Below are 140,261 nucleotides of genomic sequence, written 5' to 3' on the forward strand. Positions count from 1 at the left end.
TGAGAATGGATACTACCCAGTGGCCTCCTCATCTGCACCACGAAGCTTCTCAGTGGTGTTGTAAGTGGAAACCAGAGTAGCTGCCTATCTGCTTGATTATATTTTTTCTTAAAAATGCATAACTATCAGAACACAGAACAAACAGCTCCTAACTGCTTTAGAGTAGTGATCACACAATTTAGAATAAGACTTAGAAGACTTTTTTTTTTTTTCCAGAGACAGGGCCTCACTCTGTTGCCCAGGCTGGAGTGCAGTGACATGATCATAGCTCACTGTAACCTTGAACTCCTGAACTCAAGCAGTCCTCCCACCTCAGACTCCCAAGTGGCTACAACTGTAGGCATGCACCACCACGCCAGTTCATTTTTTAAATTTTTTGTAGAGTTGGGGCTGTATTTCCCAGGCTGTTTTGAACTCCTGGCCTCAAGTGGTCCTTCCCACTGGGCCTACCAAAATGCTAGATTATAGGTGCGAGCCACCACACCCAGCCTCATTCATGTTTTATGGTTTGCTATCTCTGTTCAATCAAAACCCAGCCTCCTCCCATCTCTGTGCTGACAGGCCTGGAAGGAGAGGAGCATGGGGTATGCAGCAGAGTAGAAAATGTCTCCAGGTGATTCTAGAGCAATCCATTGTCTCCTCCCAGCCCAAACACGTGTACTGAGCACAGCGCACATCACTTATTAACTTATTCTGCACCTCCCTAGTAACAAGTGCATTGGTGAGACTTATACAGAGCCAAGGTAGGTGACTGGGCTTTGTGCCAGGATACCAAAATTTAAAGGGTGCAAGAGAGTATTAATACTGGTTTTAAAAGATTACGTGACTGTAAATTTTGTTAGATTTACATGTTGACAGCCCAGGCATTCCTTCAACTGTCTAGAAACAACTGAGCTTAGCACCTAGTTAACAAGAATAATTAGTTACAATGGGAAGCTAGCAGATGGTGTACATTGTTAGTAACACCCCTCTGTGTGCCAAATCTGGAGCACAAAGTTGACCAAGGGCCCATGTACTGCTACTTGCCCAAGGCATCAAAATTGCCAGTTCTGGGCAAACGCAAAGTCTGGTTTCAGGGTGGCCTTTGTACTGAAAACCCTTGTTGGCAGATTCTGCTTGGCCATTCATTACTCTAGCACACGCCTCACTATCTACTTATAACTTATTAAGGAGGTGAGATGTTGCCTTTCTTCACTTTCTCAACTTAAATTTCAGTTTCTGCCTTGAATCTTTCATGCCTCCAGGTCAAAAGAGAGAGACAGAGACAGGGAAAATGACATCATAACCAAATATGGAATTGCTTTAAATTCAGGCTGGCATCTTCTCCCATCACGGCTCTCCTGGGCAGCCAGTTTCCTAATGACCCCAACTCACTTTCAGAGGGCTCTTATGAATTAGCTCTGTGCTACAAAGTGGGAGACTGACCTCAGTTCTTCCACCACTAACTAGCTTTATGCCCTGAACAAATCACTTTCCCCAACACGGAATAAGCAGGCCTCCTGTTCTTAGCTAGCCCCAGTGTGTTACTACTGAACTATAAGATCTTGAGAAAATTCTCTGAAGCTGTTTCATCATCTCCACCTTAAGGACACTGGAATAGATGATCTCAAAGGCCCCTCCAGGGTAACTTTCTTCAGCTCTATTTAAGCCAGTTTTTCCATTCAGGTAAGTGTGGACAGATTGACTTTGAGATAATGGTAACTTATTCAAGGAGAACTGGACAGTAAGCACTTGGAGAAATGTGGGTGGAACTCAGTGTGAAAGGAAGAGGAGGGGTCTGGAAATAGATTTTGGGGTAGGACTTGAAATCATTAGAATGAAGGAGCTTCCCAAAGGGAAAGTGTAAAGAAAAGAGCATCAGAGACAGCCTTGGAAGAATAGGAGGTGGGAAGAAAAGACTGCAAAAGAAATAAGGCCACCTTCCTGGTGGCTTGTGCCTGTAATGCTTTAGGATACTGAAGCAGGTGGATGGCTTGAGCTCAGGAGTTCCAGACCAGCCTGCACAACATGGCAAGACCCTGTCTCTACAAAAAATACAAAAATTTCCCGGGTGTGGTGGCACGCACTTGTAGTCCCAACTACTTGGGGGGCTGAGCCAAGAGGATGGCTTGAACCCAGTAGGTCAAGGCTGCAGTGAGCCGAGAACATGCCACTGCACTCCAGCCTGGAAGACAGAGCAAGACTCCATCTAAAAAAGAAAGAAGCCAACCTTAAATGGTTAGCAGCAGATCTTAGGGTAGTTTTCAAAAAAGATGTTTTAAGAAATAGAAGTTATTTTGATGATAGTTCCTAAGAAGGAAGCTTTTGTTGTCATTGTTGTTGTTGTTTTTAATATAAAGATAAGGTCTCACTGTGTGGCCCAGGCTTCTCTCAAACTCCTCAGCTCAAGTGAGCCTCCCACCTTGGCCTCCCAAAGTGCCATGATTACAGGCATGAGCCACAGCTCCTAGCCCAGAAGGAAGTTTTTATCAACATGGGTAAACGCACCTCCCTTACTTACTGCAGCCCTGGTCCAGACCTTACCCCTCTCTCTAGGCTGTGAAGCTTCATGGAGGTATCGATATCCTAGTCTCCAATGCTGCTGTCAACCCTTTCTTTGGAAGCCTAATGGATGTCACCGAGGAGGTGTGGGACAAGGTGAGAGGGGATTAAAGCAGTGGGGGTGGGGCGGCCTTGGAACACATTCAGCACAAACTCCATCTGCTTTTAGAATGCATTTGTCAAGGGCAGTGTAAATGTGAGGACTCTTTGCCACGTGCCACACACCTGGAGCACATCTTGTAAAGGGCGGGTGGGGGTGGCTCTATCCCTGCCCTTCTCATTCGTTTCTGCTGCTCCTAGTTCTTTCTGCTTCTATCTGCTCTTCACTAGCCACAGTCTGCTCCCCTCCCCAGGCTTCTTCCCTGGCATGCTCTTCTGCCTTGTTGATTTCCAACAGAGACATAGCAGCTAATATGCCAACAACTACAACACTTAATTTACACACCCACATGTCCCCTTTTCAGCTGACAAAAAGTAATCATTTTTTATTAGTTGGGAAATATTAAATGCTGCCAGTTATTTAAAATAGTAATTCTGGTGAAATGACCAGTTGCCACTATATAGCATACACCCCTTAAAAAAATAAAATAAAAACCTATATTATTTTCTTCTTAACTGCAATGTCAAGAAAATCTGAGATCCAGATGTCTAAATTCAAGTGGTAGAATATTGGGTTTTATGTGAAAGTGTATAATTACATTATATTCATAATATATTTCACACACACTTTAATTACAAAGCTTTAATTAAAATATTTGTCTTTGTTTATTAAGGTTAATATTCCCACATGATTGGGAAATGCTAATTTTTATGATCTCCCATGGTTCTGCGTTTTACACTGATGTTGTATTAGTCTGTTTTGCATTGCTATAAAGGAATACTCGGGCAATTTATAAAGAAAAGAAGTTTGTTTTGGCTTATGATACTGCAGACTGTACAAGAAGCATGGTGCCAGTATCTGCTTCTGATGAGGCCTCAAGAAGCTTACAATCATGGCAGAAGGAAAAAGGGAGCAAGTGTGTCACATGGCAAGGCAGGAAGCAAGAGAGAGATACCAGTCTCTTTTAAACAACTAGTTCTGGCATGAAGTAACAGAGTGAGAACTCACTCATTGCCACAAGGAGGGCACCAAGCCATTCATAAGGGATCCACCCTCATTACCCAAACACCTCACACCAGGCCCCACCTGGAACACTGGTGATCACATTTCAACATGGGACTTGGGACAAACATACCAACTATATCAGATGTCATCAAAAATTTCTCAACACTAAAGTATCAGCTTGCCAAAATACTATGATTTATTTACCAGTGTTTCATACACATAAAGACCAAACTGTCAAAATGCTCTTCAGTGAGCTAGTTTTTGATTCTAGTTTGAGCTAGATTGAGAGAAGGCTGGGCAACACAGTGAGACCTTTTCTCTATATTAAAAATGACAACAACCCAACAATGAAAACAACATCTTCCTTCTTAGGAACTATCATCAAAGTAACTTCTCTTTCTTAAACCATCTTTTCTTCAAAACTACCCAAAGATTTGCTGCTAACCATTTAAGGTTGGCTTGTTTCTTTCTTTTTTTAGACAGACTCTTGCTCTTTTTTCCTTCTTTCTTTTTTTTTCTTTTCTTTTTTTTTTCCTCACTGTGTCATTGAGGCTGGAGTGCTGTGGTGTGATCTCAGCTCACTACAACCTCAGCCTCCCAGGTTCAAGCAATTCTTGTGCCTCAGCCTCCCAAGTACCTGGGACTACAGGCATGTGCCACCACACCTGGCTAATTTTTTGTATTGAGATGGGGTTTCACTGTGTTGCCCAGGCTGGTCTCAAATTCCTGGCCTCAACTGATCCCCACACCTCGGCCTCCCAAAGTATTGGGATTACAGGCATGAGCCACCACACACAGCCAGATTCTGATAGTCTTTAAAATAGAGGAGCATCATTCATGAATAGTCTGAATAGAGACCATATGAAAGTCAGTTTTAAACTAAGTACAGGCACACCTTGGAGATATTGTGAGTCTGGTTCCAGGCCACCGCACAATAAAGTGAATATTATAATGAAGTGAGTCACATGAATTTTTTGGTTTCCCAGTGCATATAAAAGTTACGTTTACACTATAATGATCATCTAATGGAAGTCTATTAACTGAGCAATAGCATTATGTCTTAAAATATATATACGTATCTTAATTTTAAAATACTTTATTGCTAAAAAAATGCTGACAATCATCTGAGCCTTTAGAACTTGTAATCTTTTTGCTGGTGGAGGATCTTGCCTCAACATTGATGGTGGCTGACTTGGGGTGGTGTTGCTGAAGGCTGGGGTGGCTGTGGCAGTTTATTCAAATAAGACAGCAGTGAAGTTTGCCACATCAGTTGACTCTTCCTTTCACAAAAGGTTTCTCTGTAGCATGCAATCATGTTTGATAGCATTTATCCACAGTAGAACTTCTTTCAAAATTGGAGTCAATCCTGTCAAACTCTGCCACTGCTTACTCAACTAAGTACATATAATATTCTAAATCCCATGTTGTGATTTCAACAATGTTCATGGCATCTTCACCAGAAATAGATTCCATCCCAAGAAACCACTTTCTTTGCTTATCCATAAGAAGCAGCTCCTCAGCCATCTACATTTTGTCATGAGATTGTAGCAATTCAGTCCCATCTTCCAGCTCCACTTCTAGTTCTCTTGCTATTTCCACCACATCTGCAGTTCCTTCCTCTGATGCAGTCTTGAACCCCTCCACGTCATCCATGAGGGTTGGAATCATCTTCTTCCAGACTCCTGTTAATGTAGATATGTTGACCTCCTCCCATGAATCACAAATATTCTTAATGGCATCTAAAATGGTGAATCCTTTTCAGAAGGTTTTCAGTTGACTTTGCCAAGATCCATCAGAGGAACCACTATCCATGGCAGCTATAGCCTTACAAAATGTATTTCTTAAATAATAAGTCTTGGAAGTCATGGGCTGCAGAATGGATGTTGTGTTAGCAGGCATGAAAACAACATTAATCTCCTTGTACATCTCCATCAGAGCTTTTGAGCGACCAGATGCATTGTCAATGAGCAGTAATAGTTTGAAAGGAATCTTTTTCTGAGCAGTAGCTATCAACGGTGAGCTTAAAATATTCAGTAAACCATGCTATAAACAGATGTGCTGTTATTCAGGCTTTGTTGTTCCATTTATAGAGCACAGGCAGAGTAGATTTAGAATAAATCTTGAGAGCCCTAGAATTTTCAGAATGAAAATGAGCATTGGCTTCAACTTAAAGTCACTGGCTGCATTAGCCCCTAACAAGAGAATAATCCTGTCCTTTGAAGTTTTGAAGCCAGGCATTGACTTCTCCTCTCTAGCTATTAAAGCCCTACATGGCGTCTTCTTCCACTAGAAGGTTGTTTCATCTACATTGAAAATCTGTTGTTTGCTGTAGCCACCTTCATCAATGATCTTAGCTAGATCTTCTGGATAACTTGCTGCAGCTTCTACATCAGCACTTGCTGCTTCATCTTGCACTTTTATGTTACAGAGGTGGCTTCTTAAACCTCATGGACCAACCTCTGCTAGCTTCCAACTTTTCTTCTGGAGCTTCCTCACCTCTCTCAGCCTTCAAAGAGCTAAAAAGTTAGGGCCTTTTTCTGATTAGGCTTTGGCTTAAGAGAATGTTGTGGCTAGTTTGACCTTCTATCCAGAACATGAGAACTTTCTCTCCATATTAACAATAAACCTGTTTTGCTTTCTTATCATTTATATGTTCAAAGAAGTAGCACTTTTAATTTCCTTCAAGGATTTTTCCTTTGCATTCACAATTTGGCTAACTGGTGCACATGGTCTAACTTTCAACCTGCCTCAGCTTTAAACATGCCTTCCTCACTAAGCTTGATTGTTTCTAGCTTTTGATTTAAAGTGAAAGATGTGTGACTCTTCCTTTCACTTAAACACTTACAAGCCATTGTAGGGTTAATAATTGGCCTAATTTCAATGTAAATGTGTCTCAGGGAATATGGAGACCCACAGAGAGGGAGAGAGATGGGAGAAGGGAGAGCAGTCAGAACACACAACATTTTTCGATTAAGTTGACCTTCTTTTCTGGGTGTGGTTTGTGGTACCCCAAAACAATTATAATAAAACCATGAAAGATCACTGATCACAGATCACCATAACAGATATAATAATAATGGAAAAGTCTGAAATATTCCAAGAATTACCAAAATGTGACCCAGAGACAAAGTGAGCACATGCAGTTGGAAAAATGGCTTGAATTAATGCAGGGTTGCCACGAAACTTCAATTTGTTAAAAAAAAAAAAAAAAAAAACACAATATCTGCAAAGCATAATAAAATATGTGTCTATAACTTTTCTTTTAATTTGTATATTTTTTAAACTATCACAGTACATCAAATCCAAACAATGGCAGATCGTTGATTGAACTCTGGACTTTAAAAAACACACACACACATTTTGGGGACAATTGAGGCCAATATTAGATAAAATTATCATCATTGTCAAACTCTTGGTTGTGATAACAGATTATGGTTGTATAAAAGAAAATCCTTACTCTTTGGAAATGTATGCTAAGTATTTGGGGATAGAGCATTGTAATATCTGCAACTGAGTTTACTTATTTTATTTTAGGTTATTTATTTATTTTTGTGATGGAGCCTCGCTCTGTTACCCAGGCTGGAGTGCAGTGGTGCTATCTCAGCTCACTGCAACCTCCACCTCCCGGTTTCAAGCTATTCTGCTGTCTCATCCTCCTGACTAGCTGGGATTACAAACACATGCCACCACATCCGGCTAATTTTTGTATTTTTAGTACAGACGAGGTTTGCCATGTTGCCCAGGCTGTTCTCGAACTCCTGACCTAAAAGTGATCCACCCATCTTGGCCTCCCGAAGTGCAGGGATTACAGGCATGAGCCACCATGCCCAGCCCTGAGGTTTTTTTTTTTTTTTTTACATTTTTTTCATTTTTGTTCTTAGTAATTTTTGATTTTATTATATAAACTCTTTCAGAAAACTTGCAACTGAGTTTCAATGGTTCATTTAAAAAACTATACAGATCTACAGAGAGGACAAATAGGACAAAATGTGAACAATTGGTGAATTTAAGTGAAGGATATCTACATACTCATTGTACTTTTATCTCCAATTTTTCTGTAAGATTGAAATATTTTAATATAAGCAGTTGTCTAGAACAATGTAAACAGGGGTCATACATTTGTTTTAGATTATGGATGTGGGGATTCTGATTGTAGCCTGTCCCCCGGCTTCCCCAGAAGGTGACTCCTCATGATCCCACTTTCTAACCATGCCTAGCCAGACAGTCCATCCTAGAGGGCCAAGAGCATCTCACTCCCTAAGCCCAGAAGCCAGAGAAGTGCTAGAACAACCCCACGTATCCAAGGTCACACCACATTTTCCCTGAGAAGCATGGCCCACTCTAGGGCAGATCCAGGAGGCTGACAATTCAAGGCTCTACCTACTTTGAAGAAACAGAGAAAACACAGCTCAAATCCAAAGAAGCCCTGAGGATTTAGTCCCCTTCTGGGCCAAATCATACTTGGATGGTTATGAAACAAGATGAACCAGGCTCCATTTTTGCTCACCTGAACCTAATGTATCATTTTCTAGCTGAGCAGCTGGTGAGAGCTACTTCTCTCTGAATCTCAGTTGCTTCATGTGTAAGATGCAGGTATATCATCCTAAGATCTTTGTCAGCTCTGACAAACATCCTAGGAACCCACTCTAACTCCTCATTGCCATGCCTCCTCCAGTGCTCTTCACTCATGCTGTTTCCCCTTCTTCTCTTGGCTTCAGACTCTGGACATTAATGTGAAGGCCCCAGCCCTGATGACAAAGGCAGTGGTGCCAGAAATGGAGAAACGAGGGTACAGAGAGTGAGAGAGAGCCTGGGTGAGATGGGACCCCACACGGGCTGAGGGTTCTGGTCCACAATGGGAAGATGGTCAGCTCTCTTTTTTTTCCAGAGGTGGCTCAGTGGTGATTGTGTCTTCCATAGCAGCCTTCAGTCCATCTCCTGTAAGAACCCTTTTGTCTACCCCTTCCATCCCATCCTCCACTACACATCTTTCCACCCCTCCTATTACCCAAAGAAGTTTGTGTCCCCTTTTAGAATCACACCACCAAGTCCCTGCCCACAAAATAGATGTCTTGCCTCCACAAACCATAACCTAGGGGAGATTTAGCCACAAGACAGTTTCCTAATTGTGCCCCTCCCTTACAGGAGATCCCTATTGAGCACTGCCCTCTATGTCTAGTTATTAGAACCAAGAATGACCTGGAAACTATGAGTCTAACACAGTCTCTTCTTTCTCCAGGGCTTCAGTCCTTACAATGTCAGTAAAACAGCCTTGCTGGGCCTGACCAAGACCCTGGCCATAGAGCTGGCCCCAAGGAACATCAGGGTGAACTGCCTAGCACCTGGACTTATCAAGACTAGCTTCAGCAGGATGGTGAGGAAGGGGAGCTTTGAAAGGCATCCATCTTCTTGGACAAGGAAGACCCGTACCTGAGTCCTGAGCTCTCAGCAACTCCATTCTCCTTCCCTGGTCTTTCCCATATTCCCTCTCTGTACCAGCTGCCCTATCCAAGCCACACTCCTATCACACCTTTCCTGAGGTGCAGAGTGGAGACTGAGGTATTCACACTCTACCCACAGTGTTTCCTCTCTCTTTACATGGATGAGAATTGGAGAGACACAGCAAAATGCATCACTAGAATCTGAAACAAATGAAACAGATGAGGGCAGTGGGGAGAGCTGGGAGCTAGAAAAAAATAGGAAGTGAAAGAGGGAAGTCTCTCCATCCTTCCTGTCAGTTGCCATGAGGATGGGCAATTTCTTCCCTTTCTGTTCCTCACTTTCCTCTTCTTAAACATAAAGAGATTTCCCTTCTTCCTGCAGCTCTGGATGGACAAGGAAAAAGAGGAAAGCATGAAAGAAACCCTGCGGATAAGAAGGTAAACTGTCATGCAGGCAAAGGCACTAAGAGACATGAAGATGGGAAGCTCTGGTCCCTAGCAGCCCACAGCCCGCTGTCTCAGTCCCACAGATAACACAGGCAGGCTCTCCTCTGCCTCACAGACCACAAATTCATAAACACTATCACTACAGTGGCCTGAGCAAGAAGTCAGCTTCGCTCTCAAAAGGTAAACACAGAGACCTCGGGGTTTCAGCAGTGCAGAGCTCCGGGAGAAGCCCTGAGTCCTCTCTCCACCTGGGGGATTGCCTCCACCTCTGAGCATCCATGGAGACCAGGGACCAAAACCAAAACTATGCTTTTTTAGTTCCCTTGAATAATGACACATGTTTACAAAACTCAGGTTGATGATCTACAATCCAAATGAAAGGAATGAAGAGTTTTACTAAGCCCCAAACTCCCCTTGCCTAAGGAGTTACTTTCTACCCCAGTGAGCTGGGTGAACTGTTCAAGCACCTTTGTCGGGCTCCCTTTCCTCTAAGTTCCCTTCCTCTCTTTAGCTTCTGGCTTCAAGGACAAATGCCAGCAATGCCTAACTCTGTACTGGTCCAGACATCCCAAATGTTCCCAGAGCCATTCTGATGTCAGGCATGAGCTGTAGGCCTGGTTCATAACTCATTAACAAGTCAAGGGATTGTCAACCTAGAGCGCCAATGAATGATCTAGCCCATGTAGCTCAATATTGGATTCACATTAGAATCACCTGGGGAGCTTTTTAAACTGCAGGTGCTCAGGCCCCACCCACTCCCAGAGGTTCTTTTTAATTGGTCCAAGGTAGGACTTGACCATCTGGGCTTTTGTATTTCTTTGTCTTTTCTTTGCTTTTCTTTTTTTGTTTAAGCCTCTCAAATGATTGCAAGACACAACTAGAATGGAGAACCATTAGTTCAGCCCTTCTAGGTTTGAGTTACTCACTCTGCCCACCTCTACAGCATTCTATGGCAGGCAGATTAAAGTGTCTCCTAACTATGCAGTCACTGATAAAATAAGAATTGGCACATTCTCACCAAATGAACCTGACTTTAAGGCACAAGTATAGATTCCTGAAAAAGTTGTAAGCTGAATCTGTACAAATTGAATCATTTTAAACACACCATTTACTGTCACACAGACTCCCTGAAACTTCAGTGTGTGCACATGTGAAACCATTTTTTTTCGAAGTATGAAATAATTGCTCACCATTTTATCTATATAACTTTGGATTTTGGTGTCCTGAGCTCTCTAAAAAACAATGTGTTTCTATAGTATTTGAATATTATGGGTAATGGTTTTTGCAGAGTACAGTATGCTTATACTAAATTATAACAGCATATCCTCATGGTAACACTATTTGATAGGCGGAAAGCTTGTACACTGATCCTGAAAAGTCATCTGATAATTCTTGATTAAGCAAATTTAACTCCCTGTGTCCCAGGTGAGGGAGGCAGACCTGTTTGATTTTTACTCCCTTCCTTGCTTCCCCTATTCCCCAGGTTAGGCGAGCCAGAGGATTGTGCTGGCATCGTGTCTTTCCTGTGCTCTGAAGATGCCAGCTACATCACTGGGGAAACAGTGGTGGTGGGTGGAGGAACCCCGTCCCGCCTCTGAGGACCTGGAGACAGCCCACAGGCCAGAGTTGGGCTCTAACTCCTAGTGCTTTTCCTGCATTCATCCACTGGCCTTTCACACCTCTGCTCACCTTACTGTTCACCTCATAAAATCAGTTCTGCCCTGTGAGAAGATCCAGCCTTCCCTGCCGTCAAGGTGGCGTCTTGCTCAGGATTCCTGCTGTTGTTGTGGCCTTGGGTAAAGGCCTCCCCTGAGAACACAGGACAGGCCTGCTGACAAGGCTGAGTCTACCTTGGCAAAGACTAACAGATATTTTTTGCCCGGGCCACTGGGGAATTTGAGGGGAGATGAGAGAGAAGGAAGCTGGAGTGGAAGGAGCTTGCAAATTAACAACTTGCAAATGAGGTGCAAATAAAATGCAGATGATTGCGCGGCTTTGAATCCAATCGACCTGTTCATTTCTCAGTGTTGGGTGCTTAGCTGAGCAGAGAGCAGAAGTCTGGCCAGGCTGGATCTCTGGATCCCCCAGCCCTCCTCCCTGTCTCCAGGACCTGAGCGTGATGTTCAGGGCTGGAGGTGTCTGCAGAGCTGCCAACTGGAAGGAAGGTGGCACGGGAACTCCCAGGACGCCACGGGGATCCCCGAGGCAGGGCGAGCCCGGAGAGAGTGGGGAAGGATAAACTCTCTAACACCTCCCCGCCCCTTGCCTCCCAGATCAGGCCAGGTCCTCTCCTGGCATGGCCCTACGTCCCGAGTTTCCTCCCGAGTCAGCAAGTACAAGTTGGACGGGTCCTGAGCCGGTGGGGAATAGAGAAAGGCCCTGCAAGGTGCCCAGGCCCACAAACAAAAGAAATGGGTTCTGCCCACGGCCTGAGGATTGAGTAAACGGAAAGTGGGGACGCTGTCCCCCGCCCCAAAGGCACTGACACTGGGCGACACACGCTGGGCCTCTCACGCCGACGGGCCTCTCACACCGGAGCCAGCAAGAAAGGTCGGCGCCAGCGCGGGGGGTCTCAGGAGTCTCTGCAGCGCGGCGCGCATGCTCAGTCCGGCAGCTCTCCTGGCCGCTGTGGGAGCCCGCGCTCCAAGGCCGGGTAAGGAGAGGGGCGCTCACGCAACCGCCCGTGTCTGGAGCGGGCTGGCCTCTACCGCAGCGCTCAGCGCCCCCGCTTTACTGTAGCGGAGTCTAGCATGTGCTGCGGCTCCACAGCGGTGGGGGTGGCGAGGGTGGCGGGGGTGGCGGGGGTGGCGGCGGCTCCTCTGCAGCAGCCTCAGCAGCAGCGGTCGCCATGGCCAAGCCCACCCTGGAGCTCATCTGAGAGTTGTAAGGTACCGGACTGCTTCGGTCTTTGGGACAGCGGGTCTGGTAGCATCCCAGATCCAGCGCGTTACTTCCCGCCGTTCACCACAGCCCGGTGCCTCACACCCCGCCACCCCATGCACCCAGGCTCTAAGGCAGCCTCTGCATCTCAGTCCTGGCATCGCTGTCCCTGGAGCATTCTCCGCTGGAGCTGGAGCTTGACGGGTAGGGTGGAGAGGTGGGGGGATGGGGGGGGAACTGCATCAATTAACCGGACGGTGGGGGAGGGACATCCTCCATTGCTGAGGCTTCAGTAGGCGGTTCTATGATCACAGTGTAAACAAAGCCGCAGGGAAGCTCTAACTGGGCGGAACCCACTGCAGCTCAGCAAGGCCTACTGCCTCTCTAGATTCCACCTCAGGGGGCAGGGCATATCTGAACAAAAGGCAGCAGACAGCTTCTGCAGACTTCAGTGTCCTTGCCTGACAGCTCTAAAGACAGCAGTGGTTCTCCCAGCACGGAGTTCACGCTCCGATAACCGACAGACTGCCTCCCCAAATGGGTCCCTGACCCCCATGTAGCTTGACTGAAAAACACCGCCCAGTAGGGGCGGAGAGACATCTCATACAGGTGGGTGCCTGTGTGAAACAAAGTTTCCAGAAGAAGGATCAGGCAGCAATATTTGCTGTTCTGCAGCCTCCTCTAGTGATACCCAAGAAAATAGGGTATGGAATGGACTTCCAGCAAATACCCACAGACCTGCGGCTGAGGGGCCTGTCTGTTAGAAGGAAAACTAACAAACAGAAAGGAATAGCATCAACATCAGCAAAGGACAGCATCAACATCAGAATAGCAAAGGACATCCACACTAAAACCCCATCCATAGGTCACCAACATCAAAGACCAAAGGTAGATAAAACCACAAAGATGGAGAGAAACCAGAGCAGAAAGGCTGAAACTTCCAGAAACCAGAATGTCTCTTCTCTTCCAAAGGAATACAAGTCCTCACCAGCAAGGGAGCAAAACTGGATGGAGAATGAGTTTGATGACTTGACAGAAGTAAGCTTCAGAAGGTCAGTAATAACAAACTACTCCCAGCTAAAGGAGCATGTTGTAACCCATTGCAAGGAAGCTAAAAACCTTGAAAAAAGGTTAAACGAATGGCTAACTAGAATGAAGAATGTAGAGAAGAGCTTAAATGACCTGATGGAGCTGAAAACCACAGTACAAGAACTTCATGAAGGATACACAAGCTTCAATAGCTGATTCAATCAAGTGGAAGAAAGGATATCAGTGATTGAAGATCAAATTAATGAAATAAAGTGAAAAGACAAGATTAGAGACAAAAAGAAAAAAGAAACATTCAAATTCAGGAAATACAGGGAACATCACAAAGATACTCCTTGAGAAGAGCAACCCCAAGACTCATAATTGTCAGATTCAGCAAGGTTAAGGACAGCCAGAGAGAAAGGTTGGGTTACCAACAAAGGGAAGCCCATCAGACTAACAGCAGATCTCTCAGCAGAAACCATACAAACCAGAAGAGAATCGGGACCAATATTCAACATTCTGAAAGAAAAGATTTTTGAAACTAGAATTTCATATCCAGCCAAACTAAGCTTCATAAGTGAAGGAGAAATAAAATCCTTTACAGACAAGCAGATGCTGAGAGATTTTGTCACCACCAGGCCTGCCTTACAATAAGAGCTCCTGAAGGAAGCACTAAACATGGAAAGGAACAACTGGTACCAGCCACTGCAAAAACATACAAAATTGTAAAGACCATCGATGCTATGAAGAAACTGCATCAATTAATGGGCAAAATAACCAGCTAACATCATGACAAGATCAAATTCACGTATAACAATACTAACCTTAAATGTAAATGGGATAAATGCCCCAATTAAAAGACACAGACTGTCAAATTGGATAAAGAATCAAGACCCATATGGTGTGCTGTATTCAGGAGACCCATCTCATGTGCAAAGACACACATAGGCTCAAAATGAAGATGTGTCCGGAATTGATGGGTTCTTGGTCTCAATGACTTCAAGAATGAAGCCGCGGACCCTCGCGGTGAGTGTTACAGTTCTTAAAGCCAGTGTGTCTGGAGTCTGTTCCTTCTGATGTTCAGACGTGTTCAGAGTTTCTTCCTTCTGGTGGGTTCATGGTTTCGCTGGCTTCAGGAGTGAAGCTGCGGACCTTCACAGTGAGTGTTACAGCTCTTAAGGTGGCATGTCTGGAGTTGTTCGTTCCTCCCATCTGGAGTTGTTCGTTCCTCCTGCCTGGAGTTGTTCATTCCTCCCAGTGGGTTCGTGGCCTCACTGGCCTCAGGAGTGAAGCTGCAGACCTTCACGGTGAGTGTTACAGTTACGGTGAGTGTGGACCCAAAGAGTGAGCAGCAGCAAGATTTATTGCAAAGAGCGAAAGAACAAAGCTTCCACAGTGTGGAAGGGGACCCGAGCGGGTTGCTAGTGCTTGAAGGGGTGGTCTGCCCCTCCACACCTGTGGATATTTCTAGTCAGGTGGGACAAGAGACTGAGAAAGAGAAATAAGACACAGAGACAAAGTATAGAGAAACAACAGTGAGCCCAGGGGACCGGCGCTCAGCATACCAAAGACCTGCACCAGCACCAGTCTCTGAGTTCCCTCAGTTTTTATTGATTATTATCGTCATTATTTTAGTAAAAAGGAATGTAGTAGGAGGGCAGGGTGATAATAAGGAGAAGGTCAGCAACAAACATGTGAGCAATAGAATCTACGTCATAATTCAGTTCAAGGGAAGGTACTATGACTGGACGTGCACATAAGCCAGATTTATGTTTCCCTCCACCCAAACATCTCAGTGGAGTAAAGAATAACAAGGCAGCATTGCTGCAAATGTGTCTTGCCTCCCACCATAGGGCAGTTTTTCTCTCATCTCAGAATTGAACAAATGTACAATCGGGATTTATACCAAGACTTTTTGTTCCCAGGGGCAGGCAGGAGACAGTGGCCTTCCCCTATCTCAACTGCAAGAGGCTTTCCTCTTTTACTAATCCACCGCAGCACAGACCCTTTATGGGTGTCGGGCTGGGAGATGGTTAGGTCTTTCTCATCCCATGAGGCCATAATTCAGACTATCACATGGGGAGAAACCTTGGACAATACCCCGCTTTCAAGGGCAGAGGTCTCTGTGACTTTCTGCAGTGCATTGTGCCCCTGGTTTATTGAGACTAGAGAATGGCGATGACTTTTACCAAGTATACTGCTTGTAAACATTTTGTTAACAAGGCATGTCCTGCACAGCCCTAGATCCCTTAAACCTTGATTTCATACAACACATGTTTTTGTGAGCTCCAGGTTGGGTCAAAGTGGTTGGGTCAAAGTGACTGGGGCAAAGCTAAAAATTAACAACATCTCAGAAAAGCAATTATTTAAAGTACAGGTCTTTTTCAAAATGGAGTCTCTTATGTTTTCCCTTTCTACATAGACACAGTAACAGTCTGATCTCTCTTTCTTTTCCCTACATATCCCCCTTTTCTTTTTGACAAAACTGTCATTGTCATCATGGCCTGTTTTTGCTGGTCACTGTCTTTCCAGAACTGCTGGATACACTTGTAGACTAACAATAGAGAGGGCAGACATACAAGGATTAATATAAAATTTGCAATAGTGGAATTTCCAATGGTTTTAACCCAAGTGATGGGAGCAAGAGGACGGTGTGGGTGCTCCAGCACCCAGGCAGTCTCCCTTGTCCTTTGTCTCTTAGTTGTTGTTTCTCATAGTTTTCAATCTTTCTCCTCACCTGCTCACTCGCACTTTTTGTTTCTTTGTCTCCCTTCTCTTATGGTCTCTCTCTCTTTTTCTCTTTTTCTTCCTTTTACACTATTTTTCTCCCCAGTCTCACCTTCTGTGTCTTTCTCTGATCTCTGTCTCTTCCAGTCTCTCTCTTACTCATTTTCTCCCTCTCTTTTTCTCTCTCTCTCTGTCTGTCATCCCCTGTGTCCTCTCTCCTTCACACTCAGTCTCTTTTTCTTTTTCTCCCTGGCTCTCCACATCTGCCTTTTTCTCTCCTTTCTCTTTCTGATTTCTCTTCTCACTTTCTCTCTTCCTTTTTTTCCCAGTTTCTCTTTTTTCTCTGTTGGTCTTTCCCAAATAATGAAAAGGAGTGGAGGTCTGAATCTTATCACATGCTATTGTCAGGCCTGCGTTTGCAACCTCTGTCTGCAGAAATGTGTAACAGTCAATTAATTTGTCTCTTGTTTCTGCAGCACACAAAATATCATCAACATAATGAATAATGTAACAGTCTGAAAACTTGTCTCTAACTGGTTGAAGAACTTGAGCTACAAAAGTCTGACAAATAGTTGGACTATTAAGCATTCCCTGAGGGAACACTTTCCACTGAAATCTGGTGGCTGGTTTTTTATTATTTATGGCTGGTATGGTAAAAGCAAATTTTTTAAAATCCTATTTTGCCAGAGGAATGGTAAAAAAGCAATCCTTTAGATCAATTATAATTAAAGGCCAATCTTTAGGGATCATGGCCGGAGAAGGCAGCCCAAGTTGGAGAGGCCCCGTGGGTTGAATTACTGCATTGACAGCTCTCAAATCAGTTAGTATGCGCCATCTCCCTGATTTTTTCTGAATTACAAATGCAGGAGAATTCCAAGGTGAAAATGAAGGCTCAATATGTCCCTTTTCTAATTATTCCTTTGCCAATAAGTGTAAGGCCTCCAGCTTTTGCTTTGGTAGTGGCCATACAGGCTTTTCTGTTTTCCCATACAGGCTTTTCTGTTTTCCCAGTTAATGGAATGGGTTTTGGAGGCTCTACAGTGGCCACTCCTAAAAAGGATACCTTATTTCTTTTTTTTTTTTTGGATTTTTTTAGCCTCAATTGGGACTTTAATGCCTTCTCCATTTTTCCCTAGTCCTTTACCAGGGAGATATCCCATGTTAGTCATGATTTTTTGACTCGTGGGGCTGTATAGGGAGACTGGAATAGTAATCTCTGCATGCCACTGTTCTAATAAGTCTCGGCCCCATAAATTAATTGGAATAGAAATAATCATAGGCTGAACTGTACTCTTTTGATTATTAGGGCCTAGACAATGTAAAATCATGGCACTTTGATATAATTCTGAGGCAGTGCCCACACCAACAAGTCCTGTAACAGGCTTTTGTTTAGGCCAATTTTTTGGCCATTGATTTAAGGCAATAATAGAAACATCAGCCCCAGTATCCACTAATCCTTCAAACTGCTTTCCCCGAATAGTGACTGTACACACAGGTCTATCCTCTGAGAGCTGACTAGCCCAATAAACAACTTTTCCAGTAGGGTTGTTACTTCCAAACCCTCCTGTTCTTTCTGTTTTGCTATTCCCAATTTTAATATAAGGCAAAAGCAATAATTGAGCAATTCTATCACCTGGATTGGCACTCCAGGGAACAGTAGAACTGATCACTAACTGAATATCCCCTTTATAATCTGAATCAATTACCCCAGTATGAATTTGGACTGCCTTTAAATTTAGACTTGATCTTCTTAAAATAAGGCCTACCATTCCTTCTGGCAGCAGGCCATATACCCCTGTAGGAATCTTTTGAGGGAGCACTCCAGAGAGTGAAGAAACCATTTGAGTAGAACGTAAATCTACTGCTGCGCTGCCTGCTGTGGCGGGGGATAACTGTTGTATTGTTGTAATTGGCTGATTCCCTGGAATGGTGGTATTTACTGTGGGGGTTTTTGTCCCTGAAAACCCTGAGGAACAAGTGGCTGAATCGGGAATACCCCACTTTGTGGTGGGGCCTGGGGCTGGCCCCTCTTCCTGTTTCCTGACAATGGTTGCCCATTTTTATCAAATTTAGAATGACATTCCTTGGCCCAATGTTTTCCTTTTCCACATTTTGGACACAGGCCAGGTGGCTCTTTATTTTTGTTCTGTTTATTTAAACCTGGGCAATTCTTTTTTAGATGACCGATTTGACCACAATTATAACATTTTCTCCCAAATGTTTTAACTTGTCCTCCTAAAGCAACCCCCGTAATTGCTTGAGCCAGTAGCATTGCCTTATGCATAGTTCCTCCAATCCCATCACAAGCCTTCACATATTCTGTAATTACATCAACTCCTGCTGAAACCTTTCCTCTTAATGGCTTTATGGCCAATTGACATCCTGGATTTGCATTTTGATAAGCCATTATTTCTACAACAACTTTTTGGGCGTTATCATCTGCAATAGATTTTTGAGCTGCATCTTGCAACCTTGCCACAAAGTCTGGATATGGCTCTTTAGAGCCTTATCTGATTGAACTAAAAGAAGGGCAGGAGTTTCCTGGGTCCTGAATCTTTTCCCAGACCCTGAGGCAAATAGCCGTTAGTTGTTCAATAGCCTCATTCTAAATTACTGATTGTTGGTTAATAGTGCTCCAATTTGGACCTGTTTCTAGCAATTGTTCTTGTACTCCGTCAATCCACCAGGTTTTAAACTGTAGATACTGAGAGGGTGAAAGAGAAGATTTAGCCAAAATTTCCCAATCATAAAGAATAAGTCTATTTCCATGAGCAATGGAATCTAATAATGTTCTCATATAAGGAGAGTTAGGTCCATATTGTTTAACTCCCTCCTTCCTATCTTTTAACATTTTCATGGTGAAAGATTCATATCTAGCCTCAGTTCAGACAGACGCTCCTGCTTGACTCCGTTTTCCAGCCGGTATAGGTTGTAAAATTACCAGGAACTGCCGTGCCTCAAGATCTCCCTGTTTTCTGGCTTTATCAATGATTTCGTGCAGTGTATGATTTTGTCCACTAGGTGGTAGTGTAGGATCAAACACCATCGCCGTGGCTTGTTGCTATAGTGCCCTGCTATTTGGCACAGGACACAACACCTGGGATCTATACTGAACCTCTGGAGACGGCCGATACTGAAATTCGGCTGATGACTGGTGTTCATAAACTACTGATTGTTGGGTTTTATTTTCTACCAGCTGATATTGTGGATACTGTGTCTGGATTGGCATTTGAGGTTGTAATGTCACAGGCATCTGAACCGTGGGAGGAGGAGTTGGTGGCCATTGTGGTCTAAACTCTGATGGCCCAAATAATTCTGGACCTCCTTCCTCCAATTTTGATGATTTAGGATATATTACCTCCTGTGATTGATTATAGTCAACACTTTGCATTGACCAAGCCATTACAGACTCTACTACATTTTTACAATGTGAACTTTCCATTCCTTTCTTGAACTGTCTTCCTACCTCTTCTTCACAAACTATTACACAGCTTTCAGGGGCATCAGAAACTGAAACGCTATCTTCTTCTATTTGAAATGGTTCTAAAGTTGCTTTAATTATAGCCCAATCATTCCATGCTGTAAGTGGGATGATTTTACCTTCCCTACTTGCTTGTTTTAATTCTTTGCTAACTTTTCCCCAATCTTTTAAATCTAAAGTTCCCTGTTCTGGAAACCATGGGCAGAATTGTTCAATTGTTTGAAATAGCATAATTAGATTTCTGTAGAAGCTTTAACTCCCCCTCTTCTTAAGAGAATTTTAATGAAGCTGAGATAAGAGGCATATTTACTTCCAGTTTGCCCCATTGTTACCCTGGATTCCTCCGAGGACACAAGCTTGCCGCAAGGCTGACTGTGGATGTACTCATGAATCTCTTGTCGGCTGTCCTCAATGCTCACGTTCTTAGAGTACCTTCACCCTAGAGAAAGGCCCCATGTTGGATGCCAGATGAAGGGGTGGCCTGCCCCTCCACACCTTTGGATATTTCTAGTCAGGTGGGATGAGAGACTGAGAAAGAGAAATAAGACACAGAGACAAAGTATAGAGAAACAACAGTGGGCACAGGGGACCAGCGCTTAGCATACAAAGGACCTGCACCAGCACCGGTCTCTGAGTTTCCTCAGTTTTTATTGATTATTATCGTCATTATTTCAGTAAATAGGAATGTTGTAGGAGGGCAGGGTGATAATAAGGAGAAGTTCAGCAACAAACATGTGAGCAATAGAATCTACGTCATAATTCAGTTCAAGGGAAGGTACTATGACTGGATGTGCGCGTAAGCCAGATTTATGTTTCTCTCCACCCAAACATCTCAGTGGAGTAAAGAATAACAAGGCAGCATTGCTGCAAATGTGTCTTGCCTCCCACCATAGGGCAGTTTTTCTCTCATCTCAGAATTGAACAAATGTACAATCGGGATTTATACCGAGACATTTAGTTCCCAGGGGCAGGCAGGAGACAGTGGCCTTCCTCTATCTTAACTGCAAGAGGCTTTCTTCTTTTACTAATCCACCTCGGCACAGACCCTTTATGGGTGTCAGGCTGGGGGATGGTCAGGTCTTTCTCATCCCACGAGGCCATATTTCAGACTATCACATGGGGAGAAACCTTGGACAATACCCTGCTTTCTAGGGCAGAGGTCCCTGTGGCTTTCCACAGTGCATTGAGCCACTGAGCCCACACCCACCCAGAACTCACGCTGGCCTGCAAGCACAGTGCACAGCCCCAGTTCCCACCCATGCCTCTCCCTCCACACCTCCCTGCAAGCTGAGGGAGCCAGCTCCAGTCTCGGCCAGCCCAGAAAGGGGCTCCCACAGTGCAGCAGCGGGCTGAAGGGCTCCTCAAGCATGGCCAGAGTGGGTGCTGAGGCTGAGGAGGCGCCGAGAGCAAGCAAGGGCTGCCAGCATGCTGCCACCTCTCAAAGGGATGGAAGAAGGTCTACCAAACAAATGGAAAGGAAAAAAAGCAGGGATTGCAATCCTAGTCTCTGATAAAACAGACTTTAAACCAACAAAGATCAAAAGAGACAAAGAAGGCCATCACATAATGGTAAAGGGATCAATTCAACAAGAAGAGCTAACTATCCTATATATGCACCCAATACAGGAGAACCCAGATTCATAAAGCAAGTCCTTAGAGACCTACAAAGAGGCTTAGACTCCCATACAATAGTAATGGGAGACAGTAACACCCCACTGTTAATATTAGACAGGAAACATGACAGAAAATTAATAAGGATATCCAGGACTTGAACTCAGCTCTAGACCAAGTAGGCCTGATACACATCTACAGAACTCTCCACCCCAAGTCAACACAATATACATTCTTCTCAGCACCACATCACACTTATTCTAAAATTGACCACATAATTGGAAGTAAAATACTCCTCAGCAAATGCCAAAGAACAGCAATCACAACAAACTGTCTCCCAGACCACAGTGCAATCAAATTAGAACTCAGGACTGAGAAACTCACTCAAAACTGCACAACTACATGGAAACTGAACAACCTGCTCCTGAATGACTACTGGGTAAATAACAAAATGAAGGCAGAAATAAACATGGTCTTTGAAACCAATGAGAACAAAGACAGAGTGTACCAGAATCTCTGGGACACATTTAAAACAGTGTGTAGAGGGATATTTACAGCACTGAATACCCACAAGATAAAGCAGAAAAGATCTAAAATTAACACCCTAACCTCAAAATTAAAAGAACTAGAGAAGCAAGAGCAAACACATTCAAAAGCTAGCAGAAGACAACAAATAACAATGATCAGAGCAGAACTGAAGGAGATAGAGACGTAAAAAAAAAAACCTTCAAAGGATCAATGAATCCAGGAGCTGGATTTTTGAAAAGATCAACAAAATGGACTGCTAGCAAGACTAATAAGGAAGAAAAGGGAGAAGAGTCAAATAGACACAATAAAAAATGATAAAGGGGATATCACCAGTGATCCCACAGAAATACACACTACCATCAGAGAATACTATAAACACCTCTATGCAAATAAACTAGAAAACCTAGAAGAATTGGATAAATTCTTGGACACACACACCTTCCCAAGACTAAATCAGGAAGAAGTTGAATCGCTGAACAGACCAATAACAGCTTCTGAAATTGAGGCAATAATTAATAGCCTACCAAACAAAAAGATGTCTAAGACCAGATGGATTCATAGCCGAATTCTACCAGAGGTACAAAGAGGAGCTGGTACCATTTCTTCTGAAACTATACCAATCAATAGAAAAAGAAAGCATCCTCCCTAACTCATTTTATAATGCCAGAATCATCTGGATATCAAAGCTTGGCAGAGACACAACAAAAGAAAGAAAATTTTAGGCCAGTATCCCTGATGAACATCAATGCAAAAATCCTCAATAAAATACTGGCAAACCGAATCCAGCGGCACATCAAAAAGCTTATCCACCATGATCAAGGTGGCTTCATCTCTGGGATGCAAAGCTGGTTCAGCATAAGCAAATCAATAAACGTAATCCATCACATAAACAGAACCAACGACAAAAACCACATGATTATCTCAATAGATGCAGAAAAGGCCTTCAAACAAAATTAAATACCCCTTCATGCTAAAAACTCTCCATACACTTGGTATTCATGGAATTTAACTCAAAATAATAAGAGCTATTTATGACAAACCCACAGCCAATATCATACTGAATGGGCAAAAACTGGAAGCATTCCCTTAGAAAACCGGTACAAGACAAGGATGCCCTCTCTCACCACTCATATTCAACATAGTATTGGAAGTTCTGGCCAGGGCAGTCAGGCAAGAGGAAGAAATAAAGGTATTCAATTAGGAAAAGAGGAAGTCAAATTGTCCCTGTTTGCAGATGATTTCACCATATATTTAGAAACCCTATGATCTCAGCCCAAAATCTCCTTAAGCTGATAAGCAACTTCAGCAAAGTCTCAGGACAGAAAATCAATGTGCAAAAGTCACAAGCATTCCTGTATGCCAATAATAGACAGAGAGCCGAATCATGAGTGAACTCCCATTCACAATTGCTACAAAGAGAATAAAATACCTAGAAATCCAACTTACAAGGGATGTGAAGGACCTCTTCAAGGAGAACTACAAACCACTGCTCAAGGAAATAAGTGAGGACACAAACAAATGGAAGAATATTCCATGCTCATGGATAGGAAGACTCAATATCATGAAAATGGCCACATTGCCCAAAGTAAATTATAGACTCAATGCTATCCCCATCAAGCTACCACTGACTTTCCTCACAGAATTGGAAAAAACTACTTTAAATTTCATATGGAACCAAAAAAGAGCCTGTATAGCCAAGACAATCATAAGCAAAAAGAACAAAGCTGGAGGCATCACACTACCTGACTTCAAACTATACTGCAAGGCTACAGTAACCAAAACAGCATGGTACTGGTACCAAAACAGATATCTAGACCAATGGAACAGAACAGAGGCCTCAGAAATAACACCACACATCTTCAACCATCTGATCTTTGACAAACCTGACAGAAACAAGCAATGGGGAAAGGATTCCCTATTTAATAAATGGTGCTGGGAAAACTAGCTAGCCATATGTAGAAAGCTGAAACTGGATACCTTCCTTACACCTTATACTAAAATTAACTCAAGATGAATTAAAGCCTTAAATGTAAGACCTAAAACCATAAAAACCCTAGAAGAAAACCTAGACAATACCATTCAGGACATAGGCATGGGCAAAGACTTCATGATAAAAACACCAAAAGTAATGGCAACAAAAGCCAAAATAGACTAATGGAATCTGCCTCAACTAAAGAGCTTCTGCACAGCAAAAGAAACTATCATCAGAGTGAAAAGGCAACCTACAGGGTAGGAGAAAATTCTTGCAATCTATCCATCTGACAAAGGGCTAATATCCAGAATCTACAAAGAACTTAAACAAATTTACAAGAAAAAAAAAACAAATAACCCCATCAAAAAGTGGGTAAAAAGTATGAATAGAAACTTCTCAAAAGAAGACATTTATGCAGCCAACAGACATATGAATAAATGCTCATCATCACTGGTCATCAGAGAAATGCAAAGCAAAACCACAATGAGATACCATCTCATGACAATTAGAATGGCAACATTAAAGTCAGGAAATAACAGAAGCTGGAAAGGATGTGGAGAAATAGGAAGGCTTTTAGACTGTTGGTGGGAGTGTAAATTAGTTCAACCACTGTGGAAGACACTGTGGCCATTCCTCAAGGATCTAGAACCAGAAATACCAATTGATCCAGCAACCCCATTACTGGATATCTACCCAAAGGATCATAAATCATTCTACTATAAAGACACATACACACATATGTTTATTGCAGCACTGTTCACAATAGCAAAAACTTGGAACCAACCCAAATGCCCATCAATGATAGACTGGATAAAGAAAATGTGGCACATGTATACCATGGAATACTATGCAGCCATAAAAAAGGATGAGTTCATGTCCTTTGCAGGGACATGGATGAAGCTGGAAATCATCACTTTCAGCAAAATATCACAAGGACAGAAAACCAAACACTGCATGTTCTCACTCATAAGTGGAAGTGGAACAAGGAGAACACATGGAAACAGAGAGGGTATCATCACACACCAGGGTCTGTTGGGGGATGGGGGGCTGGGAAAGAGATAGCATTAGGAGAAATACCTAATGTAAATGACGACTTGATGGATCCAGCAAACCAACATGATACATGTATACCTATGTAAAAAACCTGCACATTGTGCACATGTGCCCTAGAACTTAAAGTATAATAATAAAAAAAGAAATTCTAGATAGAGCAATATCTCACAAAATTAATAATCCACTCCATTTAAATAGACTATATCAGTTAGCCTCTGGCACCTACAGATCCATTCACTGTTTTGTTTTCTGGGTTCTTTTTTAAGTAAATAATTGGCCAACATTTACAATTTAAATATTTCCTATTACCATCCGGATTTCTAGCTTCTGTTTAAAAACCCCAAGGGCTGGCAGTGCTGAGCCAGCATTCTCAATGACAAACATGAGTGAAACTGAGTGTGCCTCAGATCTGCAAGTTGCAGTTCTGCAGGTTGGCCACTGCGACCTAAGGTGTGTTACCATTTTATCACTGAGCTTAAGCTACCACCAAAGTTTAAGCCATTCTATATACTATGCATAAGGGAGTAGAGCAGCAGGTAAATTCACTTTAGGGGGAAAAATTCATCAAAACTGCTTAAATCTGTGAAAATAAATAAAATTTAAAAGCTGTGGGAACCCCCAAAATCACTTTAAGCCTTGAGATGTGACTGTGATCTGAGCCGTATGTGGTTACAACTTCTGTTCTCAAATTATAGATTAACTAGCTTTCTTATTTTTCTGCTTCTGTACAATGACTAGAGAGAATTAAATGATATCATGGAAAAAAACCTCTGGCCTTCTTAATTAATGACCCTTGTTGTATATTAATTTCCCATTGTTGTCCTGCTTTGCTTAGACCAGATGACAAAAACCCACAATTATTACACCCTCTAAAAAACATGTTAAATGTATCCTTCCCAAAAAGAAACACTGCCTATAACCGATCAAATGGCTGTAACTATGTGCCAACCTTGTACGAATAATATTATAATTTTTCTAAACACTCCTCTCTCTCTGCATATATAATTGAAACCTCAACTTCTCTACTTCAGAATGCTGACTGCATTCCTTTGGATTTGATGTTTCCAGATGGTCCATCCTCACACTTTGCACTTCAATAAACACTCCTTAAATTCAGTTCTCACTCTTTTATTATTTTACATTGACAAATCTTTTTTAAGGTAATTTGACCATCATAGCCATCAATTTAAAACTTTGGCCCAGCGTACAAATGTATTTGTACCAAACACACAAAAATACATATTCATCCAATGTTGTTCACCATAGCATTGTTTGAAACAGCAAAACACTGGAAGCTACTTAAATATCCATCAGTAGGAGACTAGATAAATAAATTATGGAATAGCCACACAATAGAATACTGTACAGCTATTTTATAAAAGAAGAGAGAGAATAAAGCAGGTCTATTATGTACCACTCATTAGCCAAGAATGTATTTTAAAAAATAAAAAGGGTGGCTGACAAGATGACCAAATAGGAACAGCTCCAGTCTGCAGCTCCCAGCAAGATCAATGCAGAAGGTGGGTGATTTCTGCATTTCCAACTGAGGTACCTGGCTCAACTCACTGGGACTGGTGAGACAGTGGGTGCAGCCCATGAAGAGCCAGCTGAATCAGGGTGGGCCATCACCTCACTCAGGAAGCACAAGGGGTCAGAGAACCCCCTCCCCTAGCCAAGGGAAGCTGTGAGGGACTGTGCCATGAGGAATGGTTATGAAGCCAAACTAAGCTTCATAAGTGAAGGAGAAATAAAATCCTTTACAGACAAGCAAATGCTGAGAGATTTTGTCACCACCAGGCCTGATTTACAAGAGCTCCTGAAGGAAGCACTAAACATGGAAAGGATCAACCAGTACCAGCCACTACAAAAGCATACCAAATTGTCAAGGCTATTGACACTATGAAGAAACTGCATCAACTAATGGGCAAAATAACCAGCTAGCATCATAAAAACAGGATCAAATTCACACATAACAATATTAACCTTAAATGTAAACAGGCTAAGTGCCCCAATTAAAAGACACAGACTGGCAAATTGGATAAAGAGTCAAGACCCATCATTGTGCTGTATTCAAGAGACCCGTCTCATGTGCAAAGACACACATAGGCTCAAAATAAAGGGATGGAAGAATATTTACCAAGCAAATGGAAAGCAAAAAAAAAGCAGGGGTTGCAATCCTGGTCTCTGATAAAACAGACTTTAAACCAACAAAGATCAAAAGGACAAAGAAGGCCATTATGTAATGGTAAAGGGATCAATTCAACAAGAAGAGCTACCTATCCTAAATATATGTGCACCCAATACAGGAGCACCCAGATTCATAAAGCAAGTTCTTAGAGACCTACAAAGAGACTTAGACTCCCACACAATAGTAATGGGAGACGTTAGCACCCCACTGTCAATATTAGACAGATCAACGAGACAGAAAATTAACAAGGATATCCAGGACTTGAACTCAGCTCTAGACCAGGCAGACCTAATAGACATCTACAGAAGTCTCCACCCCAAGTCAACAGAATATACATTCTTCTCAGCACCACATCGCACTTATTCTAAGATTGATCACATAATTGGAAGTAAAACCCTCCTCAGCAAATGCAAAAGAATGGAAATCATAACAAACAGTCTCTCAGGTGGCAGTGCAATCAGATTAGAACTCAGATTAAGAAACTCCCTCAAAACCACACAACTACATGGAAACTGAACAACCTGCTCCTGAATGACTATTGGGTATATAATGAAATTATAGCAGAAATAAATAACTTCTTTGAAACCAGGGAGAACAAAGACACAATGTACCAGAATCCCTGGGACACAGCCAAAGCAGTGTTTAGAGTGAAATTTATAGCACTAAATGCCCACAGGAGAAAGAAGGAAAGATCTAAAATCAACACCCTAACATCACAATGAAAAGAACTAGAGAAGCAAGAGCAAACAAATTCAAAACCCAGCAGAAGACAAGAAATAACTAAGATCAGAGCAGAACTTAAGGTGACAGAGACAGGAAAGGACCTTCAAAAAAATCAGTGAATCCAGGAGCTGGTTTTTTGATAAGATCAACAACATAGATAGACTGCTAGCTAGACTAATAAAGAAGAAAAGAGAGAAGAATCAAATAGATGCAATAAAAAATGATGGAGGGGATATCACCACTGATCCCACAGAAATACAAGCTACCATCAGAGAATACTATAAACAACTCTATGCAAATAAACTAGAAAATCTGGAAGAAATAGATAAATTCCTGGACAAATACACCCTCCCAAGACTAAATCAGGAAGAATTCAAATCCCTAAATAGAACAATAACAGGTTCTGAAATTGAAGCAGTAATTCATGGCTTATCAAACAAAAAAAAGCTCAGGACCAGACGGATTCACAGCCGAATTCTCCCAGAGGTACAAAGAGGAGCTGGTACCATTCCTTCTGAAATTATTCCAAACAACAGAAAAACAGGAACTCCTCCCTAACTCATTTTCTGAGGCCAGCATCATCCTGATACCAAAACCTGGCAGAGACACAACAAAAGAAAGAAAATTTCAGGCCAGTATCCCTGATGAACATCATTGAGAAAATCCTCAATAAAATACTGGCAAACTGATCCAGCAACATATCAAAAAGCTTATCCACCATGATCAAGTTAGCTTTATTCCTGGGATACAAGGCTGGTTCAACATAAGCAAATCAATAAACATAGTCCATCACATAAACAGAACCAATGACAAAAACCACATGATTATCTCAATAGATGCAGAAAAGGCCTTTGACAAAATTCAACAGCCTTTCATGCTAAAAACTCTCAATAAACTAGGTATTCATGGAACGTATCTCAAAATAGTAAGAGTTATTTATGACAAACCCACAGCCAATATCATACTGAATGGGCAAAAGCTGGATGCATTCCCTTTGAAAATCGTCACAAGACAAGGATGCATTCTCTCACCACTCCTATCCAACATAGTATTGGAAGTTTTCTAGCCAGGGCACTCAGGCAAGAGGAAGAAATAAAGGGTATTCAATTAGGAAAAGAGGAAGTCAAATTGTCTCTGTTTGCAGATGACATGATTGTATATTTAGAAAACCCCATCATCTCAGCCCAAAATCTCCTTAAGCTGATAAGCAACTTCAGCAAAGTCTCAGGATACAAAATCAATGTGCAGAAATCACAAGCATTCCTATATGCCAATAATAGACAGAGAGCCAAATCATGAGTGAACTCCCATTGCAACTGCTACAAAGAGAATAAAATACCTAGGAATCCAATTTACAAGGGAAGTGAAGGACCTCTTCAAGGAGAACTACAAACCACTGCTCAAGGAAATAAGTGAGGACACAAACAAATGGAAAAACAGTCCAAGCTCATGGATAGGAAGAATCAATATCATGAAAATGGCCATACTGCCCAAGGTAATTTATAGATTCAATGCTATCCCCATCCAGCTACCAACGACTTTCTTCACAAAATTGGAAAAAAACTACTTTAAATTTCATATGGCACCAAAAAAAGAGCCCGTATAGCTGAAGGGGGCCAGCCCCTCCACACCTGTGGGTATTTCTTGTCAGACAGGATGAGAGACTGAGGAAAGAAATAAGACACAGAGACAAAGTATAGAGAAAGAAAAGTGGGCCCAGGGGACTGGTGCTCAGCATACAGAGGACCCACACTGGCACCAGTCTCTGAGTTCCCTCAGCATTTATTAATTACTATTTTTACTATCTCAGCAAGAGGAATGCGGCAGAAGAGCAGGGTGATAGTGGGGAGAAGGTCAGCAAGAAAACATGTGGCAAAGGAATCTGTGTCACAAATAAGTTCAAGGGAAGGTACTATGCCTGGATGTGCATGTAGGCCAGATTTATGCTTCTCTCCACCCAAACATCTCAGTGGAGTAAAGAATAACAAGGCAGCATTGCTGCCAACATGTCTCACCTCCCGCCACAGGGCAGTTGTTCTCCTAACTCAGAATTGAACAAATGTACAATCGTGTTTTATACCAAGACACTCAGTTCCCAGGGGCAGGCAGGAGACAGTGGCCTTCCTCTATCTCAACTGCAAGAGGCCTTCCTCTTTTATTAATCCTCCTCAGCACAGACCCTTCACAGGTGTTGGGCTGGGGGACGGCCAGGTCTTTCCCATCCCACAAGGCCATATTTCAGACTATCACATGGGGAGAAACCTTGGACAATACCCAGCATTCCAGGGCAGAGGTCCCTGCAGCTTTCCGCAGTGCATTGTGCCCCTGATTTATTGAGACTGGAGAATGGTGATGACTTTTACCAAGCATAATGCCTGTAAACATTTTGTTAACAAGGCACATCCTGCACAGCCCTAGATCCCTTAAACCTTGATTCCATACAACTCATGTTTCTGTGAGCTCAAGGTTGGGGCTAAAGTTACAGATTAACAGCATCTCAGGGCAAAGCAATTGTTCAGGGTACAGGTCAAAATGGAGTTTCTTATGTCTTCCTTTTCTACACAGACACAGTAACAGTCTGATCTCTCTTTCTTTTCCCTACATATAGCCAAGACAATCCAAAGCAAAGAGAACACAGGTGGCGGCATCATGCCACCTGACTTCAAACAATACTGCAAGGCTACAGTAACCAAGACAGCATGGTACTAGTACCAAACAGATATCTAGACAAATGGAATGGAACGGAGGCTGCAGAAATAACACCACACACCTACAACCATCAGATTTTTGACAAACCTGACAAAAACAAGCAATGGGGAAAGGATTCCCTGTTTAATAAATGATGTTGGGAAAGCTGGCTAGCTATAGGCAGAAAACTGAAACTGGACCCCTTCCTTACACCTTATATAAAAATTAACTCAATTTTATTATGTTGGATTAAATTAAGTTGGATTTAATTAAGATGAATTAAAGACTTAATTATAAGACCTAAAACCATAAAAACCCTAGAAGAAAACCTAGGCCATACCATTCAGGACACAGGTATGGGCAGACTTCATGACTAAAACACCAGAAGCAATGGCAACAAAGTCCAAATAGACAAATTGGACCTGATTAAACTAAAGAGCTTCAGCACAGCAAAAGAAACTGTCATCAGAGTGAATAGGCAACCTACAGAATGGAAGAAAATTCTTGCAATCTATCCATCTGACAAAGGGCCAATATCCAAAATCTACAAAGAACTTAAACAAATTTACAAGAAAAAACACAAACAACCCCATCAAAAAGTGGGCTAAGGATATGAACAGACACTTCTCAAAAGAAAACAGTTATGCAGCCAACAAACATGAAAAAAAGCTCATCATCACTGCTCATTAGAGACATGCAAATCAAAACCACAATGAGATACCATCTCACACCAGTTAGAATGGCAATCATTAAAATATCAGGAAACAACAGATGCTGGAGAGGATGTGGAGAAATAGGAACACTTTTACACTGTTGGTGGGAGTGTAAATTAGTTCAACCGTTGTGGAAGACACTGTGGCCATTCCTCAAAGACCTAGACACATAATTGTCAGATTCACCAAAGTTGAAATGAAGGAAAAAATGTTAAGGGCAGCCAGAGAGAAAAGTCAGGTTACCCACAAAGGGAAGCCCATCAAACTAACAGCTGATCTCTTGGCAGAAACTCTACAAGCCAGAAGAGAGGGGGGCCAATATTCAACATTCTTAAAGAAAAGAATTTTCAACCCAGAATTTCATATCCAGCCAAAGCAAGATTCATAAGTGAAGGAGAAATAAAATACTTTACAGACAAGCAAATGCTGAGAGATTTTGTTACCACCAGGCCTGCCCTAAAAGAGCCCCTGAAGGAAGCACTAAAAATGGAAAGGAATAACCGGTACCAGCCACTGCAAAAACATGCCAAATTGTAAAGACAATCAATGCTAGGGAGAAGCTGCATCAACTAAGGAGCAAAATAACCAGCTAACATCATAATGACAAGATCAAATTCACAGATAACAATATTAACCTTAAATGTAAATGAGCTAAATGCTCCAATTAAAAGACACAGACTGGCAAATTGGATAAAGAGTCAAGACCCATCAGTGTGCTGTATTCAGGAAACCCATCTCATGTGCAGAGACACACATAGGCTCAAAATAAAGGGATGGAGGAAGATCTACCAAGCAAGTGGAAAACAAAAAAAGGCAGGGGTTGCATTCCTACTCTCTGATAAAACAGACTTTAAACCAACAAAGATCAAAAGAGACAAAGTAGGCCACTACCTAATGGTAAAGGGATCAATTCAACAAGAAGAGCTAACTATCCTAAATATATATGCACCTAATACAGGAGCATCCAGATTCATAAAGCAAGTCCTTAGAGACCTAGAAAGAGACTTAAACTCCCCACACAATAATAATGGGAGACTTTAACACCCCACTGTCAACATTAGGCAGATGAATGAGACAGAAAGTTAAAAAGGATATCCAGGACTTGAACTCAGCTCTGTACCAAGTGGACCTAATAGACATCTACAGAACTCTCCACCCCAAATCAACAGAATATACATTCTTCTCAGCACCATACTGCACTTATTGCAAAATTGACCACATACTTGGAAGTAAAGCACTCCTCAGCAAATGTAAAAGAACAGAAATCACAACAAACTGTCTCTCAGACCACAGTGCAATCAAACTAGAACTCAGGATTAAGAAACTCATTCAAAACCACTCAACTACATGGAAAATGAACAACTTGCTCCTGAATGACTACTGGGTACATAACAAAATGAAGACAGAAATAAGGTTGTTCTTTGAAACCAATGAGAACAAAGACAAAACATACCAGAATCTCTGGGACACGTTCAGAGCAGTGTGTAGAGGGAAATTTATAGCACTAAATGCCCACAAAAGAAAGCAGGAAAGATCTAAAATTGACACCTTAACATCACTATTAAAAGAAGTAGAGAAGCAAGAGCAAACACATTCAAAAGCTAGCAGAAGGCAAGAAATAACTAAGATCAGAGCAGAACTGAAGGAAATAGAGACACAAAAAACCCTTCAAAAAATCAGTGAATCCAGGAGCTGGTGTTTTGAAAAGATCAACAAAATTGATAGACCACTAGCAAGACTAATAAGGAAGAAAAGAGAGAAGAATCAAATAGACGCAATAAAAAATGATAAAGGGGATATCACCACCGATCCCACAGAAATACACACTACCATCAGGGAATACTATAAACACCTCTATGCAAATAAACTAGAAAATCTTGAAGAAATGGATAAATTCCTTGACACATACACCCTTCCAAGACTAAACCAGGAAGAAGTTGAATCTCTGAACAGACCAATAACAGGCTCTGAAATTGAGGCAATAGTTAATAACTTACCAACCAGAAAAAGTCCAGGACCAGATGGATTCACATCCGAATTCTACCAGAGGTATAAGGAGGAGCTGCTACCATTCCTTCTGAAACTATTCCAATCAATTCCCCAAAAGAGGGAATCCTCCCCAACTCATTTTATGAGGCCAGCATCATCCTGATACCAAAGCCTGGCAGAGAAACAACAGAAAAAGAGAATTTTAGACCAATATCCCTGATGAACATTGATGCAAAAATCCTTAATAAAATACTGGCAAACCGAATCCAGCAGCATATCAAAAAGCTTATCCACAGTGATCAAGTGGGCTTCATTCCTGGGATGCAAGGCTGGTTCAACATACACAAATCAATAAACATAATCCAGCATATAAACAGAACCAACAACAAAAACCATGTGATTATCTCAATAGATGCAGAAAAGGCCTTTGACAAAATTCAACAACGCTTCATGCTAAAAACTCTCCATAAATTAGGTATTGATGGGATGTATCTCAAAATAATAAGAGCTATCTATGACAAACCCACAGCCAATGTCATACTGAATGGGCAAAAACTGGAAGCATTCCCTTTGAAAACTGGCACAAGACAGGGATGCCCTCTCTCACCACTCCTATTCAACATAGTGTTGGAAGTTCTGGCCAGGGCAATCAGGAAGGAGAAGGAAATAAAGGGTATTCAGGTAGGAAAAGAGGAAGTCAAATTGTCCCTGTTTGCAGATGACCTGGTTGTATATCTAGAAAACCCCATTGTCTCAACCCAAAATCTCCTCAAGCTGATAAGCAACTTCAGCAAAGTCTCAGGATACAAAATCAATGTACAAAAATCACAAGCATTCTTATACACCAATAACAGACAAACAGAGAGCCAAATCATGAGTGAACTCCCATTCACAACTGCTTCAAAGAGAATAAAATACCTAGGAATCCAACTTACAAGAGATGTGAAGGACCTCTTCAAGGAGAACTACAAACCACTGCTCAAGGAAATAAAAGAGGATACAAACAAATGGAAGAACATTCCATCCTCATGGGTAGGAAGACACAATATCGTGAAAATGGTCATACTGCCCAAGGTAATTTATAGATTCAATGCCATCCCTATCAAGCTACCAATGACTTTCTTCACAGAATTGGAAAAAACTTCTTTAAAGTTCATATGGAACCAAAAAAGAGCCCACATTGCCAAGTCAATCCTAAACCAAAAGAACAAAGCCAGAGGCATCACGCTACCTGACTTCAAACTATACTACAAGGCTACAGTAACCAAAACAGCATGGTACTGGTACCAAAACAGAAATATAAACCAATGGAACAGAACAGAGCCCTCAGAAATAATGCTGCATATCTACAACCATCTGATCTTTGACAAACCTGACAAAAACAAGAAATGGGGAAAGGATTCCCTATTTAATAAATGGTGCTGGGAAAACTGGCTACCCATATGTAGAAAGCTGAAACTGGATCCCTTCCTTACACCTTATACAAAAATTAATTCAAGATGGATTCAAGACTTAAATGTTAGACCTAAAACCATGAAAACCCTAGAAGAAAACCTAGGCAATACCATTCAAGACATAGGCATGGGCAAGGACTTCATGTCTAAAACACCAAAAGCAATGACAACAAAAGCCAAAATTGACAAATGGGATCTAATTAAACTAAAGAGCTTCTCCACAGCAAGGGAAAGTACCGTCAGAGTGAACAGGCAACCTACAGAATGGGAGAAAATTTTTGCAATGTACTCATCTGACAAAAGGGCTAATATCCAGAATCTACAATGAACTCAAACAAATTTACAAGAAAAAAAAACACCATCAACAAGTGGGCAAAGGATATGAACAGACACTTCTCAAAAGAAGACATTTATGCAGCCAAAAGACACATGAAAAAATGCTCATCATCACTGGCCATCAGAGAAATGCAAATCAAAACCACAGTGAGATACCATCTCACACCAGTTAGAATGGCGATCACTAAAAAGTCAGGAAACAACAGGTGCTGGAGAGGATGTGGAGAAATAGGAACACTTTTACACTGTTGGTGGGACTGTAAACTGGTTCAAGCATTGTGGAAGTCAGTGTGGTGATTCCTCAGGGATCTAGAACTAGAAATACCATTTGACCCAGCCATCCCATTACTGGGTATATACCCAAGGGATTATAAATCGGGCTGCTATAAAGACACATGCACACGTATGTTTATTGCGGCACCATTCACAATAGCAAAGACTTGGAATCAAGCTAAATGTCCAACAATGATGGACTGGATTAGAAAATGTGGCCCATATACACCATGGAATCCTATGCAGCCATAAAAAAGGATGAGTTCATGTCCTTTGTAGGGACATGGATGAAGCTAGAAACCATCATTCTCAGCAAACTATCAAAGGACAAAAAAACCAAACACCACATGTTCTCACTCATGGGTGGGAATTGAACAATAACACATGGACACAGGAAGGGGAACATCACACACCCAGGACTCTTGTGGGGTGGGAGGAGGGGGGAAGGATAGCATTAGGAGATACACCTAATGTTAAATGACAAGTTAATGGGTGCAGCACACCAACATGGCACATGTATACCTACGTAACTAACCTGCACATTGTGCACATGCACCCTAAAACTTAAAGTATAATTTAAAAAAAAAAGACTTAAACGTTAAGACCTAAAAACATAAAAACCCTCAAAGAAAACTGAGGCCATACCATTCAGGACATAAGTATGGGCAAAGACTTCATGATTAAAACACCAAAAGCAATGGCAACAAAAGCCAAATGAGATAAATGGGACCTAATTAAAGAGCTTCGGTGCAGCAAAAGAATCTCATCAGAGTGAACAGGCCATCTACAGATGGTAGAAAATTTTTGCAATCTATCCATCTGACAATGGGCTAATATCCAGACTCTAAAAATACTTAAACAAACTTAAAAGAAAAAAACAAACAACCCCATCAAAAAGTGGGTTAAGGATGTCAACAGACCCTTCTCAAAAGAAAACATTTCTGCAGCCAACAAAAATGAAAAAAAGCTCATCCTCACTGCTCATTAGAGAAATGCAAATCAAAACCACAATGAGATACCATCTCACACCAGTTAGAATGGCAATCATTAAAATGTTAGGAAACAACAGATGCTGGAGAGGATGTGGAGAAATAGGAAGGCTTTTAGACTGTTGGTGAGAGTGTAAATTAGTTCAACCATTGTGGAAGACAGTGTGGCCATTCCTCAAGGATCTAGAACTAGAAATACCATTTGTGCCAACAATCCCATTACTGGGTGTATACCCAAAGGATTATAAATCATTCTACTATAAAGATACATGCACACATATGTTTATTGCAGCACTGTTCACAATACACAGACTTGGAACCAACCCAAACGCCCATCAATGGTAGACTGGATAAAGAAAATGTGGCACATATACACCATGGAATACTATGCAGCCATAAAAAATGATGAGTTCATGTCCTTTGCATGGACATGGATGAAACTGGAAACCATCATTCTCAGCAAACTAACACAAAAACAGAAAACCAAACACTGCATGTTTTCACTAATAAGTAGGAGTAGAGCAATGAGAACCCATGGACACAGGGAGGGGAACATCACACACCAGGGCCTGTCTGGAGTGTGGGGGGCAAGGGGAAGGATAGCATGAGAAAAAATACTTAATGTAGAGGATGGGTTGATGGGTGTGACAAACCACCATGGCTCATTTATACCTATATAACAAACCTGCAAGTTCTGCACATGTATCTCAGAACTTAAAGTATAATAATTTTAAAAAAAGAAAAAAATGTAAAAAAAGAAATAAAAAAGTAGGGGTTGGAGCATGGGAGAAACAAAAGAAAAGAAATTTGAAGGACAGTATGTATAGTGTCATCTCATTTGTGAAACAATTTTTTTTTCTTTTTATTATTATTATTATTATTATTATTATTATTATTATTATTACACTTTAGGCTCTATGGTACATGTGTGCAACGTGCAGGTAAGTTACATATGTATACATGTGCCATGCTGGTGCGCTGCACCCACCAACTCGTCATCTAGCATTAGGTATATCTCCCAATGCTATCCCTCTCCCCTCCCCCCACCCCACAGCAGTCCCTGAAGTGTGATGTTCCCCTTCCTGTGACCATGTGTTCTCATTGTTCAATTCCCACCTATGAGTGAGAATATGCGGTGTTTGGTTTTTTGTTCTTGCGATAGTTTACTGAGAATGATTTCCAATTTCATCCATGTCCCTACAAAGGACGTAAACTCATCATTTTTTATGGCTGCATAGTATTCCATGGTGTATATGTGCCACATTTTCTTAATCCAGTCTATCATTGTTGGACATTTGGGTTGGTTCCAAGTCTTTGCTATTGTGAATAATGCCGCAATAAACATACGTGTGCGTGTGTCTTTATAGCAGCATGATTTATAGTCCTTTCGGTATATACCCAGTAATGGGATGGCTGGGTCAAATGGTATTTCTAGTTCTAGATCCCTGAGGAATCGCCACACTGACTTCCACAAGGGTTGAACTAGTTTACAGTCCCACCAACAGTGTAAAAGTGTTCCTATTTCTGGAAACAACAGGTGCTGGAGAGGATGTGAAACAATTTTTAAAAGAAAAATGCATGTAAATGTATAGGAAACTGCTGGAAGGATACAGAAAGCCAAGAGCTATATGGGAAGAAGGTAAAGGAACCATAAGGAAAAGTTACCTTTAAGTTTTCACATAACTTTCTATCCCTTTTTAAAATAATAAGCATGTTTTATTTTTATAATTTAATGAATAGATGTGTTGATTTGAAAAACACACTGATCCTGAAAGTTAAAATTCCAATTCAGAGAAAATTGATTTCTATGAAAATTATCAATTCCCCAACAATGCCAGAAAAATGAAGTGTAACTATGCAACACAAACAGTAATTGAGGTTGTCATCACTCACTCTGATTTCACATATAGAATTTAAAACACCTGACTGGGCACAGTGGCTCACACCTGTAATCCCAGCACTTTGGGAGGCCAAGGCAGGAAGATCACTAGGTCGAGATTGAGACCATCCTGGCCAAAATGCTGAAACCTCGTCTCTACTAAAAATACAAAAATTAGTTGGGTGAGGTGTTGTGCTAACTCACCAGGTACTGTAGTCCCAGCTACTCGGGAGGCTGAGTCAGGAGAATTGCTTGAACCTGGGAGGCAGAGGTTGCAGTGAGCCAAGATTGTGCCACTGCACTCCAGCCTGGTGACAGAGCAAGATGCCATCTCAAAAAAAAAAAAAAAAATTTAAAATGCCATGGTCCTTCATGGACTGAACAAAACAAGATGAACGTGGGAATAAACACAAAGGCAAAAGAGTATATTTGGAAGAAAGGATCAGGAGGCTCCTTTCTTCTAGTGAACAAGAGTGCTGAGCTTCTATAGCCCTTCGTATTTATTGAGTAAAGGAGATAGGGAGAAGGTGGTGGTTGTCAGTCAGCTGCTTGGCTTAGTGCAGGCTTGCATGACTGCATTCTTTGAGCAGTAGTCTCGAGATGTTCCAGCAGACAACCTCAAAGAGCACAGCACCAGGGAGTGATTGCCCTCAGCAAACCTTCTGGCTGCAGGTGCAGAAGCGAGTTTGCCCACGTTCTGCATTCATGATAAACAGTTTGCTGTTTGATCATATAGCCTTCAGTGGAATGCTGAGTTGGTCACGACCCTCAGGCCTTTGGCTCCCTACATTAAAACACCCATTTCACCAGATTAAAAATATTCAATAAAATTTCTGAAAAGGACTTAACACTTGCCAGCACTTAGTAAGGAAGTGCTCAATAAATACTGTTAACACTCTGAGTATTATTTCTCTGCTTGGCAGTTGTCCTAACCCCACATCAGCCCTCCCACATTGCCTAATCCTGACTTGTGTCAGTGATGCATGACTCAACGGTGAATCTGGGACAGCTATTGCAAAATGCAAGACTTAAATTCCACCCCAGGTGAATTGTCTTCTGGACCACAGGCAGGCCTTGAAAAGGATGGGAGTAGAGCCCTCAATCATGGAGGCATTTGTCCCTCAAGATAGGCAGATATTACCACCTCCATACAAGAACAATCCCACTGCCTATTACAGTTCCCATTTCAAAGAGATACTCCCACATATGCATGTATTTCCCTGAAGGATATCTTCTTCTTTTTTTTTTTTTTTTTTTTTTTTTTGAGATGGAGTCTCTCATTCTGTTGCCCAGGCTGGAGTGCAGTGGTGACCTAGGCTCACTGCAACCTCTGCCTCCCAAGTTCAAGCAATTCTCCTGCCTCAGCCTTCTGAGTAGCTGGGATTACAGGCACGTGCCACCAGGCCTGGCTAGTTATTCTATTTTTAGTAGAGTTGGAGTTTCACCATGTTGGTCAGCCTAATCTCGAACTCCTGACCATGCCCAGCTAATTTTTGTATTGTTAGTAAAGACAGGGTTTCACCATGTTGGCCAGGCTGGTCTCGAGCTCCTGACCACAACCGGCTAATTTTTGTATTTTCGGTAGAGATGAGGTTTCAGCATATTGCCCAGCTGGTCTCAAACTCCTGACCTCAAGTGATCTGCCCACCTCTGCCTCCTAAAGTGCTGGGATTACAGGCGTGAGCCACCATGCCCAGACCAAGATTTTCTGCTCTTATCTCCAATAAGCCAGCTTGATGAGGAGTAGTGCTAGAGATTCCCATACTTCTTGACTTCCTTCTAACCTTTTCTGCTCACAGGCCCCCTCCCTAATCTCCGCTGTGCTCTCTGCAAAGGAAATAGTGCTGGAGGGCAAACAGCAACCCTGCCCACACAAGGAAGGGCCATGTGATGTTCACCAAGCTCCCAAGCCACAATTCTCTTTTCCCAGAATCCTTTGCTCTTTGAAGTGTAGTCTTGCTCACCTTCCTGCAACCCTCAGCCCCTCAGTGGCCATGTCTACCTCTGAAGAGAAGGGGAAGAGAGATCAAACACCCCCTGCAGGCTTGTCCCTTTGAACCAAGCCTTGAGAACCCCAGCAGCCGTCCTCCTGTGTACCCTCACCCCAGCCCCACACACAGATGGAGAGCCCTGGGAAGGGTTCCCATAGTGCATTAGCTCCAAACAGTGCAAGAGGACAAGGAGTGTGGCACTTCCAGCCTCTGTCAATAATTCATGAGGCTCAGACTGAGGAGCACCAGTCAGAGTCAGTTTTCCCTGGACATGGGGAAAATGATACTTAAGCTCTCCTGTCTCATTGGAATGTGCTGAGTAGCAAAGCAGAGTACTGCAGCTGTAATTTCTTGGCTGAGGAAAACACTGTCAATCCAGTGCAGGCCATCCTATTACTTTCTCGCCATACACCCCCTTTTGAATGTTGAAACTTTTTTTTTTTTTTTTTGAGACACAGTCTCCATCTGTCGCTCAGGCTGGGGTGCAGTGGCGTGATCTCGGCTCACTGCGAGCTCTGCATCCCGGGTTCATGCCATTCTCCTGCCTCAGCCTCCCAAGTAGCTGGGACTACAGGCATGTGCCACCACGCCCGGCTAATTTTTTGTATTTTTAGTAGAGACCAGTTTCATCGTGTTAGCCAGGATGGACTTGATCTCCTGACCTCATGATCCACCCGCCTCGGCCTCCCAAAGTGCTGGGATTACAGGCGTGAGCCACCACACCCTGCTGAATGTCAAAATCCTTTTTCAGCTGCTCAGCTGACCTGCACATATACTAAATGAATCTTGAGCAAACATGAATTCTATTCAAAAGTCATGCCTAGAACTGGATTTCACAAACCAGGATTCTTTCCCCTCTAATTGTAGGGACTGGCATAAGGCTGCCAAACTGGTGATTTCACCAACAACACGTCTCTAAACCTACCCATCTGCTTTCATCATCTTTTCTGAAAGAAAACACTAACACACACACACAAAAAGAAGCAAACGTATGCTCTACAATAAAGGACGGTTAAATAAGCTTAGCTTTATGAAACTCACTGTAATTGTTTCCTTTTCTCATTTTGCTTTGAACTAATGAAAACTTTGCCATGGACCAGCACTGCTTCTTCGTCTAGCTTAGGAGGCCAGTGGGTTAAACTAATTCAGATGCTTACATTTGGGTCTGTTGGGGCCTTTCTACAGTGTACCATAAGCCATCCAGATTTATTCATTCTCCCGGAAACCCAGGAGGGAGATCATTTCAGCCCACTTGGCAGAAGTGGAGACTGAAGTCTTGGACACAGAATTTATAGCTGGCAAGGACTTTATTCATCATCCATACCCTCAGTAATTTACAGATGAAGAGTCTGACCCAGGGCACCAATAATAATCACTACATGGTGGCAGTAACTACTATGTGCTTAGTAGCTTACAGTTCATACAGAGATTTTGCATTCAACAAATATTTATTGAACTAGGACGGAGGCTAAGACCTGGGGACAGAGTGGTTAGGGAGAACTTGAGTGCCCCGAGTTCTTTGCATTTCCACCACTGCTTGAGGGACTCTCCAGCCTCCTCACTACCACTTAGCCCCTGTAAAGGAGGAAGTCCCTTTTGTGAGGGATATGAGATCTTGTTTGGCCAATGACATAGTCTGCCCTCCAGGGCCCGTGAAGATGGAGACCTTGGGCAGAGTGAAGGGCAGTGCCAGGCCTGGTGCAGCTACTCCCTATCATGTCTCTCTCCCAAGCTGCTCCAGCCTGGTGGACTCCATGGGGACCACAGGCCTCACCTCCATGGGCAGTCTCAAAACATTTGCCCTCCTGTGGGCTGTCTCATACATAGACCCAGACTTTCTTGGAGAAGGAATTCTGAAGAAGCAAAAGCAACCAACTCAAAACCCCCACTTCCCCAAGAAGAAAACGTGGGCAAGCAGATGCAGAAAGGCAGCAGCCAAAGTCTTCGGGTTCCTGCGGGGGCCAGGGGAGGGGCAAGCCCTACAGGCAACTTGAACGGAGAGTGCTTTGATCACCCGCCAGCCCAGGAAGGCAAGCCCCAGTCAGGTGGAAGGTAGCTGGCTGCGGGGCACGGCGACTGGCGGGCGGCAGGAGGCGCCAACCGCCACAGACGACTCCCAGCTGGCCGAGGGCGGGGAGGGGGCAGGCAGGGAAGCGGCCCGCCCTTCGTCCTGCCCCTTGCCCTACTCTCTGTCACCTCTGCTGGAAGGAGTGGAACCCATACTTGCTGGTCTGAGCCATGCACAAGGCGGGGCAGCTAGGCCTCTGTGCCCGGGCATGGAAGTTGGTGCGGATGGCCAGCTCCGGGATGACCCGCCGGGACCCACTCACAAATAAGGTGGCCCTGGTAATGGCCTCTACGGACTGTTGAGTGTTGGTGCCGGAGTTTCTGAGGCCCTGGCTGCCTGGAAACAGGCACTGGTGTCTCGTCCTTTGCCTCCAGTGCCCCTGTCCTCAGACCTCACATACCGCCAAAGTCTGGCCATGGAAAAAAAGCCACGTGGTCCGCCTGAAGCCCCTCCGAATTCCCTGGCACTGGACCCTCCCTTGTCTGCCTTGGTGTCCCTGCTGCCTCTGGCACAACTGGGCCACCTCTGTGAAGCCCCATCGATCTAGTCCCCCCAGTGTTCTGGGCTGCCCCTGTCAACCAGCCCCACCTAGCGTATGGGAAGACCAGGAACTAGAAATCCAAGGGAATCTGGATTTCAAAATTCTATCCCAAGGCCTCCAGCTTTTTGAAAATGTACCAGACATTCTATTTGGGCATTGGAAAATCTCCCGGAACCCCTCCCCCTTACCTAGATGGGACACCAGAGCCATGTGTCGAGATTTTTGTTTAGGTCGGTACATCTGGGCCTACCTTGGCCAGCCTGTTTCTCACCCACCACTCTTGTCTGTCCTGGTTCTCATTTCTACAGGACTTTGCTAGATGCCAGCTCTTCACAAGACTAAAATACAAATGTAGGTAAAATGCTAATGGCTGACAAGTGCAGAATGTGTAACTCTTCCTCCCAAGGCAATATTTACATTTTTGACCAGAGACCATCTTTTCACATGCACCCCAAAAAATAATTAAGGATAGAATTTTGAGAATGATGTAGACTAGTAAGAAAGAAACCTGGGGGCAGGGCTGTTCTGAGTGAGACCCTCAAATCACAGAAGTGGCTGCTGCTGCACACCCAGCTCATTTCTCACCTCTCAGTCTCAAGAGGGGATGAAGCCTGTCACCCATGGTGGGAACTGTAGAAAGTGGTGTCAGTTCTTGGGAACTGAGGCTGCAGTCCAAGATCATAATAAAAATAAGTAAAGGAATGCCAAAAATGGCTGTGCCATTAAGCATGTTTTACACGTAGTAGAGACACATGGAGGTCATACAAAGAGAGAGCCAGAATTCAAACCCGGGCAGTCTAACTTCAGAGCCCATGCTGTCGATCTTTTCCCCTGCACAAACCTTGGCCATCTTTGTCTCTGCTCACAGGATCGGCTTCACCGTTGCCCGGCGTCTGGCCCAAGATGGGGCCCAAGTGGTTGTCAGCAGCCAGAAGCAGCAGAATGTGGACCAGGCAGTGGCCACGCTGCAGGGGGAGGGGCTGAGCGTGACGGGCACCGTGTGCCATGTGGGGAAGGTGAAGGACTGGGAGCGGCTGGTGGCCACGGTGAGCTGCAGGGAAATGGGTACAGAGCCAGGAGGTGGAAAAGGGAGCCAGCCTGAGCCTCCTCCCCTGCTTTCCTGGACAGCATTGGTGAGATCCAATGCAGTCCTGTTAACTAAAACATAACAGTGCGTTCTGCATACCCAACCAGCCCACCAGCACATTTTTACTGTGTGCCTTTCTATTATGTCCATATATTAAAGTTGGAGAATAACCCCATCCCAATCAGAGAATGTTAAAACATTCTAATGCTTCAATCCTGCATCATCCCTTGAGTACCCCAAAGAAACAGCTGGTACTGGTTCTCTAGTAATTTTCAATCTAACTGGACAGATGAGAAGGGTAAATACAATCACAAAATAGATGTTCCCACCCATGAGCTAATAAAGAATCCCCTATTCTTCAGCTTACAGAGTCAAGTCCCTGGGAACTTCAGGAAGCAGCCCACCATGTTTCAACCACTTACTATGTGCAATTTCCTGTGTTCAGAGCCTTACACAAGTTATCTCTAGACCTGACAACAACCCAAGCAAGGCAAGGACTATTCTCTCGGTCTGCAGACGCTGGCTCAGATAGCTGGAGCAACTGCCCAAGGTCCCACAGCCAGTAAGGAAAGACCCAGACCTCCCAAGCTCCCTTCCTTTATTGGCTGCCTATGGACTACTGGGTACTGGACTTTAGTCTCAAAGAAAGTATATAAGTCAATGTCACAATTAGTAGTGGACACCAGCCTTCCAGCTGCAGAAGGAAATATGAACCATCCAGCAAAGCAAGCTCCTCTTCCCTTGAGGCTCAGGATACACACTTTATTTCCCAGAGTGGAAGGGAGAATCTACCCAAAAATGGAAAGTACAGGGTTGTGCTAACAGATTGGAAGGTTGGCAGAAATAATTTGCATAATCTTAGAAGAGGAGGATCTTAAGCAATAGTAGACAGTAGCATGGTAGACAGTATACGGTAATTCCATTTTTAAGGAACTGTCTGGCAAATGCTCAAATGTGCATTGGAAAGAGCCAAATGTGAGTCCTAGAAAGTCACCTTGCCTGGCCTAGGCTGGTGGACAGAGCCCAAGATTGGGGCCTTGATCCTGATGGTGGAAGGAGCTGTTTGGGAGTCTGGGTCAATTAGTGACTAACCATATCACATGTAAGTAGCAACGTAATGTGAAAATCCTGTTGGAAAAACATCCTGTGGCCCCCACCAGGTTCACTTAACATGGCCTACAGGCCTGGCCCAGAAGTGGTACTTCAGCTAAACCTTAAGGAATGGATGGCAATGGACAGATGGAACAGAGATGAGGTTCCAGATAACTCTGCAAAATGAGCAGACAGCCAAGGAGGAACTGAAGGAAAGAGAGGAGCACTGTCAGTCCACAGTGGAGAGCACAGGCTCAGGAGTACTGCTGGGAAAGGGGCTGCATTGGAAAGATAGAGGCCATGGGCCCCCATATCCTTTTTTTTTTTTTTTTTTGTGACGGAGTTTCACTCTTGTCGCTTAGGCTGGAGTGCAGTGGCACCATCTCGGCTCACTGCAACCTCCGCCTCCCAGGTTCGAGCAATTCTCCTGCCTCAGCCTCCTGAGGAGCTGGGATTACAGTTGCCCACCACCATGCCCAGTTAATTTTTGTATTTTTAGTAGAGACGGGGTTTCACCATGTTGGCCAGGCTGGTCTTGAACTCCTGATCTCAGGTGATCGACCCCCTCGGCCTCCCAAAGTGCTGGGATTATAAGCATGAGCCACCGTGCCAGCCATAGCTTCTTAAAAGGATATGTTAAGGACCTTAAAAGGATATGGCCTCTTAAAAGGGTATATTTACACATCCTTGTAGAAAATAAGAAGCCATGTGAGGTTCTGAGCAAGAGAAAGATGGTTATTAGGAAAGATAATGTGGCTCTGGTAGGAAGGATATACAGAGAAGACACTGAATCCAGGACATCAGTGAGGAAGCTGTTGCTGTCATCCAAGTTTAAAGCAGTGGTGGTGGGACTGGAATAGATGTGCCCAAGAGACATTTAGTGGAAACGAACCAAGATTTTCCAACCCCACGTCAAAAAGTGGGAAATACAGAGGTTAAAAATGACTCTCAGGTAGTTTGTATGACCATTGTCAAAGAAGAGAATGATAGAATACTTCTCAGCAATTTGAAATGTCTTCTGCCAGTTGCCACATGTTACCCTGCAATGAGAAAAGCCACGGCCCTGAGAATGGATACTACCCAGTGGCCTCCTCATCTGCACCACAAAGCTTCTCAGTGGTGTTGTAAGTGGAAACCAGAGTAGCTGCCTATCTGCTTGATTATATTTTTTCTTAAAAATGCATAACTATCAGAACACAGAGCAAACAGCTCCTAACTGCTTTAGTGTAGTGATCACACAATTTAGAGCAAGACTTAGAAGACATCTTTTTTTTTTCCCCCAGAGACAGGGCCTCACTCTGTTGCCCAGGCTGGAGTGCAGTGTCATGATCATAGCTCACTGTAACCTCCAACTCTTGAGCTCAAGCAATCCTCCCCCGTCAGCCTCCCAAGTGGCTAAGACTATAGGCATGCACCACCACGCCAGTTCATTTTCTAAATTTGTTGTAGAGTTGGGGCTTTATTGCCCAGGCTGGTTTTGAACTCCTGGCCTCAAGCGGTCCTCCATACTGGCTGTACCAAAGTGCTAGGATTACAGGTGTGAGCCACCACACCCAGCCTCATTTATCTTTTATGGTTTGCTATCTCTGTTCAATCAAAACCCTGCCTCCTCCCATCTGACAGACCTGGAAGGAGAGGGGCATGGGGTATGCAGCAGAGTAGAAAATGTCTCCAGGTGATTCTGGAGCAATCCACTGTCTTCTCTTAGCCCAAACACACGTGCACTGAGCACAGTGCACGTCACTTATTAACTTATTCTGCACCTCCCTAGTAACAAGTCCACTGGTGAGACTTATACAGAGCCAAGGCAGGTGACTGGGCTTTATGCCAGGATACCAAAATTTAAAGGGTGCAAGAAAGTATTAATACTGGTTTTAAAAGAGTATATGACTGTAAATTTTGTTAGATTTACATGTTGACAGCCCAGGCATTTCTTCAACCATGTTGAAGGTTAGTACCTACTTAACAAGAATAATTAGTTAAAACGGGAAGCTAGCAGATGGTGTACATTGTTAGTAACACCCCTCTGTGTGCCAAATCTGAAGCACAAAGTTGACCGAGGGCCCATGTACTGCTACTTGCCCAAGGCATCAAAATTGCCAGTTCTGGGCAAACGCAAAGTCTGGTTTCAGGGTGGCTTTGTACTGAAAACCCTTGTTGGCAGATTCTGCTTGGCCATTCATTACTCTAGCACACGCCTCACTACCTACTTATAACTTATTAAGGAGTTGAGATGTTGCCTTTCTTCGCTTTCTCAGTTTAAATTTCACTTTCTCCCTTGAATCTTTCATGCCTCCAGGTCAAAAGAGAGAGACAGAGACAGGGAAAATGACATCATAACCAAATATGGAATTGCTTTAAATTCAGGCTGGCATCTTCTCCCATCATGGCTCTCCTGGGCAGCCAGTTTCCTAATGACCCCAACTCACTTTCAGAGGGCTCTTATGAATTAGCTCTGTGCTACAAAGTGGGAGACTGACCTCAGTTCTTCCACCACTAACTAGCTTTATGCCCTGAACAAATCACTTTCCCCAACACGGAATAAGCAGGCCTCCTGTTCTTAGCTAGCCCCAGTGTGTTACTACTGAACTATATGATCTTGAGAAAATTCTCTGAAGCTGTTTCATCATCTCCACCTTAAGGACACTGGAATAGATGATCTCAAAGGCCCCTCCAGGGTAACTTTCTTCAGCTCTGTTTAAGCCAGTTTTTCCATTCAGGTAAGTGTGGACAGATTGACTTTGAGATAATGGTAACTAATTCAAGGAGAACTGGACAGTAAGCACTTGGAGAAATGTGGGTGGAACTCAATGTGAAAGGAAGAGGAAGGGTCTGGAAATAGATTTTGGGGTGAGACTTGAAATCATGAGAATGAAGGAGCTCCCGAATGGGAAAATGTAAAGAAAAGAGCATAGAGTCAGAGACAACCTTAGAAGAATAGGAGGTGGGAAGAAAAGACTGCAAAAGAAATAAGGGCAACTTCCTGGTGGCTTGTGCCTGTAACACTTTGGGAGGCTGAGGCAGGCGGATAGCTTTAGCTCAGGAGTTCAGGACCAGCCTGGGCAACATGTGAAGACCCTGTCTCTACAAAAAGTACAAAAATTGCCCAGGTGTGATGGCACGCACCTGTATTCTCAGCTACTTGGGGGGCTGAGGCAGGAAGATGGCTTGAACCCAGTAGGTCAAGGCTGCAGTGAGCTGGGATCATGCCACTGAACTCCAGCCTGGGTGACAGAGCAAGACTCCATCTAAAAAAAGAAGGAAGTCAACCTTAAATGGTTAGCAGCAGATCTTAGGGTAGTTTTCAAAAAAAGATGTTTTAAGAAATAGAAGTTATTTTGACGATAGTTCCTAAGAAGGAAGGTTTTGTTGTTGTTGTTTTTGTTTTTAATATAGGGATAAGGTCTCTCTATGTTGCCCAGGCTTCTCTCAAACTCCTCAGCTCAAGTGGTCCTTCCACCGTGACCTCCCAAAGTGCCATGATTCCCGGCATAAGCCACCATGCCCCGCCCAGAAGGAAGTTTTTATCAACGTGGATAAATGCACCTCCCTGACTTACTACAGCCCTGATCCAGACCTTACCCCTCTCTCTAGGCTGTGAAGCTTCATGGAGTTATCGATATCCTATCAATATCGATAACAAACTCCATCTGCTTTTAGAATGTGTTTATCAAGTGCAGTGTAAATGAGGACTTTTTGCCACATGCCACACACCTGGAGCACACCTGGTAAAGGGTGGGTGGGGGCAGCTTCCTCTGTCCCTGACCTTCTCATTAGTTTCTGCTGCTCCTACTTCTGTCTGCTTCCATCTGCACTTCACTATCCACCATCTGCTCCCCTCCCCAGCCTTATTCCCGGCATGCTCTTCTACCTGGTTGATTTCCAACAGAGACGTGGCAGCTAATATGCCAACAACTATGACACTTAAACTTACACACCCAACTGTCCCCCTTTCAGCTGCCAAAAAGGTATCATTTTTCATTAGCTGGGAAACATTAAAAGCTGCTAGTTAAGTAAAATACTAATTCCGGTGAAATAACCAGTTGCCACTTTATAACATACATCCTTTAAAAAAGTAAAAATAAAAACCTATATTATTTTCTCCTTAACTGCAATGTCAAGAAAATCTGAGATCCAGATGTCTATATTCAAGTGGTACAATATTGGGTTTTATGTGTCAGTATATAATTACATTATATTCGTAATATATTTCAGACACATTCTTTAATTACAAAGCTTTAATTAAAATATTTGTCTTTCGGGCTTCGGAAACGGTGCCCCAGGAGAGTATAGCCCGCACCTGGCTCAGAGGGTCCTACGCCCACAGAGTCTCGCTGATTGCTAGCACAGCAGTCTGAGATCAAACAGCAAGTCAGCAGCGAGGCTGGGGGAGGGGCGCCCGCCATTGCCCAGGCTCGCTTAGGTAAACAAAGCAGCCTGGAAGCTTGAACTGGGTGGAGCCCACCACAGCTCAAGGAGGCCTGCCTGCCTCTGTAGGCTCCACCTCTGGGGGCAGGGCACAGACAAACAAAAAGACAGCAGTAACCTCTGCAGACTTAAATGTCCCTGTCTGACAGCTGTGAGGAGAGCAGTGGTTCTCCCAGCACGCAGCTGGAGATCTGAGAACTGGCTGACTGCCTTCTCAAGTGGATCCCTGACCCCTGACCCCCGAGCAGCCTAACTGGGAGGCACCCCCCAGCAGGGGCAGACTGACACCTCACACGGCCGGCCAGGTACTCCAACAGACCTGCAGCTGAGGGTTCTGTCTGTTAGAAGGAAAACTGACAGAAAGGACATCCACACCAAAAACCCATCTGTACATCACCATCATCAAAGACCAAAAGTGGATAAAACCACAAAGATGGGGAAAAAACAGAGCAGAAAAACTGGAAACTCTAAAAACCAGAGTACCTCTCCTCCTCCAAAGGAACGCAGTTCCTCACCAGCAACGGAACAAAGCTGGACGGAGAATGACTTTGACGAGCTGAGAGAAGAAGGCTTCAGACGATCAAATTACTCTGAGCTACGGGAGGATATTCAAACCAAAGGCAAAGAAGTTGAAAACTTTGAAAAAAATTTAGAAGAATGTATAACTAGAATAACCAATACAGAGAAGTGCTTAAAGGAGCTGATGGAGCTGAAAACCAAGGCTCGAGAACTACGTGAAGAATGCAGAAGCCTCAGGAGCCGATGCGATCAAATGGAAGAAAGGGTATCAGCCCTGGAAGATGAAATGAATGAAATGAAGCGAGAAGGGAAGTTTAGAGAAAAAAGAATAAAAAGAAACGAGCAAAGCCTCCAAGAAATGTGGGACTATGTGAAAAGACCAAATCTACGTCTGATTGGTGTACCTGAAAGTGACGGGGAGAATGGAAACAAGTTGGAAAACACTCTGCAGGACATTATCCAGGAGAACTTCCCCAATCTAGCAAGGCAGGCCAACATTCAGATTCAGGAAATACAGAGAACGCCACAAAGATACTCCTCGAGAAGAGCAACTCCAAGACACATAATTGTCAGATTCACCAAAGTTGAAATGAAGGAAAAAATGTTAAGGGCGGCCAGAGAGAAAGGTCGGGTTACCATCAAAGGGAAGCCCATCAGACTAACAGCGGATCTCTCGGCAGAAACCCTACAAGCCAGAAGAGAGTGGGGGCCAATATTCAACATTCTTAAAGAAAAGAATTTTCAACCCAGAATTTCATATCCTGCCAAACTAAGCTTCATAAGTGAAGGAGAAATAAAATACTTTACAGACAAGCAAATGCTGAGAGATTTTGTCACCACCAGGCCTGCCCTAAAAGAGCTCCTGAAGGAAGCGCTAAACATGGAAAGGCACAACCGGTACCAGCCACTGCAAAATCATACCGAAATGTAAAGACCATCGAGACTAGGAAGAGACTGCATCAACTAACGAGCAAAATATCCAGCTAACATCATAATGACAGGATCAAATTCACACATAACAATATTAACTTTAAATGTAAATGGACTAAATGCTCCAATTAAAAGACACAGACTGGCAAATTGGATAAAGACTCAAGACCCATCAGTGTGCTGTATTCAGGAAACCCATCTCACGTGCAGAGACACACATAGGCTCAAAATAAAAGGATGGAGGAAGATCTACCAAGCAAATGGAAAACAAAAAAAGGCAGGGGTTGCAATCCTAGTCTCTGATAAAACAGACTTTAAACCAACAAAGATCAAAAGAGACAAAGAAGGCCATTACATAATGGTAAAGGGATTAATTCAACAAGAAGAGCTAACTATCCTAAATATATATGCACCCAATACAGGAGCACCCAGATTCATAAAGCAAGTCCTGAGTGACCTACAAAGAGACTTAGACTCCCACACATTAATAACGGGAGACTTTAACACCCCACTGTCAACATTAGACAGATCAACGAGACAGAAAGTCAACAAGGATACCCAGGAATTGAACTCAGCTCTGCACCAAGCGGACCTAATAGACATCTACAGAACTCTCCACCCCAAATCAACAGAATATACATTTTTTTCAGCACCACACCACACCTATTCCAAAATTGACCATATACTTGGAAGTAAAGCTCTCCTCAATAAATGTAAAAGAACAGAAATTATAACAAACTGTCTCTCAGATCACAGTGCAATCAAGCTAGAACTCAGGATTAAGAATCTCACTCAAAACCGCTCAACTACGTGGAAACTGAACAACCTGCTCCTGAATGACTACTGGGTACATAACGAAATGAAGGCAGAAATAAAGATGTTCTTTGAAACCAACGAGAACCAAGACACAACATACCAGAATCTCTGGGATGCATTCAAAGCAGTGTGTAGAGGGAAATTTATAGCACTAAATGCCCACAAGAGAAAGCAGGAAAGATCCAAAATTGACACCCTAACATCACAATTAAAAGAACTAGAAAAGCAAGAGCAAACACATTCAAAAGCTAGCAGAAGGCAAGAAATAACTAAAATCAGAGCAGAACTGAAGGAAATAGAGACACAAAAAACCCTTCAAAAAATAAATGAATCCAGGATCTGGTTTTTTGAAAGGATCAACAAAATTGATAGACTGCTAGCAAGATTAATAAAGAAAAAAAGAGGGAAGAATCAAATAGATGCAATAAAAAATGATAAAGGGGATATCACCACCGATCCCACAGAAATACAAACTACCATCAGAGAATACTATAAACACCTCTATGCAAATAAACTAGAAAATCTAGAAGAAATGGATAAATTCCTCAACACATACACCCTCCCAAGACTAAACCAGGAAGAAGTTGAATCTCTGAACAGACCAATAACAGGAGCTGAAATTGTGGCAATAATCAATAGCTTACCAACCAAAAAAAGTCCAGGACCAGATGGGTTCACAGCCGAATTCTACCAGAGGTACAAGGAGGAGCTGGTACCATTCCTTCTGAAACTATTCCAATCAATAGAAAAAGAGGGAATCCTCCCTAACTCATTTTATGAGGCCAGCATCATCCTGATACCAAAGCCTGGCAGAGACACAACAAAAAAAGAGAATTTTAGACCAATATCCTTGATGAACATTGATGCAAAAATCCTCAATAAAATACTGGCAAACAGAATCCAGCAGCACATCAAAAAGCTTATCCACCATGATCAAGTGGGCTTCATCCCTGGGATGCAAGGCTGGTTCAATATACGCAAATCAATAAATGTAATCCAGCATATAAACAGAACCAAAGACAAAAACCACATGATTATCTCAATAGATGCAGAAAAGGCCTTTGACAAAATTCAACAACACTTCATGCTAAAAACTCTCAATAAATTAGGAATTGATGGGATGTATCTCAAAATAATAAGAGATATTTATGACAAACCCACAGCCAATATCATACTGAATGGGCAAAAACTGGAAGCATTCCCTTTGAAAACTGGCACAAGACAGGGATGCCCTCTCTCACCACTTCTATTCAACATAGTGTTGGAAGTTCTGGCCAGGGCATTTAGGCAGGAGAAGGAAATCAAGGGTATTCAATTAGGAAAAGAGGAAGTCAAATTGTCCCTGTTTGCAGATGACATGATAGTATATCTAGAAAACCCCATTGTCTCAGCCCAAAATCTCCTTAAGCTGATAAGCAACTTCAGCAAAGTCTCAGGATACAAAATCAATGTGCAAAAATCACAAGCATTCTTATACATCAATAACAGACAAACAGAGAGCCAAATCATGAGTGAACTCCCATTCACAATTGCTTCAAAGAGAATAAAATACCTAGGAATCCAACTTACAAGGGATGTGAAAGACCTCTTCAAGGAGAACTACAAACCACTGCTCAAGGAAATAAAAGAGGATACAAACAAATGGAAGAACATTCCATGCTCATGGGTAGGAAGAATCAATATCATGAAAATGGCCATCCTTTCCAAGGTAATTTACAGATTCAATGCCATCCCCATCAAGCTACCAATGACTTTCTTCACAGAATTGGAAAAAACTACTTTAAAGTTCATATGGAACCAAAAAAGAGCCCGCATCGCCAAGTCAATCCTAAGCCAAAAGAACAAAGCTGGAGGCATCACACTACCTGACTTCAAACTATACTACAAGGCTACAGTAACCAAAACAGCATGGTACTGGTACCAAAACAGAGATATAGATCAATGGAACAGAACAGAGCCGTCAGAAATAATGCCACATATCTACAAGTATCTGATCTTTGACAAACCTGACAAAAACAAGAAATGGGGAAAAGATTCCCTATTTAATAAATGGTGCTGGGAAAACTGGCTAGCCATATGTAGAAAGCTGAAACTGGATCCCTTCCTTACACCTTATACAAAAATCAATTCAAGATGGATTAAAGACTTAAACGTTAGACCTAAAACCATAAAAACCCTAGAAGAAAACCTAGGCATTACCATTCAGGACATAGGCATGGGCAAGGACTTCATGTCTAAAACACCAAAAGCAATGGCAACAAAAGCCAAAATTGACAAATGGGATCTAATTAAACTCAAGAGCTTCTGCACAGCAAAGGAAACTACCATCAGAGTGAACAGGCAACCTACAAAATGGGAGAAAATTTTCGCAACATACTCATCTGACAAAGGGCTAATATCCAGAATCTACAATGAACTCCAACAAATTTACAAGAAAAAAACAAACAACCCCATCAAAAAGTGGGCGAAGGACATGAACAGACACTTCTCAAAAGAAGACATTTATGCAGCCAAAAAACACATGAAAAAATGCTCACCATCACTGGCCATCAGAGAAATGCAAAGCAAAACCACAATGAGATACCATCTCACACCAGTTAGAATGGCAATCATTAAAAAGTCAGGAAACAACAGGTGCTGGAGAGGATGTGGAGAAATAGGAACACTTTTACACTGTTGGTGGGACTGTAAACTAGTTCAACCCTTGTGGAAGTCAGTGTGGCGATTCCTCAGGGATCTAGAACTAGAAATTCCATTTGACCCAGCCATCCCATTACTGGGTATATACCCAAAGGACTATAAATCATGCTGCTATAAAGACACATGCACACGTATGTTTATTGCCGCATTATTCACAATAGCAAAGACTTGGAACCAACCCAAATGTCCAACAATGATAGACTGGATTAAGAAAATGTGGCACATATACACCATGGAATACTATGCAGCCATAAAAAATGATGAGTTCATGTCCTTTGTAGGGACATGGATGAAATTGGAAATCATCATTCTCAGTAAACTATCGCAAGAACAAAAAACCAAACACCGCATATTCTCACTCATAGGTGGGAATTGAACAATGAGAACACATGGACACAGGAAGGGGAACGTCACACTTCGGGGACTGTTGTGGGGTGGGGGCAGGGGGGAAGGATAGCATTGGGAGATATACCTAATGCTAGATGACGAGTTGGTGGGTGCAGCGCACCAGCATGGCACATGTATACATATGTAACTTACCTGCACATTGCGCACATGTACCATAAAACCTGAAGTATAATAATAATAATAATAATAATAATAATAAAAGAAAAAAAGAAAAAATAAAAAATAAAAAAATTAAAAAATAAAAAGGCTAAAAAAAAAAATAAAATAAAATATTTGTCTTTGTTTACTAAGGTTAATATTCCCATGATTTGGAAATGCTAATTTTTTATGATCTCCCATGGTTTTGCTGTTTACTCTGATGTTGTGTTAGTCTGTTTTGCATTGCTATAAAGGAATACCTGAGCTGGGCAATTTATAAAGAAAAGAGTGTTGTGGCCAGGTGCGGTGGCTAATGCCTGTAATCCCAACACTTTGGGAGGCCGAGGCGGGCAGATCACGAGGTCAGGAGATCGAGACCATCCTGGCTAACGTGATGAAAGCCTGTCTCTACTAAAAGTACAAAAAATTAGCCGGGTGTGGTGGCGGGCACCTGTAGTCCCAGCTACTTGCAAGGCTGAGGCAGGAGAATGGTGTGAACCTGGGAAGCGGAGCTTGCAGTGAGCCGAGATTGCGCCACTGTACTCCAGCCTGGGCGACAGAGTGAGACTCCGTCTCAAAAAAAAAAAAAAAAGAAAAGAAAAGAGTGTTGTTTTGGTTTACACTTCTGCAGACTGTAGAAGAAGCATGGTGCCAGTATCTGCTTCTGATGAGGCCTCAGGAAGCTTACAATCATAGCAGAAGGCAAAAGGGAGCAGGCGTGTTACATGGCAAGAGAGGAAGTAAGAGAGATACCAGGCTTTTAAACAACTAGCTCTGGCATAAACTAACAGAGTGAGAACTCACTCATTGCCACTGGGAGGGCACCAAGCCATTCACAAGGGATCCACTCCCATGACCCAAACACCTCACACCAGGTTCCCCCTTGAACACTGGTGATCACATTTCAAAATGGGACTTAGAGGAGACAAACATACCAACTATATCAGTTGTCATCAAACATTTCTCAACACTAAAGTATCAGGATGTGAAAATACTATGATTTATTTACCAGTGTTTCATACACATGAAGACCAAAGTGCCAAAATGTTCTTCAGTGAGCTAGTTTTTTATTCTGTTAAGCTTTGTCCCTCTTTTTTTTTTTTTTTCTTCGCTGTGTCATCGAGGCTGGAGTGCAGTGCTGTGATCTAGCTCACTGCAACCCCTGCCTCCCAGGTTCAAGCGATTCTTGTGCCTCAGCCTGCCAAGTACCTGGGACTACAGGCATGTGCCACCATGCCCGGCTAATTTTTGGTATTTTTAGTAGAGACAGGGTTTCACTGTGTTGCCCAGGCTGGTCTCAAATTCCTGGCCTCAACTGATCCACCCACCTCGGCCTCCCAAAGTATTGGGATTACAGGCATGAGCCACTGCACCCAGACAGATGCTAATAGTCTTTACAATGGAGGAACATCTTTCATGAACAGTCTGAATAGAGACCCTATGAAAGTCAGTTTTAAACTAAGTACAGGCACACCTCGGAGATATTGTGAGTCTGGTTCCAGGCCACCGCACAATAAAGTGAATATTATAATGAAGTGAGTCACATGAATTTTTTGGTTTCCCAGTGCATATAAAAGTTATGTTTACACTATAATGGTCATCTAATGGTCGTCTATTAAATGAGCAATAGCATTATGTCTTTAAAAATATATACATATCTAAATTTTAAAATACTTTATTGCTAAAAAGTGCTAACAATGATCTGAGCCTTTGGAAGTTGTAATCTTTTTGCTGGTGGAGGGTCTTTTTTTTTTTTTTTTTTTGAGATGGAGTCTCACTGTGTAGCCCAGGCTGGAGTGCAATGGCACCATCTCAGCTCACTGCACCCTCCGCCTCCCAGGTTCAAGCGATTCTCCTGCCTCAGCCTCCTGAGTAGCTGGGACTACAGGCGCATGCCACCACGCCCGGCTAATTTTTTGTATTTTTAGTAGAGACGGGGTTTCACCATGTTAGCCAGGATGGTCTCGATCTCCTGACCTCGTGATTCACCCGCCTCGGTTTCCCAAAGTGCTAGGATTACAGGCGTGAGCCACCACACCCGGCCCTACAGGGTCTTGCCTCAACATTGATGGTGGCTGACTTGGGGTGGTGTTGCTGAAGGCTGGGGTGGCTGTGGCAATTTCTTCAAATAAGACAGCAGTGAAGTTTGCCACATCAGTTGACTCTTCCTTTCACAAAAGATTTCTCTGTAGCATGCAATGCTGTTTGATAGCATTTATCCACAGTAGAACTTCTTTCAAAATTGGAGTCAATCCTATCAAACTCTGCCACTGCTTAATCAACTAAGTATATATAATATTCTAAATCCCGTGTTGTGATTTCAACAATGTTTGTGCCATCTTCACCAGAAATAGATTCCATCCCAAGAAACCACTTTCTTTGCTTATCCATAAGAAACAACTCCTCAGCCGTTTACATTTTGTCATGAGATTGCAGCAATTCAGTCCCATCTTCCAGCTCTACTTCTAGTTCTCTTGCTATTTCCACCACATCTGCAGTTCCTTCCTCTGATGCAGTCTTGAACCCCTCCACGTCATCCATGAGGGTTGGAATCAACTTCTTCCAGACTCCTGTTAATGTAGATATTTTGACCTCCTCCCATGAATCACAAATATTCTTAATGGCATCTAGAATGGTGGATCCTTTTCAGGAGGTTTTCAGTTGACTTTGCCGAGATAAATCAGATGAATCACTATCTATGGCAGCTACAGCCTTACAAAATGTATTTCTTAAATAACAAGTCTTGCAAGTCAGAATTACCCCCTGATCCATAGGCTGCAGAATGGATGTTGTGTTAGCAGGCATGAAAACAACATTAATCTCCTTGTACATCTCCATCAGAGCTTTTGAGTGACCAGGTGCATTGTCAATGAGCAGTAACAGTTTGAAAGGAATCTTTTTCTGAGCAGTAGCTATCAACGGTGAGCTGAAAATATTCAGTTAACCATGCTATAAACAGATGTGCTGTTATTCAGGCTTTGTTGTTCCATTTATAGAGCACAGGCAGAGTAGATTTGGCATAAATCTTGAGAGCCCTAGAGTTTTCAGAATGAAAATGAGCATTGGCTTCAACTTAAAGTCACTGGCTGCATTAGCCCCTAACAAGAGAATAAGCCTGTCCTTTGAAGTTTTGAAAGCCATATTAACAATAAAGCTGTTTTGCTTTCTTATCATTTATGTGTTCACAGAAGTAGCACTTTTAATCTCCTTCAGAAATTTTTCCTTTGCACTCACGATTGGCTACTGGTGCACACGGCCTAGCTTTCAGCCTGCCTCAGCTTTCAATATGCCTTCCTCACTAAGCTCAATTATTTCCAGCTTTTGATTTAAAGTGTAAGATGTGTGACTCTTCCTTTCACTTGAACACCTAGAGGCCATTGTGGGGTTATTAATTGGTCTAATTTCAATATAAATGTGTCTCAGGGAATATGGAGGTCCACAGAGAGGGAGAGAGATGGGAGAAGGGCGGAGCAGTCAGAACACACACAACATTTATTGATTAAGTTCACCTTCTTTTCTGGATGTGGTTTGTGGTACCCCAAAACAATTATAATAAAAACACGAAAGATCACAGATCACTGTAACAGATATAATAATAATGGAAAAGTCTGAAATATTCCAAGAATAACCAAAATGTGACCCAGAGACAAACTGAGCACATGCCATTGGAAAAATGGCTCCAATTAGCACAGGGTTGCCATGAACCTTCAATTTGTAAAAGATGCAATATCTGCAAAGAGTAATAAAATAAAGTGTGCCTGTAACTTTTCTTTTAGTTTATATATTATTTTAAATATCACAGTACATCAAATCCAAACATAATGGCTGATCCTTGATTGAACTCTGGACTTTAAAAAAAAAAAAAAACACATTTCGGGGACAATTGAGGCCAAAATATTAGATAAAATTATCATCAATGTCAAACTTCTTGGGTGTGAAAATGGATTATGGTTGTGTAAAGGAACATCCTTACTCTTTGGGAATGTATGCTAAGTATTTAGGGACAGCGCATTCTAATATCTGCAACTAAGTTTATTTATTTTATTTTTTATTTATTTTTTGAAATGGAGTCTCGCTTTCTTGCCCAGGCTGGAGTGCAGTGTTGCGAACTTGGCTCACTGCAACCTCCACCTCCCGGGTTCAAGCTATTCTCCTGTCCCATCCTCCTGAGTAGCTGGGATTACAGAAACATGCCACCAGGTCTGGCTAATTTTTGTATTTTTAGTAGAGAAAAATTGGTGAATCTAAGTGAAGGATCTCTAGATTCTCATTGTACTTCTATTTCCAATATTTCTGTAAGATTGAAATATTTTAATATACGCAGTTGTCTAGAACAATGTAAACAGGGGTCATACATTTGTTTTAGATTATGGATGTGGGGATTCTGATTGTAGCCTGTCCCCCGGCTTCCCCAGAAGGTGACTCCTCATGCTCCCACTTTCTAATCATGTCTAGCCAGACAGTCCATCCTAGAGGGCCAAGAGCATCTCACTCCCTAAGCGTAGAAGCCATAGAAGTGCTAGAACAACCCCACGTATCCAAGGTCAGGCCACATTTTCCCTGAGAAGCATGGCCCACTCTAGGGCAGGTCCAGGAGGCTGACAATTCAAGGCTCTACCTACTTTGAAGAAACAGAGAAAACACAGCTCAAATCCAAAGAAGCCCTGAGGATTTAGTCCCCTTCTGGGCCAAATCATACTTGAATGGTTATGAAACAAGATGAACCAGGCTCCATTTTTGCTCACCTGAACCTAATGTATCATTATCTAGCTGAGCAGCTGGTGAGAACTACTTCTCCCTGAATCTCAGTTGCTTCATGTGTAAGATGCAGGTATATCATCCTAAGATCTTTGTCAGCTCTGACAAACATCCTAGGAACCCACTCTAACTCCTCATTGCCATGCCTCCTCCAGTGCTCTTCACTCATGCTGTTTCCCCTTCTTCTCTTGGCTTCAGACTCTGGACATTAATGTGAAGGCCCCAGCCCTGATGACAAAGGCAGTGGTGCCAGAAATGGAGAAACGAGGGTACAGAGAGTGAGAGAGAGCCTGGGTGAGATGGGACCCCACACGGGCTGAGGGCAGTGGTCCACACTGGGAAGACGGTCAGCTCTCTTCTTTTTCCAGGAGTGGTTCAGTGAGGTTCCTGGCCTCTGTAGCAGCCTTCAGGCCACTTCCTGTAAGAACCTTTTTGTCTACCCCTTCCATCCCATCCTCCACTCCACATCTTTTCACCCCTCCTGTTACATAACCCAAGGAAGTTTGTGTCCCCTTTTAGAATCACACCACCAAGTCCCTGCCCACAAAATAGTTGCCTTGCCTCCACAAACCATAACCTAGGGGAGGTTTAGCCACAAGACAGTTTCCTAACTGTGCCCCTCCCTTACAAGAGATCCCTATTGAGCACTGCCCTCTATGTCTAGTTATTAGAACCAAGAATGACCTGGAAACTATGAGTCTAACACATTCTCTTCTTTCTCCAGGGCTTCAGTCCTTACAATGTCAGTAAAACAGCCTTGCTGGGCCTCACCAAGACCCTGGCCATAGAGCTGGCTCCAAGGAACGTTCGGTTGAACTGCCTAGCACCTGGACTTATCAAGACTAGCTTCAGCAGGATGGTGAGGAAGGGGAGCTTTGAAAGGCATCCATCTTCTTGGACAAGGAAGACCCGTACCTGAGTCCTGAGCTCTCAGCAACTCCATTCTCCTTCCCTGGTCTTTCCCATACTCCCTCTCTGTACCAGCTGCCCTATCCAAGCCACACTCCTATCACACCTTTCCTGAGGTGCAGAGTGGAGACTGAGGTATTCACACTCTACCCACAGTGTTTCCTCTCTCTTTACATGGATGAGAATTGGAGAGACACAGCAAAATGCATCACTAGAATCTGAAACAAATGAAACAGATGAGGGCAGTGGGGAGAGCTGGGAGCTAGAAAAAAATAGGAAGTGAAAGAGGGAAGTCTCTCCATCCTTCCTGTCAGTTGCCATGAGGATGGGCAATTTCTTCCCTTTCTGTTCCTCACTTTCCTCTTCTTAAACATAAAGAGATTTCCCTTCTTCCTGCAGCTCTGGATGGACAAGGAAAAAGAGGAAAGCATGAAAGAAACCCTGCGGATAAGAAGGTAAACTGTCATGCAGGCAAAGGCACTAAGAGACATGAAGATGGGAAGCTCTGGTCCCTAGCAGCCCACAGCCCGCTGTCTCAGTCCCACAGATAACACAGGCAGGCTCTCCTCTGCCTCACAGACCACAAATTCATAAACACTATCACTACAGTGGCCTGAGCAAGAAGTCAGCTTCGCTCTCAAAAGGTAAACACAGAGACCTCGGGGTTTCAGCAGTGCAGAGCTCTGGGAGAAGCCCTGAGTCCTCTCTCCACCTGGGGGATTGCCTCCACCTCTGAGCATCCATGGAGACCAGGGACCAAAACCAAAACCATGCTTTTTTAGTTCCCTTGAATAATGACACATGTTTACAAAACTCAGGTTGATGATCTACAATCCAAATGAAAGGAATGAAGAGTTTTACTAAGCCCCAAACTCCCCTTGCCTAAGGAGTTACTTTCTTCCCCAGTGAGCTGGGTGAACTGTTCAAGCACCTTTGTCGGGCTCCCTTTCCTCTAAGTTCCCTGCCTCTCTCTACCTTCTGGCTTCTGGGCACTATCCAGTTTCTCCATCTTGTCCCTCAAGGACAAATGCCAGCAATGCCTAACTCTGTACTGGTCCAGACATCCCAAATCTTCCCAAAGCCATTCTGATGTCAGGCATGAGCTACAGGCCTAGTTCATAACTCATTAATAAGTCAGGGGATTGTCAACCTAGAGCGCCAACGAATGATCTAGCCCACGTAGCTCAATACTGGATGCACATTAGAATCACCTGGGGAGCTTTTTAAACTGCAGATGATCAGGCCCCACCCACTCCCAAAGATTCTTTTTTAATTGGTCCAAGGTAGGACTTGACCATCTAGGGTTTTGTTTTTCTTTGTCTTTTCTTTTCTTTTTTTGTTTAAGCCTCTCAAATGATTGCAAGGTACAGCTAGAATGGAGAAGCATTAATTCAGCCCTTCTAGGTTTGAGTTACTCACTCTGCCCACCTCTACAGCATTCTATGGCAGGCAGATTAAAGTGTCTCCTAACTATGCAGTCACTGATAAAATAAGAATTAGCACATTCTCACCAAATGAACCTGACTTTAAGGCACAAGTATAGATTCCTGAAAAAGTTGTCTCTAAGTTGAACCTGTACAAATGGAATCATTTTAAACACACCATTTACTGTCACACAGACTCCCTGATACTTCAGTGTGTGCACATGTGAAACCATTTTTTTGAAGTATGAAATAATTGCTTACTATTTTATCTGTATAACTTTGGACTTTGGTGTCCTGAGCTCTCTAAAAAACAGTGTGTTTCTATAGTATTTGAATATTATGGGTAATGGTTTTTGCAGAGTACAGTATGCTTATACTAAATTATAACAGCATATCCTCATGGTAACCCTATTTGATAGGCAGAAAGTTTGTCCTGAAAAGTCATTTGATAATTCTTGATTAAGCAAATTTCATTCCCTGTGTCCCAGGTGAGGGAGGCAGACCTGTTTGATTTTTACTCCCTTCCTTGCTTCCCCTATTCCCCAGGTTAGGCGAGCCAGAGGATTGTGCTGGCATCGTGTCTTTCCTGTGCTCTGAAGATGCCAGCTACATCACTGAGGAAACAGTGGTGGTGGGTGGAGGAACCCCGTCCCGCCTCTGAGGACCTGGAGACAGCCCACAGGCCAGAGTTGGGCTCTAGCTCCTGGTGCTGTTCCTGCATTCATCCACTGGCCTTTCCCACCTCTGCTCACCTTACTGTTCACCTCATAAAATCAATTCTGCCCTGTGAGAAGATCCAGCCTTCCCTGCCGTCAAGGTGGCGTCTTACTCAGGATTCCTGCTGTTGTTGTGGCCTTGGGTAAAGGCCTCCCCTGAGAACACAGGACAGGCCTGCTGACAAGGCTGTCTACCTTGGCAAAGACTAACAGATATTTTTTGCCCGGGCCACTGGGGAATTTGAGGGGAGATGTGAGAGAAGGAAGCTGGAGTGGAAGGAGCATAGTTGCAAATTAACAACTTGCAAATGAGGTGCAAATAAAATGCAGATGATTGCGCGGCTTTGAATCGAATCAACGGGTTCATTTCTCAGTGTGGGGTACTTAGCTGAGCAGAGAGCAGAAGTCTGGCTAGGCTGGATCTCTGGATCCCCCAGCCCTCCTCCCTGTCTCCAGGACCTGAGTGTGATGTTCAGGGCTGGAGGTGTCTGCAGAGCTGCCAACTGGAAGGAAGGTGGCACGGGAACTCCCAGGACGCCACGGGGATCCCCGAGGCAGGGCGAGCCGGGTGAGGGTGGGGAAGGAGGAACTCTCTAATACCTCCCCGCCCCTTGCCTCCCAGATCCAGCCAGGCCCTCTGCCAGCATGGCCCTAGGTCCTGAGTTCCCTCCCGAGTCAGCAAGGACAAGCTGGACGGGTCCTGAGCCGGTGGGGAATAGAGAAAGGCCCTGCAAGGTGCCCAGGCCCACAAACAAAAGAAATGGGTTCTGCCCACGGGCCCGAGGATTGAGTAGATGGAAAGCGGGGACGCTGCCCCCCGCCCCGAAGGCCCGGACACCGGGCGACGCACACCGGCCAGCTCACGCGGGAGCCAGCGAGAAGGGTCGGCGCGAGCGCGCGCGGGGTCTCACGCGACTCGGCAGCGCGGAGCGCATGCTCAGTCCGGCAGCTCTCCGGGCTGGGCGGGGGAGCCGGCGCTCCGAGGCGGGGGGAGGAGCGCTCAAGCAGCCGCCCCTGACCGGAGCGGGCTCGGCCGCTGCTGCAGCGCTCAGCTCCCGGGCCCTGCTGAAGCCGGGTCTAGCATGTGCCGCGGCTTCCCGGCGGCGGCAGCGGCGGCGGCGGCTCCTCTGCAGCGGCCTCAGCAGCAGCGGCCGCCATGGCCAAGCCCAGCGTGGAGCTCACCCGCGAGTTGCAAGGTACGAGGCTGCCTCGGTCTCTGGGACGCCCCGTCCGGGAGCATCCCAGATCCAGCGTGTTCCTCCCCGCGGTGCATCCCAGCCCGGTGTCTCACACCCCTCACCCCATGCATCCTGGCTCCAAGGCAGCCCCTGCATTCCAGTCCGGGCATCGCTGTGCCCGGAGCATCCTCCGCTGCCTGCCTCTCCTCACCCGGTCGGGACCTTCCTGTCCCGGAGCCACCCGTCCCGCCCTTCGGTGACAGGTGCAGTTCCCTGGCGCTCCCTGGGGCTGACTCTCGGCGTTCCTGGCCCACCCTCGGCGAAGCGTCCAGTCTCCCATCCGGAGAGTCCCCCGCTTCCCCGCCGGGCGGGGCCAAGCCCGCCCCTCCCGGCGATGGGAGCTGCCCCTGGTCCTGACCGCTGCGTGGCTTAACACCCTCCCTCCTCCCGGCCCCGCCCCGGAACTGGCCCTGAAGAGCCCCTTAGGAGCTGGGCAGCGCCCAGGCCAGTGGGGCAAAGAAGGGAGTCAGGGAAGGGGCCCTGGATTGGAGCTAAAACCAAGAGCAGGAGGGTCTCTGCGGCTCGCCTCCCACAGCCCCGTCCCAGCCTGCTTCCTTCTCGCCACCCACCACCCACACACCAAGGCTTCTCCCGTTTGCATGGTTCTCAGACCTAGCCCAAACCCAGGCCCGGCCACCCAGCACTGCCACAACCCTGACCCCCAGAGACGGGAGCACAGGCTAGCCCACGCAAAGCGCAGGATGCTCGTGGATACTCAGAGGCATGCTGCGCCGTGGCAATCTCCCACACCTGCACACACACACAGCACAATCATTAGACGTGGGTAAACACATCTTCACAGAGATGGCACCCCAGCACACGCGCGTGCACACACACACACACACTATATCTGGGTGGTTCTGCCAGCAGATGGGTATGGGGCTCATTTAAACATTAATTCTTCTCCCTGCCCAACACACACAGAGGAAGTGTCTGGCTCTGTGCCCCTTCCACAGCATACTCATTCACTCTTACCTGTCCCCACCAATGCCACACTCAGGCTCCCTGACATCTCCAGGAGGCATGCACACTCTCATAGTAAAGGCAGACACTCACACCCAGACCACCTAGAATATAGTCAAAGGGACACCCCACACCCCCACACACTGACTCACTGTGTATGTGTCAATGGCTGTTGTAGTGCATGGGTTGGAAAAATTCTTCACACCCTCAGAAGTGTAAGACACACCCTCCCACAGACAGTCAGCAACCGTCCCCTGACTCAGGGACATCAGGAGCTGGAGTTTTCTCCACACCCTACTCCCTCTCTAATAGGAAGAGAAAAGTCAAAAAAGAGACAGTGTGAAAAGTCACCCAAGAAGGAAAGCCCTCTGTCCCTGTCGTCCCTTCTTTGTCTCTCTGTTTCTCTCTTATCCCATTTGACTCTGACCCTGCCTCTATCTGGAGAGCTCTGGGAGGTGGGGGTGGCCAGGGAAAGGGGAAGCTCTGAGCAGGCTCCCACCCACCCTCAGACAGCATCCGGAGGTGCCTGAGCCAAGGGGCCGTGCTCCAACAACATCATGTGAAGTTGGAGACAAAGCCCAAGAAGTTTGAGGACCGAGTGCTGGTGAGGGCACTGGGCATGTGGGGAGGGACGAGGTGGCTGGCAAGGGCAGCTGGCCAGTAGAGGGCAGGGAGCTGGGAGGACAGAAGAGACAGAAGTGGGTGGACACTGAGGAGACAAAACCTGGGGGGGAGGAGGCAGGGCTGGACTGTGTTGATGTCCAGAAGTCCAGGGTAGGGCATCGAGTTGGGGGGACACTCCAAGAGCAGAGCTGAAGGGCTTAAGGAAGGCAGGGCCACCAGGGCCCAGCAGCTGCCATGAGCTGCCGATATTCTTTTCCTCTCTCTGCAGGCCCTGACCTCCTGGCGCCTCCACCTCTTCCCCCTTAAAGTCCCGGCCAAGGTGAGTTGGGCTGAAGAGCAGGAGAGCACCTGGCATGCTCCCTACCTCCCAAGCCTGGCAACCCAGGTCCTTACCAGGAGCTGAGCATCTCCATCCCTCCTAGGTGGAGAGCTCCTTCAATGTCCTGGAGATCCGTGCCTTCAACACTCTCAGTCAGAACCAGGTGAGTACCAGGGCTCTGGGCCCCACTACTGGGCCAGCTGGAGGAGGGAGCAGAGAGGAGGCAGTCTGAGGCTCTGACGCTTCCTCTCCCCCAGATCCTGGTGGAGACGGAGCGTGGCATGGTGAGCATGCGACTGCCATCAGCTGAAAGTGTGGACCAGGTGACACGACATGTGAGCTCTGCCCTGTCCAAGGTCTGCCCTGGCCCTGGGTGAGTGGCAAATAAGGGGTCTCTTAACGCATTAGATGAGAGGGAGAGTTCTTCCCTTCCTCCTTCCCCTGGGCCAGGGCTGAGAAGGAGAGCTCTCATGTCCCCACTCCTGGTTTTTCCTGGGATGCAGGAGCTATAACGTGGGAAGAATTGAGAGCCTCTTTCCAGCCCTCTCTGGAATGACTTGTTTCTTTTCCAGGTGTTTGATCCGGCGTGGAAACGCAGACACCCCAGAGGGGCCCCGAGATACATCCCCCAACTCTGAGACTTCCACATCTACCACCCACAGTGTCTGCGGTGAGCAGGGGCAGATGTGAGGAAAGTAGGCGCTCCACCATCTTGCCCCATGACCAGAGCCCTTTGTGCATAGGGTGTTGCCTGGGCAGGCAGGCTTTGCCTGCCTGAAGGACTCCCAGCTCCCAGACCTCAGGAAATTCATGGCATAGCAAGAACCAAGAGCACTGGCACATAAAGTGACCTTGACTGTTCTTGAACCCCAAGCCTATTCCCCATCTCCTTACCCTCATGGAACCAGCCTATCTCCTGCCCCACAGGTGGCTTCTCTGAGACCTACGCTGCTCTGTGTGACTACAATGGGCTACACTGCCGTGAGGAGGTTCAATGGGTATGTTGGGCAGGGACCCCATAGGGAGCAGGTGGGACCTGGAGGGAGGGGGCTAAGGAGAAAGTGGGGAGCAGGTGTGAGCCAGTTCCACCTCTCCAAGGATGTGGACACCATCTACCATGCTGAAGATAACCGCGAGTTCAATCTTTTGGATTTCAGCCACTTGGAGAGCCGGTAAGGAGATGGGGCAGAGACTCCACCTTCAAATTCCCAACTTCAGTCCAACCCCAGCCCTTCCCAGGAATGCCCTTCTGGTCCCACAGCCCCAGCTCTATCTCCCCAACTCCATCCCATCCCCATCTACCCATTTAGGCCTTCCCCAGCCCAACCACCCTATCCTTGGTCTCTTCTTTTCTGACCCAGCCACCTGCTCATCACTTTCCTGCCCCCTTCCATATCCCCACAGAGACTTGGCCCTAATGGTAGCAGCCCTGGCCTACAACCAGTGGTTCAGCAAACTCTACTGCAAGGACTTGCGGCTGGTAGGAACTAGGAGGGGCTGGTGAGGTGGGAGGAGTAGTGCCCCCCTTGGCCCCTGATCACAAGACCCCCTCTGTCCTCAGGGCTCTGAAGTGCTAGAACAGGTGCTACATACCCTAAGCAAGTCGGGGAGCCTCAAAGAGCTGGTGCTGGACAACGCCGGGCTTAAGACGTGAGGCCAGTCTCCTCCTTGGGCAGTAGTGCACCCTTGATGTAGTTTTAGGGTCCCAGAACCTCAGAGCATGATGCAGGCCTCTGGACTATCTTATCCAGTGCCTCTCTCTACAGAGGAGGAGACCAAGGCCAAAAGAGGGCACAAAGCAAGTCGGAGGCCAAGCTAGAACTCAGACCCAAGCCTCCTGACCCCCAGCTCCATGGTCTTTCCCCAGGATGTTCCATGCCCCGTCCTCTTTTTCCATTAACTACCAAGCAGGGTGGGCTGCTCCAGTCTTGAGGACCCAAAGCTGACCTTTGTCTCAGCACAACTTCCTAAGGTGTGGAATGCCCCCGGGTACTCCGGAGTGGTGACAAGCTCCCTGGCAGGCCCTGAGCTGTTCCCCTGTTGTGGGGGCCTCTGACCATTTCAGCCCCAGCCAGGCAGTCAGGTAGAGGGAGGAGGGGAAGCCCAGAGGCTGGGACCTGGGGCTCAGCTCAGGACAAATCCTTCCTCCCCTTCCCTGAAGGGACTTTGTCCAGAAGCTGGCCGGGGTGTTTGGGGAGAACGGGAGCTGTGTGCTGCATGCCCTCACTCTGTCCCACAACCCCATCGAAGACAAGGGTGAGCCCCAGCCCTGAATCCTTTCCCCATCACAATGCAGACCCCTGTCCTAGCCCAGAGACCAATCAGGTCTGAACAGCAGCTCTCCAGCCTGATTCCAGCCCCTGCCCTGACACCTCCATCCTTGACCCAAGGCCTGTACCCTACTCGAGCCCCCAACCTGACTCTGTGCCACCTGTGCCCACTGCCCTGCCCCTCACTGGGCCCGTTTCTCTCTCCACTCCCCAGGTTTTCTCAGTCTGAGCCAGCAGCTCCTCTGCTTCCCCACTGGCCTCACCAAACTGTGCCTGGCCAAGACTGCCATTTCCCCTCGAGGTACTCGCACCAGGACCCCTGACCTCTGACCCTACCCTGGTGCTGCCTGGGGTGTTGAGCTCCAGAGGTACACCCACACATTCACACACCACCTCAGGGATGGAAGAGTGAAAAGGAGCCACGTTTGGGGAGCGGGGAAGAGTTATGTGCTGAGGGGAAGAGGTGGGGCTAGGGGCCAACCCAGCCCAGTGCCCGCTGTGCTCAGGGCTCCAGGCACTCGGCCAGACCTTCGGGGCCAACCCAGCATTTGCCAGCTCCCTTCGATACCTGGACCTGAGCAAGAATCCTGGGCTCCTCGCCACGGATGAGGCCAATGTGAGTCCTCAGAACAGCCTCAGCCCCCTGCAGAAAGCATGCTTAAGCTTCAGGAGCTGGGAGACCTTCTGCCCCATGGCCTCTAGGGGTGGCGAGACTCCATCGTCCCTTCCCCTGCAACCCCTCTTCCTTCCTACTCCAGGCCCTCTACAGTTTCCTGGCCCAACCCAATGCCCTGGTGCACCTGGACCTGTCAGGAACTGACTGCGTCATCGACTTGGTGAGGAGTTGGTGATGGGAAGCCAGTCTGAGGTGATTTGGGGAGACCACAGTGGGCCTCGGTCTCACCCGCTATCCCTGAGTACACAGGCGGGCAGAGCTGTCTAGATGACTTCAGGTTCAGCTGAAGTATAAAGCAATGTCCATAGTTCATACCTGTGTGGCACTTTATCCAGGTCACAAGGTTGTGCTTGCTGTGCTTAAAAGCCAGCCCTTGCTCCCTTCCCCAGCTGTGCGCCCTGGCTCCACCAGGGGAATGGATACTTTTCCTAACTTGAACAAGGCACCTTAGGAGTCAATGGTGGCCCTGGCTTTACACATCCACTGCCTGTGAGCAGCTTCATGTCCCTGGAAGCCAGGCAGGGAGTAGACCCATGTTCCACAGGGGAGAAAACAGAGACTTCAAGAATCTGAGTGGGCATCTCCAGTGGAGCTCACACAGGCTGACCACACAGAATGAAGAGCCAGGAACCTCGATGGGGAGGGAGGGGGAGTCCTTTCCTGCCGACCCCCTACCCTCTTCCAGCTCCCCTGAGACCCACCATATCTGCCCCCACAGCTTCTCGGTGCCCTGCTCCACGGCTGCTGCTCCCACCTCACCTACCTCAACCTGGCTCGCAACAGCTGCTCCCACAGGTGGGAGAGGAGGGGGAAGGGAGGACAGGGCAAGACATGGTCAACCCCCTCCCTCGCTGACCCCAGGGGTCTCTCCACAGGAAGGGTCGAGAGGCCCCCCCGGCCTTCAAGCAGTTCTTCAGCAGCGCCTACACACTGAGCCACGTCAACCTGTCGGCCACAAAGCTGCCCCTGGAGGCCCTCAGGTCGGGTGGGTGCAGGGTTGGGGGCGCATCCCAGGGAACCACGGGGAGCGGGAAGAGGTAGAGGAGGGCCTGCTGACCTCCCTCCCACAGGGCGCTGCTTCAGGGCCTCTCCCTCAACAGTCACCTCAGTGACCTGCACCTGGATCTCAGCAGCTGTGAGGTGAGCCCTCAGTCCCCAACCCCTCTGCCCGCCTCCGACCCATGTGCATTTCTGGGACCTAAGTCAAACCCTGGCTCCATCTAGCCTCTGTGCTGACCCTCTGCGACCCCCTGACCTGGCCACACCACCACTTTCCTCTCTGAGTCTGGGTCTGTGGCCCTCTTTTCCAGAGGCCATTCATTCTCAGCCTCTAGTATCTCTGCCCTTAAAGCTTTGGGGTGGGAGATACCAGACTTTTCCACCAGAGGGCAGGAGCAAGCTGTCTCAGGAATAGCAGCCTTTCTGGCCGAAGGGAGGGAAGCCAGCTCTAGGGAAGGATCTGGTGTGGGGAAAGAGTCTCCCTGATTTTACACCCAGATCCTGGTATGACTTTGAGTTCTGGTGTGACTACTCTATCCTAAGCATTAAAGGTGCCCTATCCCTCACCCCAACCCCTGCCTTCCCTACCTCACCTTGTCCCTGCAGCTCCGCTCAGCGGGAGCCCAAGCCTTGCAGGAGCAGCTGGGAGCTGTCACCTGTGTAGGCAGCTTGGATCTGTCAGACAATGGTGAGTAGTGGTGCCTCCCTTGCCTGGGGCCAAGGGAGAACAGGGGCCTGGAACATGCAGAAGCAGCCCTGAGGGGACACCAGTCAACCTCAGGCCTCAAGGCCAGGCCTCTCCCGTCTGCTCACTAGGGTTCGACTCGGACCTCCTGACATTGGTGCCCGCACTTGGCAAGAACAAGTCCCTCAAGCACCTGTTTTTGGGCAAGAACTTCAATGTCAAGGCCAAGTGAGGCCCCCTTTCCATGCCCACAGACCCTCATCCCATCATTCACCCATCCTCTTGGCTCACTGTATTACCTCTGGCCACCTCTCTCCTCCTCCAATAGCATGACCCCAGCCCCTCCCCTCCTACTCTGAGCCCCGCCTCCCTGCAGGACCCTGGAGGAGATCCTCCACAAGCTGGTGCAGCTGATCCAGGAAGAGGACTGTGTGAGTGCCTGGGCCTGGGAGGGGACCCGCAGTCGGAGGAGGCTATGGGGACTGGGCCCAACCCCCCCTTGCCCACACAGTCCCTGCAGTCACTGTCGGTGGCAGACTCCCGGCTGAAGCTTCGCACCAGCATCCTCATCAACGCCCTGGGCAGCAACACCTGCCTGGCCAAGGTGGATCTGAGCGGCAATGGCATGGAGGACATCGGGGCCAAGATGCTGTCTAAGGCCCTGCAGATAAACTCCTCCCTCAGGTGGGGCCCACACCGGGACCCCCTGACCTGGAACCCCAGCCCCTCCCCATATATACACAATCTCCCTGCTTGCCTTGATGCTCTGGACCCCAGCTTCCAGAAGACCCCCAGCCCCAGAACCATCTCTGAGTCAGCCTTATTGTCCCAAGCGGTTTGTGTCCCTGGCCCCTAGTAGGGACCCAGGAGGAGGGGTGCCAAACTGGTGCTTACCCTCCCCCCAGAACTATCCTATGGGATCGGAACAATACATCTGCCCTGGGCTTCCTGGACATTGCAAGGGCCCTGGAGAGGTGAGTAGACCATGGTCCCGCCCTGATCCAAGTCCCCAGCCTCCCTGTGCCTGGATCAGGCCTGAACTACTCTTGCCCCAGCCTAGCCCCTTTGACCTATTTGCACAGAAATTTTAGGAAGGGCCATGGAAGAGAGAAATGATGAGCAAGGGGGCTGGAGGGCTGCTCACCAACAGAGGAGGCAGGGGCCTCCCATCCTCACCTGTTCCCACCCAGCTGTGCCCCTGTGTCCCACAGCAACCACACGCTGCGCTTCATGTCCTTCCCCGTGAGCGACATCTCCCAAGCCTATCGCAGCGCCCCTGAGCGCACCGAGGACGTCTGGCAGAAGGTGCAGGGTGCTGTCCTAAGCAGGGTGGCACAGCCAGGGGCAGGGGGCAGCCCCCATCCCCAGGCCCTGACCCACCAACCCCATCATCTCCAGATCCAATGGTGCTTAGTGAGGAACAACCACTCCCAGACGTGCCCCCAGGAGCAGGCCTTCAGGTTGCAGCAGGGCCTGGTGACCAGCAGCGCCGAGCAAGTAAACGTTTCCCTCTGGGACATGGGGCATACCTGGGGCATGCAGGGCACAGGTGTGATGTGATGGAAAATTGAGTGGGGGAGCATGAAGAGGCACTGCATGGTGCCTATCACTGGACTGAGCATGTGGGGAAGCAAAAAGAGAGGACATGCACGATATGGGCTTCAAACATACGTGGGCGAACAGCAGGAGTGCACAGCACTCTGGGAGCTCAGCTGGGCATTCAAGAAGGCTGTAGCAAGGGGGACCAGGCCAGCCAGAGACATCACCTCCACCACTGTCGGTGCCAGCACCAGTAGCACTGCCTAAGGGGTCCTACCTGCAAAGATGTGGAAGCAGGGGTCCCCTTGACACTCCTGCCACTGTACTCCAGATGCTGCAGCGGCTGTGTGGACGAGTGCAGGAGGAGGTGCGGGCCCTGAGACTGTGCCCCCTGGAGCCCGTGCAGGATGAGCTACTCTACGCTCGGGACCTCATCAAAGATGCCAAGAACTCCCGGGCGGTGAGCCCTCCACAGGCTACCCTTCCCCTGAAGTCTGGAGAACCCAAGAAGGCCAACTATGCTAAGCCATGCCAGCCCTGCCCTGTGCATCTGCCTTCCTAGCCCAGGGACCCCAGAGACCTAGCAAGTCCTGGTTCTGGCCTGCTAATCATAACCCCTTCCTTCTCCAGCTGTTTCCCAGCCTCTATGAGCTGGGCCACGTGCTGGCCAATGACGGGCCTGTGCGGCAGAGGCTGGAATCAGTAGCAAGTGAGGTGTCCAAAGCTGTGGACAAGGAGCTGCAGGCAAGTCCTGGAGAAGGGAGGAAGCCATGGTGGGAACCCAGTGTTGACTGAGGCCCTAAGCCCAGAGTTAAAGTCAGAGCTGGGAGACTTCTGGAGGGCCAGGAGGACATGCACAGAGTTGAGACCACTCACACTCCCACTGTACCAAGACATTGCTGCAATATCAGGCTTGGATTTTTTTCTGCTAGCTTTGATGTTGGTCCCTGAACTCTGACCTCTCCGCTCTGGATTTGGATCCTTGGACTGACTCCCCCTGTCTGTATGGTAGGGTGGAAGGAGCACTGACCAGAAAAGTGGGGAAGCCTTAGTGTCCAAGGCTCTGTGCCACTAACGGTTTTGTGACCTTAGGCAGGTCCCTCAGTCTCAGCAGGAGGGGCTGGAATAGATAAAGTCTCTTCTGCTATGGCGCCAGCCCTGATCCTGTCCCCCTTGGGCCTCTGGCCTCCCTTTCCCCCATACTAGGTGATCCTGGAGTCCATGGTCAGCCTGACACAGGAGTTATGCCCTGTGGCCATGCGGGTGGCCGAGGGACACAACAAGATGCTGAGCAATGTGGCGGAGCGTGTCACTGTGCCCCGGAACTTCATCCGAGGGACACTGCTGGAGCAAGCAGGACAGGACATTCAGAACAAGCTGGAGTGAGAGGCAAAGGGCAGGGCGGGGGGCTGAGCTGGATTTGGCCCAGATCACTTAGGGACTTAGGACTGGAGAGCTATCAGCAATGAATAATGAATGGCACAATCTCCATTACAAGGATCAATCTTTAACCAAATTCAACCTTGCTATTTAGGGTCTGACTGGTCTTTGCCTTAGAAATCTAAGTGCTGAGCTGGGGTTTAGGAGCCAAGTTTGTGCCCACACAGGTGTACACACACATACCCACACAAATAACCAGGAATGGGATAGCAGGGCCTCCTCGGAGGCATGGACAAAGAAAAGTACCTGAGTTGGGTGCATGGAAGCACTGTCTTCCTCCCAGTTTTCGTTGCCCCTAGAGTTCTTTCATTCTGGGTCTGGGTGCCACCACTCACCAAACCAAAGGAAAACTAGTACACATACCTATGAAACAGCTAGGCCCAAGGAAGGGTCTTTTCTACCCTCACAGTAGCAACTAGCAGGGTTTAGTTGCTCAGCACCCCACTTACCTAGCTCTGTTCCACTGGGGCTCCAGGGGTGTGACCTAGGGCACCCTTGCTCCTCCTGGAATTCCTCTTTCCCCACACATAGTTGGGCTGGGGGTTCCGGGGTGGGACTAGATGTGTATTTGTGGAGAAATGAGTGTCGAGGGCTAGGCTGCCGCCTTCAGCAGCCGCATGCGCTCCATGAGCGGACAGACCAGGCCAGCTGGCCATTTTCTCAGGCTTCTGGGAGAGGGAGTGCCTCAGGGGCCATGCGGGGGACTGAGGTGCTACTGTTCTGAGTAGCCCCACCTGTGCCCACAGCGAAGTGAAGCTCTCAGTCGTCACCTACCTAACCAACTCCATAGTGGATGAGATCCTGCAAGAGCTCTACCATTCCCACAAGAGCCTGGTAAGGCTTCTGCAGCCCGGCCTGGCTCGGGCACGCCCTCCACCCCACATTATCCTGTCTCCCTAATCACCCTCCCCTTCAAGGCCCTGGGAGGTGGGCAGCTTCCATGGACTTCTGTTCACACCTGCCCTTCCCCAGGCCCGGCACCTGACCCAGCTAAGGACGCTGTCAGATCCACCAGGGTGCCCAGGCCAAGGGCAAGATCTGTCCTCCCGGGGCCGAGGCCGGAACCATGACCATGAGGAGACCACAGATGATGAACTTGGGACCAACATTGTGAGCCCCCCCGCTCCCTGCTCCTCCTTAATAACCTGGGCCCTGCCCTTAAACCTGCACAACACTGTCCCCTTCCACTGATCTGTACTCCCCTGGCCACCTCACTGTGCCTGGCCTTCGCCCCCAATCCCAATCCAGCCCAACCTCTCCCCTCATCCCAGTGCCTCAGCCTCCTGAGGAGCAAGGGGCAGGATGGGCTCAAATAAGGTTTCATGAGGAAGGGATGGCTCTGGGTGAGGTTCCTGGCCCTGCCACTTGTCTTCATTTCGGCAGGACACCATGGCCATCAAAAAGCAGAAACGCTGCCGCAAGATCCGGCCGGTGTCTGCCTTCATCAGTGAGTCTCCCAGCCTCCGTTCTCATGGACTCCAGACTCCTGCCCTCCGTAGCCCCTCTTTCCCTTGATTTTTTCTCTGTCTCCCCATCCTGCTTTCTCCCCATTCCTTTGCTAGTCCCTCTAATGCTGCTGTCCTTGCAGGCGGGAGCCCTCAGGACATGGAAAGCCAACTGGGGAACCTGGGGATCCCCCCTGGCTGGTTCTCAGGACTCGGGGGCAGCCAGCCCACAGCTAGTGGCTCCTGGGAAGGTCTCTCTGAGCTGCCCACTCATGGTTACAAACTAAGGCATCAAACACAAGGGAGGCCCCGCCCCCCCAGGACCACACCTCCAGGACCTGGTCGACCCAGTGTGAGTCCCTAAGGCTCCACAAGAGGATCCCCTTCACTTAGTGACAACAGAGCCGGGGGTTTTACCTTTAGGACCCAAATGCCAGAGACAATAGCCTTGAGGGATTGGGCAGGAGTCCAGGCATGCCAATGAACAGATGAGGGATTGTCCAGTTTGTATGAGAGCTAGACCTTGTCACAGATAAGAAATCTCTGTCTGCCGGGCAGTGTCATTCTTATTTTGGTGAAGGAGAGAGCCACCAAGAACACCAAGAGCCACCAAGCTTAGGAAACACTGGGTGAGCTGGGCATGGTGGCTCATGCCTGTAATCCCAGCACTTTGGGAGGCTGAGGCGGGCGGATCACGAGGTCAAGAGATCAAGATCATCCTGGCCAAGATGGTGAAACCCCGTCTCCACTAAAAATACAAAAATTAGCCAGGCGTGGTGGCGCCTGCCTGTAATCCCAGCTACTCAGGAGGCTGAGGCAGGAGAACCGCGTGAACCCAGGAGGCGGAGGTTGCAGTGAGCCAAAATCGTGCCACTGCATTCCAGCCTGGGTGACAGAGCAAGACTCCGTCTCAAAAAAAAAGGAAACACTGGGTGAACTGAAGTCTAAATTTCCATAAATGTCCAAGCCCAAAGGGGAATGCTCTGAGTGGATGGGAGGTGGGTCTTCTGACCTAGATGAGATGTCCCATGGGACTTTCCTCCCAGCAGATGCCAGCACCTGGGACTCGTCAGGAGAATGGGATGGCCACCCGCCTGGATGAAGGGCTGGAGGACTTCTTCAGCCGAAGGGTCATGGAGGAAAGTTCTAGGTGTGATGCCTAAACACACTCCCATTTTCAGCAGGCCGCAAGGCCCTAGAAGGGCTGCTGTGTCCTCCCAGCTCCCATGGGAGTCTCCATAACAACAGCGCCCAAAGCCAGTCTCTGTGGGAAATTTCCCCACATTCTCATCCTTCCCCACCCAGCCCTCAGGGCCCATGACCTCTGCATCTTCCCAGGACAGCTGGGAAGAATGGGGCCAGAGTGAACCACCACAGTGGGGTTGGAGAGCAGGTGTGGATGAGAGGGAGGTGGGGGGCAGCCCTGGGACAGGATACCCATTAGTGGTGAGAGGCCCGGGGGGTAGTGTTCCCTGTCACTGTCCTGCAGACTGCCCAGGGTCTGTCCAGGAGGTGCCAGGTCACTTGGAGAAGCTGAGAGGAGATGCGGGGGAGGTGCCTGGGAAGAAACATCAGTCTGCGGGAAAGGCTGCTGGAGGATTACAACGGGACAGGAAAGGCAAGGGCACCATCTCCCTGAGAACTAAGTGGAAAGGGCTGCAGTGCAGCAGGGGAGACCAGATGAGGGGAAAGCAGGTTTATCAGACTCAGGATTGAGCTTGCATCTGGCATTTGTTGCTAACTTACCCCGATTCTCCCCAGCTACCCCCGGACTCTGAGGACCGTGCGGCCAGGACTCTCGGAGGCACCGCTGCCTCCACTCCAGAAGAAGAGGCGCCGGGGCCTGTTTCACTTTCGCCGGCCCCAGAGCTTCAAGGGGGACAGGGGGCCGGGGTCCCCCACCACTGGACTCCTCCTCCCTCCACCCCCACCCCCTCCCCCGACTCAGGAGAGCCCCCCTAGCCCAGACACCCCAAGCCTCGGCAATAACTCCTCTCCCTGCTGGAGCCCAGAGGAGGAGAGCAGCCTCCTCCCTGGATTTGGTGGGGGCCGGGGCCCTTCCTTCCGCAGGAAGATGGTAAGTGAGGCAGGGGGTGCTGTGTCTTCCCCTTTTCCTGCCCCACACTTAACCCAGTCTCCTACCCCACCCCAAGCTTAATGGGAGAATGCTAGGACCCAGGGTTCTTGGGAACATTGGTCATTTCAATTCTCATGTCCTTGAGAGTGGACTAAGACCCAGTGGCCAAGAGCATGCTGGGAGTGCTATATGCGAATGCAGGCGTTGGAAGGACTCTTCAGAGGGTCTTGGCAGGGCTTCCCCATGTCTAGGGACTCAGTGAGGCAGGGGTCCTCCTGACAACTCCCTCACAGCCTGGGGAGCCCCGTTCGACTGGGAACTGCTAATAAATAAGAGACCTTGTTCTAGGGCACTGAGGGGTCAGAGCCAGGGGAGGGGGGCCCAGCCCCTGGGACAGCACAGCAGCCAAGGGTTCACGGTGTTGCCCTTCCCGGGTTGGAAAGAGCCAAGGGTTGGAGCTTCGATGGGAAACGAGAGGTGAGTGGAGCCTGGGACAACAAACTGTGGGTCCTGAGGGTATCTGTCCACCACCCTCTCCTTCCCACTCCCTCATCCCTGGTGGTTCAGTAGAGAAAGTAGATGCTTTGGCATTAGAAGATGTTAGCTGCTGTTCAGCCCCCGCCACACACTTGCTGTGGAGCCCTGGACTTGTCACTTAACCCCTTGAAACCTCTCCGTCTTTACTGTAAAATGAGGGGTTATAAAAATACTTACCTCTAGAGCTGTGTTTCCCAAACAATGGTGACTTGATTATAACCTTTGCGACTGATGATTTTTACCTGAATTATTACTTACATAGTATTTTTATTTAAATTAACTCACCTTTTTTTAACTTAGGCTAGACCTAGGCATTATCTTTAAAATCACAGGCTTTTTGAATGAGTCATGTTTTTTTCTACTACACATAAAATACATATGTCACTATAAAGATGGAAGTATACTCATTTGTGTAAGCCATTTCTTGTGCCCCCGGGGAGGTATGGGTGGCACTCTTTGGGAAACAGTCTTAAGTGTCTAGGAACTAAGGACATGAGAATGATATGGAGATGCTAGAGCAGAAGCCCTTTGTCAGCTGCAGTCCTGCCACAGAGGAGACTTTCTTACAACCTCACCCACTGTTCTTTCAGGGCCCAGGCCCAGACCAGGAGGGCAGCACCCAGGCCTGGCAGAAACGGCGCTCTTCAGACGACGCAGGTAAGAACAGTCACATTCAAAGCCCTTTTTGACCCCTCTCTCAGGGGTCAAATTTACCTTTTTCCTTTCTCCTTCTCTCTTTCTCATCCCCTCTCTCTACTCCAGGGCCTGGATCCTGGAAGCCCCCACCACCGCCCCAAAGCACCAAACCAAGCTTCAGCGCCATGCGCAGAGCAGAGGCCACGTGGCACATAGGTATGGAAAGCCTCTTTGCAGGCAGCAGTACTGAAAGCCCAGGGTGTGTCCAAAGAAAGAGAAGCCCATGGCCCCTGTGCTGGGGTATTTATGGCCAAGGTGGGGCAGTGAGAAGTCAACACAGTGAAAATGTTCAAGGATATTTACAAAGCTATATCCAAAAGAGACAAACAACCCAATCCAAAGAAAGCTTCTACAGAACAAAAGTGGCTTCTCCAGTGTTAGCAAACAGGAGCAATGCTTTGTGGATGGCTCTGGTGAATTCTCTAGGGCAGGTGCAGCCTCTGGTCGCCATCAGCACAGTGGCAGCCTCTGTAGACAAGGCTTCTCTCTGCACCTTGCTGGGAAGACGGTGGGCAAGTCAAACTGCCAGCAAGTACCAGCTGTGCCAGGCCCACCTCACAGATTCCAGCCTCCTCCAGAAGTCGTTTATCAACTCATCCTCAGCTCATGCAGAAAGGTGCCCCAAACATGGGCAAGAGCTCGCCTCAGAGGTCAGAAACCTGCGATATTAGTCCTTCTCAGCCACCCACAACCTTAAACAAGTCATTTACTTTCTGGCCCCATGACTGGAGGAGTAAAAGGGAGGGGATTATCCCAGACATGACACTTCCCTTCTGCTGGCTTCAGAGCACCTTCCGCTTAGGGAGCCACTAAATAAAAGCTGGTCAGCTCAGCATCAACTTCAGTTGCCAAAGGCCTGGACTATGACCCTCCAGCAATATTGACATAGACAAAATCTCCCTGTAGACGAAGACGCCCCCTCAGCCTCTTTCATTCCCACCACCAGGCTAGGGCATAAGGGCTGGAAAGAGCTAAGAGCTGAGCGACCTGGTCTGGCTTTAGCCACATGCTGCCCACTGTCCCATCCCACCCATTCTGCATCTGCCCCTCTCTCCCCTGTAGTGCAGAATCAGGCTAGCCTGAGACTTGGAGTGCCCGTGCCCTTGCCTTCTCCTCCAAGGCCAACCCAGCACTGGAGGCATCTTTACTGATTTTTTCCATCCCATATACAGGCTAATTAAAGCGTCCCAAAGTAGGGCTCCATCTTTCATTTAGGAAACCGCAATAGTCAGTTGCCCACTGCACACACACCTCACAGATCCACATGCAGACAACACTTTCCAGTGTCAGACCCACAGGCTCATGTTGCTTAAAGGCCACTGAGGTGGGGGATGAGTGTGCCAGGGCACCCCTCCATCTAAATCAGACTTTCAGACAGAGTTCTGGGAATGCCAGGCTGCAGCCTTGGCAGAGCCCCCAGGGCACTGCAGCCTAGATGGGCAGCATGCCTGTGGACCCAGCAGGCCCTGGGCCCTGCTCCAGAAGGAAAGGGGTCGGGCACTGCTCTGCAAGAGGGACAGCTAGGCCAGAGTCCCCTCCAGAGGTGATGGCCTCAGGATGATCCTGGGAAACAAGGGCTAAGGAGCGTGGATGTAGAAAGGCACATGAAAGGCCAGGTGCAGTGGCTCACGCCTGTAATCCCAACACTTTGGGAGACCGAGGTGGGTGGATCACAAGGTCAAGAGATCGAGACAATCCTGGCCAACATGGTGAAACCCCGTCTCTACTAAAAATACAAAAATTAGCTGGGCGTGGTGGCACGCACCTGTAGTCCCAGCTGCTCGGGAGGCTGAGGCAGGAGAATCGCTCGAACCCGAGAGGTGGAGGTTGCAGTGAGCCAAGATTGCGCCATTGCACTCCAGCCTGGGTGACAGAGCAAAACTCCATCTCAAAAAAAAAAAAAAAAAGAAAGAAAAGAAAAAAAAAAGAATAATGAAAGGCACAGACATAGGAGCAAGTGGGAGAGGAGACAGGGGCAGGAGCTATGCAAGAATGCCTTTTCCTGCAGCTTCTCCTCTCTCTCATCCCCAGCTGAAGAGAGTGCCCCCAACCACAGCTGCCAGAGTCCCAGCCCAGCCTCCCAAGATGGGGAAGAGGAGAAGGAGGGGACCCTCTTCCCAGAGAGGACACTTCCAGCTAGGAATGCTAAGGTGAGGGCTGGCAAGATGGGTGGGGGAGGCACTTTGATGAGGCAAAGGGACTAACTGACCCAGCATCTTCTTTCCTCTGCCAGCTACAGGACCCCGCTCTAGCTCCACGGCCTCCCAAGCCAGTGGCTGTGCCCAGGGGCCACCGGCCTCCCCAGGAGCCAGGGGTCAGGGAGGAGGCTGAGGCTGGAGATGCAGCTCCAGGAGTCAACAAACCCCGGCTGAGGCTGAGCTCACAGCAAGACCAAGAGGAGCCCGAAGTCCAAGGTCTGCCACCCTGGCTGAGTGGGGGGCTCAGGGCACCTCTAGGACTTTGCTGTCCACATCAGGTCCTCTTCCAGAGCATGGAATGAGTGACAACCAGGAGTCACAGCCTGGATGAGCATCCCAGCCTGAGCCCCACTCCTGTGTTAGGCCTGCCTTGATTGTTATTTCAGGGCCTCCTGATCCAGGCCGGCGGACTGCCCCACTGAAGCCCAAGAGGACACGGCGGGCACAGTCCTGTGACAAGCTGGAACCTGATAGAAGACGGCCTCCTGACCCCACAGGTGCTGGTGGTGAGAGGGCAGGTCCCCCCTTCCCACCTATCTGTCCAACATGACACCCCCCGAGGCCCCAACACCAGGTGGCTGGCTGTCCCTGCCCAGGAAACAGGGCTCCCTGGATTTGTCCCCAGCAGGAACCAGTGAGCCAGGAACAGACTGACAACTGCCACAACACCCTCCTCAGCCCTCGACATGTGCCTCACAAGGACTCAGACCCCTATCCACCCCCAGTCCCCCAGGGTCCCCTGCCAGCCCCTGTCCTACAGGAGCAAGATGGCAGGACCAGGCATGGGGGAGCTGGAGGCAGGGACTAGAACAGAGGGAGCCACCTGGAGAGACGGAGGCTGTCAATGCCTGCCTCGATGCCTCTCTCTGTAGAGAGCTTCTGGGTGGGGGCTTATCTCCTCCCCCAGGAGGGTGGATCTCTGTCCCTCTATCCCCAGGGACTCTCTCCCCTCTTGTATAGAATAAAAAAACAAAATCACTGCCTGCCTCAAGTCTCTGCTATCTTCCCCATTCACTGCCTCCACCATCTGCTCTCTTCCCACAAACCCTCAGAGCTTGGCCACAGTGGAGAAAAATGAGAAACATTCCACAGGGATAGACTTGGGGTTCTGAGAGGAGCAGGAGAAAAAACAGAGAACTGCCGAGGGAAGGGGACTGATAAGTCCCCAAGCCAAGGTGGGTGTTATACACAGGGTCAGGGCTGAGCTTCCTGGAGAAAGAACCAAAAGGACAGAAACCAACACAAATGTCTGTCCAGCTTTTGGGGGTGTAATGGGATTGGAAGCCCCAGTGTACCAGAGGGACACGGGAGCAGTGTGTGTGTGTGTGTGTGTGTGTGTGTGTGTGTGTGTGCGCGCGTGTGTCACGGGAGCAGTGTGTGTGTGTGTGTCACGGGAGCAGTGTGTGTGTGTGTGTGTGCATGCACACTAATGGGGGAATTACATGATGTTGTCTCGTCCTGGGGGCACCCTCACTAGTCAGAAATCTCAATAGCAGAGTGGCTTGCAGGTGAACAGAAGTCTCTGTGGCATGAGGTCAACAACTAAAGTAGCTGTCTCCCATGGTGTTCTAGCAAATACTATCTTGGCATTCAAGATCCCACTCAAAAGCCCCTTCCTCTGTGAAGTCCTTCCTGATGCCTTCCCCCCCTCATCCATATCGCACCCTGCCTTAATGTGCTCCCACTGCATCCTGAGCAGGTCCATAGCATTGCACCTGTCACGCTTAATTGCGTATGCGTATTGGCTTATCCTCTCTCTGTGTGTCTGTCTGTCTTTCTGTTCCATATACATCTGCCTCCCCCAGAGGCAGAGGCTGTGTCTTAATCACCTGTGTAGCCCCAGCACCTGGCACCGTGCCTGACACCCAGGAGATGCTCAATAAATGGCTGCTATATTAATACATGAGCAGCTTAAGGGGATGGAGCGTGAGGGTAAATGCTCTTGCGTACTCATCACAGACCACAATGTGCCCAAATGTCTTCACGTGTGGTTTGCAGCTCCCCAGGCAACTGCTTACTTACTGATTTCACCAGGAATGACTTGTTTTGTTTCCTTAAGATCTGTGCATGGCACAGCCCCTCCCACAAGGGTAAGGCCATATGGGTTGAATCTCGGGGGGTGTTGGGTACATTGTGGCACCGGGAAGAAGCCTTGGGAGTCAGTCCTTCAGCACATGCCCTCATGTGACCAGGATATGAGGTTGGGTGTCCTTAAGCAATTATGTCCATTTCCTGTGTCTCCTTATAAAATGGTGGCTAGGGAACTGGACATCATTCTCAAAGCTATGACGTTCAGCAAGGTATGTGATGGTTTTTAAGGAGCACGGGAAGATCACATTCTGCTGTATTCCGGATTAGTTTGAGTGAGTACATGTGTGACAAGGACAGCCCAGTGTTCCTGTATATGTGACTGCAGATATCCTTAGCTAGTGTAACAATGTTGAAAGTGATGTGAGAAGGGGTATGTTTCCCAATGTGTATCCGCCGGGGGCTGTAACTGTCATGGTGTCACAGTGAGTTTACGTACTGGCGCCTGTGTGTGTCAAGATATGTGTGAGCCTGTGAGTCGTGGGTGCATGTGTCGCCATCATTTCTCTGTTTGAATGTGTATGTGCATGCACCACTGCAATGTGCGCATCTCTGTGATTCTGGGTGTGGGTGTGGTGTGAAGGGGAAGATGTGTGTCACTGTGTCTGTGGGGGTCCTGCCTCTAAGCCACCCCCAGCCTGCCCTCCTCCCCTGGTTCTGTGGCTCCCTCCCAGGCTGTGGCCCTGCCCCTTCCCTCTTCTCCCTCCCAATCCATCCACGCAGGGGGAGCTGGTGCTGCGCCCCCCCCCCCACCCCTCCCCATCCAGGCCCCATAAATAGCAGCAGAGCCGGAGCTGGAGCCGGCGCCAGCGGCTGGAGCAGCAAGGGAGTCAGGGCCAGGGCCAGAGAGCCGGAGAGAGGAGCCCCCGACCGAGAGCCCAGGTGAGCCCACCCTTCCTCCCCAGCCCAGCCCCAGCCCAGCCCAGCTTGGCCCAGTCTCCATAACAACATCTCCTGGAGCCCGCAGAGAGATCCCAGCCCTGCCCAATCCCTTCACCACCACAAGCCCCTGCCTATCTCGGGGACCCCCAAGAACTGGGAGACTTGTGGCTGGAAGGCAGAGACCCCCTCCCCCAGCCCAGACCCTCCCTCACATATCCAGAAAGGCACACACTGTGGGGAGGTAGATACCCAGCCAGAGAAAGGTCCCACTTCTGAGGGAGGTACAGGAACTGTCACACCCTCCTGGAAACAGACACACGACATGGGGGGACAGACACTGAGGGTGGGGCACTGAGACACACCAATGCACACTCACTCAGGGAAGCATGACATGGGATCAGACAGCCTCACCCTGAGATCTGTACAGACACAGATAGATGAACTGACCGGCCATGAACTCGGGCCGGCATACCCCTGCCTGCTTCAGCCCGAGGCTTGGTACCACTGCTGGGGGAAGGTGGCATGCGTGCATCCCACGGGCAGCATGGAGGGAGCCACGACTCCCCAAAAATCCTGTCGCTAAGAGACAGTGCCAGTGCTGCCAAGAAGTGTGAAAACAGGGGAGGTGGGGAGGGATGTGAGGCTTGTCACAGTTGGAGCTCCTGCCAGGAGCCTGAAGGAGCTTTCATCAGAGCCCTGGTCCTGCCTCCCAGCCCACCACCACTCCTTTTCCATCAGCTAGCCAGAAGGGGAATGGGGGTAAGGAGTGGATAGGGATAGCCCAGCAGGGGACTTTCCAACCTGTCTCCTGCCCACTGCAGACTCCACTTCTGAGACCCATCCTCTTCAGGCCTCCAGGGGCCTCTCCACCCCCTGCCCCACCCCCTTGCCCTAGTTTAGCTCCCTCGTGCCAAGACTGAGTGCAGCGCTGGCACAACACCAGTCGGGAAATAGCAGAAGGTGCTGAGGCAGCAGAAAGTGTAGATCAATCGATGGCCTAGGAGCCAAGACTGCCAGGAACATCCCCACCCCAATCCTTCAGCCCTCTCCAGCCCCATCCACGCATACCTAGGCCAGCAGCACAGGGCTTCTGTGCGGGAGTGGGAGGCTCAGGTCCTCTGCCCTCCCCTGCTCAGAACTCTGGTGAAGCTGAGCAGAGGCAGGGGAAGCAGGAGGTCCGTGAGGCCCCAGGGTCTAGGGAAGGAGGTTAAGGGGTGGGGCCCAGGGACCCCAGAGGATAGACCCCTCTGCTGGCAGGTGTTCCCTTTCCAGGGTCCAGGCCACCTGCTCTGTCCCCACAGTGACATGTCGGACCCTGAGATGGGATGGGTGCCTGAGCCCCCAACCATGACGCTGGGGGCCTCTCGGGTGGAGCTGCGGGTGTCCTGCCATGGCCTCCTGGACCGGGACACACTCACCAAACCTCACCCCTGCGTGCTGCTCAAGCTCTACTCTGATGAGCAGTGGGTGGAGGTGAGAGCAGCTCAGGTTTCTCCTTAACTAACCTGGGTTAAGCTTGGGAAGGAGGGAGGCTGGGTGGGAGCAGTGAAAGCCTTGCAGGGAAATGTGTGGACTCTGCGGCGCCTTCTCGAGGCTGCTTGGGTACCTTGGAGATGGAGTCCCAGAGGGTCCTGAGATGGAGTCCCAGAGGGTCCTGAGATTGACCCAGAGGCAGTGGGGTTGCTCCCAAAGGCCTCATGATAGCCCAGAGGACTGAGGGTCCAGCGGGCAGGCAGAACCCCAAGCTCAGGGATCAGCTTAGGAAGAGAAGAGCCGGTTGCTGGGGACGTGGGGGCCCAAGAAAAGCTGGCATGACTAGGGCAGTCCAGGGCAGGGAAAAGTATCCTCGCTTCCCAGAGAGCCCTCGCCTCCCTTCAACCACTACCACAGGTAGAGCGCACGGAGGTGCTTCGCTCCTGTTCCAGCCCTGTCTTCTCCCGGGTGCTGGCCCTTGAGTATTTTTTTGAGGAGAAGCAGCCCCTGCAGTTCCACGTGTTCGATGCCGAGGATGGAGCCACCAGCCCCCGAAATGATACCTTCCTCGGCTCTACGGAGTGCACCTTGGGCCAGGTCTGCATTCCCGGCCTCCCTGGCTACCCTACCCTACCTCCATCAGCTTTGCCTCTGGAAGCCGAAAAGAGAGAAAACATGAGCTCTAGAGCTAGTTCAACCCAGCCTTGGCTCCCATCTCTGCCATTCACTAGCTGTGCAGCCTCAGGAAAGATACTTAACCTCTCTGAGTCTTAGTTTTCCTATCTAAAAAATGGAGGAGTGGTCAGAGTGCTTCCCTCTTCAGACTATTGTAAAAATTGAGCCCAATCCTAGCCCAACTCAAAGTGCCAACCCTTGCAGACACTCAGAGCATTTATTATTCCATCCCTTGTACGTGGCCAAGGCAGATGGGGATGTCACAGCTGGGTCTCCCTCCACCTCCATCCCCAGATTGTGTCACAAACCAAGGTCACTAAGCCATTACTGCTGAAGAATGGGAAGACTGCGGGCAAGTCCACCATCACGGTAGGCAAGATCACCTGTACTCACCCTTGGTCCAGTTATTCAATGCCCCTGCATGGACACCTATGGTGACATCATGCCCAGGACCACCCCCACCTAAGGGAAAGGGGATGGGGTGGCCCTTGTGGTAAGGATAGGGGAGTCCTGCCACTTGTATCCCCCTTGCAGATCGTGGCCGAGGAGGTATCAGGCACAAACGACTATGTGCAACTCACCTTCAGAGCCTACAAGCTGGACAACAAGGTTGGAACCCCAGAGTTCAGGCCCCCAACTCCCCTGTCACTCCTAGGCCTCCCACCCAAGACAGATCCCAGGAGCCCAGGCCTGCTCTCTTCCCAGTGTGAGCCCATCCCCCACTCTCCTCGCAGCTCTCACCAACCTCAGGGGCCCTTTCTCCTGTATCTTCAGGATCTGTTCAGCAAGTCTGACCCTTTCATGGAAATCTATAAGACCAACGAGGACCAAAGTGATCAGCTGGTCTGGAGAACTGAGGTTGGTGCCTGGGGCTATGGGGATGAAGGGAGGGAGAGTAAAGTAAGAAAACTCAGACGGGAGCTGACCAGCCACCTGGTGCCTCTCCAAGGTGGTGAAGAACAACCTGAACCCCAGCTGGGAGCCGTTCCGCCTGTCCCTGCATTCCCTATGCAGCTGTGATGTTCACCGACCTCTCAAGGTGAAGTCCCAGCCAAGCCAGCACAGCCTACTTAGAGCAACGAATCTGCTATCTAAGACCTTTCCCCTACATGTGGCAAGCCTCCCTCCTCTCCCCCAAGTGATAAGCACATCCCACTGTGGGATAAATGATAGGTCACAGCTCAATGTTAAACTTCCCACATGTGTGCATTTTATCAGTGGCCAAAGTCCCTAGCAGATTGAGCCAAAGAACAAAGTTCAGCAGGTGGCCTCTCCGGGCAGGTTGAAGATGTCTGTTTGGGCCTCGAGACTGTGAGGCCCCTGCCTCCGAGTCCCCCTACTCACCGTGAACACCGCAGAGCATCTCCAACCTGACCCCACCCCTCCCCCTGCCTTCTCAGTTCCTGGTGTATGACTATGACTCCAGTGGGAAGCATGACTTCATCGGCGAGTTCACCAGCACTTTCCAGGAGATGCAGGAAGGGACGGCAAACCCTGGGCAGGAGGTGCCACAAATACCCCACCCCCAGAATCCCACCCAGATCCCTGGGAGAATACTGAGGGTGATGCTGAAGAGACCACCATAGGTGATAGGAAGTGGAGAGGGTGGAAAGCACCTGGGCTCAGCTGAAGGACTGAGCCATGGGGGTCTTGCTCTGGGAGGCTCTGCTGGAAGGGAGAAAGAGGGGTCACCTGATGGACTTGTGACCCTGAGCTTGTGGGGTGGGGTCTAGATGCAGTGGGACTGTATCAACCCCAAGTATCGGGACAAGAAGAAGAATTACAAGAGCTCAGGGACGGTAGTGCTGGCCCAGTGCACGGTAAATTTCACTTCCTGCTTCAAGCTTTGCCCCAGCCCCTGCCCCTACCACACTCTCAGGTTCAACCCTTCCCTTGTTTCAAAGACCAGTTTCTCTGCTTCTGGGAACTGGGAACCATCCCCAACTGCAACCCAAAAAACTCTGGCTCCCCCATGTTCCCCACAGAAGCCCTACCCAAGCTCCCTCCTCAAAGGACCACCCCATCCCCTCGCCTTACCCCTCTCCCTGCCTCCAGGTGGAGAAGGTGCACACCTTCCTGGATTACATCATGGGTGGCTGCCAGATCAGCTTCACGGTAAAGACTCAGAGCGGGGGCACACAGGCAAGAGGGAGGGGCTGAGTCCATAGTGAAAGGAAGGAGCCCAGAATCTCCACTGCCCCAACTTGGGCTGCTCATGAGCCTTCGCATTGTCAGTTTATGCCCCACCCCCATCATTATGTGGCTACTTGTAGCCTCCCCACCACTCGTCTTAGTCCTCCCTACAGATCCCAGCTCTGGCCTAGGCAATCTCGTGGCTCTAATGGCTGCAGCATGACCTTTTTCCCACCCCCACCCAGGTGGCCATCGACTTCACCGCCTCCAATGGAGACCCGAGGAGCAGCCAGTCCCTGCACTGCCTCAGTCCCCGACAGCCCAACCACTACCTGCAGGCCCTGCGTGCAGTGGGAGGCATCTGCCAGGACTATGACAGGTAGGAGGGAGTGGGGTGGGAGGGAACAGGCAGGGAGGCCTTGCCCGACGGATTCCACAGCTTTTTCTTCTCCCCAGTGATAAGCGGTTCCCAGCTTTTGGCTTTGGGGCTCGAATCCCCCCCAACTTCGAGGTAGGCTATATGCGAGGGAAAGCAGGAGATGGGGAGCGTGTCAGTCAGGCAGAAAAGGCAGGCCCTCACTGCTCCCGCCTTGCCCTCACAGGTGTCCCATGACTTTGCTATCAACTTTGACCCGGAAAATCCTGAATGTGAAGGTAAAAGGGGAGATTTTCACCTGCCTCGCCTCCCCCCAGACACACTCCACACAGGAGCACAGACTCCATCCCCAAGGGCCCAGCTTCCTGTCCCTTCCACCCATCCCAGGCCTGGTCGTTATCAGGTGAGGCTTCCAGGGCCAAGGCCCAGCATCTGCACCTAACTCTCCCCGCCAACGGAGCATCCAACTCTCCCACTGCTTAATGAAGGAACTCCAGGGGAGGGCAGTCCTCAGACCTGGAAGCATTTCCTTGCTTTAAGGAATGTCAGGAGGGGGCCCTGCTCATTTCTGCCAGCTTCACAACTTCTCTTCACTCACAGAGATCTCAGGGGTCATTGCCTCCTACCGTCGTTGCCTGCCCCAGATCCAGCTCTACGGCCCCACCAACGTGGCCCCCATCATCAACCGTGTAGCTGAGCCCGCCCAGCGGGAGCAGAGCACCGGCCAAGCCACGGTAGGAAGACATGGCGGGCAAACAGGAGCTGCCCCATGTGTCTTTAAGTGGTGCCAGGGCCAGGGCCTGCACCTTGGTGGAAACGGCGTCAATGCCCTTGCACAGAAAGCCAACCCTTCCACCCTCTCTGCTTGTCCTCAGAAGTACTCGGTGCTGCTGGTGCTCACTGACGGTGTGGTGAGCGACATGGCCGAGACTCGCACTGCTATCGTGCGTGCCTCCCGCCTGCCCATGTCCATCATCATCGTAGGCGTGGGCAATGCTGACTTCTCTGACATGCGGCTGCTGGATGGCGACGACGGTCCCTTGCGCTGCCCCCGAGGGGTGCCTGCAGCCCGAGACATTGTCCAGTTCGTGCCCTTCCGAGACTTCAAGGATGTGAGTCCCCCGGGCCCCTTCTGGCTGAAGGACTCCTCAGCTTCTCATCCCCCCAAATCTGACCTTCGTCTTCCACCATTTGATGTCCTGCTAAGGACGCGGGAGCCCAGCTGGCCACCCTGAAGCCCCACTTCTCCCTCAGCTGACCCTGCCTCCCCTACTCTTCCTCTCCCCTAACCACATCACTGTCCCCACCCTAGGCTGCCCCCTCTGCACTCGCCAAGTGTGTCCTGGCTGAGGTGCCACGGCAGGTGGTGGAGTACTACGCCAGCCAGGGCATCAGCCCTGGGGCTCCCAGGCCCTGCACACTGGCTACGACTCCCAGCCCTAGCCCGTGACTGCCACCCTCCGGACCGACACTCCCTCAGCCTCTCAGTGAGTCCTGGGGGTTCCAAAGGAGTGGACACAGGGGGTGCAAAGTGGGGCTTGGTAGAGCCCATCTAGGCTGAGTGTAGTGTAGAAGAGAGTGCTTATGACTCTCCCACCCCCTCCCAGGTGCCTGTCCTGACCCTCGTGACTCCAGTGACCAACGCCTCCACCTCTTGGACCAGCTGTGCCCCCTGGGTTCTGGACGTGAGTGGTGGGCCCTGCTCCTATCTCTCCAAACCCCATACCCTTCAATGCTGTGGCCCCTCAGTGACTTCCTTGGGTGATCCTGACTTTCTAGCCATTAATAAAGAGAACTGCTCCTAGCACCTCAGCCTCTAACCATCATGCCTCAGATGCCCACTGGGCAGCCTGCAGCACCCCCACACACACCATAAGAAATGAGGGCCAGCACCTTTCAAAATCTGAGACAGAGCTCCCCAGGCAGGCTGCTGTCTCTGCAGTCTTACCCCAACTATGTGCCAGTGGGATCTGAGGAGCCCCCACCCTCACCTCCCAACCCCAGGGGGTCTAGGCACCATGGATAATAATTACAGGAGATAGGAAGATAATTAGGGAGGCAGGCTGAAGCTTTCTTATAGCTGTCTCCAGAGAGGCCCTGCTGAGTCCCCCAGGAGCTGAACCCCAGCCCCCACACAGCTGTGGGGTGGGCCAAGAGCAGGTGCTGGGGGTACTGAAGGAGGGCAGCAGGTCTGCTAGTGAATTGGGAACATAGTGAAGCATCTAAGGCCTATACAGTCTGGTTTCCTGGGTGTGTCAATGTGTGTGTCTGTTCATGGCCTTAATGGGTCACACTCATGGACTCAGGGATGTGCAGTGCACGAACACACAGATTCACACACTTAACAATCACATCAGCAACAACAGCAAATATCATTACGTAGCATGTGCCAACTTTATGCTAAGTGCTTATTTAAATGCGTTTATTCTCAGTAGGTGGTTACCATTATTTTCACCATTTTTCTGACAATCAAGTGAGGCTTGATTTTACCTCACCCATGGTCAAAAAACTGGTAGAACTACAACTTGAAACAGGGTCTCACTCTGCCACCCAGGCTGGAATGCAGTGGCACGATTATGGCTCACTGCATCCCCGAACTCCTGGGCTCAAGTTATCCTTCCACCTTAGCCTCCTGAGTAGGTAGGTAGAACTCCAGGTGCGTGCCATTACATCCGAATTTATTTATTTATTTTTTTTTTTTGTAGTGACAGGGTTCTCGCTATCTTGCTCAGGCTGGTCTCAAATTTCCTCCTTGGCCTCCCAAAGTGCTGGGATTACAGGCAGGAACCACTGCACCCCACCTAAAGCACTACTCTTAATCACCACAGTGTGCAACTTTTTTTTTTTAAGTATACTCAGGTAACCCAGGAGTATCATTTTGAGACCCAGGTATGTGTACTGTATATGTGGCCTAGTTGTGTGCTCAGGTGTCTGTGGATGGGTCTGTCTGCCTTTGTGTGCCATGCAGGTGAGAAAAGTGAACAAGAAAAGTAGTGGGTCTGAATTACAGCTCCAGGGCAGGCAAGGATAGACACAGGTGAAATTTAGAGTAAGAGAAAAAGAGCTGGGCTCCTGGAAGGACCCTCCCTGCCCCATCCTCTCCCTTCAAAAATGAGTGTGGAAGGGGATGAAGAAAGAGAAGCTAAAGGTTCTGTGAGCCCCTCAGAGAGAGAATCCAGAGCCAGAGAGGATGGCCAGTGGCCAATGATGGGGAAGGGAGAGGAGATGAGAGAAATTCTGAGAGCAATGGAGGAGAGGACTCCCATTGCAGGCTCCTAAGCGGAGGAGGGATGAGCTGGGATAGAGGAGGGGAAAGAGGGAGCAAGAACTGTGATGGGAAGAGAAGAGACAGCTGGGGAGGGGGTGGAGAGAGGGGGTAGAAAGGAAGAGGGACATATGGGAACCTCTTCCCCCATGCCCGAAAGCTTCTCCCATTTATTATGTCCGGTAGAGGACAGATGACAGTAACTGGTGAGGCAGCTGCTCCCAGCACAACGCCTGTGCTCCGCCCAGAAGCCCCATCTGCCCTCCCCTTAGGCTGCTGAACTGGAGGACTGGGTTACCATGGAAACTGTGAGACCTGGATAGCCACAGACAGGCCGAGCTGGGCCACTGAGGCTTCTGAGTTTGGTGGTGGTGGTGGTGAGAGGGGGAGGATCCATCTGTTCCAATGCCTGCCCCTCCACCCCATTTCCATTGGCTCTCCATAACAGATGTGCCACTCAGCTCCAGGTGGGGACTTCCCTTTTTCTTGCTCTCTCTCTCTCCTTCGCTCTCCCTCTCCCACACACAGACACACAAAACAGTAGCCTGAAGCAGGGATAAAGAATGAACACTTCTTAAATCGCAAGAACATTTAGCCGATTGCATTAGAATTCTGCCTGGACTTCAAGTTTAATTCACAAAAGCTGCACTCTCTCAGCAAATTGTCATCCCAGGAGAAGTCTCGCCTCAGCCCTCAGAGGTGGGAGGTGGCAGGAGCACCCTGTGCAGGTCTGGAGGCCCAGACAGCCTGGAGGGAGTTGCAGAGGACCCATGTATGTGCTCACAGAGAAGCCAGGCTTCCTCACCTGGGCTGCCCATCCCCTGCCTAGGCTGCAGCTGGGAAACTGCAGCAGGATAGGAGGTGCCTTTGGCGAGATTGTCTTGGGGACGTCTTGGGGAGACCACCGGGACTTCCATACTGGGGAGATGCCAGAACTGGAAAGGGAGTAGAAGTCGTCCAATCCACATGAGAATTAGATGAAGTAACACAAGTCCAGGAAGCAACTGATTTGCTCAGGGTGACAGGGGGAGCCCATGGAAGAGCTGGGACTAGGACCCAGGTTTCCAGACTTCTGCACACAGCTCTCTCCCACCCCACACCAACAACCCCCAGAGCTCACTCTTCAGGCCTTTGCTGCTCTGAGCCCTGAAGGCTACAGGGTTGGGCAGGGAAAAAGCATCTTGGATAGAGTTCCTAATCTGTCTAGTTGTTGGATATTGAAATCTTGAAAATTCTGTAGTGCTAAAATGGGGAGGTTACAAGCTTCAGAATGAAAATACAGCCTCATTGCTAATTACAGCTTTAATGTGTTACAGGTTGAAAACCTTGAATTAAAAACTAAACTGAGGTGGGAGCTGCAACCCTCCTCCACCTCCCATTCACTGTGTCACCACACTTCCACCCCCCAGTGCCTGGCACTGGTCCCTGCAGAGCTCAGCGTGCTAGTCATGTGGGCTGGGTTTCTGTGTTCGTAAGGGGAGGGGACCCCTCTCCAGAAAATGACCAGCATCTAAATTCAGGCATGACTTGAGGACCCAAAAGCTTTGGGGATATTTGCGCCGTCATACAGGGCGTGGCTAGGACCAGAAGGCGCTCTGGTAACGATGCAGAGAACCCTGCAGCCGCCTCCTGGGCGGTGCCACCCCACCCAGCCCCCACTACACCACAAGGTGCTCTGAATAGCTCAGAGGAAGAGGTGGGAGGGGTCCCCGGACCCGGGGCCGCTCGAGGTTAGCCGGTCACAGCGAGCCTTGTAGAGATCGCGCTCCCGGGCCAGGCGGGCCACCTCGGCCCGCAGCGCGTCCAGCTGGGCGGCCAGGCGGGCGCGCTCGGCCTCCAGCCCGCGCCGCTGCTGCAGCCGCTTGGAGCGACAGGCCTGCGCGTAGCCGCGGTTCTTCAGCGTGCGGCGCCTCTGCTTCAGCCGCAGCGCCTCGTCGCGACCGCAGCCCCGCAGCTGCCGGTTTAGCTCCCGCACAGACATCGAGACCAGCGCCGCGTCGGAAAACCGCTCTGCCAGCTGCGGAGGGAGAGTGCAGAAACCGGGTCAGCGCCAGGTCGCACCCAGCTCGGCCCTGAGGGCCCGACGCTACCTGGCTCCGCCCCGGGACAGCCCCGCCCCGGCTCCCACCTTCACCGGAAGGTTCGCCCTTCCACGCAGTCTGTTTCAGTCCAGACCCCGCCCCAGGCCCCGACGCTCCCCGGGCCCCCCAGCTGACCGTTGCTCCAGTCAGGCGGGCGCCCCACGGTGCAGGGCCGACCACTGTCAGGCAAGCCCATCGCGCACCTAAACCCCGGGCTCGTCTCTGGGATCCCCGGCATCCAGTTCCAGGCCCGGGTGTGTCCGATGTACCCGCACCCAGACAGCCCCCAACCTTCCAACGCGCTGCGTTTCCCTGTCCTGAAGCCCGCAACCCGGTGACCCTCACAGGATTTGGATTACATCCTAATGCCCTCAACACCCCCATCTGTGTCTGTAATTAATAGGATGAGTCCCAATCCTTCTTGAGAAGGTTGGGGGCTGGGAAGCACGAAGTCTTGAAAAGGCCAATCTAAACCAGTCTTAACCCAGCTCCACTCCACACATAACCCTTTCCCCTGGTTTCCACACACCGTGTATCTGTTTACCTCCCGGAGTCGCCCACTCCCCAGCTCAGTTCTTCCCTTTGGATTCTCTGCTAATCTTATCTTCTCCCTGCTCCTCCTGGTTCAGCCTACTCATTTCTCTCCATTTTAAGAAAAGAGAGAGAAGCAGAATGTAGTTTTCTCGATCTGATTTCTTTCAAGGGACCTTCTTCCCTTCTCCTGCCCTCTGTCGCCTGTCCCAGTCCATAACCCCCTCTGGGAGCAACCCTTCTTCTCTTGGGCAGTCCTCCTTCCTTGCCTTGCCTCCCCTCAGGCCAGCTTGCTGACCACTCACCTGGACGTGCTGGGCTCCTGTCTCCTCTGGGCTCCCTGGGTAGTAGCCGTGGGGCCCATCAACAGGGACTGGGCCCTGCCCCTGCAGCAGCTCCACAGCCTCTTCAGGACTCAGCCCCAATGCCTCCCCAGCCCCCAGCTGCTGCTGCAGTGTAGCCAGCCAGTACAGCTCCTCCAGGCCTGGCCGGGTGCCCTCGGTCGCCCCCGCCATGCCTGGTTCACTGAAGGTGGGTGAAGGAGGCACTGAGCTGTAAGGTGTGGAGCCCAGTGAGGCTGTAGGGGGGCCAGGTCGGCCCTCAGAGGGCTCCCGCTTTACCTCAAACTTCATCAAGTCAAAGTCATTGACATATTCCATGGCCAGGGGGCTGGGGGGCAGGGCCATTCTGGAGCTGGGCTGGGAGGAGTGCACCTGCAAAGAGGAGGAGAGGTCTGGAGCACATGGAGGCCACCTACCATCCCCTCTTCACCAAGTCCCTCTTCCCTCAAAGCCAAGTGCCCTGGAGCAAGAGTTTGGGAAAGCCAGAGGGATGGTGCAGCTCTGTTCACTGCAGAGTCCCCACCAGGCTGAAGAGTAACCTTTCAGAGGGCAGGGGCTCCTGACAGGGGACAAGCAGCTGAATTCCTGAAGGAGGAAGAGGACAGCACAGCCTCTTGCCCCACTGATGCCTCAGGATCTATGAAAAGCAAGAGCAGTATGGCACTGCTCCCAACCCTAGTGCTGAGACATGCCGAGAGGTCTGTCATCTCAAGAGGCATCATTCCATTTCCAAGCCATTTTTTTAAATTGCTTAATTAACTGTGACAGAGTGAGTGTATATTTTAGGGCAGTGGGAAGGCATGTATGCTCTGAATTTTAAGATCCAAGGATAATGTGTTCTTATAGCTCTCTGTCTCTCAAAGCACTCAGGGAAGTGCCTCGCCTATAGAAGACCCTCAGTGTACATTTGTTCCATGGATTAATCAACCAATGAATCCCTTTTGTAGCGGCAAGAGGCTTTATATGGAAAAAAGAAAGTTCCTAGAATTAGTTCTAGAAAGATCAGAATCAACTGGCCACCATCTTTCCTCAAGGCCAGTCTCTCCAAGGGGAACAGACCAAGATTGATTTTCCTTCTATTCAGAACTTGTTATGTTGTGTGAACTTGAGCAGATCACCTTCACCCTTCTGACCCGTTTTCCCTTCTGTTCAATGAGGGCAGTTAGACTTTGTAACATATACCAAAGAGTGTTCTCTGGAACACTGATTCTGAACAATACCTATGAAGAGGTCTGTGCTCAGATAACTTTGAGAAATATTGCCTCCTATCCCTACCTCTTACAGATTCACATAGCACAAGAGCATATTAACCTGAGCGATCCTTTAGTAAACCATCTGTTCAAGTTCAACAAAAAGTGTCCTAAACTTATGTCACCAAGGAACCCTCCTGTCTGTTATCAACCATGGGGCACATGTTCACCTGAGGAACTTCTGGCTGGGTGACCTCAGATACCCTTCCTAGCCTTGAAGTCCAAGCTCTAGTCCAGCTCCCAATTCCAGTAACTCCCACCCCATCCCCAGAAGGTGCGCAGCATGGAGTGTTCATCCCCAGGGCTTAGACTTCGGCTTCTTCTAGATGCCCCAAGCCTAGGTAGCCCTCTTTCCAACCACATCTCAGACCCCCAGGCTCCACCCAGAGAGGCAAAGAGGAAGACCCAGGCCTCTCTCTTCCTGTTCCAGGGCAGGGTTGCTGCCCTCTCTATGGAACCTGTCACCCTTGAGGGGACAGAGGGGATGGAAACAGACACAGATTAAAGGAACTGGGTCTTGGCAGAAAGGAGATGGTGAGACACTGAGAGAGGTATCCAGAAAGAATTGGATGTACAGAAGGAGTAGTGGGGAAGGTTGTTTATCTTTCTGACGTGATAGCAGTGAGGGACACAGGCCAGTCAGGGTGGGAGTGGAGTAGGGTACCAAGGTGTGAGGATTCTTGAAAACAGACAACAGAGAGCAGGTGTTGAAAGAGGGGGTTCTAGGTGAGCAGCCTGGCACCCAGGTAGGCCCTGGATATACTCACTTTAGAAATGGCCGAGAGGATGTGGTCAGTGCCAGAGCCAAACAGGCACAGCTTCCCAGGAGACTGAAGGCTCCATGGAGCAGGGCCTGGTGCCTCTGCTCAGCTCCAGGGGGCTGTGGGCACAGAGCCCAAAGGGCATTCTTAAAGGGCCAGCTCTCTGAGGTCATCTGTGGTCCTGAGGCCTCCAACCAATGAGGTAAGGAGATCATTTGCATATCTTATTGGCCTGGGGTTGGGGGAAATGGAGAGAGAGGAGAGTACAAGTATGCTTATTCTCAAAGAAGGAAAGGGTGTATCTTCCCCAACAAAGATCCTCACTGATGATCCAACTCCCAAGTGCTCAGTTTCCCAGTTCGGACAGAAACATGGGTCTGAACCACCACCCCTCTATGTGAACACAACCCTCAGCCCTAGCCATGCATAGTCTGGGACTGGAAAAAGAGGACCAGACAAACTCCCAGCACCCCCACCTTCCAAGGCCCTGCAGCCCCTCATCTGTCTTTGGAGACTATAAGCTCTCCCACGCCCACTCTCACCTGGCCTATTGGATCTGTTTCCTATTTTCAAGAATCCTCACATTTCTGCCTCTGCCCCACCTTCATGCTGACTGGTCTTATGCCCCTCATGGCCATTGCATTAGAAAGGAAAGCAACTTTTCCCACAGGGGATCTCCAGGACTTGACCACCGTATTTTGTCTCTCCCATTCTTGCTGATCCAGCCCCAGGACAGGCAGCCCAGCTTGGGAGAACGAGTAGGAAAAAAGAGAACAGGGAACTCTGTTCCTTCCTTCTGGGCCTCAAGGGATACTGAAATCTAATCACCACCAGTCCATCGGAGACACTTTTGTAACTGGCCTCACATGCCCTCTGCTTTCTCTCACCTTTTCCCTGTGTGTGTCTCTGCCCCTCTCTCCTCTGTCACTCATTCTAGTTCCCAGATGGCTGAGGGGTGACCTACATTTTCAGCCTAATCCCCTAACACCTCTTAGAGCTATCATCCCTGAGTAGGAGTGGGAACAGGGATACTAGGAATTATCCAAGGAGATGTTTAAACCTGTCCGAAGCTGTTTAAATAGGGTCTATGGACTTAAAGGCCACTCCCTACCTTCTGAGGCCACCCAAATACTCCCATGGGGTTAACAGGTCCTCTTTCTCAACACAGAGGCCTGGGTGTCCATCAGACCCCAAAGGTCATCACTTATAAAACTTAACCTGGTCCCAGCCTTAGATGTTGGGGAAGAGCTGGCAGATACAGATTATCTAAGATGGTGGTTTCTGAAGTGTGGTCCCCAGAGCAGCAGCATCCATATCACCTGGGAACTTGCTAGAAATACATGTTATCTGATCTCACCTTAAATCTACTGAGTCAGAAACTCTGGGGGTGGAGCCCAGAAATCTGTGTTTTAAGCCCCTTCCAGCAAGTCTGACATGCTTGAAAGTTTAAAGGCCAGGCACGGTGGCTCATGCCTGTAATCCCAGCATTTTGGGAGGCCAAGGTGGGCAGATCACTTGAGGTCAGGAGTTCAAGACCAGCCTGGCCAACATGGTGAAACCCCGTTTCTACTAAAAATACAAAAATTAGCTGGGCATAGTGGCAGCCACCTGTAATGCCAGCTACTCCTACAGAGGCAGGAGAATCGCTTGAACCTGGGAGGCGGAGGTTGCAGTGAGCCGAGATCATGCCACTGCACTCCAGCTTGGACAACAGAGAGAGACTCCATCTCAAAAAAAAAAAAGAAAAGAAAAGAAAAGGAAGAAGGTTTGAGAACCACACAGAATGCCTGCAGTCTACCCAGCTTCCTTGGGGAGGCATGTATATATGTCTGTCTGTGCGTGTGTATGTGGTCTCTCCTTCCATGCTTTCCATACACATATTGGAAAACCTAGATCAGATGACATCACTCTCTTCCCACACCTGGGTTTCTGTTTTAAGGAGCAGAAACCATCGTCACCATTCAAGCTTCTCTGTGTGACTGCGTGGATCTACTGCTGTTTTCTCAAAAGAATAAAAAAGCCTAAGGCCTAGGAACCAACCACAAAATGGGAATGAGGATCATGGAGAGGCAGGACCCCACACACATGCCCATGGAATGTAGCTCTCTAAAGTGGACACCCAGGAAAGAGACTCTACAATTTCCCTGGTTGAAGAAGGAATGGGAAGTGTTGAGTGCAGCCCCTTTTTCATGCCTGCTCTGGCCTGGCCAGACACTTGCCCCCAACCAGCAGCTGTCAGGTCTGCACTGATCCTCTTGTTTACTGGAGGGCTCAAAGGAGAGGTGGGAGGGCTAAGCTGCTAACGGGCTAAGGGAGTCAGACTAAACAAGCTCAGGCGAGTTGAGCTGCTTGGGGCTCAGACCAGGCACCACTAAACCAGGGAAAGGAGTTGGGGGAGTGAGGGTTGGGCCCAGTCTGGGCCAGAGGAAAGGACCAAGGGCACAGAGAGGAGAGTCTGTGGCAGTCAGTGGGGACCCAGAAAGCAGAGCCCATCTCCCATATCCACTGGAGACTGAGAAATGAATACTGAGACTAATGGGCTCAAGGACATCTAGGGATGAAAAAGATGAAGCCAGTGTGACTCCAGGAATAATAGAACAGAGGAAGGAGACTAAGGAGGCAGTAGGTGTAGATGTGAGATAGAGGACAGGACAAGTCAGGGTCTCCATGGGGATTTGGATTAAAGGAGACAGAAAGATGTAGGCACATGGACGAGATGGATAAAGAAAGGAAGTCTTCTAGGAGAGGACCAAGAAGGGAGTAGGGGACAACAAGGACTAGAACAGTAAGAGTGGTAGAAGGAAGGGACAGGACATAAGATTGGGGACCAAGACCTAGACACCAATACAAAGAAACAGACAGTGGCCAAAGGACAGAAAGGTAGCAAGATATGGATGGAGTGATAAAGAGGGGCAGGCAGGCAAAGGGCCTGCAGGGGTGGGGTAGAAAATGAAGAGGAAGGAGAGAAAATGAGACAGTCAGCATTCCAGGATGCTACCTCCTCTCCTCTGTCCTGCACTCTCATTTTTGGAACCCTGAAAGACTGGTTCTCATTCCTAGTTCTGGCTCATGGTGTCTAGATCTTCAGTAATAGATCCAAATCCTCAGCCTCTTCTTGGTGTACCTCCTACATTCATTTGACAAATGCATATTAAACACCTGTTCTGCACCACGTCCTGAGTAAGGCATTAGCGACTCCTCAGTAACTTACACTGATACCAGCCCTGACTTCAAGAAACTTACAGACTGATGAAACAGAGAAACATCAAATTATTGCCTTTTGGCTGGATGCAGAGGCTCATGCCTGTCATCCTAGCACTTTGGAAGGCCAAGATGGGTGGATCGCTTGAGCCCAGAAGTTCAACACCAGCCTGAGCAACATGGCAAAACCCTGTCTCTACTAAAAATACAAAAACTGAGGTGGGAGGATCACCTGAGCCTGGGGAGGACAAAGCTGCAGTGGGCCATGATGGTGCCACTGCACTCTAGCTTTGGAGACAGAAAGAAACCCTGTCTCAAAAAAATAATAATAAATAAATTATTGTCCTTAGGCCCAGGCAGGAATGGCCCCTGTCCTGGGCGCTGTGCTTTAGAAGGCTCCACTCTGGCCCTCCTCTGGCTATGTCCCACCACATGGGTGAGGAGTCCAACTCTCCTCTGCCCATACCTTAATCCTCCCAGGACCACACTGCAGATAGCTAAGCATTCCCTGTCCAAAAGGCCCAAGCCCACTCCTAGGGCCCACGTGAACCTCTTCCCTGGGTTTGCCCTCCCACGGCTGGGCCACATGACTGGTTCACACTTTCTGAGGTCAAAGGGTAGACAAGGGGTAGCTGCTTGCAGGAGGCTGTGGACAGACTTGGGATGGCCTGATGGGAGGTCCACATGGTGCCACACAAGGCCCCTTGCAGTCCAAGATGGTGTCAGGGGTGGGAGGCAAAGTGGGCCCAGCTGAAGGCCAGTGGCCGAAACTATATCCCCCTACACCATCACATTCTGGTGCAGAACCCTGAGGATTCCAAATAAAATACAAATCTGAACCTGGCTTTCCAGGCCATTGTGAAGTATGTATTTGTCAATGTATTTGTCAAGGTAGAAGAACAGAATATATTTTGTGTAACAGTTTGTTAGCCTGAGTTATACTTTTTTTTTTTTTTTTTTTGAGATAGCTCTGTCACCCTGGCTGGAGTGCAGTGGTGTGATCTCGGCTCACTGCAGCCTCTGCCTCCTGGGTTCAAGTGATTCTCCTGGCTCAGCCTATCGAGTAGCAGACATGCACCACCATGCCTGGCTAATTTTTTTTTTTTTTTTTTTTTTTTGACACAGAGTCTTGCTCTGTCCCCCAGGCTGGAGTGCAGTGGCGTGATCTCGGCTGACTGCAAGTTCCGCCTCCTGGGTTCACGCCATTCTCCTGCCTCAGCCTCTGGCTGGAACTACAGGCACCCGCCACCACGCCCGGCTAATTTTTTTTTGTATTTTTAGTAGAGATGGGGTTTCACCGTGTTAGCCAAGATGGTCTCGATCTCCTGACCTCATGATCCGCCTGCCTCGGCCTCCCAAAGTGCTGGGATTACAGGGCGTGAGCCACTGCGCCTGGCCTAATTTTTGTATTTTTAGTAGAGACAGGGTTTCATGTTGGCCAGGCTGGTCTTGAACTCCTGACCTCAAGTGATCCACCCACCTTAGCCTCCCAAAGCGCTGGGGTTATAGGCATGAGCCACTGCGCCTGACCCGGAGTTATACATTTTAATCTTTTTTTTTTTTTTTTTTTTTTTTTTTTTTTTGAGACAGGGTCTCGCTCTGTCACCCAGGCTGGAGTGCAGTGGCACAATCATAGCTCACTGCAGCCTTGAACTCCTGGGCTCAAGCTATCTCCCACTTTAGTCTCCCAAGCAGTTGGGACTACAGGTGCACACCACCATGCCTGGCTAATTTTTTATTTTTTGTAGAGAAGAAGTCTCACTAAGTTGTTCAGGCTGGTCTTAAACTCCTGGGTTCAAGTGATCCTCCAGCCTCTGCCTCCCAAAGCGCTGGGATTACAAGGCATGAGCCACCACACCCAGCCCGTTTTAAATATTTAAACACAAGGTTTGAGGGCCTCTATTTGTACTCCTGCCGCAGGTCCTACATATGTTAGAGATGTGTCTACATAAAAACAATTTAAACAGATGATTGTGCTATGAAGAAGAAGGGCAGGGTGCTATCAAATTTTCTTCCACGAAGACATACTCTAATACAAGGCCAGAGGGGATGTATCACAGGGACAGGTTGCCTAAGAAAGTCACGTTAAACCAAGACTGGTCAGGTGAATAAGAAGTGACCCTGCCTGGAGGTGTGGACAGAGTGGGAATTCCAGGCTGCAGAAACAACATATGCAAAGGCTCTGAGGCAGGAAAGATGTAGACATGTTCACAAAACTGAGAAAAGATCCATGTAGCCAGAGAGTAGAAAGCCTGGAAGGTGGGAAGAACAGTGATAGGTGAGGCTGGAGAAGTCAGCAGGGGCCAGATCATGCAGAGCCTGGGAGGTCACATTAAGGGTTTGGGCTTTATTCTAAGAGCAGGGAGAAGCTACCGTAGGGTTTTCAGTAGAGACATGATGTGATCAGATTTGTGTTCGAAAGGATCACGTATGTCAGCACTTTGTGTTTGTGGAGGAAGGCAACAATGAAATAAGAGTCAGATTAGAGGACTAATGCCATAACCAAGTTGAGCCTGGGGAATATCTGCAACTGGAAGCACACTCTGAGACAGAATCTTGTGTGCAGGTGGTTTATTGGGGGGGAGGGGCACGGGGGGGACTTTCAAAGAAAGAGTAGCAAGACCCGAGAGAGGGAACAGTTGAATGGCACTGCAGTTGTGATCAGCTGAGCCTAAAGAGCTCTGGGGCTGGGATGGACCTTCAGAGTTGTCCCAAACTGAGACAAAGGGCTAGGCCTCTGTACTTTATAACAACCATTCATTGGATACATACTGCCCCCAGGAAGCGGGCATTGCATTTGGTGAGACAGCTCCCTTTGGCCACAGGTAGTGCTCAAGGAAGTACTCAGCTGTGAGCCATCAGCAGCCAACACTCAGCAGCTGGAACAATGAGCATCATGATCCTGAAGCGGGAATCTGGGCTGCACACCACAGCATCACTACTCAGGGGGTGTGAGACTTCAAGGATGAACCCAGAGGCCCCAGAGAGGACAATGCAGATCACACTCTGCCCCCTGGTGGTACTCCTTGGACATGGGGCCAGCTGGTGGGCCAGGCTCTCCAGGCAGGGAACTAAAGAAAAGTGTGTGGCAGATAAGGGGAAATGAGCAGTGCAAGGAAATCCGCACGTGAGCCCCTTGCTCCGTCAGCCTAAAGCTAGAGAAGAAAGTAATGGTGGGGAAGAAGAATTCAGAAATGTGGCACTCATTCATTCTTTTCTTCAACCAACTTTTATTAAGTGCCTATTATAGGCCAGGTACTGCTAGGAACTAGGAGAAAAACAAGACTGAAATCATCACTCTAGTGAGGATTACACAGATATAAAAGTAACTATAGTATAGTAAAGTACAAAAATATAGGCATATACATGGGATAGAAGCAACACAGATGAAATAGATGTTCATTCTAACGGACGAACAGAAAAGGCGTGTGTGTGTGTGTGTGTGTGTGTGTGTGTGTGTGTGTGTGTGTGTTTGAGACAGAGTCTTGCTGTGTTGCCCAGGCTGGAGTGCAGTGGTGCGATCTTGGCTCACTGCAACCTCCGTCTCCCAGGTTCAAGCGATTCTCCTGCCTCAGCCTCCTGAGTTGCTGGGACTACCGGCGTGCACCACCACACCGAGCTAATTTTTGTATTTTTAGTAGAGACGGGGTTTCACCATGTTGGCCAGGATGGTGTGTGTTTAATTTGAGTGCAGATGCCCAGAAAAAGTTCACAGAAGTGCTCTGGAAACTTCAGAGTTCAGTACGTAGGAGAAAAGGAGGCAAGTGGGGATGTGAGGATGACAACATTAGATAAATAGGAGTCAGATTATGAAGGACATAAGATATCATGTGATGGAAAGAGCCTTGAAGAGATTTTAAGCTTAAGAGTGATATGATCTAATTTTTAATGGTAAATCAAGGGGACAGTATAGGATTTATGGGGAGAGGGGGACTTGGTAATTAGAGTCAGAAAGATGAGGATTCAGATTCCATTTCTCCTGCTAACCATTTGTGTGACTCTGAGCAAATGACTCTTTTTTTTTTCAATATACACAAAGCAATTTTATTTGTGTGCACTTGTGGTAAATAATTAGAACATTTCATTCATAATAGCATAAAAGTATAAAATATTCATGAATAATTTTTTTTCAGAACAGGAATGGAAGTTTATTAAAAAGCTTTAGAGCAGGAATGAAAGAAAGGAAAGTACACTTGGAAGGGGCCCAAGCGGGCATCTTGCAGGTCAAGTGCGGCATTTGACCTTTGATTTAGGGTGTTATATGTTGGCATACTTCTGGGGTCCTGCCTCCCTTTTTCCTTGATTCTTCCCTTAGGGTGACCGAGCAAATGACTCTTTAAGCCCGTGTCCACATATGTAAAATATAGTTGTGAAACGGAATGAGATTATGCATGCAGAGTTGCTGACACAGAGCCTGGCACCTACTGTCCATACCATAAACATTATTCTTCTCTCTTAACTTTCCAAGTGGATTTGCATGCACAGTGTAGGGAGTGGCTTGGTAGGGAGAGGGGTTGGTGTTTGGAGAGGCAGGAGTCCAAGAAGTGCCTTAGAAGCTATCACCTGAAGCCAGGTGAGAGATAAGCCCTGAACTAAGGCCCTGGCCATGGGGATAGTTGCAGACTTGAGGGCTAATTGAGAAGTAAAAATCCAAAGGTCCTGGCATCTGATTAGCTATGGAGGATAAGAATAGTCTAGACTGATTCCCTTTGGGGCAACTGGGCAGATGATGGTGCCATTTGCTGAGGCAGGAAACCATAAGAGCAGGTGCAGGATTATGGAGAACATGATGACCTTCAGGTCAACCATGCTGCCACCAGTGTGCACACCTTTAGGCCCAAAGGTTGGCCAAGAGGTATCTGTTTGCAGCTGGGTAAGTGTGGACAGAGTTTGGATCTACGAACTGGGGGGAAAGAGATCCAAATACATATACCTGAGGTTGAGTGTAGGCTAGAGCCTGAGGGGGAAGAGACGGGGACGAGTAGCAAGCCCATGGCTGGAGACCAGCTCTCCTTATCCCACTATGTTCCAGCACAGAACTCCAAGAAATCTAAGAATCAAGATTGTTTCTGTTGCAAGTGGCAGAACTCCAATTAAAATTCGCTTGAGCAAGAAAATAAATGCATCGATTCCTGTAACTGAAATCAGGAATCCATTGCTGGCCATCTCCCTGCTCTGCTTCCTCTAGGCTGGCTTCTGTCTCAGACAGGTTCCTGCTTTGCAGTGCCAAGCTAACACTCAGCAGTTCCAGGCTTATATTCTACCAGCTCAGCAACTCAGCAGAAAGAGAGCTAACTTCCAAAGTTTTCAGAAAAAGTCCCAGAGAGGGATCTCATGCCCATCCTTGAACATCCTTGATTGCTGTGGCCAGAGTGAGGAACACAAAAGTTGGCTAAGCTGCAAGCCTACCCCCAAGAGGGGTGATATCAGACCCACATGACAATACAGACTGAGGAGATGGTTCCCCAAAAGAAAATCAGGGTGCTATTACCAGAAAGGGGGAGTGGATGCTGAGCAGACACCCATCATAGATATGCTGAGTTTGAGGTGCTATATAGCATTGTGGGTGATATCCAGTGGTCTCAGGTTGGAGAGAGATGTCCCAATGGAGGTATAGCTTGAGAAATCACCTGAGGACTTTATGGTGTTAGTTGGGTGGGCAGATGAGTTTCCTCATTGGATTATGAAGAGAAAGAATGACCAGGCCGGGCGTGGTGGCTCACGCCTGTAATCCCAGCACTTTGGGAGGCCAAGGCAGGCGGATCACGAGGTCAGGAGTTGGAGACCAGCTTGGCCAGCATGGAGAAAACCCGTCTTTACAAAAAATACAAAAAAAATCAGCCGAGTGTGGTGGCGGGCGCCTGTAATTCCAGCTACTCTGGAGGTTGAGGCAGGAGAATTGCTTGAACCCGGGAGGCGGAGTGTGCAGTGAGCCGAGATCGCGCCACTGCACTCCAGCCTGGGTGACAGAATAAGACTCCGTCGCGGGGAGAGGGGGTGTGCCTGGGGAGGAGAATGACTGGATCAGAGGACCAAGGAAGAGACCCAGGGGTGGAGAGACTCCACCATTTCATGGTAAGGCAGAAAGGAGCCTTGATCAGGAGGAGAAACGGGGATTTAGGAGTTGGGGACTAAGCGGACCTTAGCACTGGGCACTTGGACTACAGAAAGGCCCAGGACTCAGGGTGTCGCGTCCCCAGGAGGAGGAACTGGAAAGGCAATGCCCAACCCCCTAACTTCTAGACGTCTGGCCCCTGTGGTCTCCCGCCCCTGGCCTCGCCCCTCGTTCCTAGCTTGTTTGCCACCTAGTGTCTCTCCCGGGAGCAAGAGTCCTCAAAGTTACATCATGTGCGGCTGGGAGGGCGGTGGCGGATGGGGGGGCGGGGCCTCGAAGTCGGGAGCCGAAGAGTGGACCCAGTCCTCCAATGGGAGAGGTGGGTTTGGCGGTTGGGAGGCAGGGGTTGGGGCGGCGGCTGGGCTGACCTGCAGCCTGGAGCCCCGGGGCCGAGGGAGCTGGCCTGCCGGCGGGGCGGAGGAAAGCTAGTGCCAGCCCTACCAGGTTCCGCCCCCGCGCCTGCCCCCCTCCTTTTTAAGCGCCTCCCGCCAGCCTCTGCTGTGGCTCGCTTCGCCGCGCTCCCTCCTTCCCCGCCTTCCATACCTCCCCGGCTCCGCTCGGTTCCTGGCCACCCCGCAGCCCCTGCCCAGGTGCCATGGCCGCATTGTACCGCCCCGGCCTGCGGTGAGTCACCCCCGGCCCGGGGCCCACCCGCACCTTCCGCTGCGCTCGCCCCCTCGGGGCTGCCAGTGGCGCTCTCCTGCTCTCAGCCTCCGCCAGGTTTCCCATCCTAGGCGGAGGCGGGCAGGGGCGACTGCTGTGGGTCCAGCCTCCCGCGCCGCGCGTCTCTTGGGAGGGCAGCCGGCCGGTGCTCCTCGTTTCCGCCTGCACCTCCCCTTCTCTGCCTCGCTCGCCTCTGACCTCGCGATCTCTATCTGCCACTCTCAGAACTTCCTCTCCCTCCTCGCTCCTCTCTGCTGAGCCGGGTCTCCGCATATCCTCCTTTCCTTCCCAGATACCTCCCTCGGACCTCTAACGGGCTCTCAGCCAGCGCCCCAGGGTACTTCGAGAGGCAGCAGGGCCCTGGGGACAAGGGTACGTGAGCCCCGGGAGACTGAGCTCAGAGCCCCCTAAAGAAGGTGGAAGGTTAAATATCCATTCCTGGGCTCTCCCGGACTGAAAGGACTGAAACCTAGCTGGAAGTCCAGAGCAGCCCGAGGGACCTGGGGCCAGAGGAGGGAGGCAAGCAAGGTGGGAGGAGGGCGCCAAGTTGCCTTCGTTTCTTACATGGCTGGCTTCTTCCTCTGTCCAGGCCTGGAGCCCCCAGGCTCGTCCTGTTTGTCTGCCCGTCCTCTTAGTCTCCTATTTATTCTCTGAGGCCTCTCTTTTTAGCTTTTGTCCCAGAGTCGGAAGTGACCCACATCTGTCGCACAGCCCGTTCCACTTGGGCAGCCCTTGTGGGTGGTCTCTGAAGGAAAGGTCCCACTTAGAGGGCTGTAGGAGGGTGTGGGGGCTTCACAAGAGATAACGTGAGCCAGGCTCCAGGGAGAGAGAGGCTGTCCTCAAGACTGTGTGCTTGAAAATTGATGCTCACGGAGAACTTCCCTCTGAGGCAGGAACAGACCCAGGTCCCAGTAGCCCTCCTCCCCTGCCCCTGGGGCCACACTGATCATCTGTCCTGCTTTAGCGGAAACCACCGCAGCTTCTACCCCAGACAGACTCAAGCTCCCGCATCCATGCTCTGAGCTTTCTCCCTTCCCCAGGCTAACACCCGCTGGGTCTGAGCTGCCAGCAGGCTGCTGTTCCACCCTCCCACCAACACCAAAGCTCTCTAGGCATGTGGCCTCTAGGAAGGAGAGCCAGGGGAAGCACGGGGTCACGTGGTCCTGGGCGTAGGGGCAGTTTCTGATGGGCGAGGCCTTGGTAGAGGAGGAGAGTAACATCCCTTTCATGGTCTTTGCTCTCTCGGGCTTACTCCACCTTGAGTCCAGGCCAATCAGAGCAGACCTTGCTTCCCTGTCTCCCAGGGCCATGAGAGGACAGACAACAGGACGCTGACCTCCTGAGAATTAAGCCCATGAACCCCAGCCAGTGACACTCATTCCCCAGTGGTCAACCTTCCGCAGAGTTCAAAAAACTTACCCCAGGGCAACATTTTATGCAATCATTGTTGGTCCAAGTGGGCAGCAGCAGATCAAGGCCTGGAAGCCCAGCATCCAGTCACCTATTCTCTGTGCAAGAGCCCTCATCTGGAAACCTGGCACTGGAAGGACTGGGACCTTTGCTTGAAGCTTTCATAGTCTTACAGCATACACACCAGAAGGAAAGAATAAAAACAGCTGACATTTTAATTTATAAAAAACTATACTTGAAAATGGAAATAAAATGGATGAGGCTTCAAACACCAGACATATGAAGTTGTCACCTGGGCCCAACTTCTTGTCTTGACACTTGGGCCAAAGGCCCTTACTCATTTCTTTTTTTTTTTTTTTTTTTTTTGAGACAGAGTCTTACTCTGTCGTGCAGGCTGGAGTGCGGTGTCGCAATCTCGGCTCACTGCAACCTCCACCTCCCGGGTTCAAGCGATTCTCCTGCCTCAGCCTCCTGAGTAGCTAGGACTACAGGCACACGCCACCACATCCGGCTAATTTTTATATTTTTAGTAGATGGGGTTTCACCATGTTGACCAGTATGGTCTTGATCTCCTGACCTTGTGATCCACCTGCCTCAGCCTCCCAAAGTGCTGGGATTACAGGCGTGAGCCACCATGCCCAGCCATCTCCCTATTTATTTCTAAACTTGATTAAACAGTTAAACATGGGCATGGGCTATACAAGCAGTAACATTAGCATGCCTACATGTATACTTCCACACAGCCAGGCATGTGCCTTTTTTGCTCATTTGGCCATATCTGTCCCTCGCTGAGCAGGAGACACCCTCCTCAAGCCTTATAAAGGCTACAAGATACATGTGTCCTGAACACATCCCACACACCAACTGCAACCTGCTCTTCATGGTCCCTGCATGCAGACATGTTTTAGCAGGCTGCAGCCCAAGCTTTCTGTCTCTCCACCACCCGCCTTGTCCACTCTCGATGACAGCAGCTAGCTCATTGCCTCTGTTTCTCCTATAGGCTTAGCCGGCATGGGCTGAGCCCCTTGGGCTGGCCATCATGCCGTAGCATCCAGACCCTGCGAGTGCTTAGTGGAGATCTGGGCCAGCTTCCCACTGGCATTCGAGATTTTGTAGAGCACAGTGCCCGCCTGTGCCAACCAGAGGGCATCCACATCTGTGATGGAACTGAGGCTGAGAATACTGCCACACTGACCCTGCTGGAGCAGCAGGGCCTCATCCGAAAGCTCCCCAAGTACAATAACTGGTAAGCCTTGGGCTCCACAACTTGCAAGATAGGTGCACTGAGGCCACTTTGGGTTCACCAAGGCAAAATCAACTTAACTAGAACATCCCAATGGAATGACTAAGAATGAGAGCTTTGGGGTAAACGGACTGAGAAACTGGGATTTGCTCACGCCTATAATCCCAGCACTTTGGGAGGCCAAGGTGGGTGGATCACCAGGTGTCGGGAGTTTGAGACCAGCCTGACCAACATGGAGAAACCCCGTCTCTACTGAAAAAAAAAAAAAAATACAAAAATTAGCCCAGCATGGCGGCGTATGCCTGTAATCCCAGCTACTTGGGAGGCTGAGGCAGGAGAATCACTTAAACCCAAGAGGCGGAGGTTGCAGTGAGCCAAGATCGCGTCATTGCACTCCAGCCTGGGCAATAAGAGCGAAACTCTGTCTCAAAAAAAAAAAAGAAACTGGGATTTTTTTTTTTCTTTTGAGACGGAGTCTCACTGTATCACCCAGGCTGGAGTGCAGTGGCATGATTTCAGCTCACAACAACCTCTGCCTCCCGGGTTCAAGCAATTCTCCTGCCTCAGCCTCCGGAGTAGCTGGGATTACAGGCATGTGCCACCACGCCCAGCTGATTTTTGTATTTTTAGTAGAGACAGGGTTTCACCATGTTGGCCAGGTTGGTCTCAAACTCCTAACCTCAAGTGATCCACCCACCTCAGCTTCCCAAAGTGCTGGGATTACAGGCATGAGCCACTGCACACAGCCTGGTTTGTAGTTTGTATTTTATTTTAATGTTAAATGAAGAAGCTGATATAAATAAGATCCTTTGCTTTTTTTTTTTTTTTCCTCACCAGTTCAGGGAGCTTTTGCCAGGGGCAGAGACCCCCAGAGGGCTGGGACCTTGGGGAACACCCCTTAGATGGGACAAAACCTGGAGGAAGGGACTGAGATGTGATTGGGTGGGGAAAAATAAGGCCAACAGAAGACCTGGAGTCAAAGCTGGACTTGAAAAAGTAGGTCTGGGGACAAGGGAAACCTGCTGGCCACCATCTTCCTGACAATCCCCTCTCCCCCAGCTGGCTGGCCCGCACAGACTCCAAGGATGTGGCACGAGTAGAGAGCAAGACGGTGATTGTAACTCCTTCTCAGCGGGACACGGTACCTCTCCCGGCTGGTGGGGCCCGTGGGCAGCTGGGCAACTGGATGTCCCCAGCTGATTTCCAGCGAGCTGTGGATGAGAGGTTTCCAGGCTGCATGCAGGGTAACCAGGGCAGAGGCACAGTGGCAAGGGCATGGAAGACATGAACAGGTTTGGAACCCTTCATCCAGGGGATGCCTTCCTCCACAGGCCGCACCATGTACGTGCTTCCATTCAGCATGGGTCCTGTGGGCTCCCCGCTGTCCCGCATCGGGGTGCAGCTCACTGACTCAGCCTATGTGGTAGCAAGCATGCGTATTATGACCCGACTGGGGACACCCGTGCTTCAGGCCCTGGGAGATGGTGACTTTGTCAAGTGTCTGCACTCCGTGGGCCAGCCCCTGACAGGACAAGGTAAGCACCTGCTCTGCCCCAAGGGGGACACAGAGGCCTTCTTGTACTCGGAGGAAATCCCAAATCCTACCTCTCCACAGACCCTAAGAACCTGTCCTCTCTGGCAACCTAATTCCCAAGATCCAGAGCAGCAGTCCCAGCAGAGGGATGAGGCTGTGTTTGCAGAGCACTTTGCACAAGATTGAGAAAAATCCGTGTCCAAGAATAGGGGCATGGAAGCTGATGGTTATGAGGTGGGGAGCTTCAGCCACCTCTTGGTGCTGCTACTGCTCCCAAGTGTCTCTCCTGCCAATCCCTGATCCCTCTGGCCCCTGACACCCCAGTTCCTGATGCCGCTGCCAGCAGCCCCATGACCCCATTGTCCCCAGGGGAGCCGGTGAGCAAGTGGCCGTGCAACCCAGAGAAAACCCTGATTGGCCACGTGCCCGACCAGCGGGAGATCGTCTCCTTCGGCAGCGGCTATGGTGGCAACTCCCTGCTGGGCAAGAAGTGCTTTGCCCTACGCATCGCCTCTCGGCTGGCCCGGGATGAGGGCTGGCTGGCAGAGCACATGCTGGTGAGGGCCTGGTGAGAGGCAGGGCAGCTGCCGGGGACAGGGCAGGGGTGGGGCCTGGCCAGTCTGCCTCAGCCTCACGTCCCTCCTGCCAGGTGCCAGGCTGGTGGGCGGGGACTCTACTTGAAGGCCCAAAGCTTTGGCCTCAGGCTGCTGAATGTTGAGGTTTCCCCTGCCACTAACCCAGGCCTGATGGCAGGGCAATCACTTATATAGTGAATAAACATTGGTCCTCCCTATTAGACCCTAGCTGCCCTTCCCCATGCAGACCATGCCCTGACCTTTGGTGACCTCTTTCTTATTCCCTCTCTCCCCAATGCACAGATCCTGGGCATCACTAGCCCTGCAGGGAAGAAGCGCTATGTGGCAGCCGCCTTCCCTAGTGCCTGTGGCAAGACCAACCTGGCTATGATGCGGCCCGCACTGCCAGGCTGGAAAGTGGAGTGTGTGGGGGATGACATTGCTTGGATGAGGTTTGACAGTGAAGGTGAGGGACCCTCAGATCACACTCTTGGTTCTGGCTCTTGTCAGAGCCTCGGGGTCTCCTCTGTAGTGTTCACAGTGACTTTGTCAGTGAGAAAGTTTCCTGAACACCCAACCCTGCTCCATTCCTCTGGCAGCCCAGCCACCCTAGAGACAGCCTTTCCTCATCAGATCTTGGGTCCATCTCAGGACAGGGTGGGGTGGAGCAGGACCTTCTTTGGTCTTACATCTCAAGTTTTCCTTGTTTGGTCCTTCCTTTCTTTCACTTCTCCTAACAGGTCGACTCCGGGCCATCAACCCTGAGAATGGCTTCTTTGGGGTTGCCCCTGGTACCTCTGCCACCACCAATCCCAACGCCATGGCTACAATCCAGAGTAACACTATTTTTACCAATGTGGCTGAGACCAGCGATGGTGGCGTGTACTGGGAGGGCATTGACCAGCCTCTTCCACCTGGTGTTACTGTGACCTCCTGGCTGGGCAAACACTGGAAACCTGGTATGTGCGGTGGGGAAGGTGTGGCACAGCCTCCAGGCCTCAGCACCTTAATGGTGGAAAAGCTTTCTCCACAACCTCCAACCATCTTCTAGGACTGCCAGGAGGTACAGAAGTCATGAACGTTTGCAGTTTCCAGTCCCAGGCAAAATCTCAGTTCATGTCCCAACTCCACCAGTCACTGGTTTTGTGATCTGGCTAAGTTGCTCAACTTCCCTAAGCTTTAGTTTCCACATCAGTTGAATGAGGGTAGTCGTGATAGTACCCATCTCATGAGGTTGTTGGAGGATTAAATAGTGCATAAAAAGGGTTTAGCACACTGACAAATACACAGTAAATTCTCAATAATAAATACAGGCTGGATTTTTTTTAATGAAAGGAAAAGGAAGGACTTTTGAACATTCTTACAGAAGGTATTGGGCTCCAAGCACTATCCATAAAGTTTGGCCCATTAGGAAAAGAGGAAAACTGCCTCCTCTGCTCCAACTCTCCTCCTGCCACTTGGCTCCCACTGTCCCCTGTATAATAACCACTGTCTAAAGGTCAGTATTGTTACCCTCACCCTTCTCCTGTCCCTCCAAAGCATTCACCCCAATCCTTCCTACAAAATCAGGTCAGTGCTTGAGTCTTTCCCAGAAGCTAGTTTCTGAATCCTGTCATTACTCTGGGCACCTGGGAGTCCCACTTCTCCCTCAGCCCTGCACTCTGGACCTTCAGTATTCTTTCCATGGCCTTCTGCAGTCAGGCAGTCCAGACACCAAGAGGCAGGGGCAAAGAAGAGCATGGGAGGGGAGGCTGGCCTTGTGGTCACTGAACCCTATATTCAGGTTTGCCAGGCTGGCCTAGCAGTCGCCCTCCTTGCTTCATCTAATCACCCTTTATTTTTACTAACACCATCATTAAGCCCCCCTCAGCCTTCCCACCCAACTGAGAAATCCAAGAAACTTTCATCTTTCCCCACAGGCTATTTCCCCAACCCTTTCATCATCTCCAGATTTGGGGGCATAACTAGGGCATCTTGTCCCCAGCTTCAATTCCCAGAATAATACCCTGTGTTAGGATCCTGCACTGAGGGCTGATGAAGGATGGCTCTTATCTGCGATGGCAGGCAGAAGCTGGCGGATGGGAGAGGGTGGGGATTTTGGCCCCGTGGCTTCCCCACTCCCCAGGTCTGACCAGCAACCTCCAGCAGAGAAGGCGCCATGTCCACTCAGGGGCCACACAGTGGTGCTTCATACATGTGCCACTGACTTAGTCCCAACCCCCCTCCAGGACACCTGAAGGTGCCAAGTGTGACCTAGGCTCCTGAGGTTATCCCTACCCATGTGATATCCCTATCTCTCTTTTTCAAGCCCTATCACTTCATCAGGGTCTAAGCAAGGCAGGGAAATCACCAACATTTTGTTAGCTTTAAAATCAATTCCTTGCTGGGCACAGTGACTCACATCTGTAATCCCAGCACTTTGGGAGGCCGAGGCGGTTGGATCACCTGAGGTCAGGAGTTCGAGACCAGCCTGGCAACATGGCAAAAACCCGTCTCTAATAAAATACAAAAATTAGCCGAGCATGGTGGCTCACACCTGTAATCCCAGCTACTCAGGAGGCAGGAAAATCGCTTGATCCCAGGAAGCAGAGGTTGCAGTGAGACGAGATGGTGCCACTGCACTCCAGCCTGGTGACAGAGTGAGACTCCGTCTCATAAATAAATTTATTAAATAAATAAAATCAGGCCAGGCGCAGTGGCTCATGCCTGTAATCCTACTACTTTGGGAGGCCGAGGTAGGCAGATCACCTAAGGTCAGGGGTTTGAAACCAGCCTGGCCAACATGGTGAAACCCCATCTCTATTAAAAATACAAAAAAATCAGCCAGGCATGGTGGTGGGTGCCTGTAATCCCAGCTATTGGGGAGGCTGAGGCAGGAGAATTGTTTGAACCTGGGAGGCAGAGGTTGCAGTAAGCTGAGATTGTACCACTGCACTACAGCCTGGGCAACAGAGCAAGACTCTGCCTCAAAAATAAAAAGATAAAATAAATTCTTATTTGCATTTTGATAACTTAGGAGAGTCTGTCTTCCCCAGTTTGCCGAAGGAAAGCCAATTGTCTGAAGTACTAAGCTGACATTCTCAGTTTTTGCTTTAGGTTTGGGTATTTATTTAAATAGTAATCTCACAAATAATGTAATAGTTTCTGGGGGAAAAATTATTATAACCTTATGCCCATATCAAACCCCATTCCCTTGAGCCCTGGTCAGTGTCAAGTGCCAGTAGCTTGGCACAAACATTAGTGCCCTGCCAAACCCCAATTCCTCTCCCACTCTTTTCTCACATAGCTCAGCTGGCCGCACCTTCATGGCTAAATAACCTGAGCTCTTGGAGATGCCCTGGCTCCCTTCTTTCTGCTCCTTATCACACAAGGTTCTAGGCATCTGATGAGGCAAAAAAAAAAAAAAAAAAAAAAAAAACCCTGCAAGAATGTGTGCCCATGTATGTGTGTGCTGGGGGTCGACATGACCTTGGAAATAACAGTGTTTGTATTTCCTCTGCCAGGTGACAAGGAGCCCTGTGCACATCCCAACTCTCGATTTTGTGCCCCGGCTCGCCAGTGCCCCATCATGGACCCAGCCTGGGAGGCCCCAGAGGGTGTCCCCATTGACGCCATCATCTTTGGTGGCCGCAGACCAAAAGGTAAACAACATATGAGCTCCATGTTCTTGGCAAAAGGGCTATCTCTGTATTAGGGACTACCTCCCTCCCTCTGATCCAGAGCCTCAGCCTGGATCTCACCTGTCTCCAGAGTTCTCCCCTGGTGAATGCAAACTTGGGAGGAGGCAAAGGGTCTGAAAATGGGATAGCCAAGGTCTTAGGAGAGAGAGTACCAGTCAAGCTCACTGGAAGGGCTGGAGTTAGGGTCCAAAGAAAAGGGCTGCCTGTGACTCTGTTCATTGGTGATCTAGGGGTACCCCTGGTATACGAGGCCTTCAACTGGCGTCATGGGGTGTTTGTGGGCAGCGCCATGCGCTCTGAGTCCACTGCTGCAGCAGAACACAAAGGTGAGCACCCTCGCCATTCCTCCCTCTCCTCTGTGTGCACACAGCACCTCCTCTCTCCCTTCCAGAGCCAGACCTTCCTTTTGTCCACCCCTGGAGTCTGATATGGCCCCACCTCTTCCCACTTCTATCTTTTCCCCATCCCTGAAGATATTCAGAACCATAAGCCTTTCACAGCTTCCTCCAACTGGATGCAGGTGCCCTTCCCTTCCCCAGTGAGAAGGAAGATTCCTTACCCATCTTGCTTCCCCCCCAGGGAAGATCATCATGCACGACCCATTTGCCATGCGGCCCTTTTTTGGCTACAACTTCGGGCACTACCTGGAACACTGGCTGAGCATGGAAGGGCGCAAGGGGGCCCAGCTGCCCCGTATCTTCCATGTCAACTGGTTCCGGCGTGATGAGGCAGGGCACTTCCTGTGGCCAGGCTTTGGGGAGAATGCTCGGGTGCTAGACTGGATCTGCCGGCGGTTAGAGGGGGAGGACAGTGCCCGAGAGACACCCATTGGGCTGGTGCCAAAGGAAGGAGCCTTGGATCTCAGCGGCCTCGGAGCTATAGACACCACTCAGCTGTTCTCCCTCCCCAAGGACTTCTGGGAACAGGAGGTTCGTGACATTCGGAGCTACCTGATAGAGCAGGTCAACCAAGATCTGCCCAAAGAGGTGTTGGCTGAGCTTGAAGCCCTGGAGAGACGTGTGCACAAAATGTGACCTGAGGCCCTAGTCTAGCAAGAGGACATAGCACCCTCATCTGGGAATAGGGAAGCCACCTTGTAGAAAATATGAGCAATTTGATATTAACTAACATCTTCAATGTGCCATAGACCTTCCCACAAAGACTGTCTAATAATAAGAGATGCTTATCTATTTTACACAAGATTTGTGCTGTTTTCATTTCCCACCTATCTTCACAGGCTTCCCTCTAACACCTGTCTCACAATCTTCTTCCAGCCCCTGGAAGAAGCACAGCCTGGCACAATCAAAGATCTGTTTTACAGGCAGCTCTAGCACTGGGTCACAGACATAGGAATTGCTGGGAGAAGGCACTATCCACTCTATGCCCTGAGTTCTTAAAAAAAAAAAAAAAAAGGTGAAGCTGGGCATGGTGGCTCACGCCTATAATCCCAGGACTTTGGGAGGCTGAGGCAGGCAGATCACGAGGTCAGGGGATTGAGACCATCCTGGCTAACACAGTGAAACCCCATCGCTACTAAAAATACAAAAAAAAAAATTAGCCAGGCGTGGTGGCGGGTGCCTGTAGTCCTAGCTATTTGGGAAGCTGAGGCAGGAGAATGGTGTGAACCCAGGAGGCAGAGCTTGCAGTAAGCCAAGGTCGCGCCACTGCACACTCCAGCCTGGGCGACAGAGCGAAACTCCATCTCAAAAAAAAAAAAAAAAAGTGGGGGGCCTCAGCAAGCTGCTCAGTACAGCCCCCAAGCCTAAAATTCCTGATCTCCCACTTAGATTGCAGAAACCTCTACAACCCCATTCTCCAGTGAAGTGGCTTCATTGTCAGTTCTCAAATTTGTTCTTCCCCCTGCCTGACCTGGCACTGGGAGTTGCATAGTATTCATGGAAGCATATTCAATATTAGGACAGCTAACAACACTTCTGTAGCACCTTCTGTGTGCCAGGCACTGCTGAGACCAGCTCGGTCGGGGAGACCTTAACCCAGCAGTGCTAGAGGAATTTAAGACACACACAGAAATATAGAGGTGTGGAGTGGGAAATCAGGGGTCTCACAGCCTTCAGAGCTGAGAGCCTGGAACAGAGATTTACCCACATGTTTATTGACAGCAAGTCAGTGATAAGCATTGTTTTTATAGATTATAGATTAACTAAAAGTATTCCTTATGGGAAACAAAGGGATGAGCCAAAATAAAGAGATGGGCTCTGGCTGGTTATCTGCAGCAGGAACATGTCCTTAAGGCACAGATCGCTCATGCTATTGTTTATGGTTTAAGAATACCTTTAAGCGGTTTTCTGCCCTGGGTGGGCCATGTGTTCCTTGCCCTCATTCCGGTGAAGCCACAACCTTCCAGCGTGGGCGTCATGGCCATCATGAACATGTCACAGTGCCCCAGAGATTTTGTTTATGGCCAGTTTTGGGGCCAGTTTATGGCCAGATTTTGGGGGCCTGTTCCCAACATGTCCCCCTTATTTGATTTGCAAAGCGATAAAAGCAAAGGCAGCTTTGTCACGGTGAGCTACTTGCAGGAGTTGGGATCTGCATCTGTGGACTATACAAAGACAAACAACACAAATTAAAAGCACAAGCATCATTGAAATCACAGAGCTTCCAAGTGTTTTTACCCATTTTAATGGGTTACTAGCTGCTAATATGTCTGCAGCTCCTTCAAGCACTCCACTTCCTGGCATTAAGGTCAGGTGTGCCTGGGATGCCTTAAATATTTGTTCTTTTAATTTTGCAATATCCAAAGACAAGTTTGTAGAGTGTCCTTCTAGATGCTTTTTTATTCTTTCCCAAATTTTGATCTTATTGAGAGCTATTAATGGTTTCCACAAATCCTTGTGTTTAGCTCCTACAACAGGCCATATCATTTGAGGCTAAGGTGCCACTATACTGCCATGCTTCCAGATAATAGGAACTCTTGCCATACTTCTTATCATTTCTACCATCTGACCGTTTTGTTCAGACCAGCTGAACATAGTGTGGCTGTGGCATGCAGACTGAGAGGTGTAATTCAAGCTAAACATCCCCTTAGGGGACCAATTAATAATGATTCCATAGGAATCGTTGCACAGCCCTGCTGCCTGTTCTGCAATGCAATCTTCCTAAACAAGTACGTTCATTTTTTCTAACTGGGTCCAATCCTGTTTACAAATAGGTTTTTGAAGGTGGTATGCCTCAGTTATAGGAGCAGATTTATTATGGTAAATACTGAGATCAGAAAGCATGTGTAACTGTGTCATAGAGTGATTACATCCAGACATTATTGCCAGCCAAGATTGATAAATATGCCCAATAAGTATAATTGTTCTCTGTGTCAGCCCTTGTTGAAGAAATACTCATGGCAATGGTGATCACTGCTATCATAGCTACCATTAAATTACTCATTGTGACTGGTTGTCCCACTTTCCTCAGGTTTTCTTCCACCATCTGTGACAGCTTCTTGATCTGTCCCCAGGTGGGTGGCTGTGTTCGACGGGTGTTGCTTGTGACAGTTGGGGTCCTCCTCAGCATCAGTCTTGACATGGCTGCAAGTAGGGGGTCCTCGGGATCCTCCCAGAATCTCTTCCTCAGCATCTGGCTCATGATAAGGTTTCAGGTGTCTTGATGATATCCAAATCAGCTGTTGATTTTAGCCTGGAGAAACACAAGCATAACCTCTACCCCAAGTTTATTATTTTACCTATTTCCCAACTTTCTCTTATCAGATCTCTCCACCAAACCAGTTGTTCTGCTTCTGTCTTTGCAGCTGGTTTCTGTAGATGCTGTTCTGCTGCTGATAACATCTGGCCTTTGGGCAGGCTCAAAAAATTTAAAGTTAATAATGCTAGATTCAGTTGCATCTGTGGTGTTCCATATTCCCTGTTTTCCCCCCACTGCTTTTGCAACTGCTGTTTTAGGGAGAGATTCATTATTTCCACTATGGCTTGTCCTTGAGAATTATATGGGATACCAGTAATGTGTTTAATATTCCATATAGAGAAAAATGTAGCTTTAGATTGGCTAGTATAGCCTGGGGCATTATCTGTTAACCATTTTAAAGGTATAGGTCTGGAGGTTTAACAATGGCCGCCATCAAAAATGAGATTCTAAACCATGGTGGGAACTTCTGTCTTTTCACTTGAAGCGGTTTTTTTAAACCTTGCAAATGTTTTCTAGTCCCACACCAGGGACATACCTCATTTCATGCATCATATTTGACTGTGAGGTCTATATAATTGTTCTGGAATTAGAACTTGTGCTCCCCATTGTTGTAATAAATCTCTTCCCCATAAATTTATAGGTACAGAAGTTACAACTGGTTGAATAGTCCCAGGTTGTCCATTGGGCCCTTCACAATGCAAAACAGAACTACTTTGATACACTTCAGGGGCTTTGCCAACTCCAACTATGTTAAATTGAGCAGGTTGAATTGGCCAAGCGGACGGCCAGTGCTGTAGAGAAATGATTGAAATGTCTGCTCCTATATCTACCAAACCTTTAAATTTCTTTCTCTGAATAGTTATTTCACAGGTAGGATGTTTATCGGTAATTTTATTTACCCAATAAGCTGCTTTGCCTTGTTTATTTGTGCTTCCAAATCCTCCTGTTTGTTTAATTTCACTTTTCCCCATTCCCACATATGACACAATCAGGAGCTGTGCTATGCACTCTCCTGGCTCTGCTTTCCAGGGAACAGAAGTAGATATAACAATTTGAATTTCCCCATTGGAATCTGAATCAATGACTCCTGTTCGTATTTGTACCCCTTTTAAATTTAAACTAGACCTTCCTAGAAGTAATCCTATCGTCCCCGCTGGCAAGGGTCAACCGTCTGTTGGGAACCTTTTGCGGGAGTTCCCCAGGCAGAAGGTTCACAGCTTTTGCGCAGCATAAATCTACTGCGGCACTACCGGCTGTGGCAGGGACAGACACTGTACAGGGGTGAGGGAATGGCCTGAGCCAGAAATGTCCCGGTTTGGAACGGAGCCTGGGACGCGCCCCTCACGGCGTTTCCTAAAATCGGGTTCCAATCTTTATCAAACTCAGAGTGACGCTGATTAGCCCAATGTTTTCCTTTTTTACATTTTGGACATATTTCAGGCTCAGCAGTTTTCTTTTTTCCCCTATCTGGCGGCCTGACTCGCTGATTTTTTCTACATTCTTTTTTTAGTATGACCATGCTTCCCACAGTTAAAACAAGCTCCAGGAAATGGAGTATTTCCTTTATCCACTCTTGGTCCTGCCATTGCCTGTGCCAACAAAGTAGCTTTATGCAGATTACCTCTGATACCATCACAGGTCTTGATACAATCAACTAAATGTACTTCCCCTCTAACAGGTCACAGAGCAGCCTGGCAATCAGGATTAGCATTGTCGAAAGCTAATAACCGCAACACTATATACTGAGCAGCCAAATCTGCAATCACCTTTTTAAGAGACTCCTGTAACTGAGCTATAAAATCCACGTACGGTTCTTTTGGTCCCTGCTTTACAACACTAAAGGAAGGGTATTGTTCTCCACATGAAGTGATTTTTTTCCCAAGCTCTAATGCACACTCCTCTAAGCTGTTCCATGGCATCATCCTATATGACCACTTGTGCATCTAAACCAGCCCAGCCGCTGACCCAGAAAAGTTGGTCTGCAGTTATATTAATATGAGGTTGGGACTGGGCGTTGCGAGCAGCCTGAATGGAAGCTTCATCTGCCCACCAAGTTTTAAATTGTAAGAACTGAGCAGGAGTTAGACAAGCTCTAGAAGGAGCATCCCAGTCAGTAGGAATCATCCGACTGGAAACAGCAACATTCTTTAACAGTCCCATTACAAAAGGAGAACCTGGTCCATACTGATTAATAGCCTATTTAAATTCTTTGAGTAATTTAAAAGGAAAAGGCTCAAATGTAGCTATAATGTTGATCTAGGGGGTGTATTCTCACAGGCAACTGTCAAAGCCTCTAAATCACCCTCTCGTCTAGCTTGCTGAATTCCTGCCTGAATAGAACTGAGAGCAGTCGCTCGAGGTGCTGCTTGAAGAGTCACTGGGGCAACTACTTTTCACCCAGTGACCTCTGGAAAAGAAAGATCTGGAGAGTCAGGCCACTCTTTTTCTTCAAAATAATAATGATGGGTGCAGAAGGGTAGGGATGAACCTCTCCCTCCTTTGCCACTTTAGCTTTAGCTGGCAAACAAACCTGCTCTGTTACTTCTTCTGTTACTTCATTATACTCTCCTTCCTCATCATCAGTGTGAAAAGGTTCCAAGGTGGAACGAACCACAGCCCACACTTGTCCCACTGTTACCCTGATGCGTCTGAGCTCCCCTTCTTACTCACCACGGGGATTGTTTTAAGAGTACTCGGGTGTCCTCCAGCTTAGTTCCACGTTCTCCAACTGTTGCTCCGGCGACACTTAGACCTGGATTCGAGCCCCCACATATGGGCACCACTTGCCAAGACCAGCTCAGTCGGGGAGACCCTAACCCAGTGGCACCAGAGGAATTAAAGACATGCACACAGAAATATAGGGGTGTGGAGTGGGAAATCAGGGGTCCCACAGCCTTCAGAGCTGAGAGCCTCGAATAGAGATTTACCCACGTATTTATTGACAGCAAGTTGGTGATAAGCGTTGTTTTTATAGATTATAGATTAACTAAAAGTATTCCTTACGGGAAACAGGGATGGGCCGAAATAAAGGGAGGGGCTCTGACTAGTTATCTGCAGCAGGAGCATGTCCTTAAGGCACAGATCACTCAAGCTATTGTTGGTGGTTTAAGAACGACTTTAAGCGGTTTTCCACCCTGGGTGGGCCAGGTGTTCCTTGCCCTCATTCCGGTAACCCCATAACCTTCCAGTGTGGGCAACACGGCCATCACGAACATGTCACACTGCCGCAGAGACTTTGCTTATGGCCAGTTTTGGGGCCAGTTTATGGCCAGATTTTGGGGACCTATTCCCAACAAGGCACTGTTCTAAGCACATACCTAACAACCCTTTGGGGGAATTACCATTTTACAGATGAAGTAACAAAGGCACAGAGAGGTCAAGTAATTTGTCCAAAGCTTCACAGTTAGTAAACAATAGAGCTAAGGGTTAAAGTGATAAAACTGCAAAGACATGTCTTTCATAGTAGTATAGACATCTAGAACTGCAAGGACCTTAGAAGTCACCTATTCTGCTGGGCGCAGTGGCTCATGCCTGTAATTCCAGCACTTTGGGAGGCCAAGGAGGGCGGATCACCTGAGGTCGGGAGTTCAAGACCAGCCTGACCAACATGGCGAAACCCCTTCTCTACAAAAATACAAAAATTTGCCAGGCATGATGGCAGGTGCCTATAATCCCAGCTATTTAGGAGAATCACTTGAACTCGGGAGGCAGAGGTTGCAGTGGGCCGAGATCGTGCCATTGCCCTCCAGCCTGGGGGACAGAGCAAGACTCTGTCTCGAAAATAAATAAATAAAAAGTCACCTATTCTGTGTTTCTCAAACTTAAAAGTGCCTTTGAATCACCTGGAGATCTTGTTAAAATGCAGATTGTCACTCAGCAAGTCTGTAGTAGCCTCAAGATTTTGTTTTCCTTACAAGCTCCTGGGTAATGCTGATGCTGCCGGTCTGTGGACTACAGCTTAGAGTAGCAAGGTCTTAGCTTAAATTCATCTGAAATCAACTTTGGAGAGTAATCAGGAAAACAGTGCAATGATCTCACATGAGTCAGGGGCATCAGCTTAGGATAACTTCTGTGCAATCTGGATCAGGCTGAGGGGATGTATAACCTAAGGTGGGTAGTATGGTAGTCTTTACCCAGAAAAAAGGGAACAAACTTCAACAAATAAAATGGAATTATTGGGAACTCCCTCAAAGGAAAAAACTAGAAGAGGAAACACCAAGTGTTCTCAGGAAATGTCAGTGACCAGCCAGAATGTGTAAAAATCTAAAGGTCAGAGTGGAACAGAGGTTAGAACAAAGTTAGCAGTGGAGTATATTGTACTTTAAAACACAGCCGGCCAGGCGCGGTGGCTCACACTTTGGGAGGCCGAAGTGGGCAGATCACCTGAGGTCAGCAGTTTGAGACCAGCCAGACCAACATGGTGAAACCCCATCTCTACTAAAAATACAAAAATTAGCTGGGCATAGTGGCCCATGCCTGTAATTCCAGCTACTCAGGAAGCTGAGGCGGGAGAATCACTTGAACCTGGGAGGCTGAGGTTGCAGTGAGCTGAGATCATGCCACTGCACTCCAGCCTGGGCGACAGAGTGAGACTCCGTCTCAAAAAAATAATAATAAAATAAATAAAATTTAAAAATTTAAAAATAATAATAAAATACAGCCAAATCCTTAGCTTCTTAAATAGCATATGATAACTGAATACCATCAGAAGCAGCATAGCACAGGTATTAAACACATAGTAGACTCGAGCCAGAGGTGCCTCTCAGTTGCTTCATCTGTAAAATGGAAATGCCTACACTTTACAGTCTTGTTGGGAAGATTAAACGAGTCAGTGGAATAAAGCACTCAGAACTATGCCTGGCACCGAATAACCATTTAATACATGTTAGCTATCATCACCTTTCCACTTTATAATGATTACAGTAGGCCCTGTAAGCGTATATTACATATTGCTGACTCTACAGTTTAAAAGGAACATGAGCAATGTAAATAAAATCTAGGAGAGAAAGAAAATAGATTTAAAAATAAATCCCTCCAGCTAAGAGGCAGGGAACTGGAGTTCCAGGCACCTTTCTGGTATCTAAATGCACAGGGACAAGAAAGTGTTAGCCTTAAAAATTATTTTTATTAATTAGAATAAAATTGGGCTGCATGCCCTTCAGCTCCAGATAACTGATGAAATAGTTAACACATTATAATCTTTTTATTTTAAAATAAAACACAGATACAGAAAACCATCTAAAACAAAGGTATGGCTGAATAAACTTTCATAAAGTGAACACCTTTGGAACACTACCCAGGGAAAGAAACAGAACTTTGCCAGACACCAACCCAGCCCCGCCCCGCCCCGACCCTGTTGCCCATCTCTATCATAGCCACCCCTTCCTGCCATAGTGGATACTATGGTGAGTAATAATTACTTCTTTGCTTTTTTTTATAGTTTGATCACCTAAATGTAGATCCTTAGACACTATAGTTTAGCTTTGCTCCCATTTAAAATTTTTTTCGTATGTCTTTCAAGTCTCTATCAGTCTACAGATTCCCCCTCCATTCCTTTCTTTTCCTTCAATTTACCCATTGACGAATCCAGACCCAGATATTCAGTGTCTAAATGCATTAACTCACTAGGGATTGCAAAACAGCCATATTTGAGTTGTCATAACAGTTGCAATAATTTTATAAAATGGACACTTCTATTTCATTACTCTGTGGTATCGTTTATATAGGAACAGCAAGATAACTGCTTAATTCTTTATTTACCATCTTCAAAATAATGATTTGATTTCCTATTATCCTTCGGAAAAGGTAACCAGTTAGTTACACACAAACATTATGAACGCATGGATTTAAACATACTTAGTGTTTATTAAATTGACCTTATTAAATGTTCAAATTGTCCCACATTTGGCTATGGAAGCTAGGCCAAAAAGAGCTGAGTCCTTTTGACATGGTACATACTCCTTGCTTCCTGGCTATCTGGTATAAGTTGCTCCATGCTCATCGTGTTCATTTCCTTCCCCAAACCTGGAATCAGCTTTTTCTCTAAGAAGCTCTGGCTTCTTTCAGGGGGAAATGGCATTTTAAGACCACAATCTGGATGCTAGGAGTGTTCATTGATATTGGATTGGTCATTGTTTCTAGATCTTTTTGGTGGATAGCGACAGAAGATAAAACCTCATGAACTCATACTGATATGTTCTATTCAAAATCAGGGCTAAAGGGTTTTCTGGTGTTTTCTTGAAACATGGTCTTGCTTTGTTGCCCAGGCTGTAATGCAGGAGCATGATCACAGCTCACTGCAGCCTCAAATTCCTGGGCTCAAATGATCCTCTTGCCTCAGCCCTCCCGAGTAGCTACAGGTGCAAGCCCCAACACCTGGCTAATTTTTTTTTTTTTTTTTTTTTTTTTTTAGAGATGGGGTCTCACTATGTTGCCCAGGCTGGTCTTGAACTCCTGGTTTCAAGCAATCCACCTGCCTCAGCCTCTCAAAGTGCTGGGATTACACGTGTGAGCCACTAACCCGGGCCACTAAAGGGTATTTACTTATATTACATCTATAGCTCCTACCCTACACGCAGAAAAATCTGATTCTTACAGGCACAAGACATGAGAGTATTAGAACATCCCATAATTACTTAGTGGCTTTCTAGTCAACACATTTTAAGTCCCTAGGTAAATTATTAGCACACTCTCCATTTCCATTGACACAGAGAATACTATAAGGCAATGTTCAAACACATGTATGAGCATCAGTCACTTCCAAAAACGGAACTGTCCCAGGAGCTCTGTGTGGTCACCAAGCTGGGGACTGCAGTAGAAGAGAGGAGGACAGGGTTAGCTAGAGAATGAAAACGCTCCTTTCCTTCTCTCCTCACCAGCCCAGCCTGCCCTCTAGTGGAGATGCTAATGAGCAGGAAACAGGCCAAGACAGGTCAGGCAGGAAGTCAACTAGCTGACATTTACTTAGCAATTACCAGAAATTGTCCTAAAATGGGTGCTGAAGTTAGAAAAACCTCTCTGTGGCTTTAAGTGACTTTAAGTGCAACTGGAGAGAGTAGAGGTTGCCCAAATGAAAAATGCTTCACAAACTGTAACCAAGCAACGTACCAAATTTCAAAATCGAGACAGCATAGGCAAAATTGAGTCTATCAAAATGACTTCACCATAATTATTTTTAAAGATATGCCATTTTATTTATTTCAATAGACACATTGTATACCCTAAGATATAAATGCTGTTACACATCCTGAAAAACATTACAGGTCATAGTGAGATAATCAAGTTCATAGGCTTAAAAATCTTTTACATGAGGCCGGGCATGGTGGCTCACACCTGTAATCCCAGCACTTTGGGAGGCCTAGGCGGTCAGATCATGAGGTCAGGAGATCGAGACTATCCTGGCTAACATGGTGAAACCCCGTCTCTACTAAGAAAAATACAAAAAATTAGCCGGGCGTGGTGGTGGGCGCCTGTAGTCCCAGGTACTCCGGAGGCTGAGGCAGGAGAATAGCATGAACCCGGGAGGCGGAGCGTGCAGTGAGCCGAGATTGGGCCACTGCACTCCAGCCTGGGCGACAGAGCAAGACTCCATCTCAAAAAAAAAAAAAAAAACTTTTATACGCAAAAAAATTAAACAATGAATCCAGTGATGAATCTTATATTCTTTCCCATTTGATGTGAAGGAGGACTCAATTTGGTCATAAAACCTCAGTTATTTTAACATTTACCATGACTTTTAAATGTTTTATTCAATAATGTACAAGTTCCATATTACAAAAGTGTGAATTAAAAGATTTTATTCAGGTTTAAACTAATCTGTAAGAAGAAGAGAAAAGAGAATTAAAAAATGAATTGTTAAGGAGATAAGTGTAACAGAAGTTTTTTGTTCATTTTTCTGGACCTCAGGTGCTATAGTTGTATTAATCATAATCCTTTGTAGAAACTACACCTTTGTCACCAGTTCATGCAAGCCTTCTCCACTTTGTTTAATGATGTAATGAGCTGGGTATTATTATACTTTTTTTTTTTTTTCTTTGAGACGGGGTCTCATTCTCGCCCAGGCTGGATGAAGTGCAGTGGCACAATCATGGCTCACTGCAGCCTTGACCAGACTCAGGTGATCCTTCCACCTCAGCATCCTGGGTAGCCAAGACTACAGGCCCAGCTCAATTTTGTTTTCGTATTTTTTGTAGAGACGGGGTTTCGTCACGTTGCCCAGGATGATCTCAAATTCCTGTGGTCAAGCGAGCTGCCCGCCTCAGCCTCCCAAAGTACTGGGATTACAGGTGTGAGCTACCACGCCTATTATACTTTCTAATGAAAAACTGAAACCACATCGTTTTTGCATCTATTACATGTCACCAGAAGAAATGATTATCTTTTTTTTTTAACTTGACAATGTTGTTTGCACATTTTCTCATGGTATAAAAATAGAAGGCTACAACAAACCTATACCAGGAATAGGTACCTTGAAAAAAAAATTGAAGACTATAACACCATTTTAATAGCTACCTGGTATTTCTGTGTCTATACTACATGGACCATAATTTATTTAACCAATCCCATATTGCAAGATATTTAGATCTTTGTTTCCAGTGTTCCACTTTAATCAATAATTGCTATGTAGAACATAAATTTTTATGCGTGTCCGGCCTAGATTTCTGGAAGCAGTATTACTGGGTCAAAGTGCAAGGCTGTGAGGAAGGGAGTTTTGTAAAGACAGCTTCCCTCTGATAAGAAATTCTCCTGGGAAGGTGCAGAGGTAAAAATAAACAAGGTATTTATTGGCATATTTGCTTGGCAGAAGTATCAAAAAATGAGGTTACTAAAAATAGACAACCAGGTTTGGAAGTTTGTATTTGAAACAATGAACAATAGTTAGCCATTTGTTGATTTTCTTTTTTTAGAGACAGGCATTAGCTCTATCCCCAGGCTGGAGTACAGTGGAGCAATCATGGCTCACTGCAGCCTCCACCTCATGGGCTCAAGATTCCCTCCTTCATCCTTCCCAAGTAAGTTGGGACCATAGGCACGCGCCACGATGGCCGGCTATTTTTCTTCTTTTTGTAGACTGGGTCTCACTATGTTGCCCAGGCTGGCCTTGAACTCCTGGCCACAAATGATCCTCCTCCTCGACCTCCCACAGTGCTGGAATTACAGTCGTAAGCCACCGCGCCCAGCTCACTTGTCGGTTAAGCACTAAATGCTGTTAGCGGAGGATTCTTCAGCAGATCAACTACCGGAAGAGGCATAGGTGTTTTTTTGTTTGGTTGGTTGATTGTTGTTTTTTGTGTGTGTGACGGAGTTTCGCTCTTGTAGCGCAGGCTGGAGTGCAGTGGCCTGATCTCGGCTCAATGCAACCTCCGCCTCCCAGGTTCAAGCGATTCTCTTGCCTCAGCCTCTCGAGTGGCTGGGATTACAGGCGCATGCCACCACACCCGGCTTTTTTTTTTTTTTTAGTGACGGGGTTTCACTGTGTTGGCCAGGCTGGTCTCGAACTCCTGACCTCAGGTGATCCACCCGCCTTGGCCTCCCAAAGTGCTGGGATTACAGGCGTGAGCCACCGCGCCCGGCCAATTTTTTAAAAATGATTCCGTCACATTCTGAGAGAACGCAGATAAAATCAATCAATAAATAAAGATCCCGATTTTCCAGGCTGGATAACCCAGAAACCACGGAATCCTAAAGTCTCAATAAACGTTAAAGCACAGATAGTAAGTAATCTGGCAATAGAGGACGGGCGCCCAGCAGACCGCCTACATAATCAGTGGAGCCGAGTGCAAGATGAAAATGCCAGGCACTTGCTTTAAAATTACTAATAATTTCAAGACCGTTAACACTAGAACATTAAACCAAGCATTCAGGACCCTTCTAAGCGCAGAGGCCATCAAAGCTAGCCCTGGTGACAAGCTCAGGTCTCCGAGTCTGGAGACTAGGAGACGTCGCCCGAAAGCTGGCCAAACCCTCGCCCTCACTGGGAGAGGCCCCAGGAGGGCCCAAGAAGGCCACAAGCCCTCGCTCCCATCCCTGCCCTCAGGAGCGGGCGGAGGGAAGCTCGCAGCTTTCCCAAGGAAGTGCAGGCCGCAGGGACTGAAGTTCAGCTCGGACCCTGGGCCTCTGAGCCCGAGACAGCAAGGTCATTCAACCCACACGTCTCCACCCAGCCAGGGCGAGGATCACGGATGTGGTTAAGTCCCGGCCTTGGCCTCAGGCTTGTTACTCATAAACCCGCAGGAGGGGGCAGGAGGGGGCAGGAGGGGGCAGGAGGGGGCAGGAGGGGGCAGGAGGGGGCAGGAGGCGGCGCGCGCGCACCCTGGACCCGCGGCCGGGGGCGGAGAAGCACTGCGAGGACAGAGGGACTAGGGAAGGTCTGCAAATCCCGGAGGGCCAAGGGAGCGTCTAAGGGGACAGCGGAACCGGAAAAGCTTTGAGAGAAAGACGTGTGTATTAGGGAACGTCTGCAAAGACCGCGGCGGAAAACCAGGGATTGTCTTAAAAAATTGCCAGACCGGATAAAGGGAGGTCTAAAAGGGGACCGTCCCAAGAGCAAGGTTTCCAAAAGCTAAGCCCGGAAGGACGGTGTGGAGGCCTACTGGGACGCCGGGCACCCCTTAGGGCAGAACCGACTGGAGCGCGGCCAGCGACAGGAGAACGGCTCCAGCCCCACAGAGGAAGCAGTGGGGAGAAAGAGGAGGCCCTTGGGCACTGTCTGAAAAGTGCGATGCCAAATGATCTTTAGGGACAGACAGTAAATTGTATCCCTTGCTAAAATACCTCTCGGTAGCGAACCACCAATGGTTTCTTTTTTAAGCCCCGCCTCTCAGCCGTTACGTCTAGTTCGGCTATCTCTGATCCAGGAAGCTGCCAGTTCCCACTTACTCCTCCCCAACAAGAGCTAACAGCCTTCCTTGGGTGCGCACTTTCTCCTCCCCTCAGGCCCCTCGCGCATTCTCCCGCCTACCTATCAATCATCGTTCTCCGCTGTCCAGTTGGCTGGCCAAGGGGGCGGGGCCGTCGTGTGACGTTTGCAGCCCGCCAGACGAGAAGCCGCGAGATGCGTGACGAGCGAAGCGCGTGACGGAGGAGCGGGTGGCCAACGCAGTGGCGGCAGTCGGTGTAAACAAGGCCTCGCGCCGCTGCGCGTCCTGCGACTGCTCCTGGCTGGTGGGTGGTCTCGCGTGGGGCGGTAACCGCCGGCTTCAGTGGGAGGTGCTTCTCGGCTTCCTCCCCCTCTTGGCGTACACACCCCCGGCGCACCACGTGGGCGTGAGGCAAGGAAGGAGGGGTGTTAGGCTAAATTCTATTTTCATTGGCTATCACCGCTGCCGGCTTTCGTAAGGGGGCACTCTGATTGGTCGATAAGGTGGGGGCGTCGAGGGTCTTTGAGTCCTAAGGCTTCTAATTGGTTAGATGAGATAAGCTAGTGAAGCGCTTTCTTCCGCGAGGGATTTCGATTGGTCAGTCAGAGAGGTTACCTGGAAATCCAACACCGCCCAACACCCCTCCCGTTCCCGAGTCCAGGGACTTCGATAGGTGAGTTTGGTGTAGAAAACAAATCTTTCTTCAGTTGGTGAGCTAGGGTAGCGCACTACGGTTCACTCTTGCTTTCTTTGCTTCACAGGATTGGGGAAGGTTTGTGTTCCCGACGCCTTGGTAGTTGGCATAGGCTAAAGAAAAGGGATCTCAGCCCCGAGGAAGGGTCACCCTCCTAGAGATAGCTACTACCCCGTCTCAGGAGACCCTGGTATTTCTAGAGCACGCTTTGCTTTCACCAAACCCAAGGAGGTGACAGGAGGAGCCCCCGCACAGGACCTAAGGATGCTGTGACCAGAAGATGGGATCACGGAACAGCAGCAGTGCAGGATCCGGGTCCGGAGACCCCTCCGAGGGCTTGACCCGAAGAGGGGCTGGCCTGCGTCGGAGTGAGGAAGAGGAAGAAGAGGATGAAGATGTGGATCTGGCCCAGGTACTGGCCTATCTCCTCCGCAGGTAACTTACCCTCTGGTGTGACCCCCACCAGGTGCTACCACAGTGCCTTGATCCCAACTCCAGGCAGGAAAATTACAGAGGTTAGGAAATGGGATTCGCTCAGGACAGCTGTTCTGTTTGAGCTGAACAGCCTTTCCCTGCTGTGCACCCATGGCACTCAGCTCCATACCCAGTAAGAGTGGTTCTTACCTAGGGAGGATCACAAAGAGGACCTGCTCATGTGTTTGAGGGGCTATTCAAGGGAGCCTCTCTCTGTGACTACACAAATATAATCTATTTTCCAAGTAAGCTTGAAAAAAAAAGGGGGGGGTCCTGGTGGGAAAGGAGTGATGTAAGGGGTGAAGAGATGGGAAGGGAGTGTTGAACTTTTTAGTAAGGCAGTTGACACATGATATGAGGCCGCTTCGATTTACTTGAAAAACAAGTTTAATTTGCCCTGACTCTAACCTGTTCTTGAGGAAAGAATGCCTTGAAGGGAGAGACCACCTGGAATTGACTGGAAAAGAGTGCAGCTGGCTTTCTTTCTTTGCTTATGGCTCTTTGAGGAGAAGATGAGCTTGGGGGTCCCTTCAGAATATTGTATTCTTTTTTGTTTGTGTTTTGTGTTGTTTTTAGTAGACATAGACAGGGCTCACTGTGTTCCCCAGTCTGGAGAACAGGCTATTCACAGGGGTGATCAAGTGCACACCACAGCCTGCAACTCCTGGGCTCAAGCAATCCTTGCCTCCCAGGTAGCTAAGACTACAGTTGCACACACCACCTCACCAAGCTTAGAATATTGTCTTCTGTGGTGGACTTCTCAGGCAGAGGCTCAGAAGGAAATGCTGTGAGAATGTTTAGCTCGTTGGGAGGTCAACTTAGTAGGTCATGTCCACAGCGTATTGGTCTTGCTCTTGCTCTAAGGAAATGATGTTAGAATGTTTAGCTCGCTGGGAGGTCAACTTAGTAGGTCACGTCCACAGCATGTTGGTCTTGCTCTTGCTGTAAGAGTAAGACTGACTTTCCTGCTGTGTTTTATAGGAGACCAAAAATAACAGCCAAGGTCTAGTCAGCCTCAAACCTCAAAATGAGTACCAAGTGGTCTAAGAGCTAGATAGCCATTGACTCTGAATTTGGTTGGTTTGGGGGAAGAAGTCCCCTCCTTTATAATGGGGGTCTCTCCACAGAGGCCAAGTGAGGTTGGTGCAGGGAGGAGGTGCAGCAAATTTACAATTCATTCAGGCCCTCTTGGACTCAGAGGAAGAGAATGACAGAGCTTGGGATGGTCGTCTTGGGGATCGATATAACCCACCTGGTAAGAGGAAAAGTCCCTAATGTTGGAAGACTTTTACTAGAAAACCTTTTAGTGATATTTTGAATGATAGGTTACATTGAAAGAAGGTACGATAATTTAAAGAATAAGGAGTCCTTACAGCCCCAGTATATTCAGCCACAGGGGTGGGCTTGGGTACAGTTGTGCTAACTGTCCTCTGAGGCTGGAAGACCTAGGATGAAACTTCTCCTTGGTTCTCACAGTGGATGCTACCCCTGACACCCGGGAGCTGGAATGCAATGAGATCAAGACACAAGTGGAACTGGCCACAGGGCAGCTGGGGCTTAGGCGGGCCGCCCAGAAGCACAGCTTTCCTCGAATGTTGCACCAGGTAGGCCTCTCCACCTCCCAGCCTGGCAGCAGGCCTGCCAAAGCAGCCAGAAGCTCTGCCAGCCCCAGTGAAAAAGGAAGTCAACTTTCCAAGGAAGAAGCCTCAAGGGCTGGGGCTGGAGGGTTAACCAGCCTTCATCAGAGTTCTGTGGAACAGACTATGATGTGTTGTGTCCATTTCTATAACAAGAGCAATATCTTTGGACAAGGGGGCTTGATATGGCTGAAGTGGCCCTCTATTTCTGCTAGCAATATTCCCCAATCCTTTCCATTTAGAGAGAACGGGGCCTCTGCCACCGGGGAAGCTTCTCCCTTGGAGAACAGTCTCGAGTGATATCTCAGTGAGTATGGGGCTCGGTGAAGAGACTCTAAGGGTCAGATAGGTCTTATCTCCTAAACTTTGAAGGGGTAGGTGTTAAAGGAGCCTCAGAGATATTAAAGGTTAGGTTAAATGGGGTTGAAACTTTGAGAGTAAACGAAGTAGAAAAGTGTAGAAAATTGTAGAAATTTAGAGGATGGTGGAATGGTTGAAAGACGGGATTGCACTCACAGCCAAAAGGGAAGAATGACTGTTCTGATATTCCAGCTCTGTTAGGATTCTGCTAATTGGGACACTCCTTATCCTGAGCACCCCTTACCCTCACTTTCTCTCTCCTTCCCTAGCTTCTTGCCCAATGATCTGGGCTTCACTGATAGCTACTCTCAGAAGGCTTTCTGTGGCATCTACAGCAAAGATGGTCAGATATTCATGTCTGCTTGCCAAGGTACCAGACCCTGGTCCTATAAACTGTCTTTTCCTGGAACATGGGACGTTCACCCTGACTGAGGCTAGAAAGCCACAGACGGGGAGCTCAGACCTGGCTTAAGGATGCTTAGCCAGAGCATGTTTCCCATGATAAAGAGAAGACTCCACAGGTACACTGAGTGGGTGACGTCTAATCTAGGAAAGTTACAAGGAAAGTGTCCCGTAATTCTGCCTCATCTTTACTTATACAGACCAGACAATCCGACTGTATGACTGCCGGTATGGCCGTTTCCGTAAATTCAAGAGCATCAAGGCCCGCGATGTAGGCTGGAGCGTCTTGGATGTGGCCTTCACCCCTGATGGGAGCCACTTCCTCTACTCCAGCTGGTCTGATTACAGTGAGTATACACCAGGCTTCCACTGACTCTCCAGCCTGGGACCTGAGGTTTCCATGTGCCTGTCCCCTCTGAGCCAGGATCCCTCACTTTGTCCTGGGAAAATCACTCCCAAAGTGCTCCAGTACCCTTGTCCCCTGTTTGATCTCTTCCCTAGCTTCACTTCCACTCTCCTTCCCCCATCCCTGAAAGATACTTGTTTTTCTTGCTTCTCTTAGTTCATATCTGCAATATCTATGGTGAGGGAGATACACACACTGCCCTGGATCTCAGGTACTGGCTTCCCTTTCTGGTCAGACTCATCAGAAACTTCTCAAGGGAAGCTCTTTGGGAGCAAACCTCTTGAGTTGGAAGTTCTGCTTAGGGGAAAAAGTATACTGGTGGGTCTGTGTGCATTCCTGGGAGGGAAGCACCATCTTGTCAGCCAGAGGACTGGGTAAAATAGATGGTTGCAGGATGATTTCTGGGTTCTCACTGAGCATCTGCATTGTGGTGCATGTTAGCCAGACTTCTTTTTTCCCCTGGGGTTGTGCCTTAACAACCGTTGTCAGATTCTATGTAGATTAACAAAAGCTGAAGGGAAGTCCACCTAACCCAGCTCCTTCTTTGCTTTTAGACCAGATGAGCGTCGCTTTGCTGTCTTCTCCATTGCTGTCTCCTCAGATGGACGAGAAGTACTAGGAGGGTAAGTGCTTGTGGGGTATGTTTCCCTCAATAACAAGATGGGGGTTCTGCCAGAGATGAGCTCTGCTGTTACACAGATGGCACTGGCAGCTGCAGAGAACAACCAGACCTTCTCCAAGGTCAGGATTTACAAGTTGCTTCACCCCTGGCTCTCCATTTCCCCAGCACGAGATGGGAGGTGTCAAGCCTCCTTGAAACACAGCTAACTCTTCCCCCACTTCCTGTATAAAGAGAGCAAAGGGCTTGACCCAGAGCAGGATTTCTCAGTGGAACTCCCTAGAGCATATACCACATTGGTCCTCTCGATCATGGCTCCAGGACCCTCCTTTATCCCTTCCCTTTCAGGGCCAATGATGGCTGCCTGTATGTCTTTGACCGAGAACAGAACCGGCGCACCCTTCAGGTATGGCTCCTGAGATAGAGCCTCTGCCTCCTGGTTTTTGGCTTATTATAAGACCTAGAAAGAGGTCTTATATCCTGGCCTCCTTTTCGCCTAGATTGAGTCCCATGAGGATGATGTGAATGCAGTGGCCTTTGCTGATATAAGCTCCCAAATCCTGTTCTCTGGGGGAGACGATGCCATCTGCAAAGTGTGGGATCGACGTACCATGCGGGAGGATGACCCCAAGCCTGTGGGTGCACTGGCTGGACACCAGGATGGCATCACCTTCATTGACAGCAAGGTGGGCCAGAAGGCAGGACTGTACAGCCAGGCCACTAAGGTTCTGGTTGCCCAGGAGGGCACAAAAGCGGACTGGTGTGGGAATTTGACAAGCTCCTTATTAACCAAGGTTTGTAAGAGTTGGAGTTTAGGGAACGGGTTCAAGCCAGGGAACATGAATTCCATCTGTACTCACCAGTCCTCAAGGAGCAGGGCAGGGCTTTCCATACAAGAAAAATGGAAGACCGGTCAGGTACGGTGGCTCACACCTGTAATCCTAGCACTTTGGGAGGCTGAGGTGGGAGGATCACTTGAGCTCAGGAGTTCCAGACCAGCCTGTGAAACCTAGCGAGACCTCATCTCTATTTATTTAAAACAACAACAACAAAAAAAAACTAAGGCCAGGTGCCGTGGCTCACGCCTGTAATCTCAGCACTTTGGGAGGCTGAGGCGGGCGGAACACGAGGTCAGGAGATCGAGACCATCCTGGCTAACATGGTGAAACCCCGTGTCTACTAAACATACAAAAAAATTAGCTGGGCGTGGTGGCAGTTGCCTGTAGTCCCATCTACTCAAGAGGCTGAGGCAGGAGAATGGCGTGAACCCGGGAGGCGGAGCTTGCAGTGAGCCGAGATCACGCCACTATACTCCAGCCTGGGTGACAGAGCAAGACTCCGTCTCAAAAAAAAAAAAAATTAATTAAAAATTTAAAAAGGAAAAATGGAAGACAATCTGATTCAGGCTAGAATAGGAAAGCCAGCTAGTAGCCTGGGCAAGGAAAGGAAAACCTAGCCAGGTGGTAGGATCTGAGGCAGAACGCTGGAAATGAGTTCACCTGGATGAAGAGAGGCAAGTAAAGCCAGAGGCCAGAGTTGTTCTGCTCAACTAGAGAACGGGAACTAGACTGACAGGCGCCGACATTTGCAAGCTCTGATGCTTCACTATCCACCTTTGGATTCATAGGGTGATGCCCGGTATCTGATCTCCAACTCTAAAGACCAGACCATCAAACTCTGGGATATCCGACGCTTTTCCAGCCGGGAAGGCATGGAAGCCTCACGCCAGGCTGCCACACAGCAAAACTGGGACTATCGCTGGCAGCAAGTGCCCAAAAAAGGTGAGACTGGAAGTACAGGCACAGTGGATTTGTCTGTAGCCTGGGAGCCCTGGAGGACCTCCCCCTCAGCCCTCTTTGCCAGGCATTAACTCTTTATTTGCTAAATCATGGATGGAATGGCCAGAGGTTCCTAGGATTGGGGCCTGGGTGGGGGTCACTCAGAATCAACCAATAACAAAAGTATTTGAGTGTAATGATTAACCAGCAGGGCCATATTGGAGACTGTCCACTGACTATTAGGTGGAGAAAGAGCCACCACTTGAAGGTTGGAAAGGCATTTGTCTCTGGACATCGAACCTTGCTCAGGACTGGTGGTACGAAACAATCCCAAAGCAGATTTCCTAACCTAGGGCTTACTCTGCATCCCTATCCAGCCTGGCGGAAGCTGAAGCTCCCAGGGGACAGCTCCTTGATGACCTACCGGGGCCACGGAGTGCTGCACACCCTCATCCGCTGCCGGTTCTCCCCCATTCATAGCACCGGCCAGCAGTTCATCTACAGTGGCTGCTCCACCGGCAAAGTGGTTGGTAAGGATTGTGTCAGAACAGGGGGCCTCAGGAAGGGCAGGAATGACTCCTTGCCATTCCACCTATAATGACCAGTGACCACCTTAAAAAGCCCAGTGACAGCTACAGGTAAAATCAAACTTAGCTTGGAGGCTTAAACAGAGAAATAGAAACCATTCTATTTTTCAGTGTTTTAAATTAAGAAAAGGAACATAGAATTCTAGACAGTAAATATAATAGATTGCCAAAAATATAGTTGGTTCTGTTTTTCAGCCAGTCAAGAAAGAGGTTGCAGATGAAAGGTAGGAGGGAACAGAGACAAAATGACACAGGAAGATGGTAGCAAGTAGTAAGGGGACATGCAGTCGCTGAAGCAGAAAAGCACAGAAAGAAATAAGCTGGGCGCAGTGCTTCATGCCTGTAACCCCAGTGCTTTGGGAGGCCAATGAGGGCAGATCACTTGAGCCCAGGAGTTTGAGACCAGCCAGGGCAACATGGAGAAACCTCATCTCTACAAAAAATGGCTGGACGTGATGGCACAGGCCTGTAGTCCCAGCTACTTGGGAGGCTAGGGTGGGAGAATCACCTGAGCCCAGGAGGTCGAGACTGCAGTGAGCCATGATTGTGCCACCACACTTCAGCCGGAGTGACAGAGTGAGAAACTGTCAAAAAAAAAAAAAAGGTCGGGCACGCTCGCTCACACCTGTAATCCCAGCACTGTGGGAGGCCGAGGCAGGCGGATCACCTGAGGTCAGGGGTTTGAGATCAGCCTGGCCAACATGGTGAAGCCCCATCTCTACTAAAAATACAAAAATTAACCAGGTATGGTGGCAGGCGCCGGTAATCACAAGCTACTTGGGAGGCTGAGGCAGGAGAATCGCTTGAACCCGGGAGGCAGAAGTTGCAGTGAGCCAAGATCGCGCCATGGCACTCTAGCCTGGGCAACAAGAGCGAGACTCTGTCTCAAAAAAAAGAAAAAAAAAAACAGAAGCACAGCTGCAAATACAAGGAGCCTAAGGCAGTGCTGTCCCTAAAGAGACACTCACAGTCCCATGACAAAAGAAAGATGCACGCTGTCCAGATAAGGTGCAGCAGGTGCACACACCCCTAGACAGCTCGTTGTTCACTTTTGTGGTGCCTTCCATATCTTACTAAAATCTTTAAAGCCACTGCATTTTCTTAACTGTAGCCCCTGTGAAATTTAGCTAAGGGCCAGAAATACCCACACCACTAAACCATACCCTCAACCCAAGGTATGGAAAGGAACAGGGATAGAAGCAGAAATAACACAGTCTTCTGGTGTGGGCTTTGCTCCCATGGGAACATGGGAAGTTGCCTGAGAGGCAGGTCAGTAGTGCTACTCACGGGGAGGTGAAGGATAGTTTAGAGGTCTTGTGGTGGTCCCTCTCCACTCTTGCCTGTCCTGGACAGTGTACGACCTTCTAAGTGGCCACATTGTGAAGAAGCTGACCAACCACAAGGCCTGTGTGCGTGACGTCAGTTGGCACCCCTTTGAAGAGAAGATTGTCAGCAGTTCGGTGAGGTTGCAGGGGTTGCAGGTGCTGGCACATGTCTGGGGCTTGGACTTGGGTGGGGGCAGCACGTCCTGACTACTTGCCACCCTCTGCCCTGCAGTGGGACGGGAACCTGCGTCTGTGGCAGTACCGCCAGGCTGAGTACTTCCAGGATGACATGCCAGAATCTGAGGAATGTGCCAGCGCCCCTGCCCCAGTGCCCCGATCCTCTACACCCTTTTCCTCACCCCAGTAGGTCCGACCTCCAGCCCCATATAGGGTGAACCTCTTGATAGGCTCTCTGCCTCCTCCTCCCTTTCTCCCTTGTGGGGAATGTTTGGAGGAATCACTGGCATTGGATGGGGAGAAACATAAGCCTGGGCTCTGAGCCTCAGCTGAGCCCTGGAAGATCTTCCCCATGGGGCAGAGTGGTCTCCTTACGTGCTCACACCCAGTCAGCTTGGGTCCCTATCTCTGGCCAGAGTTTGGCAGGACTGCCATTATCTGGGGTGTGGCCTCTGCCAGCAAGAGAGGTGTCCTGGGTGTTTTTAATCATGTTTGAATGTTAGGGGTTGGATCCTGGAGTAGACGCCTGAGGCCACATCTGAACAGACCTGTCAGCCAGGCCTGCCAGGTCTTCACGTTGAGGATTCAACTGGCCAATCACAGGACAGGTGTCCTGGCCTTTCTTCCTGAGGTTTCTAGGGGAGGGGCATGGGTAAGGGCGTTTGCTCAGCACCCTTCTGGGGTGGGGATTATGTCTGCTGTCATGTCTGGGTCTTTAGGGTAGGACAGGATGTGGTATGAGAGGCAGGAGTCTCCACAAGGCTTCATGTGGCCCCTCATAGGGCAGGCCCTGCCCTCCGGGAAGGTCCCTTCATGCTGGAGGCACACAGCTTTAAGGAAGTAGGTTGAAGTAGGACTCCTTCGTCCTCTCACTGGCTTTGGCTCCCTCAATAAACTGTGTGGGAACCTGGCTCAGTGTCTGTCTCTCTCTCTCACTTTCTGTTTTTCCTATCTGAGGTCTTTCATCTTCTCACTTCAGGAAAACACAGTTTCAACAGAGTCTTCAGATGCGATCCTGTGTAGGAGAAAATACCCTTCTGGTGCCCCATGAAAAAGGGAAATACCAAAAACATTTGTTCACTGAGCCTTGCAGTAGGTGCTCCCTCACCAATTTCAGAAGCTTCCCTGCAAGTAGATATCCAGGAGCACACTTTCCGTTAGAGCCTGGTAATACCCATATCACCTCTGCTCTGAGGCTGGGCCTGCAGCTGTGCAGTCTTTGGAAGAGGCAGCCCATGAATGCAGAGCCTGAGAGAAGCAAGTCGGCCCTAACGTCAGGCCCCAGTGGGCGCCTCACACTCAGAACCTCATACCCCAGAGCAAACCGATGATCAGGGAGAGGGCTAGAGCTCACACCCAGCTCTGAATAGATCTTCCCTGATGACATTTCATGCCCTCTAAGGCAGTTTTTAAACGAAGGTACACACATCCAGGGGTATTGACAGGCTTTCACAGCAAGGGTACCTATTTCATGGCAAAATAGGCAGTTTTAAAAGAATAAACAAGCTAGGCGTGGTGGCTCACGCCTGTAATCCTAGCACTTTGGGAAGCCAAAGCTGATGGATCGCTTGAGCCCAGGAGTTTGAGACCAGCCTGGGCAACATGGCAAAACCCCATCTCTACAAAAAATACAAAAAGTAGGCCGGGCACGGTGGTTCGCACCTGTAATCCCGGCATTTTGGGAGGCCGAGATAGGTGGATCACCTGAAGTCAGGTGTTTGAGACCAGCCTGGCCAACATGGTGGAACCCCATCTCTACTAAAAATACAAAAAAACTAGCCGGGTGTGGTGGCGGGTGCCTGTAATCTCAGCTACTCCGGAGGCTGAGGCAGGAGAATCGCTTGAACTTGGGAGCAGAGGTGAGCCGAGTGCAGTGAGCCGAGATCATGCCATTGCACTCCAGCTTGGGCAACAAGAGCAAAACTCCGTCTCAAAAAAAAAATATAGCCAGATGTGGTGATGCATGCCTGTAGTCCTAGCTACTCAGGAGGCTGAGGTGGGAGGATCACCTGAGCCCGGGAGGTCAAAGCTGCGGTGAGCCGTGATTGTGCCACTGTACTCCAGCCTAGGTGACAGAGTGAGACCCTGTCTCAAAAATAAATAATAAATAAATAAACGTCCAGATCCTTGGCTTCTGTGTTCTCATTCCTCAAATTGATCTACCTAGTGTGAAACTACCATGCCAGATCTCCTTTCCCATCCACCCTTTTCATTCCCCGTGTGCCAAGTGATAAAGTTACCTAAGGTGCTACTCATCTCACCCAGAACCTGTGTTACTTCTAGGGCACCAAATTAAGAGAGAAAGTCAAATTGTTAGTATCCTTACAGCTTCATTAGATCTAAAGCCCCACAGACCATCCACTCTCAGTAAGAGACGCATTTACAATACAATTTTATGTTATCGAAATAATGTAAAATATTTGTTGTACAGGCATACCTAGGAGATAATTGCGAGTTCATTTCCAGACCACTGTAATAAAGTGAATATTGCATAAGGCGAGTCAATTTTGTTGGTTTCCCAGTGCATATAAAAGTTACATTGTTTTTGGTCTGGGCACAGTGGTTCATGCCTGTAATCTCAGCACTTTGGGAGGCCGAGGCAGTGGATCACCTGAGGTCAGGAGTTCAAGACCAGCCTAGCCAACATGGTGAAACCTCGTCTCTACTAAAAATACAAAAATTAGCCAGGTGTGGTGGCAGGTGCCTGTAGTCCCAGCTACTCAGGAGGCTG

General features: G+C 48.2%; 7 protein-coding genes and 1 pseudogene across 38 annotated transcripts in view; 7 read left to right on the plus strand and 1 right to left on the minus strand.

Moving 5' to 3' along the window:
• Window positions 1-11,539, plus strand: part of DHRS4 (dehydrogenase/reductase (SDR family) member 4) — a 15,191-nt gene extending 3,652 nt beyond the window's left edge. The window contains 6 exon segments of one of the 4 annotated variants that reach the window (NM_001131820.2): window positions 2,536-2,637; window positions 8,365-8,435; window positions 8,535-8,586; window positions 8,886-9,020; window positions 9,470-9,525; window positions 11,018-11,526. In NM_001131820.2, coding sequence (NP_001125292.1) covers window positions 2,536-2,637; window positions 8,365-8,435; window positions 8,535-8,586; window positions 8,886-9,020; window positions 9,470-9,525; window positions 11,018-11,132 — 531 coding nt within the window. In that variant the 3' untranslated portion in view covers window positions 11,133-11,526. 4 annotated transcript variants of the gene reach the window in all.
• Window positions 11,540-39,419: 27,880 nt separating this feature from the next.
• LOC112128759 (dehydrogenase/reductase SDR family member 4-like) lies at window positions 39,420-62,921 on the plus strand (annotated as a pseudogene).
• Window positions 62,922-63,532: 611 nt separating this feature from the next.
• On the plus strand, window positions 63,533-81,256 carry CARMIL3 (capping protein regulator and myosin 1 linker 3). 12 transcript variants are annotated; one of them, XM_054529900.2, is made up of 40 exons: window positions 63,535-63,768; window positions 65,283-65,377; window positions 65,666-65,716; window positions 65,820-65,879; window positions 65,974-66,089; window positions 66,289-66,386; window positions 66,644-66,714; window positions 66,815-66,888; window positions 67,121-67,196; window positions 67,278-67,366; window positions 67,878-67,972; window positions 68,201-68,287; window positions 68,493-68,602; window positions 68,745-68,822; window positions 69,381-69,457; window positions 69,538-69,642; window positions 69,733-69,802; window positions 70,268-70,349; window positions 70,478-70,574; window positions 70,723-70,777; window positions 70,858-71,030; window positions 71,252-71,320; window positions 71,558-71,651; window positions 71,745-71,843; window positions 72,217-72,345; window positions 72,516-72,629; window positions 73,092-73,267; window positions 74,072-74,159; window positions 74,298-74,435; window positions 74,709-74,772; window positions 74,914-75,122; window positions 75,817-75,920; window positions 76,532-76,847; window positions 77,196-77,324; window positions 77,975-78,041; window positions 78,147-78,236; window positions 80,112-80,230; window positions 80,320-80,494; window positions 80,665-80,775; window positions 80,904-81,256. In XM_054529900.2, exons 1-40 carry the CDS (start codon window positions 63,729-63,731, stop codon window positions 80,930-80,932), a joined length of 4,119 nt encoding a protein of 1,372 aa, XP_054385875.1. In that variant the 5' UTR covers window positions 63,535-63,728; the 3' UTR covers window positions 80,933-81,256. The 12 variants fall into 12 exon arrangements, 11 of the variants coding, with proteins under 11 accessions (XP_063571604.1, XP_054385875.1, XP_054385878.1 ...); XM_054529897.2 differs by having other exon boundaries at window positions 63,536-63,768; window positions 80,314-80,494; XM_054529899.2 differs by having other exon boundaries at window positions 63,536-63,768; window positions 80,314-80,494; window positions 80,907-81,256.
• A 1,900-nt stretch (window positions 81,257-83,156) lies between these two features.
• On the plus strand, window positions 83,157-89,712 carry CPNE6 (copine 6; the record flags this gene model as incomplete). The annotated part of the gene is given in 17 exon segments (NM_001134170.1): window positions 83,157-83,248; window positions 84,550-84,721; window positions 85,139-85,318; window positions 85,691-85,765; window positions 85,931-86,005; window positions 86,171-86,254; window positions 86,346-86,435; window positions 86,797-86,901; window positions 87,130-87,216; window positions 87,452-87,511; window positions 87,775-87,908; window positions 87,986-88,040; window positions 88,132-88,183; window positions 88,506-88,639; window positions 88,781-89,017; window positions 89,218-89,392; window positions 89,513-89,712. Coding segments are annotated over 15 exon segments (1,674 nt in total). The 3' UTR covers window positions 89,356-89,392; window positions 89,513-89,712.
• Window positions 89,713-90,275: 563 nt separating this feature from the next.
• On the minus strand, window positions 90,276-107,239 carry NRL (neural retina leucine zipper). 3 transcript variants are annotated; one of them, XM_054529908.2, is made up of 4 exons: window positions 106,678-107,239; window positions 96,141-96,366; window positions 94,088-94,495; window positions 90,613-93,187 (listed from the first exon to the last, which is right to left on the minus strand). In XM_054529908.2, the coding sequence occupies exons 3-4, from the start codon at window positions 94,466-94,468 to the stop codon at window positions 92,855-92,857; spliced, it is 714 nt and encodes a 237-aa protein (XP_054385883.1). In that variant the 5' UTR covers window positions 94,469-94,495; window positions 96,141-96,366; window positions 106,678-107,239; the 3' UTR covers window positions 90,613-92,854. The 3 variants fall into 3 exon arrangements, with proteins under 3 accessions (XP_054385881.1, XP_054385883.1, XP_054385884.1); XM_054529906.2 differs by lacking the exon at window positions 96,141-96,366 and having other exon boundaries at window positions 90,276-93,187; window positions 106,108-107,239; XM_054529909.2 differs by lacking the exon at window positions 96,141-96,366.
• PCK2 (phosphoenolpyruvate carboxykinase 2, mitochondrial) lies at window positions 105,711-115,752 on the plus strand. Of its 5 annotated transcripts, XM_009248962.3 has the most exons (11): window positions 105,813-105,894; window positions 106,406-106,485; window positions 108,524-108,769; window positions 109,826-110,010; window positions 110,098-110,301; window positions 110,670-110,857; window positions 111,179-111,341; window positions 111,616-111,834; window positions 114,379-114,516; window positions 114,786-114,881; window positions 115,135-115,750. In XM_009248962.3, exons 4-11 carry the CDS (start codon window positions 109,953-109,955, stop codon window positions 115,587-115,589), a joined length of 1,521 nt encoding a protein of 506 aa, XP_009247237.1. In that variant the 5' UTR covers window positions 105,813-105,894; window positions 106,406-106,485; window positions 108,524-108,769; window positions 109,826-109,952; the 3' UTR covers window positions 115,590-115,750.
• Window positions 115,753-129,210: 13,458 nt separating this feature from the next.
• On the plus strand, window positions 129,211-138,440 carry DCAF11 (DDB1 and CUL4 associated factor 11). Of its 12 annotated transcripts, NM_001132863.1 has the most exon segments (16): window positions 129,672-129,744; window positions 129,833-130,200; window positions 131,367-131,494; window positions 131,716-131,843; window positions 132,119-132,183; window positions 132,506-132,606; window positions 132,839-132,985; window positions 133,201-133,255; window positions 133,599-133,667; window positions 134,012-134,069; window positions 134,164-134,349; window positions 135,291-135,444; window positions 135,819-135,971; window positions 137,382-137,488; window positions 137,586-137,705; window positions 137,707-138,440. In NM_001132863.1, coding segments are annotated over 15 exon segments (1,668 nt in total). In that variant the 5' UTR covers window positions 129,672-129,744; window positions 129,833-130,045; the 3' UTR covers window positions 137,749-138,440.
• A 1,211-nt stretch (window positions 138,441-139,651) lies between these two features.
• FITM1 (fat storage inducing transmembrane protein 1) overlaps window positions 139,652-140,261 on the plus strand; it is an 8,168-nt gene continuing 7,558 nt past the window's right edge. Inside the window, exon 1 of the mRNA XM_002824598.5 lies at window positions 139,652-140,261. This exon is cut by the window's right edge and continues 5,968 nt beyond it. The gene's annotated coding sequence lies outside the window, so the exon portion shown is untranslated.

Source organism: Pongo abelii, chromosome 15, assembly GCF_028885655.2.
Source record: "Pongo abelii isolate AG06213 chromosome 15, NHGRI_mPonAbe1-v2.0_pri, whole genome shotgun sequence".
Taxonomy (NCBI): domain Eukaryota; kingdom Metazoa; phylum Chordata; class Mammalia; order Primates; family Hominidae; genus Pongo; species Pongo abelii.

Excerpts from the sequence above, each read along its gene's own strand:
- CARMIL3 (XM_054529897.2), top strand. The coding sequence starts at position 63,729 with ATGGCCAAGCCCAGCGTGGAGCTCACCCGCGAGTTGCAAG. Across the intron at positions 68,823-69,380 it reads CTGACTGCGTCATCGACTTG|CTTCTCGGTGCCCTGCTCCA; the intron begins GTGAGGAGTTGG and ends CTGCCCCCACAG. Across the intron at positions 76,848-77,195 it reads CTTCCTTCCGCAGGAAGATG|GGCACTGAGGGGTCAGAGCC; the intron begins GTAAGTGAGGCA and ends ACCTTGTTCTAG.
- NRL (XM_054529906.2), bottom strand. The coding sequence starts at position 106,386 with ATGCGGAGACCCGGCTCAGCAGAGAGGAGCGAGGAGGGAGAGGAAGTT. Across the intron at positions 94,496-106,107 it reads GGGGGCGAGCGCAGCGGAAG|GTGCACTCCTCCCAGCCCAG; the intron begins GTGCGGGTGGGC and ends TCCTCTTTGCAG. Across the intron at positions 93,188-94,087 it reads CAGGAGCCCAGCACGTCCAG|CTGGCAGAGCGGTTTTCCGA; the intron begins GTGAGTGGTCAG and ends CTCCCTCCGCAG.
- DCAF11 (XM_054529799.2), top strand. The coding sequence starts at position 130,046 with ATGGGATCACGGAACAGCAGCAGTGCAGGATCCGGGTCCGGAGACCCC. Across the intron at positions 131,844-132,118 it reads TTCCTCGAATGTTGCACCAG|AGAGAACGGGGCCTCTGCCA; the intron begins GTAGGCCTCTCC and ends CTTTCCATTTAG. Across the intron at positions 132,184-132,505 it reads CAGTCTCGAGTGATATCTCA|CTTCTTGCCCAATGATCTGG; the intron begins GTGAGTATGGGG and ends CTCCTTCCCTAG.
- PCK2 (XM_009248961.3), top strand. The coding sequence starts at position 106,046 with ATGGCCGCATTGTACCGCCCCGGCCTGCG. Across the intron at positions 108,770-109,825 it reads CTCCCCAAGTACAATAACTG|CTGGCTGGCCCGCACAGACT; the intron begins GTAAGCCTTGGG and ends CCTCTCCCCCAG. Across the intron at positions 111,342-111,615 it reads GATGAGGTTTGACAGTGAAG|GTCGACTCCGGGCCATCAAC; the intron begins GTGAGGGACCCT and ends TTCTCCTAACAG.